The sequence below is a fragment of the Cavia porcellus genome, unplaced genomic scaffold (assembly GCF_034190915.1).
Source record: "Cavia porcellus strain 051 isolate PalLab524CR breed Dunkin Hartley unplaced genomic scaffold, mCavPor4.1 scaffold_1, whole genome shotgun sequence".
Lineage (NCBI taxonomy): Eukaryota > Metazoa > Chordata > Mammalia > Rodentia > Caviidae > Cavia > Cavia porcellus.
The window spans coordinates 121940728-122074203 of record NW_026947484.1 but is presented as its reverse complement, the minus strand read 5'-3'; the positions used below and the strand labels follow the sequence as shown (position 1 = coordinate 122074203).

At 35.7% G+C, this 133476-nt stretch overlaps 2 protein-coding genes and 1 long non-coding RNA gene across 5 annotated transcripts; 1 reads left to right on the top strand and 2 right to left on the bottom strand.

Moving 5' to 3' along the window:
• Positions 1 to 19120: 19120 nt before the first annotated feature.
• Positions 19121 to 95644, bottom strand: Slc30a7 (solute carrier family 30 member 7). Its single transcript, XM_003479176.5, has 11 exons — positions 95384 to 95644; positions 95077 to 95178; positions 81179 to 81292; positions 77863 to 77950; positions 77154 to 77280; positions 69569 to 69724; positions 63859 to 63909; positions 60857 to 60992; positions 38988 to 39078; positions 32689 to 32838; positions 19121 to 25140 (listed from the first exon to the last, which is right to left on the bottom strand). The coding sequence occupies exons 1-11, from the start codon at positions 95461 to 95463 to the stop codon at positions 25093 to 25095; spliced, it is 1143 nt and encodes a 380-aa protein (XP_003479224.2). The 5' UTR covers positions 95464 to 95644; the 3' UTR covers positions 19121 to 25092.
• An 84-nt stretch (positions 95645 to 95728) lies between these two features.
• On the top strand, positions 95729 to 116105 carry Extl2 (exostosin like glycosyltransferase 2). Of its 3 annotated transcripts, XM_063254963.1 has the most exons (6): positions 95729 to 96691; positions 98850 to 98925; positions 109254 to 109331; positions 110271 to 110698; positions 111299 to 111369; positions 114121 to 116105. In XM_063254963.1, exons 4-6 carry the CDS (start codon positions 110305 to 110307, stop codon positions 114607 to 114609), a joined length of 954 nt encoding a protein of 317 aa, XP_063111033.1. In that variant the 5' UTR covers positions 95729 to 96691; positions 98850 to 98925; positions 109254 to 109331; positions 110271 to 110304; the 3' UTR covers positions 114610 to 116105. The 3 variants fall into 3 exon arrangements, with proteins under 3 accessions (XP_063111033.1, XP_063111043.1, XP_003479014.2); XM_003478966.5 differs by lacking the exon at positions 109254 to 109331 and having other exon boundaries at positions 95730 to 96691; XM_063254973.1 differs by lacking the exons at positions 98850 to 98925; positions 109254 to 109331.
• Positions 116106 to 119292: 3187 nt separating this feature from the next.
• LOC134477332 (uncharacterized) lies at positions 119293 to 123049 on the bottom strand. Its single transcript, XR_010049316.1, has 3 exons — positions 122603 to 123049; positions 121654 to 121746; positions 119293 to 120014 (listed from the first exon to the last, which is right to left on the bottom strand). It is a non-coding gene; the product is annotated as an uncharacterized LOC134477332 (long non-coding RNA).
• Positions 123050 to 133476: the final 10427 nt, after the last annotated feature.

The window sequence follows — 133476 nt, the reverse complement described above, 5'->3', positions numbered from 1 at the left end:
TGAACATTCAAACAGAGAAACTGCAAACAGTTGTGTTCAATGCTCCAACCAAAAACATTAATATGGTCAGCTGTTTAAAAACACACTTGCAGTTGTATCCTTTAGAGCACTTTTTTTCCCCTCTCTTTTTTACAACAAAATTTACACATTTTGGGTTTTATTACTCTTTAGTTCTTATTACTTTTTTTTTTTTTGAGGAAGTTGTTTTCTTTCAGGATTTGAAACACTTTCCCTCTGAACTCTTCTTGATTTGATGGTTTGTGTTGACAAATCTGCCGTGATTCTGATTGGTTTTCCTTTATAGTTGATCTGTTTCTTTTTCTAACAGTTTTTAATATTCTGTTCTTATGCTGAATTTTTGGGATCTTGATTATTATATGTCTGGGTATAGATTTACTTTGGTTATGGCTAGTTGGAGTTCTATATACCTCACTTATGTATATGCCAGATCCTTTTTCCATGTTAGGAAAATTTTCTGCTATGACTTCTGAAAATATGCCTTTAATTTCATTTGTGTTGAGCCCTGCTTCTTCACTAATACCTGTCACTCTTACATTATGCTTCTTTGTGTCATCTTATAGCCATTGAATTGTTATTTCCTGATTCCCTGTTATTTTAAAGAGATCTTTCACAATCGTTAGTAGCAAACCTATCTTCTAGGTTTGAAAGTCTATCTTCATTCTCTTTCAAGCAATTTTACCAGCTTTTGGTTGAGTTTTTAATTTCCTGGATCTCTCTTTGAATCTGTTTCATGCGTTATAATTCCTTTCTATATTGTTCATTCAAGGTTTCCATCATAACTCCTATGCTCCTCTTTTTTATCTATGTCTTTTTTTAGATGTGATGAGCATTTCTTTCATTATGTTTGTGATTTCTTCTTATATCTGAGGCATTTCTGATTTGATTGCTTTCACAGTCTCATGAAGTTGTTTCTCTACTTGATATCCTCTCAGAGATTTCAGGTGTGTGACTTCTGCTTTCTTCCATGACTGTATCTCCCAGACTTGTTCTGTGTGGGCTGGAGGTCTGAGATTGCCTTTTGCTCCATAATCTTGACATCCTTTTGGGTTCCTCCCAACAAGGTGGTTATGGGGCCCCAGGCACTTCCCATGTTGGCTGGAGTACATGGGGCTTTCCTGGCTGTGTGTCCCTGCTCTCTGCTGCATTGGCTGCCTGCAGGAAGGAACCTTTTGATGGCAGTGGCCAACAGGCCAAGGTCGATCTGATTAACTCTCTGCCCATTTGACTGACCACAGGAAGGAGCCTTCTGGTCACTGCAGCCAGCAAGCAGAGATGGATCTGTCTCTATTCTGCTGTATTTGGAAGTTATAGAATTGTTTAATTATAAATGTTCAGCCAGCCATGTATAGTTGCTATTTGGTTTTAAGTAGCATCTTTCACCTCCACACAGAGAAATGGGAAACTTGCTGAGTACAAAACAAAATTTTTAAAATTTTGGATTGAGGGTAACAATAGATGGAGCTGAAGTTTTCATATCACTTAATTCAGTTAATGTACCATAACACATTCATGAATGATCTCACTTTTACTACTTTTAAATAACATTAATTTATATTTCATGATCATAATTTAATATTTTGTTAGTTTGGAATAAATATAGCTTTGTTACATGTTAGTTCTATTAGTCATATTCTGAGTATTTCCATGGCCTAATTATTTTGACTTCTTTGCTTAGTAAATTCATTGAAAGTTGAAGAAAAATTTCCCTATTTTCTGGTATAATTGAACTAGAAATTACTTTTACTTATTTCTTTTGGGATAAAAGATTTTGAGATAACCCATTTTCAGTTTACTACACACAAAAGTGCAGAAAACCACATACTTTTCAGTCAGTTCTGTACTATTTGCTTCTGTGGCATTATGCCAGACATTTAAGAATTATAGAAAAGAGGCCTCAACAAGAGGTGGTCCCCACTTGGAAACCAGCACCATGCACAGGCCACTGCCAGAGTGGGGAAAACTAGACCCAAGCCTCTTTCTTTGTGAGTCGATGCTGTTTGCAGACTGCAGGGGGAAAGAACCAGGGCTCACAAGGAGGTAATCCCCACGTAGAAACCAGTGCCACAGGCTGCTGTTGGAGTAGGGACAGCCACACCCAAGCAGAGGCCATGAGTGGACTGGGGGGTGAGTGCCATGTGTGGACTGGGGGGGAGGGGAGGGCGACGATGCAGGCCTCACCAGGAGGGTCTGGTTTCCAGACCCTGCCTGGAAACCACATCATTTTCATTGTTTTGTTGGACTGCATTTTACTCTTTTTTGTTTGATTATGTTAAATCTTGTGGCACAAATAGTTATTTAAAAGATACATATTATGGTAGCCATAATGGACTTACTATTGGCTTAAAGTCCTTTATTGCATTCATTGTTTTGTTTTTATTGTTTCTGTTCTGTTTGATTTTTACTATATCTGAAGGTATCTACAGCTATTTTGAAGACAAAAAAAGGCATTATTGTTGATTTTGTAAAATTTTGAAGTCCTGTATCACTTATACTGGTTTATTTTGATTGGTTTTTATTCTGTTTTATGTTTCTTGGTTTTATCCTCTTTATAATAAAAAAATTTAAAAAAAGAAATGTAGGACAAAGAACTTCTGGCTTTGGTACTGTGCTATAGCTTGTAATGTACAATCCTTCCCAATTATAAACTCTGAACGAGTATAATCAGTTACTGTCTGAAGAGACTAAAGAGTCCCAAAAAGCAGGCTGACAACGTTTTAACACAGCCTTTCCCTTGAAGGCATTCCTATACTTCTGGTGAAAACGGTCTCTAGAAAAGTTGCAATCTTCCGAGCTTGAGGTTTTAGAGGATCAAATTGGAAACTGAAGTAACAAATCTTAGAAATCAAGGTGCCAATGAAGATGCCAGACCTCTGTTTTTCTTTAAGCCCTTGGCCAACTCCTAACTTGTGCATATGCAGGGAAGACTCCCTGGGCCCAGGTGGGAGCCACAGCTAGAAGACTTAAGAAGCAGAACAGAGATTGCTCTCTATTCCAAGAGAAGAAATTTTCCAGTGAATCTGAACATGTTAGAAGTGCTTCGTAACAACTTGAACTACCCATTAAAACACCAGAATGAACTCATAATAAAGACTGTGCTGAAGACTAGAGATTTGTATTAAAACTAAGAACAAAACTTTTAACAATTTAAAATGAAATCTCCACAAAATCAAGGTAATTCATCAATAATTTAAGCCTGTAATAATTTAGCCTTTTCGAATGCAGCTTCATACTCCAAAGTATGATTTTAATAAGTTTAGTCTGTGCAACTTGTTAGCAGTAATCAGAGACAATGAGATATTAGGAGATACGGCTTTATGACTTAAAAAAAGCAGGTAATAGAAATCTTCATATAACCTAGATACTAGGATTAGTAGATGACGATTTTGAAACAACCTTTAGAACTATGTTCCTGGATGAACAGAAAGGTGCTTTTGATAAATGAGTTTGGGCTGGGGATTTAGTCAGGGGCACAAGTGCCTGCCAGGTCATGAGTTCGATCCCTGGTACCAAAAACAAACAAACAAAAAAGATAAATGAGTATGGGTGACTCTCAGCCAAGAAATGGAAGCGACAAAAATAAAAATGAATAAAATTATTACAAATAGCACCAGCAATCTGAGGAAGCAAAAGGAAAAGACTGGAGAGGAAAAAAGCCTGAATGCCATGTGGGGCAGTGTCAAACAGTTTGACACATACGTAATTACAGGGTTCGCAAAAAGAAAAAAGTGATAGTTTCACCTCAATTTGGTGAGACTATCAGTATATACAAATTGAATAAGCTCAGTGAATCCCAGAGTAAGTAAGCCACACCAAACATGTTTGTGACAAGGGCCATAATTATATCTTGCTGCCAGGTGACTTGACCAGTGGTACTTTGGGTGACTTTTTATTAATTTAATTAGTAAGAAAACTGATAAAAGTGATTAAATCCATTTGCACAACTCATGATATAAGCTACCCAATAGGATAGTCATGCATGTACCACTGGTGGTTCAGGCTGGTTCAGGCTGTTAAAACTGCGGAAAACTAAAGACCAAGTTTAAAAGCCAACAAGGCTTAATGTCTCTTTGACATTAAAATCTTCACTAGGAATCTTCATTTGGTTTTTGTTTGTTTTGTTTTGTTTTGTTTTTGCAAAATGTGGTACACCTATCATGTATGCAATTTAACCTCAGTATAAAAAGAAAACTGCATTAATGTCAGTAGGAAAAGGTTGAACAGTATTGTTTTCAGGCTCCTATCACAAAATCCCAGTGTTTTGCTATCACAAAATCCTAGTGTTTGGCACTTAAAGTAGAAATATTTGTTACATATATTTGTTTGTTTGTTTAGTAGTTTTTAGCCCTTTACTGTCAGTGTTTTACTTCGCATTTTTGTAGTGCTGCGGGTTGAATCCAGGACATCGTGTATGCTGTGCTGGTGCTTTACCACTGGGTTATTCTCACAGTTCTCCCGTGTTTTCATCTGGAAGTTTTAGAGCTATACATTTTACTCTTATATTTGTAATAATATTCAGTTGTGTGTATGAAGTGTGAGGTTCAGATTGAGTTTCATATCTTTTTTAAAATATTTTTTGTTTTTAAAGAAGGTAAAATTAAACAGAACAAAACAGATCACAAGATAACAATGTAAGAGACACAGATTTCAAAGCAAAACAACTGGAGATCTTCACTGTGTATCATGTCTGTTTTTTTCCAAATAGTTGTCCATATTTTCACATACAATGAATTCATACAAAACAAAATAGTATAAAACTGATCAGAACAGGATGATGAAGGCATTTTAACACAATAAAGAAGTCAACAATGGCTGCCATAATGTCTCTCATTCTCTTCAAAATAGCTATCCATACCTTCATGTATGTTGAAATTAAACAAAACAAACTAAAATCACTCTGAACAAAGAATAATAGTATTACTGGATTTCACATCATGATGCTATGGAATCAGGACTGGGTACCTTAGTGTCTCTTTCATCAAAGTAGTTGTTCATTTCATTGTGCATTATATTATTGGTTCTCATGAACTGTTTAGAAGTTCTACGCATACATGAGTCTCTACATGTATACCTATCCTTTCTGTATTAGAGGGAAAAACAAAACAAGACAAAACAAAACAAATTCCTAGAAAAACACGAAAAAGACATAAACAATAATAGCAAAGAGCCTAGAACAGTGACAATATAGGCCTTCAAAACAAGGTGGTCTGAGCATAACTAGGGTTGTTATTTTACATATGATCTTCAAGAGTTCCTCAGATCACTACACAATAACATGCCCAATTGTTCCAATCCAATGGATGTTAATTATTTTGTTCCAAGAACTTACAGAGTTTGTAGCACAAACATCTTAGCTATCCTTAAGTGTGTTTATATAATTTTAGATGTTTTTTCTTTTCCCGTCCTTTTTCTTTTTCCTCATTTTCCCTATTTTTCCCCTTTAAGCAGATTCTTATCCTTTCATTGTAATTACTGAGTTTTTGTATCGTATGTACTCTTACCATTTCTTACACTAGGGAGACTATGGTATTTACACATGTGAGTTTGATTGATTTCACTTAGGAGTATGGTCTTAAGTTGCATTCATTTACTTATAAATATTTCAATGTGATCATTCTTTATAGCAGAGTAGTACTCAATTCTATAAAAATACCACATCTTTTTTTATCCATTCCTCAGTTGATGGGCACTTAGGTTATTTCCAAGATCTGGCTATTACAAATTGTGCTGCTATAAACATGGGTGCACATATATCACTGAGAATGATGTTTTCAGTTCTTCTGGGAATATGCCCAGAAGTGGAAAAGCTGGGTCAAATGGGACCTCCAATCCCAGCTTTTTGAGGAATCTTCAGACTGACCTCCACAATGGTTGCACCAGTCTACATTCCCACCAACAGTGCAGAAGAGTTCCTTTTTCCCCACAGCCTCTCCAGCATTTGTTGTTTGTTTATGCTGCCCATTCTTTCTGGAGTGAGATGGAATCTCAGTGTTGTTTTAATTTCTCTAATGATCAGTGATAATCAACATTTTTTCATGTATTTATTTGCCATTTGTATTTCTTCATCTGAGAACTGTATGTTCATCTCAGATGCCCATTTTTGGAATGGATCTTTAGACTTTAGGGATCTGATTTTTTTAAATTCTTTATATATTTTTTAAATTCTTATATATTCTTTATGTATTCTTAAGTATTTCATTTTGTTGGATGCTATTGTAAAGGATGTGGCTTCTCTTATTTAATCTCTCAATGATTTTGTTGTTCATGTATAGCAATGCTATTGATTTTTGAGTGTTGACTTTGCATCCAGCTACATTGCTAAATTTATTTATTATACCTAGGAGACTTTCATGGAGTTTTGGGGGTCTGCAAATAATGATAATTTAACTTCTTCTTTTCCTATCCTTCTTTTGTTTTTCTCTCTTGTCTAATTGCTCTGGCTAGCATTTCCAGCACTATATTGAATAGGAGTGGTGATAATGGCCATCCATGTCTTGTTCCTGATTTTAGGGTAAAGGCTTTCAGTTTTTGGCCATTTAATATGACGTTGGCTGTTGGTTTGTCATAGATGGCTTTTATTATATTGAAGTAAAGACCATCTATTCCAATTTTCTGTGAGGTTTTTATCATGAATAAGTGTTGGACCTTATCAAAAGCTTTTTCTGCATGTATAGAAATGATCATGTGGTTATTTTTGGCCCTATTGATATGGTGGATTACATTTATTGATTTGCGTATGTTGAACCATACCTGCATTCCTGGGATGAATCCTACTTGGTCGTGGTGTATAATCTTCTTGATGATTTGCTGCATTCTGTTTGTCAAAATTTTACAGAGAATTGTTGCATCTGTGTTCATTAGGGGGGTTGGCCTGTAGTTCTCTTTTTTAGTTGGGTCTTTCTCAGGTTTTGGTATTAGAGTAATATTTGCTTTCAGGAATGAGTTAGAGAGAATTATTTCTGTTCCGATTTTATTGAAGAGTTTGAGGAGTGTCAGCATTAAATCTTCTTTTAATTTCTTGTAGAATTCCGCAGTGAATCCATCTGGACCTGGGCTTTTCTTTGTTGGTAGGGATTTAATTACATTTTCAATTTAGTTCATTGAAATTGAGTTATTCAGCAATATTATATCTTCTTGACCCAGCTTTGGTAATTCATATGTTTCTAGGAATCTGTCCATTTCTTCTGTGTTACCAAGCCTATGAGAGTAGAGGTTTTCGAAATGGGTGTTGATGATCTTCTGTATTTCCACATTCTGTAGTAATTTCATTCTTTTCATTCTTTATTGCATGAGTTTTTTCTTTCCTTTTTAATCAGGTTGGCTAGAGGCCTGTCAATTTTATTTATTCTTTCAAAAACCCAACTTTTTGATTCATTCTTTGTACTGTTTTCTTAGTCTCTATTGCATTGATTTCTGCTCTGGTCTTTATAATTTCCTCTCTTCTTTTGGTTTTGGGCTTGACTTGCTCTTCTTTTTCTAGATGTCTGAGTTGTAGCACCTGGTTGTTTGTGTTTGTTCTGTTTCCTGATGTGAAAGTGCACTGCAATAAATTTTCCTCTGAGGACTGATTTTATTGCATCCCACAGGTTCCAGTGAGATGTATTTGTATTTTTGTTTGTCTGCAAATATTGTTTAATTTTTTTCTTTAATTTTCGCTGTGACCCACTGATTACTCAGGAGTGTATTATTCAATTTCCATGTGTTTGTGGGACTTTTGAAGTTTCTTTTGTCATTAATTTCTAGTTTTATGGTGCTATGATCCGATAACATGCATGGGATAATTTCAGTTCTTTTGCATTTATTTAAGCATGTTCTGTGGGCTAGAGAATAGTGTATTTCAGAGAATGTCCCATGTGCTGCCGAGAAGAAAGTATATTCTGATGTTGATGGGTGGAACACTCTATATACAACCTACTAAGTCCATTTGTTCACAGGTGTAATAATTCAGTTCTGTTATTTCTTAGTTGATTTTCTGTCTAGTTGATCTGTCCCTTTGTGTCCATGGCATGTTAAAGTCTCTTGTTATAATTGTGTTACTGCTTATTTGATTTTTCATTTCTGTTAATATTTGTTTTGTATAGCTGGGTGCTCCCAAATTTGGTGCATATATATTTAAGATTGTTATCTCGTCCTCTGGAAGTTTTCCCTTAACTAGTATGTAGTTTATCTCTTTGGATCATTCTTGGTTTGAAGTTTACATTATCTGCAAACAGAATAGGTGCCCCTGCTTTTTTGGGGTGATCCTGTTGCATGGAGTATTGTTTTCCTTCCTTTGACTTTCAGCCTATGAGCTTCCTTTTGGGTTAGATGGGTTTCCTGTATACAGCATAAGGTTGGATGTTGTTTCTTGATCCATTCTGCCAGTCTGTTTCTTTTAATTGGTGAATTGAGACCATTTATATTAATGGTTAAAACTAATATATATTGGCTTACTTTTGACATGTTATCTTTCTGCTGTTGATTTTTTACCTTTCCACTCTGTTTGTTTGCCTTGCTTAGTGGTTTTTTTTTCCTATGTCTAGAATGTCTTTCAATATTCTTTGTAGGGTTGGTTTGGTGGTCATGAATTTCTTCAGCTGTTCTTTGTCATGGAAGTATCTTATTTCTCCTTCCACTTTGAAGGACAGTTTTTCAGGGTAGACCAATCTAGATTGGAAGTCGTTTTCCTTTAGGATCTGAAATACTTCACTCCATGCTCTTCTTGACTTCATTGTGTTGAGAAGTCTGCTGTGATTCTGATAGGCTTCCCTTTATAGGTGGTCTGTCTTCTCTCTAGCAGCTTTTAATATTCTATTCTTATGTTGGTTTTCTGGGATGTTTATTATATATCTTGGTGTAGTTTTATTTTGGTTTTGGTTATTTGGAGTTCTATGTGCTTCACTGATCTGCATTTCAGTTTCCATGCTCATGTTTGGGAAATTTTCAGCTATTACTTCTGTAAATAGCCTCTTGATAACATTTGTGTTATCACCTTTCTTTTCCTTTATACCTAATAACCTTATGTTGTTTTTCTTTGCATCATCTTGTAGTTGTTGAATTGTTATTTCCTGGTTCCTTTTTATTCCTGATTATTTTTAAAAGATCTTTCCTTTCCTGTTCACTTGTTGCAATCTTGTCTGCGCAGTCTGAAATTCTATCTTCACTTTCATTGAGGTGGTTTTGCCATCTTTTGATGGAAATTGTGATTTCCTGTATATCTCTGAATCTGCTTCATGCATTGTTTCTTATATTGTGCATTCTGAGTTTCCATCTTTTTGCATTGTCCCTTTAATTTTTTAACTATGTTTTCTTTAGATATGTTTAGCATTTCTTTCATTACATTTGTCATTTCTTCTTTTACCTAAGAGACTATTTTTAATTTGAGTTCTTTTATAACTTCCTGGAGTTGTTTCTTTATGTCAGTTGTTATCATTTTATGAATTTCAGGTGTATGGCTTATATTTTCTTCTGTGTCCATGTCTCCTAGGCTTGCTTGAGTTGGGCTGGAAGTTTGAGATTGCTTTTTGCTTTTTTGTTTTGTCATTTTCCTATATTTCCGGGTTTTGAGTGGTGTTTCAAGGCTTCCCAAGTATGCTGAGAATCACCTGGCCCACTTTTGGCTCCTGGGGCAGAAACCAGGCCACAACTAGCTGCCTGGAGTTTGCTGGACATGGGCCAGATTCCTGTATGTCCTAGGGTGATTTCAGACAAGGGGTGTGGTCTTACGGCCTGGGAGTGAAGTTCCAAGGCTTCCCTGTGTGCTGGGTTTCAATCCCTCATACTCTGGGCCTGGGTGAGTTTCATTTCTTTTGTGAACTGTGGCTGGCCAGTTGCTCCAACACTATTTGATAATGACTGTTCATACCTCATTGAATTGTTGAGGGATTTTTTGCTGTTTAGTTGTCTCTCCTTTTGTAATGGCACATTATCTTGATTATTTTAGCTTTGTGATAAATCTTAAAAACAGTGATTCCTTTAACTTCTGTTTTCAAACTTGTTTTAGCCCATTGTTTGATTTTCCATATAAGCATTAGAGTGACCTTGTTGATAGTTATAAAATAGTTGGTGAAGTTGATTAGAACTCTGATGTATAGATTGTTATAAGATTATTAGATTGTTAGAAGTATAGTTTGTTAGAGGTTTATCCTATTTGCGGTTTGCTCAGCGTCTTGAATCTATAGTCTATGTGACTCTGTTTGGGAAGTTGCTGTGTATAGTTTTTTTTTTTTTAATTATACACATTTTTCTTTTTAGAATTTGGTAATAGTACTATTAGGCAATTCTTGTCCCACAGGTCTCTAAGCTCCTGTTTTGTTTAGTGTTTGGGGGTTTTGGCTTATTGTCTTGCTTTGAAATCTATTTTCTCTGTCACTCATAGTGGATAATTTGTATTGATCTCCAAGTTCATTGACTCCTGCTGAAAGGGTTTTGGCCCAGACAGGACTCTATAGCCAGAAAAGCCTCAACTGGAACTAGGAAGCTCCTATCTCCCCTGCCCCTAGGGATTTACCTATGACTCTATCTCCCCCCACCCTTAGGAATCTGCCCCTGGTGCCAAACGTGTGCCAATGAGAAACCTGTGCATCTCTAATGGCCCTAGGGCACTACCCTAAGCTTAGGCTACTTATATACCCCCCACACCATGTGTCTGCCAGAGAGAAAACCGGACTCCAGCGGTCGGGGGGTGTCAGTTCTCTCTCTGTGTGTTCTCAGAATAAAGGCCTCTTTTGTTTTATACTTCTCATCTTTTGGAAATAATCCTATCATTTGGTGATGTGACTTGATCGGCAGGCAATTGACTCCTGGGACACACCCATTTCGAGTCCCAGTTGAGTCCACAGCTGATTCTCAAACAGATTACATCCTGCTGCTTTTCTTCTCCTGGGATCAGCTTGACCTGCCGCCACCCACCCGCACTCAACACTGGCCCAATTAATTTCAGGTGAGCACACTCCGTAGAATTCTTGGCACTGGGCTCCACCCCAGGAGAGTTTTCTCCCTGTTCTCGTGGGTTTGTGATGCTCTCACGTCCTTAAGACAGCCCAGGGCAGGGTCTTTCTGGGCAACCTGAGTCCACACTCGGAAATCTCTCACATCCTTTGGGTTCAGATAGCCCAAGACAGAGTTTTCTGGGCCGCCCACACTGGAATACCCTCACTTCCCTTAGAGCTTCATGCTGTCATGGGCAGAACTGTCACTGACCCCACGTGGACTCCACTTGTAAATCTCTCAGTGACGACTGGAATATACGAGTTTTTGGAACCTTAGCTGCCATGTGGTGCCACAGAACGAGTGACGGCTCATCCTTCGGACCACGGCTCATTTCTTGCCCAAATCAGTCATAGGAAACGTGTTTTCTAACTCCCAAAAGACACCTCTACAATGCCTAATTTCCAATCTATGTACTCTTAAGATTAACAGTACCATAAAAACTAAACTATTAACTTTTTACTGCCAGGAGGTCTGGCCGACCTATCCACTTATTGGCGACCGTTGGCCCCGAGTGGGGACATTTGACCCCTGCATTCTCAAAAACCTGTATAATTTCTGTCAGGCCGGTGACAGGTTAATGGAACTCCCGTACATTGAGGCTTTTCTTGTTCTGAGAAGACGCCCATCTCTCATTAATTCTTGTACTCCCACCCAGATACTTTTAGCTAGCTCTGCCGTGACACAAACTGTTTCCTCCTGCCCCCAGGATTTGCTCGAGGATGTACCCCCGGTCTTTCTTCAGCTGCCACCTGCCTACCCCCAAAATCATTCCTCGCCGTTACCTCCCGCCGTGGGACCGCCCTCCCCTCCCCCGATCCCTGATTCTCCCAGCAGCCCTAATTCCTCTGTGCCACAGTTACCTCCCGCTGTGCGATCATTTTCCTCTCTGCCTCCCGGGACCCATAACTCTCCCAGCAGCTCTGCTCTGCCCTCTACAGCATTCTCGCCGCCCACTCACTATACTCAATCTCGGTCATTGTGCCCTTCCGGCAAACCACGTGATTGTTCCAGCTTGTACCGGGAACAGTCGCCATATTGCAACCCTCTACCACATGACGGTGCTGCCATCTCAGGATGGCTTTCATGGTCAATGAGCGCCCCCTTGTGGCTCCTCTTGTGAACAGCAACAGCCACCCTGTTGCAGTCCACGTGACGGTCCATTGTGCTGCCGACAGCAATTTTATTCTCTGCAAGGCACAGAGTGAGACGCTATCTGCCTGTGTTTCCTCATCCCAGGGTAACCGGCAGCCACTCTGTAGCTGCTCTACAGATAATTGCTCACACACATCTACCGGATGGATGGCTGCCCAATGGCCATCTACTCCGTAATCTTCTCCTCAATCTCTGCTACCACTTCGGGAGCAAGCTGGCCCCAAGGGACTTGTTAATATACATGTGCCTTTTTCCGTTTCTGATTTATCTCAGATTACCCATAAATTAGGTAGCTTCTCCTTTGACCCACAGAATTATATCAGGCAATTTGAATTTATTACTAATTGTTATGATTTACATTTTAAGGATGTTTATGTGATTCTAAATACCACTCTCAGCTCACAAGAGCAAAATAAACTGTGGCAAGCAGCTCGAGAAGAAGCTGACAGCAGACATAAGGCAAACACCGCTGACAATGACCCTGGGCCGGTAGCTGTGCTAGAACAAGATCCTACCTGGAACTGTCAAAATGGACAAGGTTCAACAAAATTACATATGATGATTGAGTGTCTGATTGTGGGCCTTAATAAGATTGCTCACAAACATACTAACCATAATAAAGTTTTAGAACAGGTCCAGGAGGCTAATGAAAACCCAGCTGTGTTCCTAAATCGGCTTCGGGAAACCTTAATTAAGTTTACTAATGTGAACCCAGACTCTCCTGAAGGGATAATTGTTGTTAACTCTTATTTTATTTCCCAGTCTGCTCCTGATATTTGTGCAAAATTACAAAAGGTTGAACATGGCCCTCAAACTCCACAAGGGAATCTACTTAAATTAGCTTTCCGTGTCTTCAACAACAGAGATAAGTTTCAAAAAGAGAAGCAATCTCAAAAATTAAAGTTTGCTAAATATCGGTCTGACCTTTTAGCAGTGACACTCGGAGCTGCCAAGACAAGAAATCCACAACAAGGTGCGGCTGCCCGAGTCCCGCCCGGACCGTGCTTCAAATATAGCAAATAAGGACACTGGGCAAAAGATTGCCCTAACCCTGGTATTCCTCTAGGACCATGTCCAACCTTCAGGGGCACTGGAAGAGTGACTGTCCTAGCCACCAGTGATCGGGTAAGCCATCCTCTAATCCCTCACCCTCACAGGAGACAATGCCAGATTCATCGCTGACTGACCTGTTCAGACTTGCTGCGGAAGATTGACAGAGCTTGGGGCTCACAGCCCCCACTCCGGTAATCTTTTTTTTTAAACTTTTTTTTAAAATTTATTTTATTTTATTTTATTTTTATCGGTACTGGGGATCGAACTCACGACTGCCTGCTTGCAAGGCAGGCGCTTATGCCACTGAGCTAAATCCCCAGCCCCCCCACTCCGGTAATCTTGTCAGAGCCCCGAGTTTTACTGGAAGTCTCAGGTAAGATAATATCTCTGCTTGTGGATACAGGGGCGACTTATAGAGTACTTCCTGAATTTTCAGGAGCTTGTAGTAAGTCCTTGGTTTCTGTTGTGGGCATTGACAGCCAGCCTACTCAACCTTTGCAAACTGGGCCTGTCCCATGTAGCTTCCAGACTCTTTTCTTTACCTATAGCTTCCTAGTAATCCCAACATGTCCCACGCCCCTTTTAGGTGGAGACCTTCTTCAAAAGCTTAATTTTTCCTTCACTTTCTCTGTCCCCATAGCCCTAATCCTCCAAACAGCCTCACAATGTGTCGCAAAGCCATTCCCTCCCCTTCCACCTCTCTGGTTGACCCCATGGTTTGGAACACATCCAGTCCCACTCTGGCTACACATGCCATGCCTGTTTTAATCTGTCTCAGGGATCCCTCAATTTTTCCCTGTGTTCCCCAATACCCCATAGCTCCCTAATGTTTAAGGGGACTTAAACCCATAATTAAGCACCTTTTAGACAACGGTTTTCTTAAACCTACCCATTCACTCCACAATACTCCCATTCTCCCGGTACTCAAGCCTGATGGGTCCTATTGCCTGGTACAGGACTTTAGAGTGATTAACAGTGTTGGTACCCTGACTCACCCAGTGGTACCAAGTCCCTATACCATGTTCTGTCATATCCCTCCCTCCACCACTCACTTTACAGTTATAGATCTTAAAGATGCCTTCCCATATGTTAGCCATACACCATTCAGCCAGTCTTCTTAATTTCCTTGCTAATTATGGATACAGGGTCTCTCCTGCTAAAGCCCAGATAGCCTCCCCCAAGTCAAATACCTAGGTCTCGCTCTCACCCCCACCACTCGCTCAGATCATAAGGCAATTCTTCATGATCTCCAGGTGCCTACAACTAAACAGCAGGTTACATCTTTCCTAGGTTTAGCTCATTTCTTTCATCTCTGGATTCCTAACTTTGCATCCCTAGCTCAACCCCTCTACAAAGCCGCTAAGGGTCCCTTATCAGAACCCCTGGACCCTACTAGGCCCATACATGCCTCCTTTCAAAAATTAAAAGAGGTTCTCCTAAAGGCTCCAGCTCTTACCCTTCCTGATCCCACCCAACCCTTCATCCTATACACTACTTGCCATGGCCACAATGCTATAGGTATATTGGGACACAAAAAAGGACCTTCTTTTCAAGCAGTAGCTTACTTGTCAAAACAGATCACACAGTAAAAGGATGGGTTCTTTGTCTCTGAGCTCTTGTAGCTGCAGCCCTCCTGACACAGGAAGCTAAAAAGTTTACATTAGGGCAATCTATTACAGTACACTCACCTCATCATCTACATGACCTTATCTCACATAAGGTGCTCCCTGCCCTAATGGCCCTTTCTCACCTTCAACAGATACACTTAGCTCTCTCTCAAGACCCTTGCATCTCTATTACAACTAGTGGTCCTCTTAATGTGGCAACCTTACTTCCCACCTCAGAGAGCCATCCTCACCATGACTGTATTGAGTTTTTACAGATGACTCCCACCCCTTTCCCTCACATCAGTAGCACACTTCTCTCCTTGGCCTTTGACACATGGTTCATAGATGGCAGTTCAAAAGACACAAACAACCAAAAGAAGGCAGGATACACAATAGTTAACTAGTCAAAAGTTATAGAAGCAAATCCACTGCCACCTGGCACCTCGCCACAGAAAGCAGAACTTATTGCCCTTATAGGGCTCTTACACTAGCAAAAGACAAGATTATAAATATATACACTGACTCAAAGTATACATTTAGCATTTTACACTCTCATACCTCTATCTGGCAAGAACGGGTTTTATTACCACTCAGGGAGCCCCCATCATTAATGCTCCCTTTATCCTTAAACTTCTCGAGGCAGCCCAACCTCCTAAGCAGGCAGCAGTTACTCATTGTAGAGGACACCAAAACTCTACAGATCCTATTGCTCAAGGCAATGCCTTTGCAGATTCACAAGCCAAGTTAGCTGCACAAGGGCCTTGCCATTCTCATCTTCTCTCATTAGTCCCAAACAGTCTACCTCAGCCCAATTATTCACCAGAGCAGTTACAGCTACTTCATAAACTGGTTACACACAAAACACTCAGAGATGGATTTTTCAGGGATCTAAACTTGTTCTCCCACAGCAACAGGCCTCAGACATCATCACTGACTTACACAACTGTTTTCATATAGGATCACAGGCCCTATACAAACTCTTAGCCCCAGTAGTCACACACCCTTCTCTAAAAGCTATCATTCTTAAGATTACTCACACCTGTGATCTCTGTGCCAAGACCTCTCCTCAGGGACGCATGGCACCCCCTTCCTTTCCTACCCATTAGTTTTGGGGACACACCCCTGGTCAGGACTGGCAGATAGATTTTACACACATGCCCTGCCACAAGACTCTCAAATATCTTCTCATCTTTGTTTGTACCTTTTCAGGATGGATAGAAGCCTTTCCCACAACCAGGGAAACTGCTGATGTAGTTACCAAAGTCATATTACAAGAAATCATCCCAAGGTTTGGTCTACCGCAGAGTATTTAGTCAGATAATGGTCCCGTCTTTATTTCTCAGATCACTAAACAGGTATCCTCAAGCTTACATATCACCTGGCACCTACACATCCCATACCATCCACAATCCTCAGGAAAAGTAGAAAAGGCAAATGGTCTCATAAAGACACACCTTACTCTGCTTTTACTGAGTCCATTCGATACGTTGAAAATTTGATTATTCTAATATTTCCACTTGCTTTTTATAATATCTGTTTCATAATATTTATATAGGATTTTTTGTAATTTCTTATTTGAGCATTTTATTACATAATTCCAAGCTTGATGTCATCTAAGCCTGAATATCTGTTGATAGATTTTTTTCTTCAAGTTGAAATTTCTGCAGTACTTTGTCAACTAATTTTGGATTGTAACTTGGAAATTTTGAATTTTATACATAGTCTTATTTAAGTTCTATGGAGAAGTCGGGCTTTTAGTTGTAGTAGGCAGTCAGCCTGGATCAGGATACAATTACTGGTCTATCTTCTGTGAGCTATGGTTCCAAAATCAGTTCAGTTTTCATAGACTGTATGTCTCTTTGGGTCTACCTTGGATGTGTGCCACTCAGCCTGAAAATTAGGAAGTATTCTGTTGGATAGTGTGGTCCTTTCCATCTTTGCTCTACTTCCTGATTCTCTTTGTCCTTTGGTCTTTTGGCTAGAAACTTGGAGTTCTAGTTACTATGCTCTGTTGCATGCTATTTCAGATCTCTGTGGTTGGTCTATATTCTGGCCCATGTCAGTAATGTGGTCTATCCTTTTGGAACTACAGTTTACCAATCAGAAAGTTTCCTTTCTTAAAAGTTGAAGCTTCTATAGATTTACATGGCTGCTGGCCATCATGAAGGGATTGCCTGGGGAAAGTCTTTGCAACCAATAGGAAGCCTTTGCTCCAATGAGTATACAAATGTGTTGACTTTATCTGTTGATGTCCAGAAGCCAGTGTGGCCTGTGTATTAATTACTGCTCAAGGGGAAGTAGTATTATGCATACAGGACAGATAAGCCTAATAGAGGTGAACAACATTACAACCTAGCTTACTACCTAGGGTGGAAAACCAATTGTGCTTAACACACAGTTCTTGTTTTACTTATAATTTTACAAGTGATTATTACATTTCGAAAAGTCAAAAACGGCGTGTTGTAATTACTTTGAGACAAACCAGTGCTTGTACGTGAACTTGAATTTGCGTTTAAAATGCTATGCTTTTAAAATATTTGTATCAAAATTCAGTAAGAAATTTTAAGAAGTCTTTTGTTTGGTTTTATTTTCAATTTTTTAGCTTTAGCACTGGCTGGCTTACAAAAAGAGTATAATTCACCTTTAACAATCCACACAGAAATATTTTTCAAAATGGCTTTAAACTTACTAAAAATGAGTTTGTTTTCAGTAAATATTTTTTGCCTACTATTCCAGCCTATATGCATTCAATTTTCATCACATCAGTGCTCTTGGAAATAGGAATTTAGCAAATAAAGTAGAAATGTACATTTGAATGTTATAACATGTGCCAAGCCTGGGAGTTAGATTTTTTTTTTTTTTTTTTTAAGCTTAGAAGTAGGCTAAATGAGCTAACAAAGTGCTTGAATGAGCTAGGATCTGGATAAAGTGCTATTTCTTGCTTCCTTCATTTAGGTAGGAAGAAAACAGTTAAGTTGCTGTCGTGCTGTTTACATCTTCTGAATCTCTTGAATTTGTTTACTCCTCCGTTTTTGCTCTTTCTCTGGTTTAGATTCACAAAAATTGCTAATTGAGCTATCAAAGCAAATGAATAGCTGTAGAGAAAGGCATTAAGACTTGAGAGTTTTTCAGAGGAAGTTGTTCTTGGTAGACATTAAAGACCCCCTCAAGATCCTAGAGCTGGATGACTAAAAATGGATACTAAGAAGCTTAGGGTGAATTATTGGTACATTAAACAACTTGCCTAAAACCTGTGTGTAAACAGAGGAGCTGCTCTGAAAGTTTGCAGGCCACTGTGGACTGATTGAATAAGAAGCAGGAAATGCAAGGAGTCCCTGGCAGTTGCTGTAAAACTAACAAGTCAAAGTGCGGCATACAGCAGGGCCTGAAAAGGGCAGTCAGGAAGCCAAGTAAGCAAGTGCTTAAACGGCCTGGACAAAAATCAGATTCAGCAGAAATTCCTCCCTGCCAGGCCAGAATTCTTTTTGGGTGGGTGGGTGGTGGATGTGGACCTGAAGTGGAAGTGACATAAAGCTAGATATAGACTAGAGGGGAAGCAGGCAGTTACAAATGTGGTTCTGTTTGCAGCCATCAGTGAGGCTCTGGAATAGAGCAGTGGGTGAGTTCAATGAAGGAAGGGAGACTTAGTAATGAGATTCTAGCAGACATGTGGATAAAGCCTCCTTCCCCCAGCTTTTTGAAACAGGGTCTTGTGCAACCCAGGCTGGTCTCAAACTTGTGATCCTCCTGCCTCAGCTTCCTAAGTGCTGGGATTATCAATGTATATAACCATGCCTCACTTAGAAAAAACCCTTATAGTGTGACTAAGAGTTATAGTAGAGTCTGCTTTGATAAGAAAGAATTATCTTTGAGGTGGTGTGAGTGGGCCACGGATTTTGTGAAAGCAGTTATTTTAAAAAGGAATTTTTCTGACTAGAAGGAACTTTTCGAAGGGGAACAGATGCTTAGTTCAAATGCTTTAATCTTTATGTCATGTAAGAAAAGATCACATAGAGTGAAAGGGTAAAAGAACAATCTGAAGTTAGCACACATCCTGGAAATACTTTGGGACGTGGTTATGAGATGAAGTGATGAATAAAAGCCACGAAAGGGTCTGCTCGGTGTAGACATTTCCAGCTTCTAACCGCTCTTCTCTCATGAGTCATGTTTCCTATCTCTGAGAATCATTCTGTTGCTTTCATTCCTTAGTATTACTAGAATCGTTCTTACCAATTAGTCCTCTTGTGCCTCTCTAGTCTATTCTAGTAACTTCAAGTATTCTTTTCCATTCAGCAAGTGATAGACACAACTAAGGCAAATATTTTAAAAAAAACTTTATTAAAAAGAATTTTGTACAGTTGCTCATGATTCTTTTAAAATACATTTGAAGGCAAAATACATATGTGAATGTGTGCAAGTAGAAAAGATGAAACACCCAGATTTTTTGTATTTGGGCAAATCATAAGCAGCTACATTAGCCTGTTCTAACCAAATGAGTAGTGTCTCCATTGTGACATCCCCATTTACTCTTACACATTTTTAGAAATGTTTTGATGCTATCAAAACAAACCCAAGGAATCAAACCCAAACCCATACCTGACTGTACGTTTAAAAACCACTAAAAGTAGGGAGGTAAAGTGTTGTACATACTAAGGGATGTATCTGGCATTTTCCCATTCAGAATATTTCTACTATTAAACACGCATTGTGTTTATTTATCAAACTAGAGACAGCTGGGGGAAAATTCACAAGTGGGAAAAATATCACTGAAGTAGTTGCTGTTAGAGAAGCATTGAAATTACTTAACAGACTTTAAAGTGGAAGTTTTACCATGCAAGAAACAAAAGAAAATTTGAGTGAATAGTGGAATGTCCTACTAAAATTTAATATTTGGAGAAGAATAAGACCAAAAAAAGTATTCTAATAATATTGACATCATTTAATATAGTGTTATAGAAGCACCTTCAAGAAATACCCCTGAAAGGGTTTTGATGATAATATAGCAGATTATATAGGGATAACATAGCAGATTATATAGGTACTTAAAGTACTATGAATATGACAATTTTCCAGAAAAACTAAGGAGACAATGTAACTCTTGATTTGGTTATACAAAATACAAAAATTCAAGTTACCTAGGTTGCAAACACCCAATTCTGCCAAATTCCTGTCCAACAATATGCAAACCAGCAAACATTTGCATTCTTCACTGTTTATATATTAGAAAGAATGAGCAGCTCACAAAGGATACTTGAAAAAAAAAATAGCCAAATGTACTACTTGTGCAAAAATGCCAAAGAAATTCTGAGGTGTTTTCTGAAATAAGTAAATTACTGGTTTTTCTCCCTTACTTGTATCTACTACTATCTATAGTAATGAAACAGTGAACATGTCATGGTAAATTCATGCTCCATTTGGGGCTAATGGAATGTACAAGACCAATATAGTCTCCTTTATATCATGATCGAAATTACAAATACTAAATTTTCAAAGCTGTTGTGCAACTATGATATATATTTTTATTTATGAAATAAATGTTTGGAAAAGATAGATATAAAGTATAATCTAAATCAAATCCTAATCTTTTTCCTGCAGCACAAAATCATGCGTCCCTCTTGGAAGACAGTTCTCTATTGGTGTTGTTAGTGTCTGAGACATGTGTTCACTTCTTCATGCTGCCATGGGCACCGTCTTGGGAGCCGGTCACTTAGGCAGTTACTCTTGAGTGCTAACAAAACTGCACATTTTCAAAATGGTTTTAAAAGCGCACAAGGAGTTCTGATTAGTTTTTTTACTCTGCATGGTTTTAGATCAATGGCAAAGATGAGAAATATGCCTAAGAATGCAAAGAAAAATGAAGTGAGTCTAAATAGGTTATAACAACTGTTGAACCTGTACCATCTTTTGCTAACTGTTCAGTTTTCTAGCAGAGAGTGCTTAGAATTAAAGCTTTTTTTTTTTTAAAATTTGGTGGTACTGGGGATTGAACCCAGAGCCCTGTGCATACTAGGGCAATGCTCCACTGAGTTAGCTGAATGACATACGTAACAGTCATCAGGAAAGGTACTGGATTTGAGTGACTGTTTTATCTGTGGCTCACTCTGTCAGGAATATCATTTCAGTCTCTTGGCACAGCTTACTGATCGAACAAAGGAGTAAGAATTCCTCCTCCTGTATGATGTTACAAGAATCAGAAAATATATTCAGAAATATTGTCAATCATAAAAGCATTCAAAATTTTTCTTAATACATATGTGAAGATTAAGAGTGGTAATGTGAGAAAGGCCATAACATGCACTTAGTACAGGTTATTCCCTTTATTTGCTATGTGTATAATTCAAAGTCAGAAAATGGGTAATCATAAACCAAAGATGCACTAATGAAATGGGTTCCATCTATTTAGCTATTAAATAGCTTGTACTTTTCTATCAAGTTACTTGACAGAAGTTTTCATTGTCTTTGAATTTGATTATATTTTATGGTAAAGGTCTGAAACCTCAAGGCTTCTAAAGGAAATCATATCTTGAAACAGTCCTCCACTGATACAACTTGTAATGAATGTTTCCCAAGGTTTTCATAAAAAGGAAAAAAGTCTGAAGAGTTGAAAATAGCATGTGGGATTCTGATAAAACTTCAAACCTTATCCTATTGAATTAAGATTCATTCAATAGAATATTTAGTGCCTATTTTTGCACAGATTTGAGAATCTGAAGAGTAAGAAAGCTTTACAATGATTTAAAAAAAAAAAGTGGCAAGACTGAAATGATAGGAGGACCTGAATTAACCTGGTTTCTAAAAAGTATCACCTTGTAGACAAAAAAAAAAAAAAAGTTAAGGAAACTAAGCAGTGCTTATGAGACTTGAATAGTTAACAGAAAAATTCACCCACATGTTAAAATATGTTGTACAAATCAAATATCCTTATTTATCTTTTAAATCAGGAACTGGCTTCACAAGAGTAAAAAAACTTTTTTTTTTTTTTTTTTGTCTTTTTCGTTTTTTATCGGTACCAGGGATCGAACTCATGACTGCCTGCTTGCAAGGCAGACACTTATGCCGCTGAGCTAAACCTCCAGCCCCTAAACTTTTAAAAATTTCAAAAAGTACTAAAGTAAATAGTCTCAACTTCAAAATTAGTTATGAATGCAACAATATCCCATTTATAAAGTGCCTTCGTGTACTAAAAATGGAGGTCATCATGTCCTTTATTTACAAACAATATTTAACCCACATTTATAGAAAAGCAAGTAGTACACTGGGAAAAAAGCACAATAAAGAACTACAGTACTGACTTGGAGTCGTAAAGTCTGAATTTTGGCCTTGGCTTTGCTGCAGACTGATCACCTCTGTGACTTTGAGTAAGCAACAGCTTTTCTGGGCTTCCACTTTTTCATCTGTAAACTGACAGATGTGATCTACTTCAAAGCATGGTCCTTGCTAAGCTGTGTGTGTTAAGCAATGGAATGCTTTTAAATCCCACTGTTCTATGTTTTGTAAAAACTTACTCCACAGCGGATAACTTATTGAAGCAGCATTTTGAGTTAATGATATGAGTGCTTTGGAGAGGTGCATAAAAGTCACAGTATTTGGGTTAATGGTGTCTATGTGCAGGCTTTGGAGAATGCTGAAGCACTGATCTGTCACCACTGTCTTCTGCCTCTGCAGCATGCTAATGGCACTGATGATGACACCAGAAACAGTAATAAATAAATGAGGTACTGTCCTCACACAGATGCATGACGAGTTAGCAAACATGAGCAAGTTGCACATATGTTAAGTCCTGCAACTTGAGTAATACAATGGCCTTTGAAAAATAATAGTGTATTTCTGTTTAAGAAAGTTTACAGTAAACTTCCTCTGAACAATACAAATTTTTCCCTCAAGGGTATTTAAAATATTGGCAAATTTACATTCTGATATACATTTTGTTTTGTAAGAGGTAGCTGAGTATTAGAAACCCTAAATTCTAAATTTACTTATAACCCTATCAGGTGGTGTTTCTCAATGAAATATCTACTTTACTGATACATCTGTGCCAGGAACAGTAAGATAAAATTTCCAGGGAAAAGTAGTTGTTCTTCCTCACTGATTTTTTTTTTTTTCTGTTGTACATGCATGCTAATGCCAACCTGTTAAATAATATAACAAGTGATCTCTTGGTAACAAGTGCAGAATTACTGTTATACCAAACACTGTGCCATGTTAAGGAAAAAAAATCCATGGATTTGCACAGTATGGGAGGAGCAAAATGAAGTGATAACATACTTTGGGGCAAGCTTCACTTGGAATGGAGGACTCAATAAAATGCAGAAATGGGTTTCTAAGATGTACTAGTAAGTTTTTTTTTTTTTTTACACTTTTTTTTTTAATACCGGGGATCAAACACAGGACTGCCTGCTTGCAAGGCAGGTGCTTACGCCACTGAGCTAAATCCCCAGCCCCAATGTACTAATAAGTTTTACAACACATAATAATTATCTCCATATGTAAAATGTCAATATAGTTACACATAATTAGTTTGTAAAGACACACATCCAATATCTCTGCCTTCAGCTAACCTGTTATTTTCTATAATATGCCAAACCCATGGAATAACCCAAAGTTCTATCAGACTTGGTAGTGGTTCAAATTTCCAAATGACTTCCTGTTATGAAAAGGAATACTGGTAAACAGGTCATTTGCTTTTGTACTTTCCCGCTTAAAAGACCTCGACATTTATCCCAATTAAACACAATTCACTGCACAGATTCTTAATTTTATAATGGCCAGGCAGTGAGCAAACAGTTTTGAAATTATCTTCTCAACGTAGACATGATGACAAGTCTGACTTGGAAGTCTTATCTTTCCCCATAAGGCCCTACTCTGTGCTGCATTCTGAAATTATCTCCTTATTTTAAAAAACTACTTTTTACTCATCTATATTCTAATCAGTCATTTTTACCCTAAAAAGGTCTTTTCCTTAACAATTTCAATTTTTTAAACTTGTCTGTTATGATAAAATGAAGCATAATGGGAAACTCTGTATCTAAATCAGTACCTTTTTTCATAAAATACAGAGATACTTAAAAGTGTTCAAGCATTTAACATTTCAAATTGCAATTTTATTTTTCAAATATCTTAAGAACCTAGACTATTTTTTTTTACTTCTGTGGTATCTGTGTTAACTTTAGAAGTTCAAACTCAATCAAATGCTGATACAGGACTCCTAAAAGTAATGGTAGCAGTATTCATGCAAAGTTTAAACAGGAAAATATATGTATGACTTGGCATTTGAAGAATGAAAACACAAAGTAACACTGTCACAACCATTTTTGCCTGCAGTTTACAATTCCTCTTCTGGTCATTAATAAAATGTATAAAGATGGCAAGGACAGCAGTAGAAAAATTAATCACAGACAGAGCTTTTATAGACATATGGAATTTAGCAATACAGATCAAAACAATTTTCTCACTAATGAAAGCATCTGTAAAGTTTTAAAAACACAGTTCACAAAGTAATTTAATTTGATTACTGAATTTGTTTTAAAAAGCAAGATAACACATTCTTTGATGAGCTAAAACAATAAAAAAAACTTTTCATATATCTAAACCTATGCTAAAGTATACAAAATGACAATCTGTATACTAGCAAGAGTCTGATTTTGTACAGATTACAGAGTAGTCATTTAAAAAAAAATACATGACCTGTGATGGTACAACTCTATGCTGGCAAATACATTTCCTGATACAAAGGCACTTTGAAAACCCAATATGGTTTGGTTCATAAGTTTGCAAGGTACAAACAATTTTACAAACATATAATTATACTGAAGAACGTCAACAACCGTGACATTACATATAAACAGATTTCCGTAACTTTTTAATTTTTTTAATAAACACTGGTTTTGTGGGAGTAAAAGCAGTGATTTCTAGCAGCTTCCATGAAGATATTCCAGATGGTTGGAGGCCCACAGTCTAAATTCCTCACTGACAGGGATGAGGGGATGGGGCATTTGGCATGAAACCTCCCTCCCTCCCCCATAAAAGGACAAGCCAACACCCTTGAACAAAACCAGAAACCCCAGAGATCAGAATGAAGAATGGCTTGGGGAGAAGGGCACAAAAGACAAGACCCGAAGTCCAGGAGAGAACCTCTTAGCTGTGACCCCTTCGCTGGGAACTCCCCACAGAGTACTACCTGGTCACTTGGTGCTAAGAATTCTGATGATTTCTCTATTTTAAAGAGCTGAGTACAATGTTTTAGATTGTACAGTACCAGAAGAATTTGGTCCAAAAAGAGTAATTTTATTCACTACATGGCGGCAAAGTCAATCTGTACATAAAGTTGTCTCACTCCAGCCTGAAAAGTTAAAAAAAGAAAAAAAATTACAAAGTCAAGATAGTAATATACGACAGTGGACCCCTGAAATTCAGAGGTTATGTTCCTAGAGCACCCACAAATTGTAACAAACTGCAAATTTCAGATACAGTTAGAAAAATGCCTATAAATACCTATTTTTACAGTTTAAACCTTAAATATGCCACGTCTCCTACAGTTATGTAATTTAACATAATAAAATACTGTATTAATAAAGCCTTAGAAGGTGCAAGACATTTTGGTAGCATCTTAGGATTTAGGAAGAACAAAACCAACAACACTGGTGATAGCTACACGAAGTACTGCAACCTGTCACTATGCTGGAATGTGGTGCATCTTCTGGAGATGTTACAGGGCAGCAGCCAACTAGCAGCAAGAACTGAGTAACACTCTCAGATTGGCTACTTGTGAACCCCCGCAAACAAAACAAAACCCTGCAGAGAATATTTGCAATTTCTGCAAATTTGCAGAAGTTTCTGCAAACCAATATGTTAGGTTCTAAGGAAAAATCCATGAATGTACAAAGGCCATGAATTTTGCACTGTGACTTGTGAAAATAATAATATACACATTTTAGAAAACAGCAGGAGAACATCTTAGAAGTGGAAAGAATTATTTTTCTCTTTGTCTCTGAGGAAGAATTCATTTTACTGTAAATCACCAGAAAATTATTTCACAGAAAAATTAAAAAGCCATGGTATTGGTTGTATGTCCTGTCCAAATGGTATTAGAAAAACAGGGTTCCTCGTCTACTGTTCTGTTAGTTACTATTAAAATCAGGTCACCTCAGTCTTATCCTTCCTTCATAAATGATCAACACATACATTTGGTAAGCACAGCTATCTATTGGCTAATTATTTTGCACTGCATCTCTTTCTTCAGTTTTGGATAGTTACTGAAGAATACTGCTCTCTACATTGTTCCCCAGCTCTCCTGTTTATCAATTTTCCTTAATTGGATCACTTCTATTAGTACAGAAACACATTATAACTTCTTACACCTGAAAAAAAATCCTTAAAAAAGAGCCAAGACATTATGCACAGGTACAAATTCCCTATGATGAATGGGACCATTATGTATACCTGAAATGTACCAACAAACAATTTTTTAAAAATCCTTCCTTAACCTTACATCCCGTCCTGGAACACCGACAATGCCTGCTCTTCTGGACAGCAACAGTCTTCAGAAAAACTGTGTTACTAGCAGTCCACAATTCCTTTTCCCTTCTCTTAAAGCCATTTTAACCAAAATTTACTTCCCTCCACCTCCCTAAAATTGTTTGTCAAGGACACCTCCAAGTTGCTCTTAGAGTACTCAAGTCTCATTTCTCATCTTACTACGTAACCCATCAGCAATAATAATAAAAGATGATGCCTCCCCTGCCACACTCTTCCCACTCTTTCAGAGAATATTCACTGGCTGCCCTTTCTCCCTCTGGTCAACAGTTCTTAGTGTGCTTTGCTAGTCTTCCTTCAATCTTTGAACACTAAACTGAAACACTCAAGCCCTGGTCCTAGGAATGCTTCTTTTTCTGTATTGATCCCTAGATATGTCATCTTGGATCCAGGCCTTAATCTATATGTTCTCACTTCACAAACTGGTATTGCTAGACTGGACATCTGTTTGACAGTTCTGCATAAGATATCTGTCTATCACAACATGGCTAGCCAGAACTGTTTCTGCCTCTCATACCTGTTGATTCTGTAGTCTTTTATAGATCAATTCTATCCTCAATATAGCAACACCTAAACACTTTTCTTTCTCTCACACCCAACATCCAATTCACTCACAAAATCTGTTGGCTTTACTTCCAATATAATGCAAACCCTGAATCTGACCACCTTACATCACCTTCACAGCTACTACCCTGGCTGTATCAATCTCGTCTAGATTTTGTCACAGCCTCTTACCTAGTTTTCATACTTCTGTCTTTTCTTTCCATTGATCTCCTCCCAGAAGAACAACCACAATGACATCACTCTGGTCAGTCAAACACTGCAACAGTTCAACCTCCTTAGCCCTTAGAAATGCAAGGTCCCTATAAGGGCCTACAGAGATCTGCCTCTGATTGACTGTTCACTCTTCCTTCCTTCTGCTTGGACCTGTTTCTCAAGATATTCACATTATCTATGCTCTCTGTTACATCCCTCCTTAGGTGACTGCAAAGCCTATCCTGACAACCTTCTATAAAATACATTCACTTCACTAGTCCAACAAATATGCATTATGCATTTATTGTATCCCAGGCGATGTTCTGTCACACAGCATATAAAAGCAAACAAAACAGAGGAAACATATTCTTGCCCTCATACAGTTTCGTTTCTATTGGAGACCTGGGTGAGAGGAGGAAAGATAATAAATGCATAAGAAAACATAGTATGTCAGGTGATAATATATATGCTAGAAAAAGGCAAAGTTTAGTACAAGAGGTGGCAAATGCCTCCAGCACTCCCAGCCTTATCTTGCTCACCTTAGCAAAAACACTTATCACCTTACAAGTTATTTCGCCATTATTTATTCTTGTGTTCCCACTATACACTACCTTAATCTCCTCAAAGAAAGGACTTTTGTTCTCTTTCTTTGCTCCCAACTCCCAGAACCTCAAGTATGCCTAATATACAATAATCAATATTGATTGAATAAACCAAAATTCTGCTAATTTCCCTCTTTTAACAAAAAATGATTTTCAAAACGAAAAAAATTATTAGGAAAAAAGTCTTTTGTTGTCAATATCTTAAGATAAAAGGCGAACAGCAGCATTTAAAACAAAGGCAAAAAACAGTAGGGGGAATCTATTAACACTGCCTTCTTGCAGTAATTTCTAGCTTTTCAAAACACTGCTTCTCACACGGATGTTTTTCTGGTAGAAGCACTCTCAGGCTAACCTGCCTGAGAGGAGTCAGGATCTGTGTCAGTGGATAAAATGCTAGACAGACCCAAAAAGCTTGTCAGCACAGAAATTATGCTTTAGCAGTTTTGTCTCATTACAAAACAAAACAAGCCTTCCTGTGATAAATCAAAATTACTGTTCAAAAAAGAAGAGGTCTTTACTAGAACCTTCTTTTTACTTAAGGGGCTCGTCACAGAAAAGACAGCTAAATATCTATATGATCATTAGCTAAAACTGAAACCAAATCTCAGTTTTTCTTATTTTAGAAGTATTAATAAGTGTCAACACTCCGTATCTCACAGGGCTGTTACAGTCATCCAGTATCCAGTAAGTATTTTAAAAATTCTTGCTATTACTATAAAGACCATATGTGAATGTATAAGGAAGGATTTCATATGTGATGAAAGCTCTTATAAATTATTCTGATTGATTACAGTTGTATAATTCGACTTAATCAGATAGCCCCTGAAATAATTGTACTTAGGAACTGTTTTTGTAAAATTCTTATATATATAAAATTTTAAGAGAAAACAACTTTTGCCCAAATAAATTGTCTTAATATCTTCTTTCTTTTAGCAAAATGTTTGAGAGTAAAATGGGCAAATCCGTTTATTGTCTCTGTAATTTTCCTTTCCCGTAGCATTAACTCAGTAAAGACAGTAATAAGAAATGAAGTAGCCCAAGGCAATAAAAAAAGAAAAACAAAGAGGCTAGATAAATTATCTTTGCATAATCATGAGTTAATTACTCAAGCTGATATCAATCCCTTGAGGGGCTACAGCTTTTCACCAAAGCTCAACCTAACAACAACAAAAGCCATTTTGCTTCCTCCATCTGTTCCAATGGGGACAGCCCCAAGTTCCCTAGCTTTCCATTTTCCTCTCACAATTTCCTTCAAAGTAGCCAGGAAAGTATAATTTCCAAAGAACCTTATGGTAAAGCACTCACTCTCCAAATGCAAAATAGGCTGTCTATAATTTACTCATACCACAAAGACATGACAGATGTGCTACCAGATGAAAACTGTTTGGTTCCATCAAATATTTTACCACTGGAATGACACCAGTAATCAGAGGCTGGCTGAATCATGGTCCTTAGACTGTGAAAACTTGTTACTTTGAACACTTCTACACTCCTAAAGTAAATGCCAACTTAGTGCCACAGTCCTAGAATATCTTCAACAAATATTCATTGTTGTGGAAAGGAAAACAAAAGAGAAGTAAAAAAGTTAGAAAAGTAAACAGGAATATGACTATAAAGCATTACTGGTTTACTTGCATTCTCTACCTAACAAAAGTCATAGAGATTTTCTACTTTAAATGCCTAAACTATGTATTAATCTTTATTCCTCTCAAATGAACGCTTCAAAAACTGTCTGACACGTAAAACATTTTATTGTTAGCAAAATGGTTGATGGATATGACAAATTCTAAGTCATGAACAGTAACATGGGTTTGCATGTCATTTTCTGTAAACTGTCTTGCAAGGCCCAAATAATATGTTAAGTACCTTTCACAGTGCCTGGCAAGTTGTGGGCTCTTACCATATTCTAGCTTGTTGTTACTATTGCTACTACTGTAACTTCTACCATTACCACCAACCCATGAACAAATAACCACTTGGATTCATTTAAAAATAACTAACCTAGGGAAGTGCTAGCCTTACATCTGTAAGGATCGGCCCGTCTCCTGATGAGGCTGATTTCTGGTGGACTTAAGTACATGGATGAAGAAAGCTAAGGAAAAGATGGATAAGCAAAAGTCTGTAGAGCCTACAAGTAAAATCAGCACTTACAAAAGATTAAAAAGGCTTTACAAGAGGGGAGAAAATGAAAAGAGTGGGGAAAATATGGAAAAGGGTATGTAATGTATGTATGTGTGTGTGTGTATATATATATATATATATATATATATATATATATATATATATATCCCCACTGCAAGTTCTGGGGATAGAACTTGAGGACTTGGGCATGCTGGGCAAATGGTTCTACCTCTGGGCCCTTTTTTCACATATTATTTAACTAAAAGCGATTACTTAAACTATGACTTAGGATCAGCTATAAGAAAGATACCAAGCTAGGGGTGTTGGGGTACTGCTGTAATCCCAGCACTTGGGAGGCTGCAGCACGAGGATTGTGAGTTTGAGGTCAGTGTGGGCTAAACAGCAAGTTCAAGCCTGGGCTGAACAACATAAGACCCTCTCTCAAAAGAAAACAAGGAAGATTATTAATGTAACAAACAAAATGTATAATATTACTGATTGTTAGAACCATCAGTATTTTAAATCTTTCTACAATAAACATATCTAAGGCATTGGTATGATTTCTTCTTAAAAATAGAACAATTTGCATTTTATTTTTTGAGCAGTGAAATTTAAGAATATGGTAGAATTGAAAATTTTTTAAAACTTACGTTTCATGAAATCAAATGAAAATGCTACAAAAGCCTTGATACATGCTCATACAATAAGAAAATGCTTTACTAGGTACAAGCAGAAAAGAAAAACCAATAAAAAAATTTCAATTTTACATATATGAGAACTAAAAAAACTGTAAAATATCTATAGAATCATTAAATATAAACTCAAAGTCATTAGTGGGGTGCCCCAAGGGAAAAATGTGTTGAACTATCCTTTTTGTAAGCCTAATAGGAATCTATGATTTTCTAAAAGGAATGAAATAAACAAAACTGCCATGACTTTGGGTGATAAAAAGGCTTAAAATATTTTTCAAAGCTTATTCAAGCTTAATTGTGGTTTCTAAAACCAAAGAAGCAGCTGAATAAATTTGTGACTTCAACCATCATAAAAGCCAAGATTTCTAAGGTTACAGAGGAACCTCCATCTACCTACTTCAACTATGACTTGGGCAGTTCCTCCGCAGAAGCATCTGCTTGCACACTTCTCAGCCTAGAAACAGCACCGCACTTCAGATAGAAAATGGTGACTCTGCAAACATATTAGGCGAGTCTGGGACAGGAAAGGTGAACCACTTACAGAGGAAGCCCAAGCGGCAACCCAAAACCCACTAATTTATTGCTAAGTGCCAACAATGCAATTAAACCTCAATTCTGAAGTTTAGAAAGAACAACTCGAACATTAAAATCTTTTGTCTTAAAAGAAAAACAAGTAATACCTATATCTTGCCAACACTGCCTGTGGTATTCCAGAGGGCAACAGAAACTCAAATTACTAGGATGGAAGAACATGTTATCATCATGGTAAAGAAGAGAAAAATGATCTGGAAATGGTAATAAATAGGTAATTATTTATCTGCATGTCTACTTACCCCTACAACAGAAAGATGTAGAAGAAGGATTTAGACCTACCTAGGGAGCTCTTATATGCTGCATCAGGAAAGTTACAGTAATACTGGCTTCTACATAGTGTCTGTTAAGAAAGAAACCTAGTTGCCAGAATTCTGGAGTATTCCTGCATGCAGATCTTGATGGCACAGAACATTAGGATTAGAATAACTCCTAATTATACAAAGGATTATTTCATTAATTTACTCAAGGAACTTATTCATACATGTCCCTTTGTTAAACAAAACAGATTACCCTATGCTAATATCTTGAATCTAACTATAAACTATGTTCTGTCATCCACATCTGAAGATTTGATGACTAGAATGGAGGAGGGAGGAAAGCATGGAGGGAGGGGGAGACAGACAGACAAAACAGACGGAAAGGGAGGGAGGCGGGGAGAGAGAGAGACCAACCCGACCCAGACAGAGACCTTTAGGCCTCAAAGAAAAAGAGCACAAATGAATCGGACACTATGTAAACTAGAGCTTTGCCCACACAGAAAAGTGGACAGTCTGATAGTTCACAAGTAATCAAATATATGGCACCAAAAAGCAGAACAATGATCTGGAAACTTAACTGGACTATGCTAGAAAGACTGGACTTTGTCCTGGTTGCAATAAGAAGCCACTACTTTTTTGTTTTTAAGTTATTTTGAAAATTTCTTGAGTCAAAAGAATAGGACAAAAATACTCATCTGTATATACTAACAATTAATATTTTGCTACATTTGTTTTACCTCTATATATACATATTTATAAACTTTATTTTTATTGAAATATTTGTAAATTAATTAAGACATCCTGATATTTTACCACTGAATCATTAACATGAATCACCTAACATTCTTCTGTAAAACACAATTTCATTATCATACTCAGGACAATCAACCTGCCTCAGCCTCCCAAGTGCTGGAATTACAGGCGTGCAAAACCACACCTGGCATGACTATTAAATCACACAGAAGGTAACTATCACAAAAAACTTAACAGTTGATTTTCAGCTAAACCCACCAATGAAGTATTACTCTAATTCCAAAACCTATTTTAGAATTCTTTGCTTCAATCAGCATCTATCATTCTTATACAGGAGGAAGTAAAGGACTAATTTTTCTTGAAAAAAATCAGATCAGTATAATGAGTAAATTTGAACTTAGTTCCGTAAGAATACAGACTAACGTAAAGATCTTTCAAATTTGACAATAGAGGAAAAAAGTAGTGTTGTGCTTTCCTTATAGTTCAGTAGCCTGTGTATTTAGCATAATGAATAATATTTTTAGAAGTAGCTGATTCAATAAATTTTAAGACTCAAAAGAAATCAGTAACAAAATCATACCTGAGTAAATATATTATGTGTTTGGCTTAAAATCCACCTAGCATCAGCATCAGGTGCTACTACTAATTTTACAGTCCCAACATAAACATCAGAACATAAGGTCCAGAAGTGTTGTTCTTGTAAACTGTAAACTCCCTGTAACTCCTGCACCTGGAAAACAAAGGGGAGACATTTTCATCAAAACCAAGTGAAGTGTGAAGTGCCCACTCCTTCAATCATTATGCAACGTATCCATAAACATGTAACCTACCCTCTGGGTAAACATAGGGAGGAGAATATATGAATCGACAGATACCAACAGAATACTCATTTGCCAGGTGACGCTATGACAAGACACAACAGATTTTAAAACCATAAATGGGAATCCTATAAATATTATAGGAGCCCTATGAACAATTCTGAATGCATCAATCAATATATGAATGTACAAAATATTACAACTAGGAAGAATCAATCAATCTCACTGGGACCTCCACTGTGATCAGCCTAATCCAAAAGTAGTCTAATGTATCTCTAGTCTGAGTTATTATGGTAATAACTCATTAACTGTTCTAATTTTAGCTTTGCACCTCTTCCATCTATTTTCAAAAGAGTACCCCAGGGGACAGCCCATTAGTTTGGGTCAGATGCTACCATTCCTCTCATCGCATTCCTCCAATGGATTCTTGTCTTGCCCTGCGTTCAAACACTTTTACAATGATGTGCATGTCATGGGGTCCCTTTTGTTCTTATTTACCTCATCTCTTCCTCTTCTTCCTTTCTTGCCCTTTCATCAGCTCTTCAAGGCTCTTCTCCATTCTTTTAGAAACCAGGCACATTCTCTCAGGGTACTTGCTAGTCCCTCTGCCTAACAAAGTATTCTCTCTATGTTTCTACATAGTTCATCTTTTTGAGTCTTTAAAGTCAACTTCTCGGTAAGCCTTTCTTGTGTCTGGCACATAACACTACACAGCATGCATGCATTACTCATATTACACGTTAAACATCCCTAATCTGAAAAGTGATGGGCTGCAAGTCAGGTGCACCAAAAATACTATAAAAATTACCTTTAGCCTATGTGTACCTATGTGTACAAAGTGTAAGAAACATTAATGAATTGTATTGTTAGACTTTGGCCCCACACTCAAGATCTATTATATAGAGTAAGTATTACAAAATCTAAAAAAATCCACTCCAAAACACCACTCCATTCCAAGGATTTTAGATAAGGGACACTCAACCTGTTCTTAAACTGCTTATTGTCTATTCCAGCAGAATTCAAACCTAGCAAGATCCAGGATTTACTTTGACTTTCAATTTTTAATACCTAAAACATTACCTGACCCAAGTAAGTACGTAATAAATAGCAATATTTATTAAATTAATAACATCATAATTTTGAAAATCTACATTGAATGGATACATTTCTGGAAATACAAGAAGTTCGCTAAGAAAAAGTAAAGAAAATGTGAAAGTGGAAGTAACGTTAAAAACTGAATTGGTCACCAAACTCTTTCCAAGAAATTCTAGGTGTAGGGAAGAAAATTTTTCAAGGCGATATGACTGTTACAATTTTTTTCAGAAAACAACAACTGCTACCTTATATTGACTCTCATAGCAGACAGATAATAAATTATAAGCCAATTTCTCTCATGAATGAAGTAAGTTAAATCCAATAATGTAAGTCATTAGTCATAAAATCTAATTATTAAGTTGGGTTTATCTTAGGAGGGGAAGAATGGTTTAATATCAGAAAATCAGTGATTCCACAGTTAATGAAGTAAAAGAAAACAGACATTTCATTAAATGTATTACAATGATAATAATTTATACTTATGATTAGAAGGATATCCCTTTAACAGTGGTTACCTACTACAAACCTATAGAAAGAATTTAAGAACAAAGTCTTAAAATGAATTCTCTTGAGGATCAGGAAAAAGGTGAAGATGCCCAAACCACTGCTATTGTTCAGCATCTCTTTATACACCTGGAGAAACTGAATTAAAATCAATTCTAAGAAGTTGAAAAGAAAGATCAATATGAAAAGATCTTTATACAATTACAGCAGTATAAAAAAAGAAAGGACTAGAGTGTAGCTCAATGGCCGAAAATGTGCAAGGTCCTGGTTCAACCACTGGCATCAAAAAAGTAGGAAAAAAGGGGAGAAGGGGAAAGAAGGAGCGAGGTATGAAGGGAAGGAGGAAGGGGAAGGCAAGAGGAAGGCAAAAATGATACTCCATGACTGTCACTGGAAAGTTACTGTCACTGGAAATCATTAAGAAGTAGCATGATCAACCATATATAATAGTGGAGATTCTTGCAATAGGTACAAAAGTCTGGACCAAATGAACAGATTTTTTTCAATTTTGAGATTTTTCTGATTTTCATGTAATATACTTGAGAAGTTAACAACACAGTTTGATCTTCAATCTGTCAAAAAATACTTGTTTTTACCAGAATTAGAGAAATGCAGTCATTGTTTTCTATAAATGCTAACAGAGTCGATGGGAAACTTAAGGTAAAAACTGGGAAGCAAGGGCTGGGGATTTAGCTCAGCGGCATAAGCACCTGTGGTCGTGAGTTCAATCCCCCATACCGATTTAAAAAAAACAAACTGGGAAGAGATCAAGGTAGACTTTATTTTCCTTTTTTAGGACTCTGATAATATAATGATTTCTTTATGGCTGTTGTTCTGATAAGACAGTGTTATGCATTGGAAACTGGTGGTCAATTTAACGCCAGTGGAATTAAATCACCATGGTGCTGAGCATAGATGTTTCACCTGAGGAAAGTTGCCAGCATAAATAGAGACATGGAGACAGAGAAGACAGGTGCGTTGAGGCATTAAGAGTTCTCGTACGAGTTGCTGTTTGAGCCGTTAGGTTCTCCTAGAGAAGCTCTGGTCCTCACATCGAGCATTGCTTCCTAGCTCCTGAGGGGAAGACTTGTGCTACTTGGTCTCCAGGATGAACTCATCATGTTGGCTTCCTGGCATGTGCTTGACTGTGCTTATCATCAGAGGAGCTCAGGGCCTCCACATTGCTGAGGATGGCTGTGGTGACTTTCAGAATAGCCCTGGTCTTGTTTTGAACGTGACTTCTTGGGCTCCAGCATAGAATCCTCAACCTATCAGCACAGCTCCTTCACCTTGGTGGTATAGACTTTGTAGCTTCCACCATTGGCCTTTAGGCCTTCCCAGCACGGATCCGTTAAAGAAACCGGTGTGAGTCCTTCTTGTGGGCTCTAGAACTCCAGCTGGACTCATGGGAGGCATTGTCATGAGCTCTGGGTTTTCATCTGGACTCATGTGGGACATTGCTGTGGGATTAAGGCCCTTGGCTAAATATCCTATGTCTTTAGCTTTGTGGATAGATTTCATGCATGTCTTTGTGTTAACTCTGGGTAACCAACATAAAAATAATATTATAAACTCCATGTCTTGATTCTAATTGTTCTCTGTACAATCCCTGACTACAACAGATAGTGATTTATTTTTTGTTGTTTTGAAACAAGGTCTTGCCATGTAGCCCAGATTGGCCTCTGTTTCAGCCTCCTGAGTGCTAGGATTACAGGCCCATCTACCATGTCAGGTGACATAGTAATCTCAACTGATCACCCCTCCACATTTTCCTAAGTGGCATTCTCAAGGAGTGGTCCACTGTTAGTAAAGCAGCTACCTGACGGGAAAAGATTTCCTTTCTCCATAGAAAATTAATACTAATACATGTTTGCAACTATCCTAATATATCCACTAAGGAATAATTCCTATGGGAACTGACTTTTTAATATCCTGCTCCTGCAATGTGATTGCCACAGAAACATTTGGCAGTTATTTGCTTTCTCTTCAACTATGTGATCCTACACTCTTCTATTTTCCAGCTCCCTTACTGACCACTCTCATTCCAGCTTTCCCATTATACTCTAAATCTGAAGATGAAAGCAGAATTAAGTCTGTAACCTCTCCCAAGGTAATCACATGCAAATTTAAAGTTTTATGAGTATTTCAATTGTAACATATCCTGAAGAGAACTCTTGATCTGAGTGCCTCTGTCTTAACTGGCATTACCATCTACCAAAGCGTGAGGTTACACAATGTCAACAAAATCTACTTCCCTTGCTAATATAATCTACTTCTGAAAATATATCCCAAGGGTATATTTATTTCCCACTTCATTGCTCTAACGTAGTTTAGGCCACCAGTTTTCTCGAGCTTTATAATTGATTTTCTCAGTTTTCATTTTCCCTAGAACTTGTTATTTTTTAAAATTAATTAATTTTATTGGTATTCTTTCAATATATATAATGATCACACTCATCACGGGAATTTGTACTTGTATGTAACGTCTTGATTTTTCTTTTCCCTAATCCCCTCACCTTCTTTAACCATTCTTCCTTTTATCTACAAAAGTTTTTTTTTTTCTTTTCCTTTTGCTTTCCCTTCCCTTCCCTTGTATCCCTTGTAAAATTTTCTTCCTACTTTCCCACATCTGTCACTCATTTTGGTCTTTATTTCTGCTTCTGCTTTTACACACAAGAGAAACAATGCAATATTTACACATGTGTGTCTGATTTATTTTTGAAAAAACTGTTTTGACTTACTGGTCATTTAAAAGATGCAAATTAAAACAACACTGAAATTTCATCTCACTTCAAATGCTGGTAAAGCTGTGGGGAAAAAGGAACCCTTCCCAACTATTGGTGCAAGTATAGACTGGTACAACCACAATGCAAATCAGTATGGAGATGCCCGAAAAATTTAAAACTAGACATTCCATATGACCCAGCTGTCCCCTTTCTTATCTTCTTGTAAGTTAAAAGCACCACACCACAGCAATATATATGTACCCATAGTTATAGCAAAACAATCTGTACCAGCTAAATCTTGAAAACAGCCCAGATGAATGGGTAAAAATATTGTAGTTTATAAATATAATGGTGTACTACTCTGCCATAAAGGACAAACTTTGGACACTTTTAGATAAATGGATATACCTTGAGACCACACTTTTAAGCAGAATTCATTCTTTACAAGGAGAAAACAAACTTTTTTTTTTTGTCTTTTTCTTTTTTATTGGTACTGAACTCATGACCACACACTTGCAAGGCAGGTGCTTATGCCACTGAGCTAAATTCCCAGCCTGAGAAAACAATCTTTTAAAAATATAAAAATATAGCTCTGTGCAATGGTGTAAGACTGTAATCAAAGCAGCACTGAGGAGGCTGAGACAGGAGGACTGTCATAAATTTGAGGCAAGCCTGGGCCACATAGTGAGACTTTGCCTCAAAAAGCCAAAAATTAAATGAGAAAGTAAAGTAAGTTAAATTAAAACTAAACTACGTTAAAAGAAATAAAATCATAAGATGTGAGTCAGCTGTGGTGGTATATGTCTATAATCATAGCACTTGGGAGGCTGACGCAAAAGGATCAAGAATCACTATGAATTCAAGGCACACTGAAACTACATGGTGAGACTCTGGCTCAAAAACAAATGAACAAAAACAAAAAAACAGTATGACTTTCTCAATGTCTTAAAGCTTTCTACAGCTTCCCACTAAATTACAGTTAAATCTAAGCCTAACTCTTAACATGACCACACCGATTTGATCTGGCCCCTGCTTCTCTTCAAAATATCAAGCTATCCTGTTCTTCATTATTCTTCGGTCACAATGGCTTTTCTTTCATTCTCCAAATGCACTAAATTAGTTCCAGAGCACGTCTGCATTACAGTTTTCCTTTGCCTGGACCATTCTTCACCCAGATTTGTACATGGCTAGCTTCTTTTCTCATCAAAGTTTCAGTTTCTTTGACTGTGACTTTTTCAGTGAATTTAGGATAGCCATGCAAATCTATCAGAATGCCTGTCTGATGTCTTTGATAATGGTTATCACTGATACTTTCTTACTTAACAACTTACTGTTTTCTGTCTGTTTCTTCACCAGGCTGTCAACTCTGTGAGAACAGAGATATTGTTTCATTTGCCATTACATCCCTAATACACTTGAAAAGTTTCTGCTACATAGTGAGTACTCAAAAAAAATCTGTGTTGAATAAAAAATTATTTAATCTGTTGTAAATATTCTATACTTCAAAAGAATTGCTCAATCTCTAGGATGAGGCAATTTCTGCTAAATTTTCTTTCCTAAGTTCATTATTTTCCAGTGATTTTATTCTGGCTTATATAAATGGCATTCATGGTCAGCATTCAATCCTCGAAGAAATACTAAATTATACACAATGCTACCCATATTTATGAAAGCTGAAAACCCTAACAGTTTGGAAACAGCATATAATGCAATGGTTTGGATGCTTTGAAACTTACCCTCTGATAGCAGTGAGGCAAAGTATTTTCCAACATGGGAGGAGTTCTCTGCATTAATATCCCAACAGACTCTTTTAAAAGAGGAATAACACTAAATAAAGGAAAGGCAAATTTATTAAAAGGATATATTATCTGTAAGACAGTAATAATCGACTTCCCATTAACAAAACAAAGTAAGTCATCAGAATAATATCAAGAATTATCTATCAGAATAATACTGGTCTTTGTTCTAAATTTTTCAAGTGATCAGTAATTTACTATACAAAATAAAAGAGCTAAAGAATATATATCTATAATCTGTATCTATCTATCTATCTATATAGCAATGCATGGAAGACAAAACATAAACTCAATACTAACTAATCAGCTAAACACCTAAAAGACAGCATGATTTCAACCTTCCAAGGTAATCATTAGACGACCACAGTTATAATCATTTATCTGAATAGTAATGATAAAGAAAATACAAAAAATTAATCAGTTCATTAGTCCATATTTCTCAAACTTGGTTACATGTCAGTCATATTTTATTATTTAAAAAAATACAGAAACTCGGCTGTATCCATGGACATAGTGAACCCACAGAGATGTTTCTCTGCAGGTGGGAACCAAAAGTCTGTATGTGCGGATGAGGATGATCTTCAACCAACAGTTGAGACTACTGCTGCAGGCTACTTGGATGACTAAATACACACCAAGCAATGAGGTAGTAATATAATGGTAGAGGGACTCGGATGCGATGACCTTCTCACTTCGCTGGGCCTGTGTACTCATTCCCCTTATGTTTAAAGCCACCTCCTGATGGCATTAAAAACAAAACAAAAACTGATGCTCTCTAATGTTATGTGATTTGCCCAAAGCTATTTAGTGGTAGAACTAGAACAAAAGTGTAATTTTCACTGGAATGTGTTTTCTACCGGAGATGCCTAGACATTATTAGCAGTTCTTTAGGATAAGAATGGACAAGATGTTATTAAAATACTTAAATTTAGGAGGCACACAGAAACATTTTTTAAATTTTTAAGCAATAATGCAGGGGAAACAACTGTTGTACCTTATTTTCAGTAAAGAAGGAAGGAAACTATAAATTTAAATTCCGTATACAATAACATTCTAACAAATCTTTTCTTTTTCCTAATAAATAAAGATGAAGAAAGGAAAGGAAAAAAATATCATAATGAGCAAATTGTACCTTTTTGGTATGTCATCATGTTTTTCATTATTTTTTTTTAAATTCCAAGGAGTTTTCACCTATCTGATAATAACACAGTAGGCAAAAATAGACATCATTCTTCAGTTCAGATGAATGAATAACCCAATATTCTTCCTTTTCAAAATCTTTAACTCCACCTCCAACTGTTTCTGCTCATCTTTTTTTTTTTTTCTTTCTTAACTTTTTCCAGCTTGGCTTTTACTGTTCATAAGATTGTACAGCGGAAGCCCTTAAACATTATTTTTATTGTTTAATCTAGTGGTATTTTCCCAACTTGTAATTTTCTTTATTGTGGTATTTACTGCTGTTAGGAATACCTTTCCCCTTTTTTCTGGAGATTGTATTTACTTTATTGTGTTTGTTATCTTCACTAATACTTTTTCTAGCTGCCAGTAATAATTCGATATATTTCACAAGATTTAGTATTTACCCTGACCTTAAATATACCTTTGAAATTTGTGATTTCGTTATGCCTGATGGAATTAGTTATAAATTCTCTTCCATACACATTTATGTACCAGACACTGAGATGTTAGAGACAGAGACACAAAGAAGACACAACTCAGTCCATACCTTAAAGCAACTTTTGGTATGGGAAGAGAGGAAAACCCCTTGGTCATTCTCATGCAATACAGTAACTTCTTAAGTATAAATTTTTATCGGCACACAGAGTGGACACTGTGTACAGTTTGGAGGATAGTTTGGGATTAGGAAATATACCTTAAAAGGGAAGATAGTTGAAATTTTAAAGCATGAGAATAAAAAACAGCCTGAGGTAAAGTATAAGTAGGGCTTACAATGTCAAGTAAGAATTGATACAAGTTAAGATAGAGAGGGGCCACACTGAAAGGGTTTATCCTTAATTTCTCAGGTAGTGGGGAGCTTTGACGCTTTGTTTTCTTTTTTTTAGGTAGGGGAGAAACTTATATAGATTAGATTTATAGCTCTATCAATATTATATAGATTAGATTTATAGCTCTATGAATATTATACAGATTAGATTTATAGCTCTATGAATATCGGTTGTTAGCCAGGCATGTTGGTACAAACCTGTAATCCCCACTACTTGAGAGACCAAGGAAAGAAAACCTTAAGTTCTAAGCCAGCTTGTACAATTTAGCAAGATCCTCTCTCAAAACAAAAAATACAAAGGCTAGAGCTATAGCGCAATGCAAAGGCTCTGAATTCAACTCTTGGTACTGCAAAGCCCATCAGACATAAAGTACAGTGTTTCAGTTATCTATGGATACACAACACCACCAGAATGTAGTAGCTAAAATAACATACATAAGCCAGCCAGGAAGGCCTCGGAAGGAAGGTACGCAGCCCTCTATGTACCAGTGGCAGCTCTGCAGGCCAGGGAGAAACAAGAAAGTAGCTACACAGTCCAGTCCGGTCTGTACCCCTCCCCACCGTGCACCAGGGTGGCCTTGCCGGTAGCCAGAGAGCAACAGAAGGAAGTTATGCAGCACCTCCATGAAGGGGTTTAGCTCAGTGGCACAAGTGCCTGCCTGCCTGGCAAGCCCAAGGTCATGAGTTCATCTCCTGGTCCAAACAAAACAAACAAACAAAAACCCGCACACATTGTTATCTTGGAATTTATGCGGTCCAGGAACCTCTGGGCACTGTGGCTCAAGGATCTGTCACAAGGCAGCAATCAAGCTGTCACTGAGGGCTGCAGCTACTGCCAGGCTCATTTCAGGGAGAATCCGCTTCCAAGCTCAGTGGTTGCTGGAAGTAAGTATTCTGTTCTTCCTAACATTTAGACTGATGGTCTGCCTCCTTTCTGGAAACATCGTATGTCTTGCCCCATGGGCCTCTCTTGGAAGTGACACCTCATCCCTTATTGTCATAACTGCCTCACTTGTGTCAAACTCCTAGTACCTGCTTACCCCACCCACACAATCAAGGGGAGAGGTCTAGACAGGGACAGGAATACTGGACTTGTAAATATAATCTTAGAAACTAATGAGTACTTGGAGGGTATTGTAATAATCACAGAGGAAGACATGGAGATTACTGTGGACACATGGAATGAAGGAGTTACGAAATATTCAGGATATAAAGTCATGAGCTGCTGATAGTTTAGAACATGGGGTCATAAAGGACAGTAAGTTAAGAGTGACATCTACTGGTTCTTGGCTCTCACTCACTATTTAAGGATATCCTCATTTGAATATTATGGAAGCTCTTGTCCACACTGAGCTTTTCATCGTCTTGTTGCCCTACCTTATTTTTAGTAATCTAGGTGTGTCCTCACATCTTGTCTTTCATTTTACCTAGCTAGACACCAGTTTTTTCTCTATTTAATTCTTTTTTTGTTTCTGCTATACTCATTCTTATCCATATGTTTGTCACTCTTTACTCAGAGTATAAGAATGGACCTCCAATCCTTTTCCTGTGTCCTTTCTTTTCTTTAATCCAGATTCTAAAATACATGACAGCTATTTATCAGTCAGTCAGTCAGTCAAAAGTTACCAGGCAACTTCTTTGTGACCAGCACTTGTTAGGCCTCTGTGGGAGCATGATGGTAAGACAAGCATTCTTCTGTTTCCTTTGGTCTTCATTAGTATCTTCTCTCTGCTATCTGTCAGAAATCGCACTAACCCTTAAGATACACTTCAGCTCCTATTGTTCTTTGAGATGTTTCTTTAGATATATGTGTCATTTCCTATAGCAGTTATCAAAGGAATTTTACGTTAGACATTTGCGATTCTTTAAGTTTCAAAGTGAGCACTGGCTTAAGCATTAAACATGACTTCCCGCCTTCTGCCTTCTCTGCGTACTTCAAGCAACAGAACAGCATGTTATGACCCTGACTCACTGGATCATGGAGTTTTATAAGCAGGTGCCTAGGCCTTCCCTTAAAGATTCTGACTGAATGTATCAAAGGCAAACAGCAAATCTACCATGAATTTATGGAGGAAATTCATGCAAATTTATGGAGGAAATTCCTTTATCAAGGACATGGATTAAACATCCAGGCAGTTTTATCTATTTTACCATATTCCTTATTCAGTTAAGGAAAAGTCATCAAATTATATGGAATACCACAACACAGTATATTTGAAAATAAAAATGCACATAATTTTTTTCTATACTAAAATAGGCAATATCACCAAACAAAACGTAAGATATACTTGGAAAGGCACCAGTTTACTCTATCACTAGGTTAGGTAATACCACAAATGAACTGTAATAAACAATCAGTTCAATGCAAACAATAACTAAACACCTACTAAAACTTTATCATCATTAGAACCAGATGAAAATTTGACACTGGACTTGCCCAGATACAGCTTGCCATGACTGCAGCCCTCTTGAGTTGTAAGTGCCATGATCATCTCAAGTAACCGTAGCTGGTTTTCTTATGGTATCTCAGCAAATCATATAAAGTCATTAGAGTCACATGTGTGGCTTTACAATTGGACTCTGGTTCCAAGGGTGTACCTGACTCTCTGATATAATCTTACTATAAATCAGGTACCTTTCAGCCAGGATGAAGTCACTTCTGTCCTAATCCATAAATAGATCCCCTTTTGACCCAAATTGCCAGGATCTAACTAGTCTTGTTGCCACCTAGGTAGGACCATGCTTATGTCAGTAGGTCCCCCCACACTCTGCAGTCCTACATCTGGATGCTTCCCCCACTCCCATAACACCTGAGGGGGGTCCTCACACACCAGGTCAGTGTTGTTCTGGAATAAGACTCATGGATGTGAGACCTAGAGCACCAGTGAGCTGGTGACAGACACAGCTATTAACCAGGAGACAAAGGAACTAGTAAGACAAAGCTAGTAAGCTAGAGAGAGAGAATAACAGAATCAGTTTTGAAAAGTTCCAGTCAATAACATTTATTATATGCCTATCATGTGCTGAGCATGTGCTAGTCACAGAAAATTTAAAAAGTAATGCACAATACTTTATTTCAAGACAACTAAAAACTTAAACACAGGTGTCAATGAAAATGAGGCAAGAAACACTGATTTAAAGGCCATCTTTTACAGGAAAGCACACATAAAATCAAAGCAACTCTAGATTTTTACCCTCCATGAACTTTTGGTAAAAATTACATTTTTACATATAGCTATGTTGATAGCTTACATTTAAAGGTCTTTTAAAAATAAATAAAGGCAGGAAAGAAAGGAGGACACAGACTCAACTGCAACAGAAGACAGAATTATTAGAACTTACCAAAAAGAGAGAGAAATTAAACAAAAGGTATTAGGTAGCTTTTGCAAACAATTTTAAAATAGTTACTGTTTAGGAATACTTAGGTGTTCTTTTTTCCCTGAAAAAACTAAATATAATGCGAGATAATGAGACCACTATAATACTCTTTGGGGACAGCAACCTGATATCCATTCCATGAGTTTCTAACTTTTTGACTTGCCTGGGTTACAATGAGTGAGGAAGAATTATCTTAGGCTGCATATAACATATATACAATAAAAAAGCTGGCCAGGAGGGTGCATGCCTATAATTCCAGCACACAAGAAGTTGAGGGAGGAGGATCACTGCGTGTTTAAAGCCAGAATGGGATTCATATTGAGTTTAAAGTCATCACCTACAGATTCTCTCAAAAATCCAAAATAAATAAATATGAAATATAGGTAATTATATAATTAACAAAATTTTCTTTATTTTAAAATATTTTTATTATAACATTAAAGATAAAAAGCGGCAAGCAGCCCATAAGCCACAAGTTGGACATGCCTACACGGAGTTCTACAGTCTCCTAATAACTCACCCAAAACACTCCTCTACAAATTTACTCAAACTTTTGTTCAAATTTTCATATGTATATTTCAAGACTGTTGACGGTAAGAGTTATACTCTTCCTGCCATTACTTTTGTAAAAGGAGTCTAAAACAAGCTCTAGTACATAGACATACCCACTCTCCAAGATGACTGTAAACTGTATGTGCTGCCCACAAATATTAATAAAATGATTTTGCAAGTTTTAAAAAAAACAGTCAGTAGGACTTCCTTTCTTCTCCTAAACCTCACCTTCAAAGAGCCCCTTAATTTGAAGATCCTAAAACTGGTACTAACATTACATGATCACAAAGAAAAAACTAGAAAAAAACCTTTTTCAAATGATAAGGTAATCAAGAATTGGTGGGAACAGGGAGTAACGGGAGGGAGAGGGGACAAAAAAGAATCAAGATGTGTTATGTACATGTACAAATTCCCCACAAGGAATGTAATCATTATGCGGTGCAAACATATACTAATAAAAACTGTAAAACCTTTAATTTAAAAACAATTAATTTTAAAATCTTGCAAAAAAAGAATTTAAAGCTCTCTTATTTTTAACACTGAATTCAAAAACCAAAATGGAGATAAAGCATTCTAGTGGAAGAGCAGACTTCCCTCTGCCAAGTGTAACACCTTGGACCTCACCTCTCCAGAGAAATACCTGACTATTTTTTTCTCTAATGTAGCAACTGTCTGCAATCTATGTTATTTCAGTTCTTTCACTCTCAATAAAATACTTGAGGAAAAAAAGTCACAAGGTAACTAAATAAATACCTCTGTAAAATTAATGTGATAAGCAAACATTTAGCTTAAAATACCTACCTGTAAGACAGCATATCTATTATGGGGCACCAAAACATCACTTGTTAAAAAATGATGAGTTGTGTTTTTAGGGATTTGGCTATTCTATGAAATACAAAATGGTTTCCATTTTAAGGCAGAATTTAAATAAAATATTTATATTCAACAGCAGCACATGGATTATGTCACACTAATTTTCTCCAATAAGAAGTTAAAATAATGTAAGAATCTCAGCTGTGGCAGATATAAGCAGGTCATTAAATTGTGGTGGGTGAAAAGGTGCTCATTCTATCACAATGATATACAATTGAGAACCAATGTCAATTCTACAGTAATTTCAAAGGTAATAAAAAAAAAGCAACTTGTAGAAACTATAGCTATTGCCTTTTAAAATTATGTTTAGCTCAGGGGTTTATGCCCATATTTTTCTGATTAACTATTCGTAATGGAGAATCACAAAAAATAGATTTCAGCACGGATCTATGTAGCCATAATGAAAGGATATGTAGAAAACGACAAGCTTAGCACATTCCTGACTGAGCTAAGAGTTACAGCTGCATCCAAACCCAGAAAGTAGGCATTAGAAACAATTAGGGTTTTACTTCTGGTTGACTAACTCAGTTCTGACTTTCACAATGAAAAACTGTTTTTCTATCATATTTAAGAGGGTACGAGTCATTAAAAATGTGTTTACCAGTAAAACGGCAATGATTTTATTCTTCAGAAGATGAAAGTAAATCAAATTTATAATGATACAATGTAAAATTAATTTGAGTTTAATCTTACATTGTAATCGGTCAAATGAGTACAAGTTATTACTCTGTACTTTCAATAAGTTTGCAAATGAAAATACATTTGAATCATACTTAACTAGCAGTTTTTAGAAAAAGATGTTCACCATTTCAATAGTAAATAAAATTATCTAGCAGGAATTAAAGCAAACAAAAGCAATTACATCCTGAAAACTTCTGAATAATTAAACTAGTGACAATCATAATTGTCTCTCTTTAGATATAAGAATACATATTCAGACATAATTAAAACATGATTATTGTGCCAACTTTATAAACTGGTTTTTTTTTTTTTCTTTTGGTCTTTTTCGTTTTTATCAGTACCGGGAATCAAACTCACGACTGCCTGCTTGCAAGGCAGGCGTTTATGCCACTGAGCTAAATCCCCAGCCCCCCATAAACTGGTTTTTAGAATGGGTCTTCTTAGAGATTTTCAAGAGTTCTTATGATCTACAAACACAGAAAAAACAATTGTACATTTAGAAATAACAAATTTGAAAGTCTAGAATATATCATATATTCAAAACTTTTAGAGGACAAAAAATGCCAAAGAAAATTAACCTCTAATTATAATGAAATCTATAGTGAAACTAAATGTGCAGTCTCATTTGCACAGATATCAGCAATCCACGGTGATGGATAATTAGCTATTAATCTAGAATTTGATAGCCTAACAGAAAACAGATACTCCCAAATTACAGCGGTATCTTGTTTCACCAATTCTGTTCTCTCCATCATTCTGGTAGCAAACCAAGTTGGATGAGAACCAAATCAAATTTCCCCATAAGGTCAATATTGAACTTAACTACTGAATTTGATTTGGTTCTCATCCAACTTGGTTTGCAACCAGAATGATGGAGAGAATCAAGTTCATGATCTGAGGTACCACTGTATATCATCTGGGAGTGTGTTTTACTTTCAATTACACTGAGTTTCTGAAATTTATGGTTTAAATGAATGCATATTTATAGGGCATCTACTTTACTCAATACTGGGGATAATAAGACACTTAAGCCAGAACTTGAAACCAAAGTCATAAAAGATCACACTTTCTCTTAAGCTTTTGGAACGTAGTTATAACATGTAGTAATGCATCTGGGCTTTAGGCCAAAATATCAGTGTAGCATGTCAAATTAGTAAATAATTAATAATGTTTTTGTTTAAATAGCACTTCATAGCTTTTAAAGTGCTTTCATAAAGTATTTTTAATTTGACCCTCACAACAACCTTAAGTAACCTTAGGAAAATGTTGGAGTCACTGAGTGTAAGATGGAAACGTGATAAGAGATTTAAAACAACTACCTCATTGCACAAAGGCAAAAACTAACTCAGGGGGATTAAAAAATGTGTTTTTTGTTATAAAGGTAAGAAGCAGAGTTGGATGTGGCAACGCCAAGACCAAAGTCCTCAGCACATATTGTAGCATCTCATCACCCAGCCCTCTACAGTCAAGGTCACACCATACTCACTTTATTCCCAGTGCCCAGCACAATGTTGGGAACATGATATGCCCTAACAGATATCTACTGACTGTACTATCGAGTTAAAAAAATTTTTTTGTTAGGTACTGGTAATCAAACTCAGGACCCTGCACTTGCTAGGCAGAAACCTGTGCTGCTGAGTTGTATTCCCAACCCTAGTTAAAATTTTTGAATGCTATTATAATGAAAAATTAGTGAAATACAGAATACCCCTAATTTGCATGACTTTTAGCCCTTCAAATTAATAGCTTTAACCCTTCAGTTATAGTTAAAGAAGTACCTCTCATAAAAGGCAAAGGATCTTATCCTATTCCTCACATTTAAGCAAGTAAATATTATTCATATGCACAATCAATCAGCATTCTCCAATCTTGATATATATTTTATTGTCTCAAAAAAGCTCTTTTCATTTTTATAAATAAGAAAACTAAAAATCACACCCAAAATATAAGTAAAAAATAAAATGTGAAGACAAAAAGACCAAAAAGCTTCACAAGACACACGTAGCTTTAAGAGATAAGGTATGAATAAATTCCTATGTGTTAAACATAAGTCACATTTCTACTGAAAAGAAAATGAGAACTAGAGAAACTAATCCACTACCTCTGTAATTCAAAAAACACTGGCTAGCCTAGGATGAAGCTCTGCAGGGAAATCCCATACTTTAGAAAGTACAGAAGTGAAAAAACAGGAGCTTATTTACAAAAATCAGGTTATGCAACAAGAAATGTTCATTGAGACTATCAAAACTTAATTTATCCTTCAGGTGACTTTAGAGATCACAGAATAAAATTTAAGATCAGCAAGAAAAATCCAAGAGGAAAGAGACCAATGTGCTAATTAATATCTAGGTTCAATAGGCAATTAGAAATGAGTTGAACTTCTCTTTTACTTGGAAAATAATGGTACACTTGTAAACCACTCTAAATTACATGGTGTTCAAACATTTTTATGACCTGACAATAGAGCTTTGCTACTTAAAAAAATGATGGACTAGGAATTAAGCCCAAGGCCTTGCACACGCAAAGGATGTGCTTCCCAATGAGCTATGCCTCAGCTCCAAGCTTTGGCTCTTAATGGCAGAGTACCTTGTTCTGAAGAAAGCAGCACCTAAGAATACCACTGAAGAAAGCAGAAAAGGGCATCAGTGAAAGTGTAGCAATGCCTTTACCTCTTAAAAGACAGAGGTAAAACCTCTCTGAGGTTTGGTTTGGACTTTGGCCCTGCATAATAGTCAGTGCCTCTCTGATGTCTTTCTGTGTCTCTGTCTCCACTCCATGTGATAAGGAGTGAATCTGAGGTAGCTAAATAGCAGGTCACTGTATTAAGAGAAAACCATACTTAAGTGAATGGTGTTTCCCAACAACCTCCCTGCGGACAGGCAAGCAATTCAAACTTGCTTTCCTATGTCGAAAGCTGTATTTGTACACAGCATATTAATGCATTTAATTCACACACAACTAATTATGAGGCAAGTACTATCATCATCCTTATTTTAAACACATAAGACATGGAGAGGCTAGGTGATTTTTCCACAGGCACACGATGGTAAAAGCAGAATTTGAACCTAAGCAGTTTGGCTCCATGGTGAGTGCCATTAACCAATCTGAGATACAGTCTCTAAAGGAAGTTATGAAAGTGGATCTGCTGGCATTCTCAAAGCACTTCTGCCTACAGAAAAGTCCTAATTTCAGGAGAGGCTATCTTCAAATGTTATAGGAGGCCTGAACCACACAAAGAAATGAAAAAGCTTAGGAAAACATGAAGAGTAAATAACCCTAGAGGACCTTGGCAAGAGGCAGTAATAGCTAACAATGTGAAAGTTTTCCATCATCTAAGAGTTGACAGGGATGGTCAAAACCAGACCAGGAATAAAGCCCTGACACCTAATTTCCAGGACAGACCCAAACACAGTGCTGACTTCCAAAGTCTCATGCTTGCTACGAGCAACTTAACCTTGAGATAAAAAGCAAAAGAAAAGCATACATTTAAAACTGTGTACCCTAAGTAAGTTTTTTTTTTTGTTTTTGTGTTTTTTTGGAACCGAGAATCAAATTCAGAACCTTGTGCTTATCTTTTCAGATTCGAAAGTAAATTTTTAAAATTAACACAGTGAAAATATGTATATATAGAGTATATAAGTAATATCCCAAATTAGGTTTCTAATTGCTACTTTACACTGATGCTGACGACATATTTAGTTGTCAAGGTACGAAGAAAAAAATCATGTTTTCAAAGGATTAATTAAGTAAAACAACAGAGTAACTTTAAGTCCAGTTATACCTATGGGAGAAAGTTTGAAATTAACAGCACACAAATTAACCATGAACATTAAAACTTAAGTTAAAAAAAAAGAGGCTAATAAATTATTTTTCTTTTTGCAGCAAGTAAATAAAGAACTGAAATAGTTTAATATATTTTTCACCTGTTTTGATATATGGTTTTCACAAGGCTTTAAATTGTGCATGATTCCAAGGCCAAAACTTATCCTTGAAAATACATTTTAAGTTTTTCTTCTATTCCCTTCTCTTTCCTCTGCCTAGAGGTGACTACACGCACGTTATTTGCTTTTGGTTGATTCTTCCAGTGTTTCTTTTAAAAATCACATGAAAATATGCAAATTACAAATATATTCCTTCTATTTCTTCTATAAAAGTCAGATGTGCTTTCATATAACTCACACTATATATTTATGTCCCATGTGTCACATATTAAGTACTATCTTTTTTTTTTAAAAAATGTACCTGGAGAATCATACCACATAATATATCAAAACCATCACCTTTATGATGGTTTTGGGTTCCACAGAACTCCTTTGAAGGTAGGTATTGCGTACTTTCATAGCCTTTGCTGTTACAAAATAGAGCCCTACAGAATAACTTAGTAAATTATAAATATATTTAGGTTTGTGCCAATTTATCTTTGGGATATATTCCTAGAAGAATTATTTAATCAAAGGTAAATGCACATTTAATTTTGCTCGCACTGCCATATTTATCTTGAGATAATACCATTCTCATTCTTATCAGCAAACTGCCAATTTGCTCATAGCCTTAGCAAAAGACTATGCAAACTTTAAATATTTGCCTGCCCGATCAATGAGAAATGATGCCTCAAGGTAGTTTTAATTTGCATTTCCTTTTTTTAACAAGTGGGACTGAACTATTTTTATATGCTTAAAAGTCATCTGTAATCAATTTTTATTTTTACCACATTTCTCTATATTAAGCAGGTTGTCTTTACATGATTAAAGTGGCCTACATTTGTCCTAGTTTATTAAGCCTTTTAATTTCCATTAAGGCATTTTTCTTGTGCCACAGTTCTTTTTTTTCCAAAAGTTTAATTCATCAGTTTTTTCATTAATGATGTTCTAGGTTTGAATCATAGTTCCTCCTAATGTTTTCATGCTGTGAAGTGATTTGAGCTATGCTTTCTTATAGTATTAGAATGGCGTCATATTTTAAAGTTCAAATCCATAAATAGACTAAGATGGTTAACTTTATTTATAGCTAAAAGGATGAATCTTGAGACCATATTCTTAAGTAAAATAATCAGACACACACTTGTAAATATCACATTGTCTCTCTGGCATGAGAAATTGAAAATGTAAATAAGAACTGAAATGTATAAAAGATATTGTGAAATAGGTAGGAAGTTGTTCAAAAGGGAAAGGGGCATGGGGGAGGGGAAAAGAAAAATGAAAAACCGATAAAGCAGAAACAAAGCTCCATAAGTAAGTAGAGGAAGAGGATCTGAAGGGAGGAAAAGAGAATGCGGAAAGAGGAAGCAAGGTATATCACGTACAAGTACAAATGGCCCTATGATGAATACAATCATTATGTATATAAAATTGTACCAATAAACTTAATTTAAAAAATGAAAAAAATAAAATTTTAATTCATTTGTAATTTCTCCAGGTGTGGAGTAAAAAGTATGGTTTCAAGTTTATCTTTCTCCAAATGGCTATCTAGTTATTAGGCTAAGTGAGATGTTATCTTTATCATTACTAAATTTCTGCATGTATATAAATCTATTTCAGGACTTACTTCAGCTGCATTTGCTCGCTTTTCCAGGTATCTTTTAATTATAAGAGCTGTACATTGTCTGCATCTTTCAGGAGTTTGGGAGTTTCTCTTTTTTTTTTTTTTTTTTTTTTTTTTTTTTTTTTTTTTTTTGCTATTCCTCTTGATTTTCCTTACCAAGTTTTACAATTAATTTCTATTAACTCCTGTTTGGGAGCATGGTGGAGAGTGATACTTAATGGCATTTTTTTAGGACACTTTTAAATCTGTAGGTAAACTTAAGAAGAACTGATATATTCATATATTGATTTTTCAAAAGTGTCATGGTTCCCTCCAAAAAAATACTGTTTAAACTTACTTTTGTGTTTTTAGAAGTGTTAAGTTCCTCATATAACCTTCATATATTTTATATATTTTACCTTTACATTTTTTTTACATTATTTTTGATGCTGTTAATGTAAAGGTGTTTTTTCTTTAATTAAACAAAACCTCAATGGGGTTTTGTTTATACAGATGAAGGGCACTGATCTTTGTACATCAATCTTATAAATGTATTAAATTATTCATTAGTTTTTCCATCCATTTTTATGGGTTTTATAGACATATAATTATATACTTTTCATAAAAACTCTTCTTTCCAATTTCTAAGTCTCCTTTATTCTTATTTTTTCATTACTGCATGTTTGTAACACATAATAGCTATAGTAATTTGGGGGAACTGATATATGTATTTGAGTCTTTTGACCCCTCTGCCTATCCTTTCTCCTCCTTCCTCTCTGACTTCCTTTTCCTGTCTTTTTGTTTCTTGCCATCTCTCCTTTATTTTACTCCTGGTTATTTATGTTTTAGGTTTCTCCATAGTGAAAAATCATGTAACACTTAACTTTGCATCTGACTTATTTCACTTAACACAGTCTCAAGCACCATCCACTTGGGTTTTTTTTGAGATAGGGTTTTGCTATGCAGTGCAAGCTGGCCTTGAACTCACTTTGTAGCTCAGGTTGGTTTCAAACTTCCTGCCTCAGCCTCCCACGTGTTGGGGTTACAGGGGTGAGCCACCACACCAAGCCACCACCCACTTTCTTGAAAACTGTATGATTTCATTTTTTTGTGTGTGTGCCTAGATAGTATTCCATTGAGATTACTGCATTTTTAAAATCCAGTCATCTGTTGATGGGGTGCTGTTAGACATCTAGGCTCTTTTTCAAGCCTACCTATTGTGAGCTGTGCTGATATAAACATGAGTCTGTATATATCTCTATAGTGTGATACATCTTAATTTCTTCAGGAATATAGCCAAGAGAGGTATGTGGTTGGGTCAAATGGAATGTGTTATCTAACTTTACTGATTCATGCTCAGTAAACTATATTACATAGCAAAAGCAACAAAAGAATCCTTGACTGGTCTCTGGCTTTAGCACTGTAATATATATTAAGGAAATATATTTGCTTTCCAATTTTATTTTATTTTCTTGAAAAAAAAAATTCAGGGCCGGATATTTAGCTCGGTGGCATTAGTGCCTGCCTTGCAAGTGTGTGGTCATGGGGAAAGAGTTCAATCCCTGGTACCAAAAAAAGAAGTCAGAAATTGTTTCAAATGCCTCTTTGACATCTACAGCAATAATGACACAGATTTATCTCTAAATAATGTAATGAATGATATTTATGAACCCTAAAATATCAACTCATCTTTGTATCCTTGGAATGAACACCAAGTTGACAGGGTGTACCATTTCCAACATAGTTTTTAAAAAATGAAATTTTTTTTCCTCAAATAATACGTAACTCTTATAAACTGAAAATCTAAAAATAAGACTAAACTGATATATTAGTAGGGACTAGAATCAAACTACTAGTGTTGTAAGAAACCTTCTTGAGAAAGCAGTTTAAATATATCACAGGAGAACACAGTATACAGTACAGTAGTGAAGCATATATGACTCTAGAAGACATGCCTGAGGCCTTAAGAAAGTAATAATAGATTAGGCTATGCTTTCATTTTCTTGTCCATTCATTCACCCAAATGCCCATCTGATTTTCCATTCCACATTAAAAACAAACAAAAAATTTTTCTAGGCACTTGCTGGGTTTTCACAATACAGAGAAAAACAAGGGGTGGCTAGATAATACCCTAAAGTGATTCCTTGTATAACCCCTACCCTCACATATGGACAGAACTTTTTACTCACTTCTATGTAACACAATACAGTAAATTTAAAGAAAATTATAGATGTAGAATTCAAAATCAGTTAATTTTTTTAAATTAACCACAAGGTAGATTGTCCTGGGTAGGCCTTACTTAATCAGATGGAAGTTCTTAAAAAAGGGATTGAATCCCTCCCTGAGGTCAGCTACTCTTTTGCTGACGTTGAAAAAGTGGGCCACTGTGAATTATACAGATGGAAGTAAGTATTTGCCAACAACCACATAAGCTTGCAAGATGACCCTGAGCCATAGATGAGTCTCCAGTCCCAGCCAACACATCGGTTAGTCTTATGGGACCTTGTGTAGAGAAGCCAGCTAGGCTACGCCTAAACTTTTATCATGGAAACTGTGAGATAACTGGCTGGACAATTTATCTGGTAAGCAATTTTACCTTGCTTGTCTGCATTTATCTGCCACCACCTAACAAAATAAAAAGCATGAATGTTGCTCACTCAAAATACTAATACAGCAAACTGTCCAGAGTATAAAACTCTTTGATGTAGCAAAAGAACAAGAAAAATTAGAATTCTGGTATCTGATAAGCCTTTGATAGAAGTCACATAAATCTAAAGTACAGCTGTATGCCATCCTTGTCTTATAACTCCTATTAAAATCAAAGAATAGTTAGAAACCAGATATTCTGGCCCATATCAGAATATTGTATGTACAGATATAAAGGGTGATGGCAACAATAGTCCTAAGTAATAACTCCTCTATTATCTGCCAAATACTAATAAATTGAACCCTGAGAAAAGTCCAATAAAATCTTTGTCAAAAAGGTAAAAATCTATACCTTGTACAAGGTCATGTATATTTTACAATCTGTAAATGTAACTAACTACACAAACCAACTAATTCTACACTTTAGCTGAGGTATAAATAAAGGAAAATTAAAAAGTTTTGATTTTTTAACCAAAGAGCTGCATATGTACATGATCATTAGACTTTAAATCAATACTCACATATATGATTAATTTTTTACCATTGATTTATTTTCCTTCTTGGTAATAGAAATATAGATTGCAAACCACAAACAGCTTAAAGTTTGTTCCTGGACAGACAGTTCTAAAACTTTCGTGGGTAAAGGAATAATATTCTGATTATAAATTTTTTATGCAGTTTACCTTTTGTAGTTCAATAAAGACAATTATGAAATATAAAATAATCTCCTAAAAAAGTTAGTTTAAATATGTCAGTCACAAAAAGTGGTAGGGTAGACGAAAATCGGAAATATATACTCAGAATGGTTGTCCATAAGTCTACCATTTAACAAAATAATGAAACATAAATACTTATTTTAATATAATTTTAAGAATCAGGTAATATGTAAGTCTGAAGCCAGCAAGGACAGCTTAGCGAGACCCTTTTACCTTTCTTCTATTGAATTCAGTTAATAGCTCTACTTTTTTTGTGGTAGAAAGAAAAAAATACAATGTGCTTCATGTTTAAAAAAAAGGAAATAAATGAATTCAGCAATGGATTCCTGAGTAACTCAGATTGGGAGATAGCAACAGAAAGCTCTTTTCAATAGGTATCCAAATAACCACTTTAGATTTGTGGTACAGTGCTTCTCTCCTGATCTGGAGTTAAAGTGACTCCTAATCTACAAAATATTTATGCTTTAAAGTATTTTTAAATTAGTTATTGAAAATTACCATTTCTTCATAAAGAAAAAATAGTTAAGTTCTATGGTAAACATTGGAGTATACTGATAAACTCTGGTATTAAACTGAATAACTGAGCTAGCAACTTTTTTTTTTTTTTTTTTTGCTAGCAACTTTTTGTTTTGCTTTTGGTTTACCTGTTTGCTTTCTGTGGTGCTGGAGAGTGAAGCTAGGTCCTACACTCTATCATGCTCTACCACTGATTTACATCTTCAGCCCATTCTTATTTTTTTATTCTTAATTTTTTGTTTCTGACACAGGGTCTCACTAAGCTATACATACTGACCTTGAACCTGTGATCCTCCTGCGTGAGTCTCCCAAGTAGCTAGGTCATACAGGTATATATCCCTTTGAACAAGTAACACTTTTAAATAAACAACTCATGAAAATCATCACCTTTTCTACCCTGTAATCACAGTAACCAAAAGCCTGCTCCCTCTTCACTGGCCAGGAGATAACCCCATTCACAGAAAAGAAAACTCATAAAGCCAGCAATGGCAACTTTCTGGACACACTAATGACATGTATTTATGGGGGAAGGGGAAAAAGAAGAAAGGAAAAAGGGAGGGAGAGGAAGCAAAAACAATAATGGCAGAGGGAAGGAAATGAGATTTTGCTTAAATCAGGAATTTTTAAAATATATTTATTGTGGTTTATTGGTGGTGGCCAAATTAATGGTTAGTGCTGTAACTTCAGAACCTAAAGGAGTATTGTGATAAAGTAGGTGGCTCATTAAGAACTACTAACTGCTAGCTAAATAATACTCTTAACTTCTTAAATTCAAACTTCTTTTCCAGTCTGTTCCTTTCAACATTTCTAATTAAGACCCTCTACCAGCATTTCCTAACTCCTCATCTGAACCAGCAAACACATAAAAATAATTTGAGTGATATTTCTCAGTTCCCCAAGAAATAATGCATAGTCAGTACTTTCCCAGAGGCACAGATGAGAAGTTAATCATCATGCACAAAGGAATGCCTTACATACAGCACCACGTATGCACATGGACTAGAATGCTAGCAGACAAAGACTGTTAGGCTAATTAGTATAAATGTTCCATGATGGCTTTATATAAGATTTAAAAATACATTTACCATGCAGCAATATTCCAGGATGTTCAATTTTACAAGACAAATACACATACAAGAAGCAAATTAAAATTCTGGCAAACTGTCTACCTCTGTCTTAGTCTCCAAAAGTATAGCTCATAAACTTAACCACTTGAAAGGCAAACCACAACGGAAATTGTTAGGGAACACCCAAAAACATTTTTGAAAAAAATAAAATATCTACAATTTTTCATATGTGACTATGTACAGTTATGGTAGCCTCCTGTGTGTTAAAAAATGCTTTTTACTTAATGTAGTCTACAAATACTTAGGAATCAATAAGATTTATCAGTCAGTATCTCATTAAAATTCTGTGTGCAAGAACAATGATTACTTATGATTTAAAAAGTCAAGTTTACAATTTTTTTTTTAGTATATTTCTATTATCATACCTCTATGACTATGACATTTCACTTCTATTATCTATGTGGTCTGCCTCTAAAAACTAGGGATTTTATCTTCAATGCTCTAAAAATAAATATTATTATTTAAAAATCTCTTGTATTAACAGAAAGACTAGTTTTTGGTAAAAGCTTTTCTTTGCATATTCAAATGGGTATGGTAAAAGTTAAGAAGTGCCATTTTCTTTCCTGTATGCCAAGTACTAGTGGGGCTTATAGGGAAAGAGATGTCTTCCCACACTTCACCCACCTTCTGACCAGTATGCCAACTCTTCCTTATTCCCCTGCAGTCACAGAAGTGTTTAGCAGTGGGTTTATGATTTTTCTACCTCCTCTTAGCAGTGCATTTATCATTTTGTACCTCCTCTTTCCTTATTCCTGATTTCAATACCCATGTGGACGATTCATATATCTTTTAGCCTCTTCATGATGTCTTAATTCTCCACCCCCATAAAAGCACCTTAGACCCTAAGATCTCAATTGTCAGTACTTCATGATCTGAATTACCCTCCCTGTTTCTGGATGACTGCCCCACAGAACCTCTAATTCACTGACCTTATCACTTTTTAAAGCGCGCAATACCATATTTAGGTCTTAATTTGTCTCTGCCTTGTCACTTTCTGTCAGCCCTTGCCCACCAAAACCTCAAACCTATTAAATCCAGCTCTGTTCAATCCAGAACTTTTATCGGGTACCTAAGTAAGACTGGAGAAAAACACAACTGTGCTAGTTGTTTTCACTCTAAATTCACGACCACAAACCTCAAAGTGGGTCCTCAATACTGGCAGGGAGTCACACCGCCCGCCCCTTTACAGCAAGTGGCTTGGAAAGTTGACTGTAGTTGCCCTTTCCATTTCCTCCCCTCTCATTCTCTTTTGAAGGTACTGTAGTCGGGCTTTCATTTTTATCAGAGTGGCTGGTCTACATTATTAATTATTATTCCGGGAACGTTTGACAGCGTCGATCACTCCCTTCGGTTTGAGAAAAATTTTTCTCACAACTGTAAAGCAGAGATCCTTCCTCCTATTTCCTCCACACCTTATTCTCTGCAGCCTTTGCCTCTGCTCCTCATTCCCCACAGGGCTTAAGGTCTCAGACCTCTCTTCTCTATACTCATTCTCCAAACTCAGTGCTTTGAGTACCACATGAAAGATGAAGGCACCTCAATTTGCATCTTCCACTGAACCTGTGCCCTGAACTATAGAAATACATCTACCACTCTCTCCTCTGCTCACTGTACTCCAGCCCCACTTCTGATCCTCAAACATGTCAGGAACGCTCCATCCTCGGTAGAGCTTGTAACTGAAGGTTCTTCCTCTGAACCGACCCGTGCTGCAGTCCTTCCACCATTCAGGCCTCTGCTCAAATGCTGCCTGATGCAGCAGACTTCTAAGGTCCTTACTAAATAGCATCTCCTACCTCGCTTCACAGCATTTGTCACTAATTAACACTACACTATCTTCTTGCATACTCATTTGCTTTATGAACATCTCTTAGAATGTAAGCTACATAAAGGTAAGGTATGTATTTGCCTATGTTGTTACTGCCTGGCACAGAGTTGGCATGACAACATTTGCTGAAAGATTTTGAGATACATTAAAGTTATCTCATCTGCAAAGACAGAATTATGAAACATTTAAACAGCTAAGTCATACGCTTCAGTAATGAACTTTTTAAAAAGAATCAACAATAATGAAGTCAAATTATATAACCACAAACTGGGTACACATGTAAATGAGAAAAAAGCTTTTGTAAGTCAGTAGAACCTGTTTAGACGAAGTTTAGAAATAAGTTTTACCTCAGAAGCAAAGGGCAAACTGGCTGCTTGTGGATATCTGAAACATTACATTGAAAGGGTCTCTAAAGCTAATCATGTCAGCAGGAAGAAGTACCAGGTTTAAGGGTATCTTGCAGAGAAACAGAAGGGTTGGGAAAGGTGACAGTGATACCAGATATATGCCACTCCATGATCTTAATCTATAAATGGACTATCTTTGATACCTTATGTTTAATTGAATGCTACCAAAAATTTCATACTATACCCTCATTACCTACTTGAAATTTCCATATGAATATCTAAAGAGAGATCTCAAAGTTATAATAACCAAAGCAGAACTTCTGATCTGGAGTCTCCCTCAAAAACTAACCAATAATAAACTTTAGTCTTTTTCTACTCTTCCCTTTCGGTAATGACATCGTCACGCACCTGGCTGCCCACATAAAAACTCTAGGAATTATCACTGATTCTCTCTGTTCGTGACTCATACTGTCAAATCCATAAGAAAATCTTATTAGCTCTAGTCCCGAAGCATACTCTGACTTTATCTACACCACTCCATTTCCCATCGCTTCTTACCTGGTCTACCATAATAGCTTTCTAGCTCAACTTCCTGTTTAAACTTTGGTTCCCTTACAATCTACTACCTATATTTCAGTCACAATTTCTTTTGAAAATATAACTCAAATATTATCATTTCTTTATAATTTTGCACTGCACTTGAAATCAAATCCAAATTGCTAAAACTGCCTAACTTTCCATGGCCTAGTTCTCCACCTTTGCGCAAACCACTCTTCTCTTACTCTTTAATGCTCAGCCAGCCTGGCCTTTTTTCAGTGCCAAAAGTTTAGTGTAGGGCTCTTGTCCTGCCAGATCCCTACACTGGAAAGCACTTTCTCTTACAAGCTCTCTTGTGATGTGCAGATCTCAGCTTAAAGATCCCATTTTAGTACTCTTCCTTTATCACCAAGTTTAAGGAAACCACTCAATCACCATCACCTAATCCAGTCTTAACACTGTACAATACAAATAACTGATATTTGAATGGTTTATATATTAATTTGTTTGGCTATCTTTCCCAATATAATATAAAATTTAAATAGTGGAGATCTTAAGTTATCTTTTTTCAACACCAGGCTAAGCTTAACTGGTAAGCATTTGTGGACGGTAATAACCTAAAAATTGTGTTATATTTTAGCAAAATGATTTTCTCTGCTGTGTATGTTTATTCATTTATATTTGTGGAATAAATGAAAGAGACCAGAATTATTAAGAATTCCCTGTCTGAGATTGGAGAAGTAATTCTCCAAGGTTGAAAATAACACAATTTTCTCTTGATTCAAATTCAAAAAGTGACAACTTTTTTGCCAGGCACAATTAGACAATCAGTAAATGAACATGAAATGAGAATTTATGATGTAGCAATTTCTTAAAGACCAAAAGAAAACCAACCTAAAAATTTGTACTAATTTGTACTTTTTTTTTGGTACTGGGGATTGAACTCATGACCTTGCGCTTACCAGGCAAGTGCTTGAGCCACTGAGCTAACTCCCCAATAATTTGTACTTGAGATTTGTAATTTCAGTTGCATATTTATCATCTGTCACTCATTTTACTACTTGAAAATAACATAATAACACTTACCTTACAACTATAAGTATGGCTATAAGGATAGAACAGATGGGATCTGCTATCATCAAACCAAAATTTTGCATCATGATAGCTGAGGCAATGACACCAATACTCCCGAGTGTATCTGCCAGAATGTGTAAAAATACACCTAGCAAGAAAGATAATAAAAATATAATTTTTGGTCCACTTGAAATAAAATACTCTTAGTACCATACTCTTAATTGATTTTAAAAATTGTGACCATTTATCTCTGTCTTAAAAAAGAATATAAAACTTAGTCATTTGGAGAAGGAAACAGAATTAGGATCAAAGAATTAGTCAAGAAAATGCAATTACAAATATGTATGCCCACAGAGCCCTCTGATGGTGATTAAAATTATTACCATTTTGGGACTAGAATTTTCTATGGATTCTAATCTACTTATTCTGATATATTCATTAATTAACCTAAGGGTTTTGTTACCCAAATTATACATAATGTGCTCAAACAATGTGAAAAAGAGGATTTGAATATTTTAAAATTAACATTTGAGTTGAATTTTTAATAATTAAATGTTAAATTGGTAGACTATAGATACTATAGCTACCCAAAAACCCAGCTATAATATGAACATTTAATAAGTAACACTTGCCTGGAAAACCACTAAAAATGTCAAGATCCTTAATTTAGTTCTTTAATGAATTAAATTTACCATGTAAAAAATTATTTTCTGTCTTTTAAACTTCAACTATGCCTTGGTAAAATTACAAAATTCTTCAGTTTCATCAACTACCCTATATGAAAAGAAATAGCTACTGTGCATAAAGCAAGGTACCCAATATAGAAAAAAAAAAGTTTTTATTATTCCTTGAACAACAACAAAAAAAAAGTTAGCTATAATTATTTTTAGGGGTGGAAATAGATTTCAACTTAAATTCAAAAATATTTTTAATAATATTTTTAATAACAACTATGATAAAGTCCAGTTGAATCTTAATATATGCTAAGAAATTACATTTTAATTATTTGCTATCATGTAACTTGCGTGAAATATTACACTAAATATAACCCATCCTTCACCATCTACATATGTTTCCATTTCTATAGTTTTCACTTTAGGATCATTCTTCAGAAAGGTAGCTGATAATTAAAAGAAATATGTTTCTATAACAAAAAATTGTCAGAAAACACTTATAAACTAATCAATTTCTTTAAAGTATTTCAAAGAGTTAAACAGATTAGTAAGTGCTAAAATCCTTTTAAATTTTTAAAATAAATAAAAAAAAATGAATGCTAGACGTGGCAGTACACACATGTAATCCCAGCACTCTCTGCGGGGCTGAGGCAAGAGTCTCGTAAGTTGGAGCACACCCTAGGCAATTTAGTGAGCTCCTGCCTCAAAATAAAAAGGGCTGAAGGTATAGCTCAGTGCAAAGGCCATCGTTTCAATCCCCGGTACCATGTAAAAAAATATATACAACTACAAACTTATATGTGACATATGTTTTTAAAACTTTCATATTTAAAATTTATTTGTTTATTTTTGCTCTTTTTGAGACAGGGTCTTACTATGCAGTTCAGGCTGGCCTTCAGCTTACTTTGAAACCCAGGCTGGTCTCAAATTCACAACCATCCTCCTGTCTCAGCCTCCCATAAAACTTTTATATTCTTTAATCAGTTTTGGTAAAATCAGAAGTAAAAATAGCTATAAAACACAGAAAAGTAAAATAGAAAAGAATCACATGTTCTAGTTTTCCATATATTGGAAATTCCTTGACTGCTTATTATTTGCTAATGTGAAAATTGGTTTTGTTTGTAAATATCATCATCCAAGCCCTTTTCACTTTATTGTAATTAATATTTAAGAAAAAAAGGACATACACTAATACTAAAGAAGGACATATAAATTATTCTCCTAGCTTATATAAAGTTGGAACCTTAGAAGACCTGGTAGGATACTGAAAATCTAACTTGCCAGAAACCTATTAATCCAGGTGTTCTACTCAAGATGTAGCTAAAGTTAAAAATTCAGTAAACTAACTGATTTTTCTTGTTGAGTAGCTTGTATATAATTGTTTTGCAGGAAAGATTTAATCCTAGGCAGTTATTTCTGCCTTTTGGCTACCCACTGACCTGCTTAAGCCACCATAAATTGGTGCTTAATATACATAAAAACATATAAAAGATTATTAAGTAGACTTAACTTTCCTCCTACGATGACTTTTAAAATTAAAAATGAAAAGTAATTTCCATCACTTACTATTGCAGCATCAAATATGCATGATACAAGTTATTTCAGCAATCTGTTCTTAAAAGTTCATTTTTTATAAATGGAAAATTAGTGATGAGGAGATTAAGCCTTCTCATAACGAACTACTCAGTATCAAGGAACATATTCTCAGTGAAAAAATAAAAAGCAAGAATTGGATCAAGAAACAAGAAAAATAGGTACAGTAGGAACTCTACCATAAGCTACTGAGACAATCAGATTGAAACCAAGTTTATAAAAGCAAAACAGACCTGAGAATCAGGAAACCTTGACAATAAAATCTAAATGGAAACTCAGCACCTAACACTAGTTTATATCCCCAAAAAGAAAGCATAATGCATAGAGATGATTTCTCTGGCACACATAAGCTTTTGTGTAAATATCATTAACTGATGCCTACAAATATAATAGAGGTTCTACTCTCTACATTAATGTTTTAAGCTCAAATTATCATATATTAGAGCACACTGTGTTAATTTTGGAGAAATTATGTAACAAAGGCAAACATACTATCATCAAAGGTCTTGGTATTATTTACAATGAAGTAGCACAGATTCCAGCTATTGTGCTTTTTTTACTAAATCTGAACTTGCAAGTGACAAAAGACTATCTGCTAATAGCACACATATATAAAATCATCACTAGAAAGAATATTTCAAATAAAAACAACACATTATCAATTTTTCCTAAAGGAAAACTTTAGACAATTGAAAACTATGCAGCTAGTTTCATGAAATTGAAAAACATGCAAATTGCTTATCATACCTTGTAAAATCTGTCTGCTGGGTCCAGTTGTTTCTTTTAAGGAGGGACCATCTGTAGAGAATTAAGTTAAATTACTTTAAAATGTCTTCAATTTCTGATTCAAATTTTGTAATTCAGAGTCCTTTTCATTCAAATGTCTCATGAAGGATGTGAGACTATAGAACCACATCAGACCTACAAAATTATTTTTAAAATTTAATAAAGTAATTGAATAGAAATAAGTTTAGTGGAAGAAATTTAAGAAGGACACAAGATTATTTTGGAAGTTATATTAAAAAAATAAAAAATGCAAGGAATTCAAAACACTGTGAAAATCTGCTAACATTCCATAAAAATCCAATATTCAGATAAAACTAACTGTACTGTTTGAAGTTACAGGAAGTCCAAGAAATGAAGCCAGAACAGAATCCAGAATAACTTGACTATGGCAAATGGTAGTTTTTCAATAGCTTCCAGGCAGATGTGACAAGATTTTTATACAGAAGTGACAAAAATACTTCCATAAAAATTTGCCCTGAAGATAAAAAGTTACTGTAATTTCTATACTTAAGTGTCTTAATGACAACTAATTAGTTTTATATTGAAGCAGAAAACGTAAGTTAAAAAGGCAAAAAGATAAGCAAACCTTGTTTAAAGGAAATACCAGGAGGATCAGCATACTTTCTGATCATGACAAACAAAGTATCTATCTACAGCCATTGATTCTTGGCTGATAGTACCAAAGACCAATAATGTATAACTTTACCAGTGTGGCACTGATCAGAGCACAGCAACAATGCTCTACCACAATGCCGCATATATAAAAGCAGAATCCTGCACAGTATTCTCTCTCTAGGTAGGTTCTGCTGTACCACGTACGACTGTAAAAACTATGCTGTAAAAAGATGAAACTGACATGAAAAGCCTGTCGATAGTGAAAACCGTAACTATCATAAAAATTTAGCTCTTGATCAAGGCACCAAATTATCGAGATAAAGACAGGACCTTACCTGTGCTAGGCAAATAGTCTACCAACTGAGCTATACCAACAGCCCATCCAAATGTATTTTAAAAGGTATACATTAAATCCTCAACTTACAAACAAGTTCTGCTCATAATCAGATTCGTTTGTCAAAGTGAGTCTTACAGAGTACACCTGTGAATCTTATAAAGGGCAGCCATGAAAGTTCACAACTGGAATGTTCACAAGTCAGGGATTTACTGTACTTTTGTTGTACTAACAGTTACATAAGACAATGTAACTCCCAACTATGCCAAATCTGTAAGTCCTTTTGGATGTATATTTTGTTATTCGTGGCAGGGAGGGACTGGCTAGTTACTTACCAAACTCATTTATTTCTCCTCTGGGGTATGCAACTAAACTGTAGGCTTCCTTGAGTTAGGTAGGGCTCTGTGGCTGAGTTGTGGACAAAGAAATATGAAACATAGACTAGTGTTAAAAGAATGCTCAACCTTAGGGTCCCTAGTCCTAGGATCACAGACCACGCTGTTCTAGACCATTCGAGATCAGTGTGTGGCCTGTGAGGAAGCAGGCTGCAGAGCGGGAGGTGAACAGCTGGAAGGGAAGCTTCATCTGTATTTTTTTTTTTTTAATTTTATTTAAGGAGAAAAAGAAAAAAAAAAAAACAGAAAAAGGGTACAAGTTATACAGAATTTCAGAAAAAATAAATAGAGGAAATCACTAGTTAATAGATTACATATTGTCATCTTAGAAATCGTTGTTCAAGTTACAAAATTAAAGCATATAAAGTGGACTTTCAAACAGTGAGACTGCAAATAGTTCTGTTCAATGATCCAACAAAACTCAATAATATGGTTATCTATTTTATACACTTAAATATACATGCAGTTATATCCTTTAGAGCACTTTCTTTTCCTCTCTTTTGTACAATGACAATTACACATTTTGGGTTTTATTACTCCCACAGTTCTTATTACTTTTTTTTGGAGAGTAAAACCAAATGTGACAGCAGAACAGAGTCAGTCAAATCAAAAGGATGGAAAAATAATACATAACTTCATCTGTATTTACAACCTCTGTGAATCCTCACATTACTGGAGCTCTGCCTCCTGTCAGATTAACGACAGATGGGACGAAGAATCTAATGACCTGAGGTGGAGCTGAAGCAGTGATGCTAGTGCTAGAGAACCTAATTATTATGCATCGCAATGTATGCTAGTTAAAAAAAATAAAAATAAAAATAAACTAAGAAATTACAAACTTTAAAAGTTTTTAAATCCCTCACTTTAGGTTTGTGGAAAAATTGTCTTCCATGAAACCAGCCCCTGAGACCAGAGGTTGCTCAGTCTCCTGGGATTGCAGGCGTGGGCCGCCACATCTGCTGGCCCTATTCCTTTTGAATGCCCTGGTTATCTTACACAATACTGAATAACTGAATAACAGTTAAAAGCACAGATTTTGAAGTTTAATCACCTTCATGCAAGTTCTACCTTTTAATTTACCAGTTACTATGCTTTCTTTGTGCCTTAGTTCATGGGGGCAATAGTTGCACCTACCTTACTAGATGGTGAGAAAACTGAAAAAGCTAACATTTAAATTACTTAAGACTATGCTTGGAACATGTGAGCAAAACTGCTAGCAATGATCAGTATGGTTTATGATGATGATGACGATGACTGAAATACAGTATCAAGGTATCATAAATACTTGTTTAACTCCCAACAGATACTGAATAAAGTTTTTAAAGATTTGCTCCTAGGCTACCAAAACACATACTTGAAATAAAAAGTACAAAGTTCTAGGGCAACACACAAGGTGTCACTTTAAAGTATAGATGTCAATGTTAGGAAAGCAATGACTGGGGCCTGGCCAGCATATACTTTCACAAGCAATGTGGCTTCTAATTCTTTGTTTTTAAAAAAAATGCAGAAATTAGCTAATGGAGCTCCCAATTGAGAAATCATTAAAAATTATTTTGAGGGCTGTGGATTCTATTTAGTTGTAGAGTACTTCCTAGCATGGAAAAGAACCCTGGGTTTGATCCTTAACACTGGAAAAAAATTTTTTTGATGTCAGATCATTCTAATTTTTGGAACAATTCTATAAGTGTCTTAAGAATTGACTAAAATGGAATTCCTTTTACTTTAAATTTCTTAGTAATTACATTTATAAAAATGAAAAATGAAGAACCAACTGATCTCAAAATCTATTTTATGCAAACAAATATTACTTGTCTATTAAGTGTTTGAAAATAAGCTCCAATCATCTCAAACATGTAATTCAAACAAAATGTTGCTTTTTTAAGGTTAATGACTTATGTTAAAATTTGAGATAGAATATTTTGATTGACTTTATACTTGTAAGGACTACAAGTATTCCATTCAAAAGAAATCTCTGAATCTAGGTATTATGTTCATGGAACATAAGAATATTTAAATTTATGTATGCATTTTTTAGCTAAGAAATACAGCAGACATTGTCAATTAAAGAGAACACAAACATACTTTGTTACCATAAAATTATGGAAAAATGTAATTAAGTCAGAATACAAGAAACAAGATGATGTAAAATTCACAATTGTTTCTATGTTCTTAAATGAGTAATGTTTCTAGATCACTAAGATATTTAGAGTTGACTGAATATATTCAATAGAATAGTGTAAATTTCCAACAATAATGTGCCAGAATTGTATTTGTCACAACTGTTCAACCAAAGTTTTTAGGGATCATCTTATAAATGTGTGAGGGGGCACGTAGTTTTTCAAAATTAATTTGGGATGATGCACATAAGCAAAGTATTAGAAAAGTAAGTGTATTATTAAAGATACGGCAAATTTTAGAGACTGACACAGACACCAAACAGACCAGTGGGGTTACTATGTCAAATAAAAAAGCAAACAAAACAAACAACAAAAGGAAAATGTAATCTACAGAATGGCAGAATATATTTATGAACTATATATCTGATAGTTAATATCTAAAATATATACAGAACACATACAATTCAAGAAAAAAATTACCTGATTAAAAACAACCACAGGACCTGAATTAGATCCTTCTCCAAAGAGTATGTACCAAGAGCTAACAGACACAAAAAGGTATTCAACATTATTAAAGGGGAAATGGAAATCAAAACCATAATGAGATATCTCTTATATCCGTTAGGATATCTATTAGCAAAAAAAAAAAAAAAAATTGTATTGGCACAGATGTGAATAGGAAATCCTTATATACTACAGGAATGTAAGTTGGTGCAGTCATTCTAGAAAGCAATATAAAGTGTGTTCAAAAAAAAAAAAAAAAGGTAAGATCTATCACATGACCAGCAATCCCAGCAATCCCAGTTACATAAATATCAAAAAGGAATTAAAAGCAAGATCTCAAGGACATCTCTATATTTCCATTTCACTGCAGATTTATCATACTTAAGGCAGAGAAGAACCTGACCAACAAACAGATTAAAATTTTTATGTAACAGAATACTATTCAGCCTTTAAAAAAAAGGCTGAATTACTGTAACAATTTGCCATTTGGGACAAGATGGATGAACCTGGAAGGCACTATATGAAATGAGTTACAAGACACAGAATGACAAATACTATAATAATACCACCTCTGTGAGAAATTTAAAATAGTCAAACTGATCAAAATAGAGTAAGATGGTAGATGCAAGGGGCTGGAGGGAGGTACAGAGGGACAATTATTCTTTAAAGGATAGAAAGTTTCAGTTATAACCTATTTACCTTTCTAGATGTGACATAGCAGTATGTATAACATAGTAGTATTTACTGTTAATTCTGTACTACACAAACACTTGCCAAGAGGGTAGGTTTTATGTCAAATATTCTTATCACAATAAATGATTAGAATAAAAATAAAGAGGGGGCAGGAAAAAAACCACAGTGCTTATGGATAAGTTTATGGCTTACTTTGAATACTCATCTCCAAATTAATCAAATTAGATACATTAAATATGTACACTTTTTGTATTTTAATTATATTTCAGTAAGTACTTAAATCTCCATGGTGCCTTTCATATTTCCAAATCAAAGCTTTAGGATTCGGTTCATACAGCAAATACAGTTAATATTACAACATATAATCTATTTCAAGATTAAACAAATTGTGTCACCTAAACAGTTTCTATTAATCTAGCCTCTGGTATTCATGAGTAAATTACTTAAAATATAATTTAAGTTGGTAAGTGCTTATAACTTAGTATCTAAAGCTACACATACAGTATCTAGAGATTTCTAAAGGAACATAAAGGTAAGTATCAGGTGTTAAACATAAAAATGTGAAGGGCTGGTGATATAGCTCAGCAGCATAGTGTCTGCCAGGCAAGTACGAGGTCCTGAGTTCAGTTCCTAGTACCAAAAAAAAAAAAAAAAAAAAGCGAAAGGCTAAAAATCCTTGTAGTATTTTCAAGACTAGACAGCGGCCAAAAGGCTTCACCATTGTTTAAACCAAAAAAAAAAAAAAAAAAAAACCAAGACTTTCATTTGCTAAATTGCAATTGTTCCCCATTCACTAACATTCAGTTAAAATAGTGGCATTTTATTATGATATACTCTCTAAGGAAAAAGCTATATCCATTGCTTTATATCAAGTTACTTTCTAATATGATAAAAAACAATCCTAAGACCCACTGATTCATTAGAAAGTTAACTATAGTACCCGTTTAGCAGGCCCTTTCAAGGAAGAGAAGTAATACAAACTTCTGTTTGAAAGTGTTTCCAACCGTACTCACCGTGAGAATGGAAGTGGCCGTGGCCATGGCCGGGGCCGTGAGCATGATCATGGCTATGGGCAGCACCGTGTTTCAGTTCATGACTATGGCAGTGATCTCCATGGCCATGTGTGGGATCCAGAGCACCATTGAGGAGGGAATGGCTGTGCCCATGGCCTAGGAAACAAAGAGAATTAGGACAGAGGTAGATACAAACCGGTAAATTATTACAATAAGTTGATACTAGAAAAAAGAATCACCTATAAACCCAAATTCAATACAATAAACTTACTTTTAAAAAGTCTTACAGATTTATCAAAACACTCTGGAGCTCCTAATGTGGAGCATGGCGGGAAGGTGGGGGATAAAAGTACAAAGTATCAGGCCTGACTGGAAATGAAAATAAATGCTAACTAGAAATACACAGCAATATTTATTAGAGATAATGCTGCTTGCTCACAATAAATATGTATTTGGAGCATACTATGTGAGAGGCACTATGGATAAGCAGTAAAAAGTACACACACAAAAAAATTGTAGAATACCACATATGCTATGGACACTAACAAAGATCAACTGAACATGGGCCACTGTGTCTTACTTTTACTTGGCTGAAACTAACTATGCAGAACCTGTTTCTTTTCCTACCTTTAAAAAAACTTAGCTACCAACTGCACTCATCTTAAATCAATTCTTGGCTCAGGACAGAAAAACCTAGAAACCACTCCAGAAGACTGCAACACCCCAAAACTGGACAATATATTTGGCTGTGCCATCAGAAGAGCAGGTAAGTTCTTTGGGCACATTCTTTTGGTTTTTTTCTCTCTCCAGCCTATTCTGCAGATGCCAGGAGACTTTCCGCAGTACCAAGAACTGTATTCTGTGTTTCTCAGCATGTGAAGAATGCTTGACCTCTATATTTTTTTCTTTTTTTTTCCTCTCAGCTCATAAGAGACCTACATACTCACCTGAAGTTTATCTACCTTTTCTTCTTTTTCCCATTTCTGGTCACTCATCATGCCCACAAGTCAGTAAAAACAGCCACAGACCCAGTTACAAATCCAGCTGCAGACCAGATTGTTCAGGTACTCTGTGTGTGACTTAGCATCTAGTATGCCTTCTGAGCTCCTGTTTCTGTTCTTGGTGATACTTTACTCAGTTTCTCACTCGCTTGGGGGAAAAACAGCTGTTGGTAACTTGGTAGCCTGCTTGAATAGCTGCGTTCCCCCAGTTACTCCGTTATGTGCTCAAGTCTCTATACGTTTTTTCCCCTAGGTAGCCATTTCAATGTTAGCATATGTGCTACCACAGCAAGCACCAGGTAGCCGTTTCTCTCTCAGTGTTGCCACCTGTATTTCATCACACACAGTCATGTAAATTCCACCATGTCTGTTTCCCATGCATGTCTCTTCTAATAAAGTACAGGTAATTTAGAAACATGCCTGACACCCTAAACAGAACAAAAGAATCGCCAACAAAGTTTAACTCAAGGGACTGTGAATCAAAGAACAGTCATTCTCATCCTTAAGTTTTTAAAAGATTTTTATCTTTAAAAAAAAAAAAAAAGTTAAAAGCACCAGAGTTTTTCCTATGGGGTAAATGTGAGGGACACTGTTTCCCAACTGGCTCTACCCTGCTTAAGTAGAGCATCAAATGGCTCAAACCCACCTCTCCCTAAGTTAGCTGGCCTCACTTAGTATGGAGACAAAAATCCCTCAAAGGGCTCTCTTCTCTGCTTCTATGAAAGATGCTGGCATCCTCCCTTCAGACAGAAATGTCTGCCTAGTGAATAGGTGAGTCTCACAAGGGAGGCTTTGTGGGCTCATCAGGTCTCCTCCTTTTTCAGGGGGTACCACATTAAGGACCTAGTTGTCTCTCTCTAAAGGACCCAAGATGAGCCATGGCAAACTGCATGAATCACACCTGCAGATTCAACTAGGCCATTTCCTTAATAGGAAAGCGTTAGCCCTGTTAATTTTAAAAAAAGAAACCATATATTTACTATTGCAATACAGTTTGGGTTCAATATGAACTAGAAAATGACGAGAGATGAGTATAGATGGCAGTTTATGAAACTATTTTTCAGGTAAACTGTTTCTGCTTCAAACATAAAATGTGGAGTGAAATCGCTTATGTTCAGTTTTTTGTGACCCTTTAGCTCAGGAAAGCCCAAAATATGGTAAGCTGAATGGACCCTGAAGAAGAAAGAGACATTTTTGATGATCCTGTCCTTGGATCGCCACCTGTCTCTCAGGGAAATATGGGTCTCTCCCATCTGTCAATAAAGGAACTTTACATGAGCTCTCTGACGCCTATGAACATAGCCCTTTCTGTGGGCATCAGAATCTGGAGGAGGGTCAAAAGAGAAAAGCTAAAAGTAAAGCTGTCACAATTCGCAATGCTTTAAACTCACCCAAACTGTCTAAGGAAAACCCAAGGATGATTGAATGCAAGAAGCCTGGATACTGAGCATGGGTCTGCACCAACCACTGAGCTGTCCTGTCAATATGAGGCAGCAAATGTGCCTGACGCATGGCATTGGAAGGATGACTGCCGTGTTCCCAGAGAGGGGCTAGGCCAGCCCAAACCCTCATTTCCTAAGGGAATCCACAATGTCCTGTCCAAGGGTATTACTATCTACTATGAGGAATTCCAGGTAATGCTGGATGTCATGGGCCCAGAAGTTTGCCATTCTTGTTAACAAACCATTTCCCAGACCTAGTCAAGTAGGCAGGACGTCAGTGACCTGCTCCTCCAGGACCCTGAGGAGGAGTGAGAAGAAAGCTATTCCTGAAAAGCTCTGGGAGACCTGAAGCTTCTCTTCAGAGACCCTGGTACTGCTCCAGCTGCAGATAAGTAAGGTCTCTAATGACCCTAATTCAGCACAGCTTAAGTGGGCACCTGTATAAAGGCTTCTATTTTTAATCAGACCCATTATGTGGGTGATCTTTCTAAAGCTGTGGCTCTCAGGCACTCAATAATTTATCTAACTTCCCTCTTTGCCATGCTTGGTCCCCCAGAAGGAGCATAGAAATCTGACCTGCTCCTCCTATTTGGATTCTAAATCTCCAAGTAACAGTGAAGTTACTTTCTTTCTCCCATTAAAAAAATACACTCAATACTCACTAACTTTTCTCACTGTCCTCTGACAGAACTGTTCTGTTTTGTTTTGCTTTGTCTACAACTCAGTGAGCGAGCCACAGCAGTCCACCAAAGTTAGAAAGCGCATACTCCCCAGCAGATTAGGGCTACAACCTCTTCCAGCTGGAAGATGCTATAGAAGACAGAGACCTTCACTCCCTCAGGACCCCATAAGGAATTACGGGGATATGTATCTCACAGGGTAAAAGACAGGAAAACGAGGGTATTGCAAACCTACTTGGGGAAGTGAGTGTGACTTAATAATTATAAGATTCCAGGACACATGCACAGAGCAATTCCTGAAGACCTGAATACAGACTTCTCATGAGAACAAGAGCAGGTTTTGATAGGACCTAGGCATAGACCTGACTTCACTCTGAGGACTGGCTGACACAGAGGAGATCCACAGAGTTTTTGCCACTGTGTTCTCTCTCACATGGATGGCCCCTCTTAAGCTGTACAGTGTACTTGTTTTCCTAGTTTGACTTGACCCAAAATCACTTTGCAGAGCCTGTTTTTTTCCTTACCTTTAATAAAACTTTGCTACCATTTACATTTATCTCGACCAATTCTTTGCCTAGGACAGAAAAAACCTACAAACCACCTCCAGAATGACCAGCACATTTCCAAGGGCACTCAACAGCAGCAACAGCAGCACTCACCATCACAAAGACACTCACAAAAGAGGACTTTCAGAACTGTTTCAGAAAGTGCTAAGAACGATGGGATAAATATGTTTAAAGTGGAGGGAAGCATTGGGGTGGAGGAGTTAATGACAGTATATCTTTTTACTAACATTTTTTATTCCTGTTGCTACATCCCAACAATAAGCTTTTACAGTTCTTTACCGCATCATTATGGTAGGCTTGGCAGTTTCATGAATCATACTTTGTGGTCTTCTTTCTCACCAAGTGGTAAAAACAGCAGCTGAATGGGGAATGTTTTCAGTGGAATACAATTTTCTAGCCCTTTCATGTTTGCTCTAAGTGCTATCATCAATTTACCATATATAAAATTTTTCTGATTTTGGTTTTTCACCTCTAAAATAAGAATAATAAAGCTACCCCTGGGGGAATCAATATGAGCAAAATATACACATGGAAATCCTCCCAAAAGAATGTAAAACTAGTGAAAAGGGTGGTGAGGGGTGAAAATGATCACAGTGTGTGTATGCATATGTACAAATCTGCCAAAATGAAATCCTCAATCTGTATAACCAATAAAAAAGTGAAAAACATGACACCTATTTAATAAATATGACAGAATCACAAAAAGCAAACAAAAAACAAGGCATACAGTCACAGTGACGCAAAGGCAGGGAAACACTATTGTTGGTAAAAGGATAAATGAAGTTAAATGAAAGCAGGTTGAAAGCAGGTAGAAAAAGGCAAGGAATAAACAATTCTCTTTACAATGTGTAATAAACCACCAAGAAACTTCTTATTCTAGCTACTAAAAAGCACACAGGAAAAAAAATCCTGAATGATAGATAAACAACTTAAAATTATCAGTTATGCTTTGCAAACATTGTAAACACCAGAAAATCAAACCCAGCCTTGCAGCATAAAAAGATTGTAACTTTCATAAAAAGATTGTAACTGTGGGAAATCACCTTCCAAAAGAGTAAAGAAAACCTTTGTGAACTACTTCTCTAAAACAACAAAAGTACAGGAAAACAACTATGGTACAAACCATTTCAGAACTCTGACAATTAATCAAAACTACTGAATGGAGTGAAAACTATCTTCCAAGAGAAACTACTAGAATTTGCTAGGACAAGAGCGTCTGATATGCTAACCTGGAGTTATTCCATTCCATCTTCCTCTCTGGACCATGAGCAAGATAGGCAAAAGCCAGAAGGAGAGATCAGATTATTAACAGTGCTTTTTAAAAGCACTATTTTCTGGACAGTAAATATTTTGTCTAAACTTATTTTGCTTCAACAAATTTCTACCAATCACATGGATCTTAGATCCAGAGCTCAGCTCAATTGAGATGGGGCAAGGACTGGCAACACGGTATAATCAAAACAGTGGCAACTTCCTAGGCACACCTCATCTGCTGAACGCTATGATCCAAGATGCGGTAAATTAAGAGTCTCAGAATTATAAGGAATCTCAGAGAACCAGAGAGATGTAAAAAAAACTTTGGAAAGCATTAAAATATTCCTTAAATTCAAAAGATGGCATACACAGTAATGCACAGGCCCAAGAAAGACCTGAAAAAAAAAAGAAATCACTGTTCATCTCTAATTAACCTTAAGTCCCTACCAAAGCAGGGAGGGAAACCTAAAGCTGCCTTGTAAATTGCCTTAAGTTTAAAAGTCCACTTTTCATGAAGATCCCTTTGACAAAAGTAGCAGATTTTAGGAAAGGCATTCAAAGAAATCTTTTGACTAATCATTCCTCTCTATTAAATTATGAGTTCAGGTGTGATCCTTAGGAAGCCAGGTTAAATACACAAACAAGATCTTAAAACAACCAGCAAAGAACATAATAGCACAAATTCAGGAAATACATAATCTAATAAATCCATTCACAGACAGACTTTCAGAAAGAAAAACACAACATCAACCAGAACAGCAGAAACTGACTTTAGAGGACTGACAATCTGATACCAGAATTGCTACAATATACTATCTAAAATGTCCAATTTTCATCAAAAAGAAATAGAAAAGCATGCCATACAGAGTATTTTAAAAAGGCTGCTTAATGAAAATATTTCTGAAAATGACCAGACTTTAAATTATCTGTAAACAACTCCAATTTAATGAAAATGTATTCAAGAATTCATTAACCAAATAAAGCAATCTAGAGACATTACAGTCAAACTGATAAAAATCAAACACAGAGAGAAAATCTTCAAAGTTGCATAATAAGACAAAAATAGTTTATATATGTGGGTACTTCAAGATTTAACCTTCTCAAAAGAAACCAGAGGCCAAAGACAGTGAAAGAATATCACATGTTGGGGAAATGAAGACTCAAAAATTCTACATTTTATTTCTTTCTCCTTAAAAAGAAATTAAGATATTTTGAAACGGACAAAAGCCTTCTCCCCGGTCAAAAAATATATTACAGTTTTCAAGGGTAAAAGGACATTAAAATAGTTTAAGCCATACAAAGAAAAATAAAGCACAGATCTGTAACAAAGATCAAAATGATTAGAAAAAAAGTTACATTAATGGAAAGCATTAAGATACGATATAAAAGTCTATCATTATGTCTCTGGAATAGGAAACTCCTTAAACAAAGCAAAATATATAAAAGTAAAAATGTAACACAAACACTAGTCTGTATCTACATTAAAAAAAAAATATATATATATATAAATTTAAAGAAAAACCACAGACTGGAAAAAGATATTAACAACACATTTAAAGGTTGACAGCAGTAAAAATACAGTACATGTAAGAATCATGGAATTTTGCATATTGTCTGCAAAAATATAAGCAGGTAGTTCTAGAAGAGGAAAAGCCTGACTAGCCCAAAAAAATACCATGAAGATATTCAACTTCACTACTTATCAAAAAAATACCAAATAAAATTAAAAACCATTTTTATCAAACTTTAACACAACAGTAAGGGTTCACATAGTGGGGAGAAATTATTACTTGCATTTATCCTGGGAAAAAGTATAATGACAGTTATTTTGGAAGGCAATTTGCAAAAATCTTTTGAAACTGAAAACATATAGTCTATGTTCCACCAATTCACTTTATTCTAGCACACTGAATTTAAAAAGTTTCTATAATGACGTAAAAGTTCTATATCTACACTGTCCAATACGGTACCCTCATGTCACTACTGGGCACTTAATGCAATTGAAAAGCTGAATTTTTAACTTTAATTTTAATTAACATAAATGTTAAATCTTTATTTAAATGTGATTAATAGTTACAACAGAGGCCACCACAGCTCTGAAAAAACACTTGGTGTGTCTCCCAAGAGTAAGATTTATATAGATTAGCGTAAAATATGTAAATGAATCAAGGTCCATCCATAGAATACTGATTAGATGATGGTGACTTTTTAAACCATGGAGTAGCTGTTAACACAAGGTAGACTGATGTACACTAAATGTAAAGCTATTAAAACTTATTAGACAGATTTCTCACACACATAGTAAATTTCTCACACACCTATATTTAAATTTGTTGTGGTTTTCGGACGTCTGCTTGTTTTATATGAATGGCGTTAAATGAAAGAAATGAGCTACAGAAGTCTGCAGCAATTCATATCAAACATAACACGTACATCTCTGAGAAGGCGCCAGAACAGAGAGGAGAGGCACAGAACAGTAGGACCAGCTCAGCAAGACATTTATAAGTATTTTGGCATATTACTTTTGTTACTGCAAACTGACACACAGTTTAACTTTACAAATTATTAAAATTTTAAAATAAATAAACATGACACACAGTAGGTAAAAAAAATGAAGAAACAAAGGGTTCTAACCATCATACCAGAGCCATGAGAATGTCCATGACCTCCATGCTTGAAAACAAATATTCCTACTAGATTTACCACAAATCCAAGAATTGAAACAAGTAGCAGTCTCTCATGATGTACATCTGGAGGGGCTAATGCTCTCTAGAAAATATACAATGCAAATAGGATTGGTATAATTTCTGATTGGTACAAATACAAGGCACTATTAAAAATCTACAGTAATTTTCAAAATTAAAACCACTCAAAAACTATGTCATAACAGTTAAAAAAAAAGTAAACAGTGTGATCACATTGGAAAAGAAATAATTACTACTTTTAAGTAAATACAAGTATTTTTGTGTGAATCTTTGATCACAAACTTGTTCTTATTTGGAATCTTTAAATACTGCCCTTTATAAATGCACCCGTCCTTATCTTTTCTCTTTAATTACCATAAACTAACTAGCACAACTGTCATAACACTTCCCAGCTGATCTCACTATCCAGCTTGTGTCTTTACATTTTCATGTCAATATATTACCTATAGCTTGTAAAGCACTATCATGTTTTCAATTTCAAGTTTATTGTTTAATTTTTCAACTATTTTGTAAGCTTGTTACATACAATACTTTATTCCAAAACTGTCTTCAGTAAATTATGACAGCTGAAAACAGGTTTATACATGTCGTTAACTAACAAACATTACAGAAATGTAATTTATTGACTAATCATTATCTACTATACCTCAACTCCTTCTGAGAAAATGAAAAAAGCAGTGAAGATCAAAAAAAGTCCATTGACAAAGCCAGCCAGAACTTCTGCTCTAACATACCTAAAGAGAAGCACAGCAAGTAATTGTGTTATTTCTTAAAAAATCAAATTATAAGTTTACTTCACAGATTTTAAACCATATTATATGCCACCAGCAAAGTCCCAGTATTTGTAATATAGTGCATTTTATTTTAATGTTGCAGAAATGATGGAGGAAATTAACTTATTAAGAATGGTGTTTACTAGAATGCCACAAAACACAGATTTTTACAAGTCAATTAAACAAGCTTCTTAGCATACACAGGTTTATAAAGACCTTGCACAGAAATTTAAATCTCAAGTTCCCACTGGAGAAAGAATAGGATCAGACAAAGCAGGCAAAGCAAGGATCCACAGATACAGAGCAGTACAAAGTCTGGAAACGGGTTACAAACTTACTCTTCTCCCTTTTCTAAGAACTCCATGTATGTTTTGCTTTGTATCTTTCAGTTTTTAGATCTTTGGGAAAAGGGTCCTTGCTATCAAGTAAAATGAAATTATTCTTGAATTATCCCAGAGATAACTTGAGATTTATATTTTTACCATTCTTTTTCTATGATTAATAAATCAGCATACACTTTCAATTACCTATTTTTAGAATAAATTCTAGATTCATATAATTCTAATTAAACTTTTTTAAAAAATACCTGTCTTTTTGTCCATGGACTCCTGAAGCTGTCTGCTTCCTACCTGTGTGAAGCATTAGGGGATAAGATTTTATTTTTCCACTCAGTATACCTGGCTTAAATTCACAGAAACATCTTTAACTCCCCATTTTCCTATGTTCTAACTTTATTCAAAGTGTGCTAACATGACTTAATGACTCTCTTCAAACAATATAATGAGAGCATCAAAACTGCTTTTCCTACTTTCCATCTCAGTGTCTAACTAACACAAATTTTACTATAAATATATTTTAAAGACAAGAAATTCTTGAAATATATCCTATTCAGTTATATTTGAGTTTATCCTATCCAGTGCATACTAACACAGCATGTATTTCTACATTCAAAAATAATGCACATTTCTATCTTCTATCAAACATAAGTAAATTATATGTATATATTATTTATCAAACCATGTATCTTTTTTGGGGAAAGGAACATTAAATTACAATAATTTGCAACCAACTTAACGTAACCTACAGTAAGAAATTTAGTCACCAGTGTTACTGTTCAAAAATACAAAGGTGTTTTTAAAAACTACCCTTTCTCTAATGGATATAACTGCATGTATGTTTAAGTGTGTAGGATTGATAACCATATTACTAAGTTTTTGTTGGATAGTTGAACAGAACTGTTTGCAGTCTCACTATCTGAATGTCCACTTTGTATGCTTTACTTTGTAATTTGAACTATTTCTAAGAAGACAATATATAACTATCAACTAGTGATTTCTTACTGTTTATTTTTTTGAAATTATGTATTATCTCTACCCTTTTTTTTCTTTAAATTAAAAACAAACTTTTTAATCCCATAGTTGTTGCTTGATTGAAAATCTTTTATAATTCTACTAGATTTCAAGATCAAAGGCAAGAATGTTATCTTTTACTTTTCAATTCCTAGCACATTAAGTGTGCTCTATAAATTCTGGTACATTGTTGGACTACAGTAATTTAATTAGCTGTACACTTGGCTGCACAGTGTACAGCAGTAAAGTGATTCCTTTACTGCTTTGAAAATGGTCAATACTGATACTGAATATATTTTGATGTATTTTGCCCTAGTACTAGACGTTTGGTACTTGACACTCAAGCTAGAACTTGTCTGGCTTGATTCGTTATGACTCATTACCCTTTCTAGCCAAAATCATCTCTTTCTGGTGCTTCTCACATCTCCTGAAATTAATTAACCTCGAGTACCAATGTCTCACTGAACTTGGCTGTAGATTTACAAGTAGATATATCTGCTATAAAAAGTAGATATATCTGCTATTATAAATGATTATGTTTACTTAACAGAGCAAGTCTAGAAATTAGACCATATAATTCAGGAAAGTGCTACTACCTAATTAAGCATGCCTGGTATCTGAATTCTTCAACTAGGGCAAAAGGAAAAAAGGGTACAATTATATGAACACATTTTATATATATATATATGTATATGCATCTAGCTATTGAATGCATACTATTTTTATACTGGTTTTGTATTTTAAAAATAGGAGTATGACAAGACACAAGATGACTTTATATAAACAAATACTTAAAAGTCTTGCTTGCTCTCAGAGCCTCCTGTTTCTTCTAATGCAGAGTCAGTCTGCTACTACGATCAGCTTGAAATGGCACTCACAGGGATTCATCCTTAGGTTTAGCCTACTTAATTCCATTTTTGTGTGCTGACACTAGTAGTTTACTACTGTTGTTACTGTATAACAATTATTCATGGTTTCAAATAATCCATCAGTTTTTATTCCTTAATCTTTCCCAAAAGAAAACACACACACATGAAGCACACAGGGTCAGAAATTTAAAAACAGAAAGAATCAGGACAGATGAAAAAGATATTAGTAGTGAGTTCTGCTTGCATATAATGATGCTACAAAATATTCTAAGAGCTCAAAAAAGGAAAACCAGAAAGATTATACATATAGTATGTATATATATACATATATATATACACAAGATAGATAATTATACTACTAATCTGTCAATTCATCAAAAAACAATTTGCTTTCATTGATTGTATGATTGTTTTTTCATGCCTATATCTTGTAATTTAAACAACTACTTTAAAGATAACAATAGGCAACATATTAACCATTGTTAATCTGTTATTTTGTTTTGAAATTAAGTATCATTTCTATTTTCTCATTTTAAAGTTTAAAATAAAGAAAGCATAAATCAAATAATGGAAAATCTGGTACTTTCCCCATCAGAGGTGGCAGCAGAAAGTTGACTCTGTCTCTATGATCCAACACTGACTCTTAGCATAAAATTGCTCTTCAAATATTTAGTTAACTGTCCAAATCAGTGAGAATATATAAAAAGTACTGTATATAAATGCAGAGCTGAAGAAAACCTATTATGAAATTATGTTAAATAAATCAAGAGTAAGTTACACCTTCAATAAGAAAAATCGCCATTTCTAGTCACTATTTCTTCTTTTTCTGAAAAAATACAGGTTATAAGAAATCTTCCCATATTGAAATAATCTTACAAGTGTTCAATTTGTAACAACTCACTGACCTCAAGATTTGTGCATTTCTCCGTACACCCCCATGCTTCAAGAAAATAATTTTTAAAAATTCTTACCCATAGGAGAAAGCATCATTATCTCTCCATTTTGAAATAACAGAAGCTGCCAATCCAGCCAAAATGGCAGTGCTATCGAAAAACATGTGAAACGAGTCCGAGATCAAGCCCAAGCTGAAAAAGAACAAGCACATCAGCCTATTATAATAAAAACCAAACTCTGGGCATGTTTTCCTAAAACTCTAAGGCTCAGACCCTGTTCATCAGGAACTACCTTTTAAAAGGACACCATTTAAATACAGTTTGTACAAAGGCATCAAAGACATCTAAAAAGAAAACCTTCCCACTCCCTGACAAGAAAAAGCCCCACTGTTACACAGAGGGTAGAAATAAAAGTCACCTGCTACTAGACACAGGGTAGGAATCTGCCCATCCCCCGGTCACCAGTGAATATAAATTGCTACCAAAAGAGAAGTAGAAAAAATTACTACCTGCTGGAGCAGGGTTGGGGAATAAAAACTGCTTGAGCACAGCATCTTATACTGATGCAAAGCAAAAGTCTGCTATTATTAGGTGTCCCAGTCCTCCTTCTTGAAACCAGCCTAAGGAGGAGGAACTGGTTGGAGGGGAGAGGAGAGACACAGGAACCTTAACAGCCATTCTGAGATACCTGCTCTGTCTCATCGTGTGATGCCCTCTCATATCAGCACCTTGAAACTGAATTTCCTAGCCTCCAGAACCATGATCTAAAAAAACTTCTGTACTGGAAAAACAAAACAAAACAAAACCTACCCTGTCATTCAGGGGTACAAGGCCTGCCTAACATTATCCCCATACCAAAACTCGAATAAAGTACAAGGCAATAGCAATCTACCTGTGAGGACAAGAATAGAGACATTATGTGTGGTTCAGATGTGTAGAACCTTCTGAAAGCTGAGTGTGGAACAAGAATCTTGAGAAAACACTTCAGTTTTCCAAATCCCACACTAAGTAAAAGTTATATGAACCCACTGGAAAAATGTGAAGTCTGTGAGATGTAGAAATTAATTAGCAACAACAAAATTCAAAACTCAACTTAGCTCAGCTCAGGAAACTACTGACCAGGCAAGAAAATAGTGGTGCACAATTTGGATATATTCACTCTTAACTTCAATTGATTACTTCTTTAAACAAAATTCAAAACCCAACTTAGTCCCAGCTCAACTATTGACCAGGTAGGAAAACAGTGGTGCCCATTTTGGACATATTCCCTTTTAACTTCAGTTGATTATTTCTTTAAATATGCAGTGTTATGGTTTGTGTCTGGATGTTCTCTCAAAGACTTATGTAGTCATGGTGGGTAGGCTTTTTGGAGAAGGGTGAATCTAGAGTTTGTGAGTGATTCATGGCTCAGTTCTGGGACTGAGGGTGTAAATGGTACACCTGCTCTAGGGCAGGTATCCTGAATACAATATATAGAACAGAAAGAAATTTGCTCTCCTTTTTCTCTTGTTTTGGTGTCTTCCATCACCATGAACAGCTGCCATGCCTTCTGCCATGCCACCTTGCTTTAGAGATAGCCAATTATGGACTTAAACCTCTACAAACTGTGAGCTAAACAAATCCTTCATGCTTTAATTTTAGGTATTGGGTATTCTGTCCTAGCAACGAGACAAGTAACTAAGACATGCAGCACTCAATATATGCATATAAAATATATAATAAGATCAAAAAGGGGGTTGTCTTGGTTAGTTTTCTCTCGTTGCTGGGACAAAACATCTGACACTCAAAGTAAAGGAAGGAAAGGCTTATTTCTTGCAGTTTTTGGAAGTTTCAGTCCATAATCAGCTGGCTCCAAAGCAGGGTGGCATGGCACTGGTGCAATACTTCAAGGCAGCAGCCAGCAAAAGCAGCTAGAGCAAAAAGGGAAAGAACAAACCTCTTCTCCTGGCTAATATTGTACACAGGCCACCCTCATCACCTCCATACCACCCACCAGGTATAGCACTCAAAAAATCTCCTTGCACCAGATGAGGATATTTTTCCAAGTAAGAACCCTGGCTTCCTGCTAAGTCTCTCAGTTAAACTTCTAAACTGTTCAAGTTGACACAATGTATCAACCATAACAGTCCCGTAGCCTAAAAAAAGACTCACTGTTCAAGAACTAAAGCAATCAAAAGCATCAAAAGCAAGACTGGCTCAGATGTTGCAACTAACAGAGAAGGACTTTAAAACAACTGTGATTAATCTGTTAATGGTGTAAAGCTGGAGAATACTCATGAGCAAATGGGAGATTTCCAGAGAGGGAGAAACTATATAAAAGAATCAAATGAAAATGTTAAATTTTTAAAATTAAAACATATGTGGGTTTCCAACTAGACTGGGCAAAGAATCAGTTAAGTCAAAAGAAATTACACAAAGGGAAACACAAAGAAGAAAAGGAGTAGAAACAAAATCAGAAGAGATCAAAATTTATTAGACGGTATAAAATAAACCAAACACATGTCTGTAATCCCAGCACTTGGGAGGATTAGGGAGGAGGATCATCAGGAGTTTGAGACCATCCTGGGCTACAGAGTGAGTTCAAGGCTAGCCTAGTCTATATAGTGAGCTCTTGTCTCAAAATAAATCAAAAAATAAAGTAACACAGAATGGAATAAAATAAAACAAACATGCTTTGGAGTCTCAGGAGTTGGGAAGAAAGATGGGCTAAAGAAAGTATTTAAAAATCTTCCAAAATTCATATACGGAAGAAAATCACAGATCCAAACAGCTTAATGAAGCCCAAGCAGGCAAGGAAATCCTTTATACTTTATAAACTTCTCAACATCTGAGAGAGAAAAATCTTTGATAATTGGGTATTAGATAAAAGAACAAAGATAATCAGTCAAGCATAGTTTTCATCAGAAACTATTCATGCCAGAATCCAATGAAGTGATATCTTTAAACAATTAAAAGAATAAATACTACCAATCTAAAATTCTATGTGACCCTTTTTTCAAACAACCAAAGCTAAGGCTATTCATTGACTATGTCAGTTAGTATTAAAGAGGTCTAGTATCTTGTAAAGATAATTTAGAATAGAATAGGAAGAGAAAAATCAATAAAACTAAAACTTGTTTCTTTGAAAATACCAATAAAATTACTAAATTTTAGTTAGACTAAGAAAAAACATATTATGAACTAATTATAAAGCAACAAATTAGACAGCATAGACAAAACAGACTAATACCTAGAAATAACTTAGCAAAACTGACTTAAAAATAATGTGAGGAAGACCTATGACAAGATAAAAGATTGAATTAGCAGTATTAAGACTTCCAGCAAGAAAATAAATCCAATGTTAAAAAAATTAAATGTAATGTTGATTTTACTCTTAAATATTCTCTTACACATTTAAAAGAACAATGAATGCCAATCTTTTACAAACTCTTCCAAAAAAACAGAAAATAAGAGAATACTTCCCAAGGATAAGACCAGTACTACCTTAATACCAAAACCAGACAAAACTTCACAAGAAAAAACAGACCAATCTCTTAGAAACATATATGCAAAATCCTCAACAAAACAATCAAACCAGGCAATATATTTTTAAAATGTATATATATAACATGATCAAGCACAATTTAACTTTACATACAAGGGCAGTTTAATATATGAAAATCAATCAATGTAATATGCCATATCAGTAGAATAGAGGGGAAAAAACTGCATGACCATTTCAATAGCTACGAAAGGCATTTAACAAAAATTCAATACCTTTTCATGGCAATCACACTCAACAAAATTAAAATAGAAAGAACTTCTTCAACTTGATATATGATATCTATAAAAATCCCACTGTGAACATCACCATCATTAAGAAGTTTGCATTCCCTGAAGATAAGGAACAAAAACAAGGATGTCTCTTGTCATCACTATATACTATTTTACTGGAGACTCTAACTAGGGCAAGTAAGCAGTAACTACAAAAAAAGATCCCAGATTGGAAAAGAAAAAAATTATCACATGGTGGGATCTTGAACAGTACATAGAAAATTTGAAGGATAAACCAGTATTAAGAAAATTAAAATAAATGAATTCACCAAATTAACAGGATACAGGATCAAAAATGAACTATATTCATACACAGTAACAAAAACAAAAATGAAATTTATAAAATTCTATTTATTTATAATATCAAATAGAAAAATTAAAATTCCTAACAAAAAAATTTAACCAAAAAAAGGCATTTTACATTCTAAAAGCTCTAACTGTTATAGTTAAAGATGACCTAAACAAGTACAAAGACTTCGATACTTATGGATCAGAATATTTTCTTTTTGAAGGATTGAAACCAGGGTCTTGTATATGGTGAACTCATGCTCTATCCGAGACAGAGAAAACAGTATTTTTAAGCTGTCATATTTCCCTCAACAATCTACAGATTCCATGTATTGCCTATCAAAATCCAAACTAACTTTGGAGAAATTAGCCAGCTAATCTTAAAATTCATATGGTAAATTGATAGGCTTAAAAGAGGCAAAACAATATTGAAAAGGGCAGCAAAGTTGGAGAACTCTTACTTCCCAATTTCAAAATCTGAATAACTGCATTAATTACAACAGTGTGGTACTGGCATAACGGTAAACACATAGATCAAAGGAGTAAAATTTAGAAATAAAACCTCACATGAATGACAGACTGATTTTTGACAATGATGCTGAAGCAATTTAATAATGGAAATACTCCTTAAGAAATTAACAAATACTCCTTTAACCAAATTGTGCTAATACAGTTGACTATTTACATGTAAAAATGATTCTGGATCCTTCATATCCTTTACAAAAATGAGCTTAAAATAAATCTAAGAGCTAAACCTACAGAACCCTTGAACATAAGAGTTTTAGATGAGGTAGTAATTTTTTACATATGAAATCAAAAGCACAAGCAACAGAAGAAGAGAATGCACAGAATGAAAGAAAATTTTTGGCAGTCGTGCATCTGTCAAGGGCTTTTAATCAGAATATGAATTGTTAAAACTCAACAAAAGTTACACAATCCAGTATTGAAAATAGACAAAAAGATCTGAATAGACATTTTCTCAAAAACATGTAATATAGCCAATAAGCACATTAAGATACTCAGCATCATCAACTACAAAGAAATGAAAATCATAACCACAGTAAAATAATTTCACACTCACTAGAATATAATTTAAAAGATAGATGAACAACGTTTGGCAAAGATGTGACACCACTAATATGTTACATGACCAAAATAATTAAATGAGATATTAATACAAATACAGCACAGTTGAACTCTGAAAACACGCCAGTGAGAGAAGTCAATCTGAAAAGAACCTACACTATTATGATTTCATTTAAATGAAACATCTAAAATAGGCAAATCCATAGAAAGTTGACTAGCTCCCTAGAAGTGACTAGCTGACAGAATGAGGGACCCAGTGAGGATTTCCTCCCAGGGTAATAAAATGTTCTAAATCTGATTGTTATGTTAGTTTTACAACTCTACTACATGTGCTAAAGTCCACAAATTATATACTTTAAATAGGTAAATTTTATGGTATGTGAATTATATGTCAGTAAGGTTTTATTTATTTTACAGATAATTGACTGTGTACTATATTATACAGATAATTACAAATACTGGATAATTGACTGCCCAGTATTTGCATGCTACAGCCTACAGGAAAAATCTAGGCAACTATCTGGTTGTGTAAGTTTTACTGAACTACAATTATGCTTATTAGTTTATGTATTTTTACAGCTGCTTTTATGGAACAACAGTACAGTGGAGTAGATCACTAAGTTGCCCACTCGGAGCTCAAACTTTCCACCTTCCTGCCTCAGTCTCCCAGGGTGCTAGGATTCTAGGTGTGCACCACCATGCTTGCCTTAACTGTCATAATTTAAAGATTTTTATTATGTATATCAAAACGACCACTAACACCATGCTATTAAAGGAACACAAGTCTTCTAATACAAAGCAGATGTTACACACTAACGGGGAAGGAGGAATCCGATTCCACCTAATTCCACACCCATATACAGAAGCTTTGGTCACTGTTGGAGGTGGAGTAAAAATGTTGATGAAAGTATACTCCTAAAGTCCAGACTTACAAGTTCTATAAAAAATCGAGGCTAGGTCAATCAAATACCCCGCTGCTCTCACCACAAACCTAGCACTGAGTAAGAAGCAACAACAGGGAATAGTTTGGGGAAGGTGGAGGAAAGAGCATGAGGAGAGCTTCCACAGCACATCCACACAAAGACTACTGCACGCGCAAGGACTGACCAACTAACAGCCTGACACACGAAGCACTCTTATTTCTAGGTACCTCAGCGTCTACAGTTCTTTACTCACTGCGTCCAGCATGGACTGGAAATTTCAAGACATGTAAAAGAGCAAGAGTCAGGAATTATGGTGCACAGCTGTAATCCCAGCACTCAGAGGGTTGAAGCAAGAGGATCCCTGAGAACTGAGGTCAGACGAGGCTATGAAGTGAGTTCAAGGCCAGCCTGAACTGCGTAACAAAACCCTGTCTCAAAAAGACACACACACACACACACACACACACACACACGACACAGAACTTATTGATTTTTGAAAAAATAAAAAACAACAGAAGCAGATGAACATATCAGCTTCCATAATAAAATTTGCAACTATGATTAATATACTAAAGGATCTATGAACAAAGAAGACGAAATGCATGGACTAATAATTTCAGGAGAGGAATGAGAAATACAAAACTTCAAATGCAAATGCTAGAAATAAAAACAAGGTATAAGCAATGAAAAATTCTTGCAATTAATTTAGTGGACTCAGAAAAGGGAAAAAAATCAACATATTTGAAGGAAAGTTGATAAAATATTCTGAAAGCAAACATAGATCATGACTTAAGTCTTTAAAATCAAGCTTTTGAAGTCACAGTACCTGGGTTCAAATCTCACATTTATAACTGTAACCATCAATTTCCTTCACTTCTTTACACTTCAATTAAGCCATCACTCAAGCAAGTTAAGAGCATGAAAGTGCCATAATTACTGTAATTTTAGATAATATATATGAAACGTACCACAGTCCAAATTACACACATTAAAGCCACACCAATATTCTGTTAGTACTATTAATAATGAATTGTTACATTAATTATAATTAATATCTCATAACATCTGATGTTTCCAAGCATGAACTATAGCTCTTAACATTTAACTACATGCTACAGCTTTCATCAACTAGAAGGGCTGCCAACTAAAATTCAAAACCATAATGCATACAAATATTAAAAAATATATAAAAACCATAACTCATACAAATAGAAAAAAATAAAAATTTTAAAATTTCAAGTAATATAATTTTTGAAATAATTATGGACTTAGAAACTGAAGTCAAAACACATTACTCACCCACAAAAAAACAGTACCTATAAACCTGAGGAGCACATTACTCATACAGTTCTCTCAGAATTGATGTTAAAATACTATATACTTGAACCAAAAGTATGAGCAACATGTTCTAAATCCAAAGCTATTAAACAAGTAATTCATTAAATGAGGAATATCTGTACTATGTTATGAAACTATTAATAAAGACATCATCTATTATTTTGTTTTCTCTTAATAAAAAAGTAATATGGCAACATGCTATTAAAATTCGGTTTCAGAAAACTGTTTTCTGTTCTGATAAAACAGCATAATTGTATTGATGTTATGGATTTTATAACTAAATTTAAAAGTCAATTTTTTGTATTAGTTTACACACAAGTTTTTTTCTTTACTATGCATGGTTTTTAATATCTTTACTTTGTACTATATATTTTATTTCATATATAAATCTTGTTTTAAATGACCAAAAACCTGCTTTAGATAGACTATTCTTTCTAAATACATATAAATTTAACAGTTCATTGATCTAAACACATATTTAATAAAACACTACATCATGGATTGAATTATTATTGTCAGTACCCCAGAATGTGACCTCAGTAATAAGTTTAAAACAGATACAGATAAGATTGGGTTTTATAGTCCCTATTCCAAATAAGATGTCTTTATAAAAAAAGCGGGAATCTGGGGAGACACACACATAGGAGACCACCATGTAAAGATAAATGAGACAGTAGATGATCTTTTGCAAGCCATGGAATGGCAAAGTATCAACAAACCAATTGAAGGTCTAGGAAGCAACACAGAGCAACACCTTCTTAGCACCTCCTTAAAGAATAACCCGGCCAATACTGAATCTTAAGATTTGTAACCACCAGAACTGTGAGAGGACTAATTTCTGTTGTTTAAACTACCTAATTGTTAATATTTTGTTACAGTAGCCAAGTAAACTATTTTTTTTTAAATTTACTTCATGTACATTCAAAGGATATATTTTCATGGGAAAGTAGAAAAGATAAATCCCCTTTGTATACTGCAGCAATCAAGAGGTTTGGAAATAGCATGGCAACTTTAATATTTTATTAAAATGAAGTTTTAATCTTGTTTAAATTTAAACTGAATTTATTTTCATTTAGATATTTTTAGTATTTAATAAAATGTGATCTTACCTGAAAAGCCACTTCCTTTTCTAAGAGGAAAGAACATCATGTCCCCCTAAAGCAATGTGATGAGATCTTTTCCCTTAAAACTGATAATATCATTTGAAAGCTACTTACCTACAAACAGGTAGTAAAACCCATATAAAAAACTATGTAGTTCTAGTTCTGTACTTATTGACCATACATGAAAATATTGCTCTTAGGAAAGTCAATTTTGTTCATTTTCAGAATCAACCAATATTTTTGGCTATGAATAATCATTTGAACTGTGCAACATAAATTTGTTTAAAAAATACAGGTAGCATACAGAGTAAAGTTATATAATTTCTACATCAAAAGTAACTTTAGTAAACCATGAAAAACTGTTGAAACTGTTTAGTAAACCATGAAAAATTGTTAAAAGCAGCATACTCTTGTCAGATTCCTCTTTACTAGTTTAAAATTTTTAAAGCACTTACTAAATGACTGTGTTTTATTTTTTTTGGTACTAGGAACCAAACTCAAGGCTTGTGCTTGCCAGGCAAGGTACTTGGGTCACTGAGCTATATCCCCAGCTTTTTACATTTTAATAAGACAAAATTTCTTAAGTTTAAAGGAGAAATCTGAACACTGAAGCAAAATAGAATAAATGTGAACAGAATATTCAGCAAAAGAAACTTTGAAAAGGATTTTAGTTTTTGGACTCCTAGAGGCAAAAACAAATGGAGAAAAAGGACCTATAAATTAATGAGACCTGTATGGTTTTGACATATCAGTCAAACACTATGCATGAAACTTGTTTGAATTCTGATCTGTAAAACCAAATATAAAAAGAATTTGAAAAACGATGGGGACACATGAACATTTACCAACTGACTGGACATTTGATATTAATGAATCGTTAATTTTTATGGATGATAATGATTTTGGGATTATATTAATGAAAAGGGGAAGCTCTTGCCTTTTTGAGAATCAACCTGGTACTTATGGAAATATTTCCTTTTATTTTTTTGGTACTAGAGATTGAACCCAGGTCCTCTGTACTGAGTGACATCCCCATTCTTTTTATTTTGTATTCAGACAAGTTGCAAAGTGGCCCAAGCTGGGCTTAAACTTGTGATCCTTCTGCCTCAGCCTCCCAGAGTGTTGGGATTAGAAGCAGCATATGCCACCATACCAGGTAGTTACAGAAATAGTGATAACTTCAATCTGCTTAAATAAATCCAGTGGTGGCACAAGGATAACAGATAGAATGAAATAAGGCCATGTCTTACTAAAAGTTAAACCCAGATGATAAGTACATGAGGTCCATTAAATTATTTACTTCTATATACGTTGAAAATTTCACATGGAGCTGGGCATGGTTCACACCTGTAATGCCAAGCACTCATGAGGCTGAGGCAAGAAGATTACCATAAATCTGAGACCAGCCTGGGCTATACATAGTGAGACCCTGTCCCTCTATCCAAAAAAAAAAAAAATTTACATGACAGAAAGTCTTTTTTTTAAAGGACTATTTGTAACTAAGGTAACTATATATCCATTTTGGTTGTTAAACATCAATTCACAATTAAATAGAAGAGATCACCATAATTTACAAACTCCTTACTAGCTGGTTCCACATGGTAGAAAAAGGGGAAAATGTATTAACTACCTATTTATTATCAAGAAACTAGAAAATCCTTAGACTCTTAACAGTAGTAATGTTAATAACCTGATGAACTGCAGTAACGTAATTCCTCTCCATAACTCTTATTTAAAATTACTCAGCAAATGAAATATCTAACTTTGTAAGGTGAAAAATAAAAGACTACAGGAAAGCAAAAGCCATCAACATATCCAATAAGTAATGCTGTCTTTTGTGAAGAGAAAGCTCATAAAAGACTAAACTACATACAATTTTAATCTAACAGAAAAATGTGTACTAAATGGAAGTATTTTTATTTTTTAAGGGCTTACAAGCATATTATAATGACATATTATCTAGAAGTAGGCCCAAACAAACGTCCAACATTGCCTTAAACATTTCTTGAACGAACATTTACTTTGTTTATACAAAGAAATTCACCTTGTGAGTTTTTTCTCTGCCTAAGGGAAATTAGTTTCAACATCTCTGGTAAATAATACAATTGACATTAAACTTTTTCAATGGATAGAAAAGTAAAATAAAACAAAAGAAGAAGAAGAAAACCTTATTAAGATACTAGAAAAAAGGTTATAATGTAGTAGAAAAAAGTGTGGTAACAGTTACTATAGCCCTTGCTGCTACCTGGGAAAATACAAATCTATAGCTTTCAGTTTTCCGCCTGCAGAAGAGGGTAGATCTAGCTCTCCTGCCAATTCTATTGCCAGAAACAATAATATCCACATATTTCCTTCCTTCTTCAAGTAAAGAATACTTGAGTTTTACCAAACTACATGTTTGACAGAATAGAATACGTTTGCAACTAGGCATAATCATGTTATTAAAATCATAGTGAAAGTGTTGTTAACATTTAGATAAATCTCCTTGAAGACAATGTCAACACCCCTTGCCTCTTTTTCTCTATACTGTAGATATTCTGCTCCAAGGAATAGCTGGAACTTTGTCAACCATCTTAAATATGAAATATCTCATTTAATCAAATCTTTGGAGTTTCCCTATATTCCCTGTAAATTGAAAATAAGCAATCCTTAATGACTCAAAACTATATTCTTATGTTACCATATGACTAAACAATCACTCAATAAATAAGTGACTGAAAAATACAATACTGGAATGAAATAAACAGTAAAAAGAAAGAAAAAAAGCCACAGGTAATGTTCCTACCATTTTCTTTTCCTACGACCGAAAGTTTAATATATGTGGTTTTCTTCCCCCGTAGTGAGATACTTAGTTTAGTTTAGTAGATAAGTTTCATAAGTTCTTTCTCCCTTCATTCTTTCATTCAGCTGGGAAGTGTTAAGCACCTACTACATGGTATACAAAGGTGCCTAAATAAGACAGACAAAGATTCCTATTTTAACAAATCTTACATTCAAGCTGAAAGGTGAAAGGAAATAGATATTTGCTGAAGGAAAAACATATTAACAACTTAGCTCTTCTTCCACTGAAGATACCTTATCATCAAGAATATAAATCAATTGTAATGAAATGCTTTTGTTAAACTGAAGGCTCTGAACAAAACTTAGAAAACTATTTACTATGCAATCATATCAACTGTCTCCCTAGTCAATATTAGTAAAGTGTTTTATTCACATTTAATCTCCCTCAGAAAAATTTTGACACTCTGTTCACAACAACTTGAAATTTATTTTTATACATTAAATTTGAACAGAGAAATGAAACTATGAAAATAAAACCCACTATGAAAACAAAAGTGGGTTTTGGTAAGAAATTTATAAAGGAACTAAGAAGCTAACTGGACATAAATATAGAGATAATCTAGTCAAATCAAGATCTTATTGATCAGTCAACAAAACAACTGAAAATTTTGGTGTCTAAATAAAACATATGGAAGAAAGATTAGGGAAAAGCCAGAGTAATTTCTAAATATACTCAAACATCAATGAAAAAGTTTATACTTCACATCCACTAATAAAAAATAATACTGGGGAGCAGGCGACTACAGCTGTAGAACTAAATATGCATCAGCAAACAACAATGAATACATGTTAAATGATTGAGGTATACAAGGAGACACTAAAACTATACTTCATATCCTGAGAAGATAACAACACAATGAAAGAATAAACTAGAAGGGTACAGAACAAGTCAGTTGAGGGGAACAGAACAAGATCCAAGAGAAGTACAGCAAATTAACTGAGAGCCTAAATGCAATGCTTTCTTCAGGTTCTTATGTATACTGACAAATGGCTCGGAAGCTAATGGCCTTAGTATTTTCCTGAATTGATCTCTACAAATTAAAAAAGCCACTATACATGTAACATTCCATGAAAGATACAATTTAAGCACTCCAAATATGACTCCTTTGAAAAGATATTTTATTAAGTGATTTGTACAAGGGCCATAGCGAAATAAAAGGCATTGCAACATAAAGCAACTGTGGCACATGCACATAAAGCAAATGTACACATGCAAATCACAACCAGCACATATGCTAAAACTGTGGCATAATTTAGAAAGAGAAAAACACAAAATATGGTGTACTCATGATTAAAATCCTATTCATATACAATAATATGATGTTTTCAACATGCTTTACTACATCAAGAATGTTAACTTTATGGGGTGAAAAAATAACCCGTGATGGAGTATCCCTAACACACACACACACACACACACACACACATGTGCACAAGTATACAACAAGGAATCCAACAGTTATTAAATATATCAGGATTCACTTTTGTAAATATGTCTGTCAGTAGTAACTAAACCAACCTTTATAATATTCTGACTATTAAGTATCTGATGAAACTAAATGACAGTTGAATTTATAAGTCTACTTTTTAACATTAACAGTATAGATATCATAAACCTGGTGATAGTAGCTAATGTCATTAATCAATTTCAATAGATATTAAGATCAATAGTAATTCTTTCTATAAGTCGACTTTAAAGGGCAGACTATTTAATTAATAGAAAATAAAGCACAAATGGCACAGCTGTCTAGTCTAGGATCCAATATCTATTTCAGGGAACCTGAGAACACCCTGAAGTTTTACATACAATTCTGAGTAATGACTTTTATTAAATTCTTAAATGGACTTAAATTCTAAAAACGGAGCTTGCACACTTAGAAGTGATGAGTTTACTGTCAACAGAACAATTTCATGAGACCTCAAGATACTCAACAACACATACCTGAAAAACTCTAATTTCATTTTCATAGCGTAAATTTTCTTCTCCCAAAAAGGTTTCCAAAAAACAAACAGCAATAACAAAAACAAAGATGATGCTAAAACTCCTCAAGCCAAGAGATGTTTTAGAAATCTATACACGATTTTCTATTGTTGTCAAGACCAGAGGAAACCCATAAAATTTCACCATTAAAGAGTAAAGAGAATGACATACATTTTCCTGGGTATATCTTTATAAATCTTTTCAAAAGTCAAAGACCTAATAAATTAAGTAGAACTCCTTGGATATTCCCTTTGAGAATCTTAAGGGTGAAATCCAAATGCCACTCTTCCCAACAGATAGGGAACAGGAATCCTCCCATTTCAAGTGGGCAAAGTTATGGTTTGCAGAATACAGAAATGAAAAGCTCTCTATCTCCATTAATGAGGAGGGGGCTATCAGTCTTAGCTGAAGGAGATAAGGGAAAAGTGGGCTGTACACGATAGGTCTTAGATCTTGAGATATGTGGCCCTGCCAGTTTGGTAGCAGAGGTGGTGTTAAAGGTAAAACCTGAACGTCCCGGTAAGAAGCTACGTGGCATTAAGCAAACAGGGCTTGGTCTCTCCCACTCCTGCTTCCGCCCCAACCACTTTCCCCTTTGGTTACCAGTTGCTCCAGATGCCGTACAGTAGTTCCACAAAAGCAAAAGAGAGATTCAGACACAGGAAAAAAAACAGGTTCCGAGACGTCTTGTCCGAAAGGATAGACCTGGAGATGACACAAATATGGAGAGGTGTAGAGTAAAAGGCGCACAGGGATATCGAAGCTGAGTGCCCCTTTCAAGATCCTCCCCGTGCACTCGCTCCTCCCCCCACAGCAGGGACCCGAGGATACTTCAGGGGCGCTCTGTATCCTTAGGTATGGGATTTCTCTCCTGCCCGACAACCCTTTCCCAACCAACAGCACCCCACACCTAAACCAGCCGGAGATCTTGCCAAACAGATTGAACTTGGGTGGTTTGTATTCATCATCCTTGATGGACAGGGGCAACATCTTCGCCCGGCGAAGGGCCGGGCCTACTCCTCTCTTGAAGTGGCTGCTTTAGCTGATGGTAGTGACAGCAGTGCTCAGACGGAAACTCCCAGAGGCGGACAGCGGCCGCGCGCCGCCAGGAGACACAAACCCAGACACACGCCCGGGAACTAGCCGACTTCCGGCCCGGGCCGCGCAACGCGTCCTGGGACTGGGAAGGGAGGGGGCGTGTCCCGGGCGGGGCCTAGACGTGGGGCGGGGCCTACGGCGGGCCTCCTGGGGCTGTTGTGGGTGAGGGACAAAGTGGGCTGCGGGCTGGAGGGACTGATCCGGAGGGGTTTCCGCTACTTGGACCCAGGAAGAAAGTCTTTGGTGACTTGCAGCCCTGGCTGGACGGGAGGTTTAGCGTCTGCTCACGCCCACTCGCACCGCCTACCGCCTGCCAATGTGCCCGGATGCATGGGAGTCCGAGCCAGTCTCGTCTCTAGTCCCCATGGTACTGAGTCCGGGCGCTGTAGGAGCAGTGCCTGCGAGTACGGGTGGCCGCGTGTCCCGCCCCAGGGGCCGGACACGCCAGTGATGGTTTTGCTAGGTGAACACTATGGGAACCCACGCCCGCAAACAGCGCATGGCCCTCTAGCCACGCAGGAGGCCACTGTTCAGTGTCTTTTGAAAGAAAAACTTCAAGGTGTTTTAGGGAGCCTATAAAAAGAGCCTTTATAAAAAGAGAATTACGGTGTGGTGACTGCAGCGCTTCCCCGCAGTAGCAGCCGCAGGAAACCCCGAGACTGCGCGCCCCCTTTGCTTCCAGGTTAACCCCAAGCCCTCAGTGACTTGATACCCCCTTCGGGAGGGAACCCTCCTAGGCCCCTTTCCGGACAGTGTTCGGGGAAGGTCAGGTGGCCCGTCACGTGCATGACAAAAAGTTATTAGGAAAAAGGAGACCTGGCTTTCGGAGGCGGGCTGGGAACTACAAAACCGAGCTTCTTGGGAACGCCTGTTAGCCCAACAGGAAGTGGAGCCTCACCAAGAGGGAGGGGTGACCATTTAGGGACTGTCGCCTGCTGCAGGCGCTCACTTTGCAGGCGGCGCCGTTTCCCAGGTTATTATTCCAGCGGTGAGGCAAGGTGGATGCACGATTGGTTTAGAAAAAAACCGAAAATGATAAACAGGATGTCCCTTCCGCTATGTGCTAACCGAGCTGCAAGCAAATAAATCGGCCGGCCCCGCTGCAATCTCTGCACTCGAGGTGAGGAGACCGCAAAATGCTCCAGCGTTAATTTATTTTTTCCAGTGAGAATATATACGTGTTTTGCTCTCAATCTTGAAACTGCGTGCAGTAGTAATTTGGTGGTTTGATTTTGAAACTGTAGTGTAGTTATTCTGCAGTTTAAAAAATACTTATGGTTTTAAACTGCTGTGTCAAAACTGCTGTAATCCACAAATTAAATTCTGGAATGAGTATTTTCGTCTTTTGCTTTTTTATTTCTTAGCATTATTTCATCATTGTAATTTAATACATAAAAAACTTACAAATGATAGCACTTACTTTTTAAGGAAGCTTTGTATTTACAACATACTTTGAATTTCACTTTATTGCACTGCTAGCAAACCTTAATTATGTTCAAACCAAGTAGATTAATGATAAATATTTCCATTGCAATTGGATTTCAAAACTGCTTTATTTTCAGTGCGGGGAACTAGGAGAGGGAAAATACAGGGAAATAATCAAATCTTAGTAGCAGATTCCCAGTGTTTTCTTGATTCATCAATGTCAGCTGCAATTTGAGCCTATGTTTTTGCATTCTGCCTTTGAAAGTAATTTGTCTTTTATCTTGTACTGCCACAAACCTGAAATTACTCAGCTGGTATATATAGAAACCTGTGTTGCCTTTTTTCCAATAGTTTTGAAATAAGGTTAGAGAAATTGAAGTTCAGTTTCCATTATATCAGTTTCCAGAGACTCAAATGTTCCCACTTGCCACCCCCCAAAGATAGGGATGTAAGTACTCTGGTAAGGACTTTCTACTTTCTAAAAGTGACCATGCCACGTTGCATTTTTCAGGCTTGGACAGCATAATGGCTATATTCAGCAGTAAGGGCTTTTTTGTTTTCAGTTAAATCAAGAAAATATTTCTGTAAATAGAAAGTGTTTTTCTGTGCCCCGTTTCTTTTATTATCTTAAATATTTGGTTCATACATATATATTAACTTATGTGTTTTCAGGTGATGATTCAATTCATTCAGTTGTCGTTTAGTGAGTATCCACCATGTGCCAGTCTCTGTGCTGACACTGGGAGTACAAAGCCAGATAAGTCAAAGTTGTTTCCCTGGAAGTTTAGGAAGAGAAGCTGATGTAAATAAAAAAGCCTTTAGGGAGGGAGGAACAGATTCAGGAGAGATGCTCTTGAAGCAGTGAAGGGGACATCTAAATTACAACGTGTCTTCATATATGTACATATTCCTTTGGCCTTGCAGTAATTAATGTTTTTCATGAAAGAATGTGACATAGGGAAATTAAAAATGAATCTAAGGCTGTAGGTAGTCAGCCTCTTGCCTTCCTCTAATCAGATACAGGAACTGGAAAGTTTCCTGTCCTAATTTTTAGTTCCTTCACATGTTATAGCATTAAGTAGACATGAGTATATAAGATTATAAAGTAAATATAATGTTATAGCATTAAGTAGACATGAGTATATAAGATTATAAAGTAAATATAAAGATTATAAAGTAAATATACTTTATAAGATTATAAAGTAAATATGATGGTTAAAAAAAAAAAAAAAAAAAAAAGCATTTCCCAGACATGTGATGGGAGACAGTAATGAAGCAGAAAGATTTAAGGGGCAGAAGCTCATCATTCCAAAAACGCCTTTCTAACAGCAGTCAGCAAGAATGAAAAGGATGCCATTATGTCCTCCTCTGTAAACTACCTTGCCAGTTCTTGCAACCCTACTTTAAACCCAGTGGTTTTTTAGATGCTTCAAATTGAATGTCCGGTGAACATCTGATGAAAAGCAGATTTGTAGTAGTGGATAAGAGTGGAGGTTTATGTAAATCTAGAAATTGAATACAAATGCAAAATATATATGTGTTCAGAGGTTTTACTATGTGGCATATATACCCTGGTTTCAAATGTGTAGCATTAGATAGCTGGGATAGTATCAGTTTATGCTGCTTCTTAACCCTCATGAGAAAGATAAAAACAAAACATGTAATGATGTTATAACCAACCAGGAAGTCATTATATACTTATTGCCTAAATGTGATCCTTAGAACACAGATTAGCAAATTCTGATTTAAAAATAAAGCAAAGCCTAAGGACAATGGCATAAAATTCAGTGTTTTTAAAAAATTTTCCTGCTGACTTGAAATGTCGCAGAAAACTTTTTCATTTCCCTTCATAGTGCCACAAGGATCTGTTCCTGTCACTCACCGAAGTCTGAAGGAAAGTTATTTAAAAAATAATAATAGCATAATGAGGTAAGTAGCTGAATTTTTGGGGCCTTAAAAAAAAGTGGTAAAATACATATAACAAAATGTATCATCTTAACCATTTTAAGTGCTCAGTTCTGTAGTGACAAGGATGTTTACATTGTTGTGTTATTCATCTCCAGAACTTTTTCATCTTGTAAAACTGAAATCTCATACCCACTAAACAACTATCTGTTTCCTTCTACTCCCTTTTCCTGGCAACAAGTCTGCTTTCTGTTTCTATGAATTTAACTGTCCTCAGTACCTCATATTAGTGGAATCATGTATCACTTGTCCTCTTTTGTGACTGAACTTCTTTCATCTACATAGTGTCCTCAAGGTTCATGTGTATTACAGCAGGTACCAGAATTCTCTTCCTTTTTAAAGTTGAATAATATTTCATTGTAAATGTATACCTCATTTTCTGAATGAATTACCATTTATCAGTGGACATTGCTTCTGCCTTGTGCTATTGCAAATAATGCTCCTAAATAGGTGGGTGGAATAACAGTGTTTTAGATCTGAGAAAAAATATTTCTATAGAAATGTTTTTGGCCAAGTATGGTGACACATGCCTGTAATCCCAGCATTTGGGAGGCTGAACCAGGAGGATCATCATGAGTTCCAGGCCAGCCTGGGCAACATAATGAATCCTAGGCCAGCCTGAACTACATAGGAACACTCTTGTCTAAAAAAGAAAAGAAAAAAAGCCCAAAGAAGTGTTTTTGTTCCTTAAAAATAAAAGTCCTTACTTGAGCCAGGGCTTGGAAAGCAGTATAACAACTCTTCCAATATAGATCCATTGAAATACTAGTCTGATTATAGAATGAGCTCAGTAACTATACTATTTTGTTTGTATTTTTGCTTTTTGACTTCACCCATGCTAAGTATGAACTGTACTGCTAAGTTATAGCCCTAACTCTGATACCTATGATTTTTTTTAATTTATAAAGTGTTTTTTTATGAACTTAAAATATTCTTAAGACTAAAATAAAGCTAAAACTAGAACAAAGGCAAAGAACAGAGATAATAAATACAAAGATGCTCGAGTGTAAGTTAGGTGTTTGGTTCTGACCCACTGTTATTCCTGTGGCCTAGGTAGTTCATTGAGTATTCTCAGCCTTAGCTTCCCTACCTACAAAATGGAGTGGATATATTTTTATTTTCTTTCTTTCTGAAAACTTGAGACATTACTGATTAGAGGTATGTGTTGTGTAATGTAAGGGAAGGAAAGCTTTGACGATTTTCATGAGTATTGCTAAGCTCAGCAAGGACAGGTACTATGTCTGCTCACTGTGTCTTACAGTCCTAGGTATATGGCAGGCACCTATAAATTTTTGTTGACTGGATGGACCAACCAAGTATACTTTGACCTTGCCTAAAAAAGTGAGAAAGCTCACATAAATTGGCAATGTTTCCATCTTAGGTCTGCTATCTGAAATTATTCATAAGCCGCATATATGATATCTGTTTCTCTCAGATAAGTGGTTTGTAAGATGTTGAAAACCAGCATTGAGTAAAAGGGAGAAGGTTCTATAGAACATTCTAAGGATCTGTTGCCTTGTAGCATCCCCCCCACCATTTTTTTGTGTCTAACACAGCAGTTCAACAAAAAGTTCCAGAATCTTAGAATAATAAAAGTAATGTATTTGTAGATGTACTTGGCTTCTTTTTGACCCATTTCTGGAACTAATCTTGCATTGCGCTGTACAGTGCTAAGCTAAAAATGCTTTTCTTGCTTTCTTCTTAGAATGCATTCAATCCTTGCATTCTTACAAATCATTAGTATCCTCTTAGGAATCAGGCCACTCTTATTCCTGCCATGGTATATGTCTTATAGATTCCAAACATCACCATCATCAATAGCTACAATTAGCTGGCAATTCCAAAAGAAAGGGTACAAGACTGGAAAGAGCATTCATCTCCTAATTCATACTTGTGTACTTGTAAAGTAGAGAGGACCTCATTATCTCAGTGACACCTGGCTGGATTGAAAGGGACAGGTGATGCTTTAAAAAAAAATGTCACATGTAATCTTTGTTATTTCCCCATAAACCAATAAAATGGACTCCAACAAATTGGATAACATTTTTGAGAAAAATGTATTGCTTTGTATTAGAAAACAAAAAGGAAAAGCAGAAAATGCCAAGATTGGTGAGCAGCTTTTGCTGTAGATTATGAGTGAGATCCAGAAGACATACAGAGACATGGATACATAGTGACTGATATCCCTATTTTAAATGCTGCCTTGTTCCTTCTAACCTGGTTTATGCATGAAAAAAAGTCTCATTCAACCTGGCTGCTGGCAGGAGGACTTGATGTGTAATGTAATCAGAGAAATACTTTTCTACAGCTTGCATTGAGAAATGATCTGTTGCTGCAGCATTTATCTATTCAAATGTAACAGTGTAGTAAATATAGCTATTTCTCAATATGTTTTAGCAGGATTGTTCATGAGCTGAAATTTCAAAAACATAGTAAAAGCAAGACTAGGCCTTGTAAATGACAGAGTTTAATTTGCATAAGATAACCAATTACCATATATATATATATATATATATATATATATATATATGTATTATATGTATATCTCCACTTATCCAGTGACTAGAAAAGATTGAGCACATTATCCCAAATAGTTCACAATATAATTATCCAGATTAAGATGATCCATTCGTGTACCATATAATTAATAGGTTACAAATACAGTAAGATGGACCCTTTATTATAAATTTTTTCCCATTCATGTCTTTTTTTCTATAGACATTAACAAAATAATTTACACTATTTTTGGTGTATTTAGAAAAATCTTCTAATAGTAGATGGTCCCTTTAGGAAAAAACAATAAGAAAATCATTTAGGAAGGTGAGGATAGATTTGGTAGAAAATGAGAAGAGCTACGTGGTATTTCTAAAATAACAGTGAAAAAAAACAAATTTCCTGGATAAGGATAAATCCTTAAGTTTAAAACTCTTCTAGAATACTGTGTAACACTTAGAAAGTATTTGTGAAGAAAAATGACTTTTTAAATACTATTTCTGGCATTCAGTATTTTACAGTTATGCTGCTTAAAATTTAGTGGAAGCTAGGTGTGGTGGAACATACCTATAATCCTAGCACTCTGGGAGGCAATTTAATGAGACTGCGTCAAAAAATAAAAATGAATTGGCCCTATCAAAGAATAAAAAAGGATTGGGGATATGGCTCAGTGTAAAGGTCCTGGGTTTAGTCTCCTGTACTTGGAAAACTTACTATAATAGAAATGGGGTACTGTAGCTATTAGGGTTAGTTTTCTTTTTCTGCCAGTTTTCTTAATATCTATAGCAGAAATAGGGAACCTTTTAGAGTTTTCATTGATAACAAACAACAGGCGGTGGCATGCGTGCCCTACTTTGGCCACCACTAGTCTGTAGTTTTGTTACTTTTAGGACCCAGACCAATTTTCTCTGGTCAATCAAGTAAGATATTTTTGTCTATTTGAAACTTGTATGCTTCTGCCTGTATATATAATAAAATTTTGGATTATTCTTTCTTAAACCTTCACAAGGATAATATTATCATAACAAAGGGTTATAATTCCCCCACTGCAAATTGGTTCAGTCACTAAAGAGCTTCCATTGAAACAAGGATACCTTGTTTCCTTGAAAGATACCTCAATGAAGAATATATTTGCAAAGATTTGAAAAGGCAAAGATCTGAGACATTTTTAACCTATCAAATAAGTTGGTCACAGATCTGAAAGTAGAAACATGCCTCCTTTGATACAGTCTTGGGGTCCCATTTTGTGACTGGCTCTCCTGGTTATAGGTCTTTTATGTAGAGAAGGTTTCTGAAGTTTTGTTTAGTCAATTAGGCTTTAATTTGCGCTTATGCTGTTAAAGTGTTAAGTATATACTGGAGGAAACTTAACTTCTTTAATAAATGGTATTGGGGAAATTGGCTATCCACATGCAGAAGATTGACTCTAAACCCGTAGTTCTCATCATGTACTAAACTAAAATCAAAATAGATAAAATAACTGAATGTTAAGACAGAAGCACATAACCTGCTGGAAGATTAACACAGGGAAAACTCGAGTCATAGATACAGTCAAGGACTTTATGAACAGAACCCCAGGTGCCCAGGAAATAGAATCAACAAATGGGATCAGACCAAATTAAAAAGCTTCTGCACAGTGAAAGAAACAACCAAAGTGAAAGATAATATGCAGAAAGGGGAAGAAATTTTGCTAGGTATTCTTCAGAAGACTAATAATCTGGACTACATAAAGACTTGCAAAAAATTAGGACTCCCCCCAAGTAAAAGAACCAATTAAAAATGGGAAAGGGAAATGAATAAACAATTCATTTCAGAAGTACAAGGCCAGCAAATACGTGAAGAAATGTTCAACATATTTACTGGTCATTTGGAATTAGAGAAGTACAAATTAAAACAACATTGAGATTCCATCTTACCCCAGAAAGAATGATCATCAACAAGAAAACAAATACTACTACACGCTAGAGAGGCTGCAGGGGAAAAGGAACTCTTCTACATTGTTGGTGACAGTGTAAACTAGTACAGCTACTGTGGAAATCAGTGTGGAGATTCCTTAAAGTACCACAGGGCCAAGGATGTAGCTTAGCACTGTTAGTACCTTCCTAGCAAGTGTGAACCCCTAGGTGTAGTTCCTGGTCAAAAAAAAAAAAATTAAAAATAAACAAATTCTAGAAATCCCATTTGTCCCAGCTAGTTACATATCTTCCTAAGGATTCATATTATAGAGATACATGCATACTTGTTTATAGCAGCACAATTCATAATAACTAAACCCTGAAAATAGTTCATATACCCAACAACAGACAAATTAATTTTTAAAATGTGGTGTTTTCATGGAGACAAATGAGTCAGTTGTAGAAAAATTAATTTACCTTGAAACCATAGTGTTAAGTAAAGTAAATTGAACACATAGGCTTAAATAGCACAGTTTCTCTTATATGACAAATCCAAAATATAAAGACCAAAATAAAATATATAAGAACTAGGGAGAGAGATCTTTTGTAAATGAGAAAGAGATCAAGAGATGGAAGGAGGTATTAGGGAGGGGAGGGAAAGGGATAAAATAGGAAGTAAGATGTGTTATGTGCATGTACCAGCTTCTGGCAAGGAATGCAAACATTGCGTACTGCACACATACAGGAATAAAACGCTTGTGGGAATAAAATGTTCAGTATCCATTGTAAAGGTTTGGGTAATTTAAACATAGATTCCCTTACTCTGTTTGGCTACCAGTAATCTTAAAAAATGGGCCCAGACCTTGTTCTGAATTATAAAGACTGACAGAAACCACTCTCAGTACACATGCAGACTGACAAAGAGCTAGAGGCACAGTTGCAGTACCTGGAAACAAGGTCTACACAGCAGCCCTGTTCAGAATTCACAGAAGCACTGAAGGTAAAGAGAGACGAGAGAATCTTTTACACGGTAGGCAATATTTGAGACTCATGAGTAGGAATTGATCAGATGGAGAGAGAATTGTTTGTAGGTAAGTACACATGCCAGTACATGGTAGACATGGATCACCTGGCCATATATAGGCATCAACAAGGGCAAAGTCCTTTTTGAATCAATACCTTGTGCTCCTTTCCCTTCACTTGAACAATATGTTATGTGCAGGTAGTAAGCCTGGTCAGGAACTGCTCATCAGTTGTACAGCTGTTTCTTTCAGCTCTCATCTATGTGTTCATAAAAAGTGCAGGTTTTGAATCGACCGTTGCATTCCGTCTTGGAATGATTCTGTCTTTTGACAGTTGAAGGCCTTTTTCTGATCATCTGTATTCTATATAATCATCATTTTAGGCAAATCCACATCTTAGAGGACAAGATACAAAAGAAACAATCTCCACAGTATCGCAAATCTAAGTGAGATGGCAGGATAGTTAACATTCTTCTACCATCTGGAGTATCAAAATGAAAATGATATCTTCTCCCTGTGTGATGGCCAGCTGTTGTTCTCCTACCTTATGAGCCAGAGGATGCAACTGCGTTTTATTTGTTCTGCGTTCTAACAAATTTGTTTACAGCTTCTCTGTGGATAATTATTTCTTTTGTAGTCTGAAGAAACTGTCCTTGGGAAAACAATTCTTCAACAGCGTAATTTGTAAGGAACTTTGATAGACAGTGTAGTAATAAAACCAAATAGCAGGTCTTTAAAAATCTAAATTACCTGGTCACTTAAAGACTACACCGAAGAGAATGTTTAACTGTTATTCACAGACTATGTAATGTTTATTTTCTTACTGTATCTTATGTCCACATGTCTTAGTTACTTTCCTTGTTGCTAAGACAAAATACCCTTTTGGAAAGGTTTATTTGGCCAATAGTTTATAAGAGGTTCGGTTGGTAGCTGGCTGGCTCCAAGGCAGGCTGACATGGCAGAGGGGCATCAGAGAGGAAAAGTAGTTCTTGGCAGGCAGAAGGAAGCAAAGCAGCAAAACAGCAACAAGCAATAAGCAACTGGCAGTGACCCTCTTTGTGTCCCTTGTATCCTATCCAGGCTACCCGTCTTCAGGGCAGGAAGCACTCACACCCGGAGTGAGGCTGCCTTACACTGTGAATCAATCTCAGCATCACATCCAGAGTCACACACTCCAGATCCAGCCACCTCTGAGAAGCCCCACCTACAGCCACACAAGACTTTAGGAGGGGACCTAGATACAAGCCATATCACCACATTTAAGAAAATTTCATATAATTTCAAATAATACTGTTCCAAGAAGCATTTCAATTTTCAAGTATTAAATGCATGAAGACCCAGCAATTTTATACCTAGACATTTTTTAAGAGAAATGATAATGTATATTCACATAAACATTTGTATATAAATCTTTGTAGCAGTAGTATTTGTAACAGTCAAAATGTAGAAACAACCTAATTGTCCACCAACTAATGAAGAGTTAAAGTGTGATATATCTATACAATGAAATGGGAAAAAAAGAGATATCTCTCTGTACTACAATATATATGAACCTTGAACAACTTTTACTAATGTAAAACCCAGATACGATGGTCATATATTCTATAATTCTGTTTCTAGGAAAAGTGCTGAATAGGCAAAACCATTGAGACAGAAAGTAAATTTGTGACTTTTTGAGGCTGGAATAGAGGCTGCTTTTGAAGATAATAGAAAAGGAAGTGACTATTTAAGGGTCTGAATTTCTTTTAGGGGGTGTTAAAAATGTTTTAAAATGGTGATGATGTTTCCAAAACTGAGTATATTAAAAACTGCTAAACTCTGTGGGTGAATTTTATGATAGCGGAAATCTTATTAAAGCTGTAAAAAATTCCAAAATATCAAGTATTAATTTTTGTATTATCTTGCAGGTACCCAGTGACAATGTAATATATTTCTTTTTTGACATATCCTTGCAGAGGTGGGAAGAGTCACGGACTAAGCTATTGAGAAATTCTCGCCCTGGCTCTGCTGTCAATTAGCCTCATGCAGCTAGCGCACCTTAGGCAATTCCTTATCCTTGGACCCCACGTTCATCTGGGAAACAAGGAAGTTAGCTCTGAGGTCTCTTTGATTTCTCTGAGTTTATGTGTTTATATAGTGAGTTGCATAAATATTGAGGCAGTTTTAGAGACTTGGCTTTATCCCATACTATTCAAATAAAACAAATGACAGTAGGGTTTTTTGAGGCTCCCTGCCCATCAAGTTCAAGTGTGTCTTAGGAGTCATATTTACTAATATGTAAAGCAGGGTCTCTCACTCAACCTTGCCATTAATGATATGTCAGGCCAGATAACTATTTGCTTTGGGTGGCTATCCCAAACATTACAGGTGTTTAGCAGCATCTTGGACATCTACCTGCTAGATATCAATAGTGTTTTCCTTTGAGTTCTAGTAGTCAGAATGTCTCCAGACTTTGCTGTGCACCCTAGAGAAGACAATTGTCCCTAGTGGAAGAAGCTGAAAGAGTAATGCATAGCTAAATAACTAAAAGGGTATACTCTTTGCCTATGAGAAACTAGTCAGTTAACATAAGTACAAAAATACGTGTCATTAAAAAATCTGACTTGTTTAAGTACTGTGGTACCTTGATTCATGAATATATTTGTTTGTGAACAGTTCTGTTCATAGAAGGGATTAGTAAAATTTTGTTTTTGTTTATGAACTCTGTATCAGGTGACAAATACAACCAAGCCCATCTTTCCCACACAAACACAAATGTGGCCATCTTTTCCAGAATCATGGAACAAATTAAGTTCGTGAACCAAGGTACCATTGTAATTAAAAAAAAAAAAGATTCTTATTTTGTTTTGTTGATATTTACAGTGTTTACATTTCATCTTCTATATCTATGGACATGAAAGATGGGCCAATAGAGAATAGACTAAAAACTATCAGCTTCTCTTTGAAATGAGACATATATACATATATATATATATGTATATATATATATATATATATATATATATGTGTGTGTGTGTGTGTGTGTATAGATACATAAAATTACATATTATATATCTGTATATTTATGTATATGTCTATATATTAATTAAATATATTAATTAAAATATATATCTATATATTTTTATATAGAGATATATAATTTTATAATTTTTCAAAAGAAAAATTAGAAACTGAGAGCAAAAGAACTGGGAGATGCCTAAATTTCTTCTTGGTTCTTTACAAGTAAGACATGTCATCCAGATGTTGTCCTATATATTCCATTCAGAGGCCAAAGCTATGAATTAGATAATAGAATCATTCTATAGAAAAGACGAATGCTGTAAACTGTGAAATCCATATATTTGTGGTCCTTTTACCCTCCCAACTGTACTAAAGCTGTTTCTAATGAAACTACAATAGCATTCTAGACCTCTCTCCTCTTAACGTACAAAATCTGTCTGTTGCACAACAGTCTCTGATGCTTGCTCTCACATTTCCATGCAAACCAAAAAGTTTGTATAATTTTATTGGACTGCTGTGTTTAATAAATACCAAATGAAATATTTATAATATGTTTCTAAAGACATAAATTATTCATATTTCTGGAAACCTTTCTGATAGAAGTAAAATAGGGGGTTAGAAGCTGTCTGAAAGAGAATGTTTCTGTAATGGGAATACACTACCTCAAAGAATAGATAAAATTGAAGCAGTCACCCATGAGTGTCTTTGACATTATACATTTACAGCTATAGTAATTAATCTTCGTGACTTTTCTAGACTAAGCTGATACATAGTAAGTGATTGTCCACTTTAGAAACTGGAAACCTGTGTAAGTTTTACAATACTCTTCCTACTCATCTAAATCCAGTAATCTTATTCTAGTATACTTTAATGTGGTTGTCAAAATGTTCTTTGAGTGTTTATAACTGGCTATTTTTATTCAGAACTGAAAATGTTTATAAGATTATTTAGATTCATTATTGAAAGGATTTTCAGGTCTTTGAATCAAGGTGATTAATTCATATGGTTTCATAAAATAAAAATGTACTCTAAAGCCTTAAATTACTGTCCTTGAAAAATAACATAGTAAAGTTGAGCTTACTTCAGAAATAATTTGTTTTATTCGTATCTTATACAGTAAAGCCATGACAGGCCAGGAAGCACAAAATTGCTTTTTTAAATAAAGAAACTGCAGAAAAACCCAGGAGAGAATAGCTTTGAAACTCTCCAGAATGCTCGCTGTCAAGATAACATTGCTTTTCAAACTTTGACTATTGAAAACTAAGAGCTATTGGGACAGTGACCATTCTCTGCCACTATGAAGCAGCTCTTTTGCCTGCATGTGCCTGGTTGTGTGGCTCCACATATCACTGTGATGTTTTGTCTATTTATAATACACTGAGAAGCTGCAGGGGGAAACTACTCTCTTACCCTGGTGAAACCATGGCAGTTAAACTCAAGATGGCTGCAGTCATGACAGGCTGAATCCGTATATAGGATGAGGCAGCTGCCAAAATAAAAAATAAAGCCATGCATGCAGGGGGTATGGAGACTTGTGGAGGGGTAAGTAATCTGAAGTCAGAAATAGAAATAACAAAAGAATGAAAAACAAATAATTGAAGGGCAATGATGCTATAGTAGGAGTTGGTAAGCATAGAAATACAATTGTGTGGAAGCCAGTAATCAGTTCTAAGTCTTTATAAAACTGTAAGATTTGACCTTTTCTCACATATAAAATTGAAAAGTTTGATTAGAAAAAAAAATTTTTGGCCTATCAATATCAAAACCATGCTTATCAGCTATTCACTGCTGTTTTATCTATAGAAGATCTCTAGGTATTAGAGGGAGAGTAAAAGAATGGATAGCTGGGTATTTATTACGTTGTGATTTGTACTGCAAATAGGGAGCGTCAGCCGCTCAAGAGCCTGACTTTAATTCCATCCTGGGTTTGAATCCAGGTAGCGCACCACGGTCCACAATGGTGAGTAGCCTAGGCTCTTGGGCCAGATTTTCCTGATAAACATTCTAACTCCATTACTTAAATTGATTAGTAACCTTGGGAAAATCACTTAATCTCTACATGCAACTGAAGTATTAAATGAGAATAATAATAATCATAAAAGATAAATGTCTGTATTCTCTTAATTAACCCTTGAATGGCTTCCATCTCATGTAAAATAAAATCTGTATGTTTGTTGAGGTTATCACGGCCCTTTATAGGCTGGCTCTGATTTATTTTCCTCAGAATCATATTCTCTTTATGACTACTATCCTAAATAATACTTTGCATTTGTTTATTTGTCTCTCCTGATCTCCTCTGATAGTAGCAGCAGACACTATCTTATTTATTGCTGTATATATGAAACCAAGAGCAGTGCCTGCCACAAGTGCTCAGTATCTGCTTAATTTTATAAATGAATAAATGTGTAACATAATCTGTGAAGCACACAGTGCAAAGCCTAAGTCATAAATCCACCAGAATTACTTACTGTTGCTGTTACTACTGTTATGTGCCTCATGCAGATAACAATGGCTCGGTGTATGATTTTTTTTGTGGAGGAAAAAGTCTGCTACCAAAATATAAATTTAAAATTAATATATTACTATGGGAAATATAGTTCCATTTTGGACATCATCTCAGAACTAGATTTTCAGTGATAAAATAAGGTCAAAGTTTCGAATGTTTAATCCTTCTTACTTGGTGTATAGATCTTTTATCTATAACTACACAAGCAGGGACAAAAGGAAAAGAATATTAGGCTATACTTTTTATCTTTTAGACCAGATCGTCTTTTGGTGAGTAACAGAAAAGTTTAAATCATCCAAATTAAGATTGATTTCTCTCCACTGAAAAAATGTAAAAATGCAATGATTGGCAAGGATGTTAATATTTTGTATTTTGTGCTCATATCTGTTCCAGGTATTGTCACATCTGCAAACTTCCCGGGAGAGTAATGGGCATTCGGGTGCTTCGTTTTTCTTTGGTGGTCATCCTTGTGTTGCTGCTGGTAGCTGGGGCCTTGACCAATTTACTTCCCAATGTCAAAGAAGACAAGATGCTTTCTTCGCGTAGGGAAATAAAATCCCAGGGCAAGTCTTCTCTGGATTCTTTTACTCTTATCATGCAGACATATAATAGGACAGATCTCTTACTGAGACTTTTAAATCATTATCAGGCAATACCATATCTGCACAAAGTGATTGTGGTATGGAACAATGTTGGGGAGAAGGGACCAGATGAGTTATGGAATTCTCTAGGGCCTCACCCTGTCCCTGTGATCTTCAAACAACAAATAGCAAACAGAATGAGAAATCGTCTCCAGGTTTTCCCTGAAGTGGAAACCAGTGGTGAGTTGAAACTGGGTTCTGAGACTATAAGGGCTGTGGTTCATCAGAACTAGAATGGATGTGTGGATTTTTAACTTTCTAGTTGTCTTCACTCTGGAGGAAAATTAATCAGAACATACTTTGAAAAGCTTAAAGGAACAGTTTCTAAGATCTTACAATGTAGTTTAGTGAAGAGGAAATAACATGCATCTTATAATAACCAAGATGCTGATACTGCAAAAAGAAAGAAGCACTCATATATATCGTTGCATTATAGAAAATACTAAGGCACCATTTAGCTTAATATGTGTTTTGTCAGTCTTTCCATTTTTAAGTTTCTTGAGGTTGTAATTTGCTTAAAAGAAAAGGCTTTATTTTTAGATTCACTTGTTTCTAGAATGATGGATGATAATTACATGATTATGTCCCCCTTGGGCAGTTATAAAATCAATTAAAATTCAAAAAGATTTCTTTATACTAGATAAGTCTTTCCAGTACATTTCTTATTTACTAGTCGGGCCAGGAACTTTATTTGCCATCTCTACAAATACAACTATACCTTAACTACTTTTATTTTCCTTTGCAAACTGTTTAATAAAATTTGTTTTCATTTCCTTTCAGCGGTGTTAATGGTAGATGATGACACACTCATTAGTGCCCAGGACCTTGTTTTTGCTTTCTCAGTTTGGCAGGTAATATTGCTATATCCTTTATGAAACCACTTGAGTGGAGTTTTTATCTGGTGTTTATTAAGGCTAACATGGTTTAAGTTAGTTTTTGAGTTACTCAAAACATTGTATTTAATTATTTATCTAAGAGACAGTTAAAATTGTTATAGACTAATCAAGATTTCTGAGCTTCATTAAACCAACCTTAAAGTTATAGTATTTTTAATCTATGTTTAATTAATATTTTAGTATATGCTCTGTTGGTTACTTTTCTCTCACTGCTGAGACAAAATACTCAGCACCTAAAGTTTAGGAAGAAAATGTTTATTTAGCTCATAGTTTGCAGAGGTTTCAGAAGTCCGTAATCAGCTGCCTCCAAGCCAGGATGATATGGCAGACATGGCAGAAAAAGATACCCAAGAGCAGCAAGAGCAAAAGTGGGGAGCAAGGTTCTTTCCCTACCTTATATTGTATTTGGGTTGCCTGCCCTAAAACAGGTATAGCACTCACACTGCCAGTCTTAGCATTCGGCAGTGAACCAATAATAAACTCTGATTCAGCTGCCTCCAAAAAGGCTGCCCACCTTTCATGAGTGCATGAGGTTTTGAGGGGACGTCCAAACACAAACTGACAATTGAGAAGAAGAACTGGAGTTATCTTCTAGAAAACAATGAAGAAATAATCTGGTTTATCTGGGTAATTATCAGGGTAATTTTTTTTCCATAGACCACAGACAGGTGTCTCAGATGAAGTACATATTTTTGTATTACTATTGTATTAACTTTTTCTAAAAGAAAGCATCTATTGCCTCAACAAAATTTAATCCTGATTCTAAGACTATTTTTTACAAATTCTGCAGTAATAATTCTGCATGTACCATTGTGGTGGCGCAGGTTACTGCTTGTTTGTTTTTCCCCGATTTGTAGTTCAAATAAACAGGACTTTGTTGCTCATTGGTTTCCCTATTGGATATATTCATACATTGCAACACAATCACCTGAATCCAGAATTTCATATAACCAGTCTGAAGCCCTCTAAAATGATTATACCCATTGCTATCTTATAAAGAATCTAATTTGCACTGTAATAACTCTCCTTCATTAACAACTTGGAATATAACAACATTAGGTATTTATGGTAAGTGGTTACAAAAGTTTTTCCAGCCCTGTAAATTAAAACTTCTCAGGCAGAAAGTTCTAATATAATGGCCATGAGGCTTCGATGAAAGGTTAAAAAAATTAGTTTACTCAAAAAGTAAAGATGGTGGAAGGCAGAATTTGAGGACTATAGCTAATTACAACAATCTCAGTAAGCCATAATTAAAGAGGAATAAATAGGATGTTAAGTTTTATTCATAAAATTGTTGAGCACAGTTTGAATCTATTGCCCCCAAAAATCTGGCTCCTCACAATGTGCCTGAGCAATGCCCTGCATGTGCAATGATTTGAGAGACAGAGGCCAGCAAGATGAGTAGGTATTCGTCTGTACTTTAGCAAGTGCCCATTGCTTCCCTTTCCTCCCCTAGCCCTCTGTGAAATGTCTTTCATTCTCCAGATTGTGTGAAAGACACTTCCTTGACCTCCCACTTTCTTCCAGCAACACAGTTGTCACTCTGTCCTTTGTGCCCCCATCAAATTACCTATCTACATTACAGCTTTCTCTTGCATTGTCTTTGTTCATGTGTTTGTACTGTACCTTCCCTGGACTGTGAGTTCTTTGAAATGAGATTTAACTTAGCCTAAATGGCTGAATGTGTGTGCCGCTAGTTTAGAATCTGTTCAGTACATGAATGAAACTGAAGTATTTACAAGAGTGGACTGAGCCTTTAGTCTTGTTTGTTTTTGCCTCTTTCCTATGCTTCAATATCTTTGTTTGCTGACTTTCGTTTTAGTCTCTCTAACATTAATATTATTAAATTTTTTGCTACTATTTTTCCTTCAAAGATTTGAATCTCATTTTTATATGCATATTCAGTGATACCTTGATTCACAAATTTAATTTGTTCTTCAATTTTGGAAAAGATTGCTACATTTGAATTTGTGTGGAAAAGGTGGTTGTAGTTTTGTTTGTCACCAGATGCAGAATTTGCAAACAAAAATAAAATTTTGCCAAACACTGCTGTTTGCAAACCAAATTGTTTGAATAAATTATATACAATTTATATTTTACGTATTTATTTTGTTTATATTTTTAAAAACAAAATACCCAAGCTAAAAAGGATAAAAATATAAAAAGAATTTATAATGTTTCAAATCAACAGAACATTAATGTTCTGTTCAGAAACATTAAAATCAATATGAAAAAATGGTAAAGTTATACATAGAGAACTATAATTTTATATACTTTTAAGTGCCTAGAAATACTTTCAGAAAGATCGCATTACATCTGACCTCCTACAGTAGATAACATCCATGCAAACAACTACTCTTGCAGCACACTTTGAAGGACTAGACTCTTCTGACTGGAATTTGTTGAGATCAGATGATGTTAAAATTAGAAGAATATGTGTGAGGTTAGAGCTTTTTTCTTTCAGAGATTTGGGTTGTGAGGAATTTGACTTGGAAGCTTAGGGCACAGTTTTGTGAGGTGGTCTGGCATTAAATGAAATTAAGATGTAGAAATGGATAATAAGAAGTGACAAAACAGTTTATTCTTTCTGTAACAGATGCCCTTTTTTACTATCTGGTTAAAGAAATGGCATCTGTAACAGATGCCCTTTTTTACTATCTGGTTAAAGAAATGCCACGCTTAATTTCTCTTTTTCACTCTCTTCAGCAATTTCCTGATCAAATTGTAGGATTTGTTCCTAGAAAGCATGTCTCTACTTCATCAGGAATCTATAGTTACGGAGGTTTTGAACTGCAAACACCAGGGTTTGGAAATGGTGACCAGTACTCCATGGTGCTGATTGGAGCCTCCTTCTTCAACAGCAAATATCTCGAACTCTTTCAGAGACAACCTTCAGCCGTCCATGTGTTAATAGATGAAACCCAAAACTGTGATGATATTGCCATGAATTTTATCATTTCCAAGCACATTGGGAAGACATCAGGAATATTTGTGAAACCTGTAAACATGGTCAATTCAGAAAAGGAAACCAACAGTGGCTATTCTGGAATGTGGCATCGAGCCGAGCACTTTCTGCAGCGATCTTACTGTATAAATAAGCTTGTTAAAATCTATGGCAGCATGCCATTAAAATACTCCAACATTATGATTTCCCAATTTGGTTTTCCATATGCCAACCACAAAAGTAAAATGTGAAAGTAAAACACAAACAAACCTGAAAACTGCTTGGCATTTGAGTAGCTTCTCCATATTACATATTTTTGTTCTTAAGTAGCATCATGAACTTCTATCCAGTCCAGAAGTCTCTGCAATAGAAAAATGTGCAGCACTTCTAGAATATAAAAGTCACATTAACCTCAAGAACAAAGAAGCTGGTTTTATTCATGCAAACTTTTTGTCTAAGGTTAACTGCTTGGTCAGCAATTTTATTGTTTACAACCTGAGACTGTTCAACAGTTTATTTGATTACTGGCATTTGCCTTAAGGACCTAGAGAGAGCAAGCTGTTTCCAGGAGGAAACTCCAGAAGAGTGTTTCTTAACTTTTTCACTAAAAGGGATTGTTTTAATTTCAAGCCTGAAATGCCTCTTTAGCAAAAGTTTGTAATGTAGGGAAAAGCCATGTGAGAGGAAGATAATCCCCATCCCATGTGAAAACAAAGAAAGTCCATATTTAGCTCCCGATGATCTCTTTGTGGCCCTTGCAACCATATTTACTGCCCAGCATGACTAAAATGCAACCATTGGTACTTTTATTTTTGTAGATAAGTCTATTGTAACTGGGAGGGTAGATTTTAGGATATAAGGGAAATCTAGTTGTTTGCTTGAGTTTTGTGAGTATACTGCATGGATCACCAGAAATATGCAACCTTTGGTTTATGTACAGTTTATATGCAGCAAGGAATAGATGTGTAACTTTCATCACTGAATGGACCTTGAAAATGTATGTATATTTTTATATCTTACATAAATTATGTGTTTAAGAAATATATAAAGTAACTTCTGTAAGAATGATTAAGTAGGAAGTAGCAGAAGTTAAAATCCTTCACATCAAAGACTTACTAAAGCATAGTTTATCTCATGGATATACTAATAGCTGTGTGTATTATACATCCTTGCCTTTAGAACTTTTTTCTGGAAAAGATCTAAGGCACTATGCATCATGATGAAATTTCAATTATATAGATACAGGAAATACAACTGAGGCATAGCAGAGAAATTCCCTGGGGGTCCCCATCAGTTAATTGTTAAAATTACCTTTTCTCTGTTGGATGAATTAGTATCTGTGTCCCACCCAATGTCTGTGTTTAGTCCTTTTTCACTACAGTGGCAAGAAATACTTTAGTAAACCTTTATTACTTTTTCTTTTTCTTCATCTTCCTCTTCCTTCTCATTGAAGTTACTGACCTCATCTGTCTTCATTATGCCTATACAGTCTCAAAATTGCAAAGCTGTGAGAATAAGAAAATAAACATAGTTTACGTTCTAGTTAAGAGATCATGGTGCCATTCAGTATTTTTGGGTGGCGTGTGTGTGTGTGTTGTGTGTGTGTTTTAATGTAGTCATATAAAGAAAAATCTTGGAACCTTATTAAAAATAATGTAAATCATCTGCTTTTTCCAACCTTGGTGGTATTTTTTTTTTTTTTTGCCTCTTGGTATTATGTGATAAATAAAATAAATGTTTAACCATTCATGTGTTCCATGTTGATTAAGTAGACTCATGTTTTGTGTGGCATATGTTTTTTTTTTTTTTTTTTTTTTTCCGTTTTTATCGGTACCAGGGATCGAACTCACGACTGCCTGCTTGCAAGGCAGGCGCTTATGCCACTGAGCTAAATCCCCAGCCCCTTGTTTTTACAAATTCCTGTATACTTTGTATATTGCTGAGAATCAAGTAAAAAATTAGCTACATTCTCCATAAGAAAATTTCTCATTGGGAAAATACTACCAGATTTCATTTCCATATTGCTTTAAATTTGCCTTCAGAATGACATAACTTATTGCTAAGATCATCTTTCCTTGAACACTTTTTTTTTTACTTCTTACTTTTGACACACATGATCCAAAACAGAGATGCTGAGGCTTAAAAGTGCATGGGAGAAGCAATGTAGCTTAGTAGTTAAGTGCAAACTTTGCCATTAGAATACTTGGACTCAAATCCTTGCTAGACATTTCATTAACCACTCAGAGCTTCAGTTTTCTCATCTACAAAATGAGAATGCTATCTACCATGGTTTTTTTCTTGTCCTTTAAATAAAAATAAAAGAGATAGCTTGGGTAGGCAGCTGGGAAACAGAACAAGGGAGCAGTGCTAGAGAGGGGGACCATATACAGTACCAAAGAACCATAACTGTGTGATACACCCAGAAGCGTGTTTTACTAATCTGCTAGGCATTTCTTAAATTACTGATGTTGACATACCAGGATTAATGATCAGAGATGACAAAATGTAACACAATGCTTTGAAAGCTTTGGAGTGATCATGTATTGATTATAAATGTATTAATCCCATAGCTCATCACCCACACAGAAAAGCCCTGAATCCAGGTGAGATATGCAGGAAATGGTTTCTCCATACCAGTAGGCAATGAGCTGTGATTTCTTACTGGCATTTTTTCTTTACCTGTGTTATTATGGCAGTGCATATTCAAGCAAGCAATTTAGCATATTAAAGAAGAAATTAATAGCCCACCTCCCAATTAATTCTTGCAGACTTTTCTAAGATATCTTGATTTGCATGATAGTGCCACTATTTATTTGGTATTCAAATTCAGTGTATGAATAAGCCATGGTTTATGTAATCATACCACTTTTATTTGATAATTTCTTAATTTCTTTTTAGCAACATTTGGATAAGCGTTCTTGCCTTGAATTCACACTTTTTAGCATATCTAATTTCTTTAAAACCAATTAAGTAGTATACATGCTTTTAGGGTTTTGGATACATAAATGCCTCCACAAGTGTTGTCATAGCAACACAAATATTACATCTGAGAACACTTGCCTCCCATCAGTAGTCCCACCATCACATATTTAAATTTTTCTTGCCTATTCAATGTGCAAAATATTTGAATGGTGAAAGATTTGAAAGGTTTCTCATTCCTAGAACTGTGTTGAGAAGGCTAGAAAGGCAGACAAGCAACTATCTAAGGAAAGAGTCAAGGGCAATATAAGCTTCAGGAAGCTTTTGAAGTGCTTCTAGAAATGCTGCTTCCAGATTTAGAGTAAAAACAATGAATTGTTGACTTTTTTTGTTTCTAGCAATATACCATTTGAAAGCAACTAAAGATTCTCAGATTCTTCCCCTTGGGAAGACCTAAGGGAGGAAGGGGATGGATTAGGGTACTGCTGCGAATGGTTGAGGAGTTTAAAGGGCTTGAATCTCAAAGGATGCTACAGTGACTGAAGTGAGATTAGATCACTGTTTACCCAGGTGTGGCACATGCCTCTAACCCCAGCACTCCGAGGCTGAGGCAGGTCTATTTCAAGGCCAGCCTGGTGTAACTGGCAAGATCCTGTCTCAAGCAAGCAAACAAATAAACAAGCAAATAAATAAGCACTGTCTATCCTGTACCAGTTTTTGTTTATCACCTCAAGAGGTTTCCCAATTTTCGAAATCTTTCCCCTTTCTTTTCCTTCTCTAACCTTTGTCCCTTACCTCCCTTCCTCCCTTTTTCCTTTCATGAAGACCCTCCAAATATAAAACCCAAATATTTATAAAAATATCTTTACTAGGGACAAAAAGAAAGAACAGAAAGAAAGAAGGAACTTAATTTCCTTATATGCAGAATGAGCATGAAAGTGTGTGCCCTAACACTTCACATTGTAATGTATACAAAACAAATCATGGTATCATGAAAACACAACAATTTTGAAAAGCAATCAGAAAAAGCAGCTTAGCTAAGCGTCCAAAACAAAAACTTGGTTGTGTGGCATGACTGGTTCAAAATTAACATCGGAGCTTGAGAAGTGAGAATAAATATTGCAGATGTTGGGGAAAAAGGAAAACACTGTAATTGCAGCACAATAAGGTAGTTAAATTATGTATTTAGTCTGGAGATGAAACTCCACTGAAATATCTCTACCTATTCTTAAAAAAAAAAAAAAAAAAAAAAAAAAACTGGAGAAAGCAGCCTTACTTTATAGCTGTAATTCTTTACTGAGCTGACCCCTCTGCCACACTACAGAACATCTGGCAGCGTTTGGAAGTATTTTTGTTACAACAGGGCATGCTGCTGGGACGTAGTGAGCAGAGCCCAGGGACGCTGCCAAACATGCAACACACCAGACAGACCTGCACCAGCCAATGTCTGCAATGCAGAGATTGGGAAAAATGCGTGGCAATATATTAAAGAATATTTGGTTATTAATATAACTACACGGTATGCTTTCTCACAATGCAAGTTGTAATTCTAGTTCAAACTGTATAACATGCCTGCTGAAACAAAATTAAGAAGGAAATGTGCTTATATAAACATGCTTATAAAATGTGCTTATATAAATGTGCTTATAAAATCTGGTACGTGATTCCGTGACCCTACATTCTAGTCAAAAGTCAGGAAGTTAAGATTTATTTCTCTTTTTCTCTGACCCACACACTTCTTTCTGTTTTCACAACTGAAGAAGTTAACAATGGAGCTTGATTTTCTGGGAAAATATGCAGTATTATATAATACAATGTGTATTTTCCTAGCATGTCTCTAGCTAGAGAAAGTTGGATGCTTGTGTTGAAATAAGATAAATATGAATTCTTCATACTTATGTGTCTATATTATTAGTTTCTACAATAAACAGAAGCAAAACACAGATAGTGAAGATAATTTATATAGAAATTTCTGGAATGGGAGAATCACAATACTTTTTCTAGAATGAGCTGATGTTAAAAGTTATTTAAATTTATCTACATCTCAATTTCCACAGCTACAAAATGGAGGGCAAACTAAATGATTAATAAATTTCTTTTCAATTATAAAATTCTATGAATTATTAGATTGTAAAGTAGCCATGTTATACTTCCTGTCAAGAAAAACCAAAACAAAACATAAAAACACTGCCCTTGAAAGTAACATTCCCAGAGCCTGCCACCTCAACTGCAGCCTAAACTTATCTCCTCAGAGAAATTTTCTTAAAGTAAATTCTAACTATGTATTACTATAAGTATTGTAGCTTTAAAGGCCTTGAAGATGTAATGGATGGGAAGAGGTTATCATTTAAAAGATATTTTAGCTCTTTATCAAGTTTCTGTTTAAATACCACTGACTAACAAAGAGAGATGCACTAGAATCAAACTGAACTATGAACCAGAAATTATCATTCTTATTTATTAATTTGGTAAATTGAGAATGCAGCTACGAGTTTTAAAGACTGTTCCATTTAAACAAGTAACAATTTTTACGGAATTTACTTTCTTACCAGCAGATGTCAGTGCAACCTAATCAACTAGCATTTTTACGTGCCCCACCAGAGAACAAAGTAAAAATAGCCTTAAAAGAGCAAAGGTAAACAGGCATGGTGGCACATGCCTGTAATCTCAGCATTTTGGGAAGTTGAGGCAGAAGCATCACTGGGAGTTCAAACCTAGCCTTGGATACAGTAAGATCCTGCCAAAAAAAAAAAAAAAAGAGTTAAAATCTATTATAAGTGCTTTTGTTATGAACATTTTTCAGTAGAGCCATGGAAAATATCAATCCAAATGATAAATACAACAAAGATATTATTTTTTAAAAACAACAGAAATATTGTAGTTGAATTCAATGAATGAGGAAATATAATTTAGATCAACATGTACAATTATTATGTGTTCATTGAAAAGTGTTTTCGAATGTTTATATGTATATATGGGAGGGGGTTAAAACCGCTCAAATTCCCAGTTGGTTAAAGGAAACATACTGTAGTTGATACAGTAGGATGCTATACCCAATAAAAGCTCAGCGGCATAAGCGCCTGCCTTGCAAGCAGGCTGTCGTGAGTTCGATCCCTGGTACCGGTAAAAATAAAAAAGACAAAAAAAAAAAAAAAAAAAAAAAAAAGCAGCATGTTACTGATAGTTGCAACAACATGACTGAATCTCAGAAGTCTTAAGCTAAAGGAAAGAAGACAGACATAGGCAATATGCCATATGATTCCAGTGAGATGACACTGTAGAAAATGCAGTGCTATAGGACCACAAATAGATCCACAGTTGACAGGACCTGGGAGTGAAAGGCTGGACTGAGTGACAATGGAAGTGTGAGAATTTGGAGAGATGAGAGAAATATTCTGGATCTTGATTGTGGTGGTGGTGATGTGATTATGCACATTCATCAACACACGCAATTGATGAATTTTACTTTATGGAACTTTTAGTTGAATAAACCAGACTTTAATATAAATGAAAGACATTTGAAATAAAAAGTGTATCTGTGATATAGCCAGTAATAAGATTTCTGAATAATTGAGTCAAATAAGAAAATAGAAAGGTTAACAAACAAACTGAATCCTTCCCTTGCCTGGGAATGTAGAAGAAACCTTACTGTACTGTCCGATGGCCCACCTACCTGTGTGTGGCCCACCTACCTGTGTGTGGCCCATCTACCCGTGTGACCTTGACCAAAGCACTGCTTCTCTCCACATCTGTTTATAACTACTCTTAAGAAAGTTCATTAAATATTTAAAGTTTTTCAATATCTTTACATTTTTCAAGTTAAAAAAGTAAAGACCATGTTTATTATTCCAAAAACATCTCATGCTCATTGGTCATTAAAGAAAAATTCAGATCTTACACCAAGTCCTTTGGTAAAGTAATGGGATTAATAATTTTAGTTGTTACACAATTTGGCCAGTAGGTGTCATGGACTCATTTATGAAAAAAAAGATAATTTATATAAAATTTCTTTTTAAATGAATGCTTATAGAGTATTTTTATCTGCAGTGATTATGAATGTTGTTTCATGGGAAAAATCTATTTCATTCTATTATGTTTGGTGTTTCAAAAGATTTTCAGGAAACATAAGAATGGGTTTTTTTGTTTGGGTTTTAGTTTTGGTTTTTCTTAAATACACAATTACTTATTGCCATGACAAACTGTTTGGTCCAGATTGAAAACTAATGGATTTCTGTATATGATTACTTAACCAGTCTTGGCAAACACAGTCTTTTTATGGCATGCTCTTCATTTATAATGTCACCAAATGAAGCTTCCTCTGCTACCTAATATAGCATAAGTAAAGCATCTTCTATGGCATCTTGTAACTTACGTACCAGTTTTTCTTTTCTTTTGGCTCTCCCAGGACTGAGGATTTAGCTCAGTGGCATAAGTGCTGCCTGGCAAGAGCAGGGTCTTGAGTTTTATCCCTGATAGCAAAACAAACAAAAAACTAGTAATAATAATAATAATAATAATAATAATATCCTCTTTTGACTATCCCTCTAAATTATAAAGTTACTAGGCGGTAACAGTGCTGCATACCCAATTCTGTAACACAGTATCTTATACTCAGTTTTCATTAATGGTGACAAATACATGAATAAAGATTTGAATCAATCTTGTCCCAAAACAGGTAATATACCTATGAACAGATGAAAGGTAAATGGACTGGCTATTTTCCCTGCAAGAACATATAGCACAATTATGAGTTATACAAAATAAAAAGTAAGGGCAGCAGCAAAAAATAAAATTAAGATCATGGAAGAAATACATAGCTTATGTAATAAGTGAGCATGAAGTCTTATTTTGCATTCCAAAGAGGTCTAGAAATCTGACATTTGGGAATGTCTATAGATTCCTCAGAATAATGTTTCTAAAAAACGTAAAATATATATATTAAAATACATAATTACGTTCAAATAGAGATAGCAAAACATTTTAAGCAATTTATTTATAAGACCTAGCAGTGGGTTTTAAATAGCTACTATAATTTCATAAGAGATGAGTATAAATGATATTTTGAGAATCAGCGACAACTGTAAAATGATATGAAAAAATATTTTTGACAGGCACAGGTACTGTTAATCTTCTGGAGCTTTAACCTAAAATGACAATTGGTAAGAATTCAAGATTTCAAGTCAGTGAAATTAAAGTTGTAGTATTTTCTTCTTCCTAAATAGAGCACCTAAGTTCCATTTATGAACCCAAGGTTAAGTAAGGTTAAGGGGTGAAGGGAATCGGGATGCTGAACAGCATGAGGAATGAGGGAGCAAAACCGTTTACCTTCTACATGGAGAGCGGCCCCCCCTTTCTCTCTTCCATCAGAAAGCTCGCAGCATTCACTCCACTTCTTCATCCGTCACTTATTATTTGCTCCCGTACAGCAGGAATCATGTCTCTGCAGTTCCATGAAACCACCTTCCCTGGAAGTCACGCATTGTGTCTAGGTATTACACAGTACGCTGGGCATGGCTTGGTCTTTACCCTGTCCAATTTCTCTTTGACTTTTTCATTGTTAAGAATATTCTTTTAAGAACTTCTTTGCTCTTTTGGCTTAACTTTTTTTTTCTCGTCTCACTTCTTTGGAGGTTCCTTTTTCAGACCCCTAATCTGGCTCCTCTTCTGCCTCTGAATAATATTCTGGAATTTTGCCTGTGTTGTTTCTCTTTCCACTCCACACAGTTTCTCTGAAAAGTTTTACTGGTCAGTCTGTAGATCCACCTCAAGCCTCTTTCTTGAACCTTGACTTTATATTCAACTATCTGTGATACAACTTTCCCAAAATATATCAAGATGTTTCAAACTTAGCATATGCAAATTAAACACATCCTCTTTCCCTCTACACTTCTCTTTTGCTCCCTATTTTGATGAATGACATTGCAGTCCAAAAGCCACTCAAGTCAAAAGTCTGAAAGCTGTTTTCAACTTCTCCCTTATCCCTAAACATTAATTGCCCATGTTTTCAAGTTTATTCATTTTTAAGATTTCTCAATCTTGTCCATTTTCTCAGATCTATTGCTGCCTTCGATATTTTAATAGTTACCAATCATTTATTGCTTACAATCTGGCAGGTATTATTCCAAATATTTTATACATGTTGTTTTATTTAATCCTCATATCATCCCTTGGGGTAAAATTTATTATGCTTATAATGACAAATAAAGAAATAGAAGCCAAAGAAGGGTAAGAACTTGTCTGAGATCATAGAGCTTTTTGATTTTTAAAAATTTTTATTTTAAAAGTAGTGAAATTTCACAATGATTAAAGATAGGAAAAGAAGCTTGATAGGGTAGTGTATTCCTGTAATCCTAGCACTTGGGAGACTGAGGAAGGAGGGTGCCTATGAGTTGGAACTCAGCCTGGGCTACACAGATTTCAAGCCCCGCCTGAACTACAAAGGAAAACTCTGTCTCAAAAAACCAGAAATGAAGAAAACAAGAAAGAAAGCAAGGGGAGGGGTACAAGAAATGTGCTCTGCAGAGCGAATTTGGCCTAAGTGACTAAGTAACAATAGGAAAAAAGTACACTGTACAGCATGAAAGCAGACTACTGTGAAAAGAGAACACAGGAGCTTTATTTTTTAGCACTGTTTGTGGTGCATAATGATTATATTCACTGTGGGGATTGGTACATGTACAGAACACATGTTAATTCTTTAATACCCCTTTCCCAACTCTCTCTTCTACTTTCTCCATCTCTTGGTTCCTTTCCCAATTGCAAAAGATCTATCTCCCAGTTTCTTATTATCTACATTTTATTTTTGTCTTTATTTATATTTTGTTTTCTCATATAAGAGAAACCATGCAATGTTTGAGCTTGCATGTCTGATTTATTTTACTTAACTTCAAAGTCTCAAGGTACATTCATTTGCCAACAAATGACTCAAGCTAACCCTCCTTTGTAACAAAATAGTACTATACTGCATGTAAATACTGCATTTTCTTTATCCACTCATCTGATTTTGGACATATAGGCCACTTACAAGATTTATTTATCATTAATTATGTTACTATAAGCATATATGTATACATATCACTATAATATCATGTCAAACTTTTTGGGGAAGACACCTAGAAGAAGAATTACTGGGAATCAGGCAAGAAAAAAAATAAAAGGAATACATACAGGAAAAGATGAATCAAATTATTATTTGAAGATGGCATGATACTTTATATAGAAAATCTAAACAATTCCACCAAAAGACTCCTAGAATTAATAATAAAATTCAGCAATGTAGCAGGATAAAATAATCAGCACACAAGAATCAGTAGCATTCCTGTACACCAATGATGAACCCACTGAGAAGGAAACTAGAAAGCACCATAGAGCTTTTAAGTGGAAGAACCAGGAAAAGGCCTCGGTCTGTTGGAGTCCAACACTACACACCAGGGACTCTGGTGTTCCTTTCCTAAAATCTATCCATCATGCTGCCATTGGGATTCTTTGGCTCAAAGGCAAATCTGATCACCTGATCTGCTGCCTGTGGGTTTTCAGGGTTACCGAGCATCTTCACTACAGTGTGGACACTGGTCATCACAAGCCAGCCTTTCCTTCCCTCTCCAGCCTCCTCTCTTGTCCCCATCCAGTTTCACTCCACATTCAGGTGCTGTCCACCCCACCCTCCTACTTTTTCTCTGATCTATTAGTTTGTTATGGATATCGTAGCAACGTAGTTCAGACTGGGTGGCTTGAATAACACAAATGTGTTTTCTCATTGCTCCTATAGTGAGAAGTCGGAGATCAAGGTGTTGGCAAGTTGGTGTCTTCTGAAGGACCAACCAACAAGGCAAGATCTATTTCAGGCTTCTGTCCTTGGCACATGGACAGCTGCCTTATTGCCGTGCCTTGCAGGGGTCTTCCTTTTGTGTTCTCATTCCTGATTCTGTGTGTCCAAATCTCTGCTTCTATAAGGACAGTAGTGGATTAAATTGGTGCACAACTCAAATTCCTCATTTTAACTTTTAAAGGCCCTCTCTCCAAAAATAGTCACATTCTGAGGCACTGAGGTTTAGTAATTTAACATACAAGTTTGGGAAAGAGGGCACAAATCATAACATCCCCTTATGTAGCTAACTCTGCCTTATTACTCTGGACCCATTCATTCATGTCACCCTGTAGGAAGGCTGCCCCAGGTATGAGTTAAGTGTTTGTATAACCCTGCCTCCTTCTATTACAGAATTTACCATTCTGTATTGTAATTACTTTTTTCTCTGAAACTTCCCTTGAGTCCAAGAAACATGTCTCATTAATTCATTTTTCTAGCCTCAGTCCAAAAACCAAATTCTAATTCACATAGGTATGCAATCAGCTAAAACTTTATTAGCTCATATTTTTATGAATGCCCAATTTAACCAGGCACAAAATATTAAAGATAAAATGGCAAACAAAAGCCAAATTTAGCTTTGCCTCTCATGGAGTTGAAATTTTAGCTAGCAGAAAACAAAGAGATATAAACAGATAATATAATTTCTGGTGCTACTAAAGAAAATAAGATAATAAGATGAAGAGCAATTACAGCAGATCTCTTTGGCTAGAGCTGGAGGTTCATAGAAATCCTAAAAAGACATTTAAAATTAGGCTGACTGATGTAATATAACATGCATGCTCTGTGGGAAGAGAATTTCAGGCAGAGGACACATCAAAAGCAAAGAGCCTGTGATAGAAATGAACTTGGGAAGTTTGAGGGACATATAGAATCCAGTGACTGTGAAGCAATAACTGAAGGTGACAATAGAGAGAAATAATAAAAATCTCAGCTGTGTACAAAATGCAAAGGAAGCCATGGAAATGTTTGAAGTCAGGGCAAGCTATGATAGTTTATATTCATGATAAGATCCCTCAGCCTGTTATGTTGAGTGGAGATTTTAGAAGCATAAAACAGGGAGATGAGCAAGGAGACTGATAGTAATCATCTAGACAAATAACTCTGAGCTGGGTGTAATTTTGAACCCTGAGCATCCCAGGGGGCATTGGAAATATCCTGAGTGATTTTTGGTTTTCACAACTCATGAAACTAGTGGAGTGGGATTACCACTGTCATATGGTTGTCTAGAGAGAAGTGATGGTAGTTTGGAGTAAGGAAGTAGTAATGAAAGTTGTGAGAAATAGACTTAAAACTATATCTGGGGATCCAAGGGAACAGTGCAATAAGGCCCAGAGACTAACAGCTGCTGGGACCTAGCTGAAAAGCACCATAGGAAGGCCTAGAGACTGGTGGATGCTGGGATCCAGGTAAACAGCATGGAAAGACATAAAGATGCATGGGAATGTCAGCCACACAATAGGGCCTCAATCCAGGGTGTGAAGGATGAATAGATGGGATTAATGGCATGAAATTGTCAAAAATAACAGTAACAATGTGAACCAACAGTTGGTAAGTTAGGGGAACCAGCATTGAACTTGGAAACAAAGACTCATGAAATAGAAGCAGGCAGATGGGGTCACCCCTGCTCTCTCTCTCTCTCTCTCTCTCTCTCTCTCTCTCTCTCTCTCTCCTTATATTTTTTATCTTTTCTGAATATCTGGAGAGAATTAAAACCACATAAAATTAATCCCATCCCCCAAAACCAGAAACCAAGTTCACATAATCCTTTGCTTCATTCTCTCTCTTTTTACCCTCTTCTCTAATTTTCCAAAGCATGCATATCAGCCTTTGTCCTCCAGTCTGTCTTCTACTTTCTTTTCAGTTATCTTTGTTTTACCCACTATCTTTCTTTCTTTCTTTCTTTCTTTCTTTCTTTCTTTCTTTCTTTCTTTTTTTTTGGTACCGGGGGTCAAACTCACGACTGTGGGCTTGCCAGACAGGCACTTAGGCCACTGACCAAATCCCTGGCCCTCTATCCACTATCTTTCTTAAGTTTCCCTACCAAAAGGTAAAATCATTCTACCAAGGGAAACACTGCACACATGCTCCCCGTTAATCATCAGTTCTCTTGTATAATTGTGGATTTTGATCCTATGATTTAAGATACAAAGTTAACAGTTTCCAGTTTGTCAGTCTCTAAACAGTGCTGGATGCTATTGTTATTGCTAATTGTACTACTTTAGCTAGGATGTCATTTCTGTTGTTACCAGTTGTTCCCGCTTCTGTAAGTACTGGGAGTCTCTGGGGGTAGTAACTTCACATCAGACCAGCACCAAAGGACTAGTGACTGAACCAAACAGATTAAACAACTCACTCTTAGTTAACTGGGAAGGTAGAATCTTGGGACAGACACAAACCAAGAACCTCCTACGCACAGAAGACATCCCTAAAAAACAGACTTTTCCTAGAGAGGATTTAATAGTAGTGATATAATTACCTATTATAATAACTTACAAGGGTCAACACAGAAAACAAAATAAAAATTCTAAAAATAGAAAATGACAAGACATAGAAGCAAAATGCAATCTCAGACTACCAGCTCACCCAGAATAAATTCAAGAGACAAAGATAGTGGAAAAAGTAAGACAAGCACCTGAAATTTCTGAAATGGTAACAACTGAAGTAAAGAAAAAAATCCATGAAGCTATAGAGTAAATCACATTGGAAATAATCCCTCAGGTGAGAAAAGAAATGACATCATAAAGGAAATGCTCAGCAAATCTAGAATTGTGATAGATTTAAAAAATATAGGATGATAGGAAAATGAAGAAAACCAAATGATCGATATAGGAAAGAAACAGAATGCATGAAATAAATTCAAACAGATTTCCCGGAAATTAAAAATGCCAATTAAAGCTAGCAAAACCACTTAAATGAAACTGAAAACAGACTTTCAGACCTTGAAGACAGGATTGCAATAGTGACTACAAAGGGAAGCTCTCTTAAAAACAACAAGGAAGTAACAATTTAACAGCTGTAAGATGATGCAAAGAAAAACAATATAAGGTTGACAGGTGTCAGTGAAAAAGCAAGAGTCAATCCAACTATCATAAAAATACTATTTGCTGAAATAATAGTAGAAAATTTCCCAATCATGGGAACAGAATCTAACATACAGCTAAGTGAGGCATATAGACTCCAATTAGCCATAACCAAAATAAATCTACACACAGAAATCTAGTAAGCAAAATCTGAGAAATTTAGCACAAGAACAGAATGTTTAAAACTGTTGCAGAAAAGAAACAGATCACCTATAAAGGGTTCTGGTGGGCTTTCCTCACCAGAATCATGGCAGAAGAAGAGCATGGAGTGAAGTATTTCAACTTGTGAAAGAAAACAATTTCCAACTCAGATTGATGTATCATGCAAAACTATCTTTCAAAATTAATGGAGAAATAAGACACTTCCATGATGACAAAGAACAACTGAAGAAATTTATGTCCACCAACTAATCCTAGATAGAGTAGTTAAAGATATTCTAGACACAGAAAATGACCACAATTCCCAGAAAAACAATAGAAAGAAACCACCAGGCAGGGCAAGCAATTAAACAGAGGGGGAAAGAAGGAACCAATAGGAAAACAACATGATAAGGATAACCCAATATATATCAGTTATAACCATCAACATAAATGACCTCAATTCACCAATCAAATAAATAGTCCTGAATAATGGATCAAGAAAAAAAATCCAACAATATGCTGCATACAAGAAACACATTTAACTCAGAAAGAAACTCACAGACTGAAAGTCAAAGGGTCGAAAACAATACTTCATGCAATAGGAACACAGAAAAAAAGAAGGGGTAGCTATCCTGTTTGTAGACACTGTGAACTTCAAACCAAAAATGATCAAAAAGAATTAAAGAAGATCACTACACACTTGTTAGAGGAATAAATCAAGAAAAGCTAATAATCATAAATACATATGCAAAAAATACAGGCACATACAACTATATAAGACAAATATTAATAGACATGAAAAATCAAATAAGCAATTGTAATACCCCACTATCACAAAGAGATAAATCTACTAGACAAAAAAATCAGCAAAGAAATAACAGAACTGAATGAAATATGTGAACAAATGGACTTAGTAGATATTTACAGTGTTCTACCCAAGGACATAAGAATGAACATTCTTCTCTGATTCACATAGGAAGTTCTGTAAAATAGTCCATATACTAGCCCATAGAACATGCTTAAGTACATGCAAAAGAATTGAAATTATCTAATGCATATTATCTGATCATAGTGCAATGAAACTGGAAATTAATGACAAAAAATCACAAAAACTCCATAAATATATGGAAATTAAATATCATATTCCTAAACAATCAATGGGTCACAGATGAAATTAAAGAAGAAGTTAAGCTATATTTATACTCAAACAAAAATGCAAATATGACATACCTGGACCTATGGAAAGCAAAGAAAGCAATCCTCAGAGGAAAATTTACAGCAGTAAATTCTCACATCAGGAAAACAGATTGAGCACAAATAAACAACCTAATGCTGTACCTCAAGTTTCTAGAAAAAAAAAGAGCAAATCAAGCCCAAAACCCAAAGAAGAGAGGAAATTATAAAGATTATAGCAAAAATTAATGTAACTGAGACTTAGAAAATAAAACAAAAAATTAATGAATTGAAGAGTTAATTCTTTAAAAGAATAAGTAAAACTGATAAGCCCCTAGCCAAACTTATCAAAAAAAAGAAAAGAAAAAAATTCAATTTCATGCTGTAAGACATGAAAAGGATGAAATCACTGGAAATTCAGAAGATCATCAATTCCTAATTCAAAAATCTTTGCTTTCATAGGATGGAAGACAGAAGAAATGGACATATTCCTAGAAACATAAAACTTACCAAAGCTGGGTCAAGTACATATAAAAATTCTGAATTATTTGCTATCAATTAATGAAATTGAAAACATAATTAAAAACTTACCAGTACAGAAAAGCCAAAGTTCAGGTGCATTCACAGCTGAATTCTACATGAAATTTAGAGATTTAATACCAATACTCTTCAAACTTCTTAATGAAATTGCAGGAGAAGAAATTCTTCCTAACACATTCCTGGAGGCAAGTATTACCCTGATATCAAAACAAGAGAAAGATCCAACCAAAAAACTATAAATCAATCTCCCTAATAAACATAAATGCAAAAATCCCAATAAGATACTAGCAACTAGACTGTAACAAATTATGAAGAAGATTATACACCATGACCAAGTGGGATTCATCCCAGGAATGCAGAATAGGTTCAACATAAGCAAATTAATAAGAGTAATACACTACGTCAATAGAGCCAAAGGTGAAAATCACATGATCATCTCAATAGATGCAGAAAAAACTTTGACAAAGCCCAAACTCATTCATGATAAAAATCCTATGTAAAATCAGAATAGAGCATCTTTACCTCAGTCTGATAAAATCCATCCATTACAAACCAACAGCTAACGTCATACTAAATGGAAAAAAGACCTGGAACCTTTTACCCTAAAATCAGGAACAAGACAAATATGTCTACTAGCACTATTTCTATTCAGTATAATCCTGGAGACATTAACTATAGTAATTAGACAAGAGAGAGAAATAAAAGGAACAAGGATAGGAAAGGGAAAAGTGAAACTATCATTTTTCACAGGTGGGATGATACTCTGCTTGAAGACCTCAAAAACTCCACCAAAAGACTTCTATATGTAATATCCAAATTTAGTAGTGTAGGGGATAGAAAGTCAGCACTCAAAATTCAATAGCATTGCTGTACACAAACAACACACACAGTGACAGAGAAATTAGGCAAACCACAACCTTCACAATAGCATGCAAAAAAATTAAATACTTAGGAATCAATCTAATGAAGAAATAAAAGATTATATATTGAAAATTACATTAACCTGCAAAAGGAGATCAAAGAGGATATCAGAAAATGGAAAAATATCCCTTGATCTTGAAGAACCAACATAGAGAAAATGGCCATATTTTCAAAATTATTACACAGATTTAATGCCATCCAATCAAAATAACATTAATGCATCTCACAGAACTAGAGAAAACATTCCTAAAGTTCATTTAGAACCAAAATAGATCTAGAATAGCAAAAGCAATTCTGGGCAGCAAAGGCAAGGCAAGAGGCATCATAATCCCTGAACTGATTATACTATAAAGATACAATAATAAAATCAGCATGGAACTGCCAGTAAACAGACCTTAGGATCAGAGAAACAGATTAAAAGATGGAGATCCAACTAGAAACAAATGCAGTCTCCTTACCTTTGACAAAGGGCCCAATGTGTTTATTGGAAGAAATATAGCTTCTTTAATAAGTAATACTGGAAACCAACTCTACTAACCAAAGACTGAAACTAGACCCATGTGTGTCCTTGTGAACTAAACTAAAGTCGAAATGGATCAAGGATCTAAATATTAAATAGGAACACTAAAGCTACTGGAAGAGAAAGCAGGTGGAAATCTTGAAGACATTAGTATAGGCAGAGTTCATCAATAAACCTGTTATGGTTTGGGAACTGGTGGTCAACTTAACGCCAGCTAGATTACATCGGCATGCATTGAGAGAATATGTTCCACCTTAGGAGGGTTGCCAGGATAAATAATTGGAGAAGAAGGGAGTTGTGGAGAGTTGAGGTGTTAAGGAGGCATTATGGGTTCTCCTACGAGTTGCTGTCTGAGCTGTTGGTTCTCCTGGAGATGCTTTAGTCCTCACATTGAGCATTGCTTCCTGGCTCTGGAGGGGAAGACATGTGCTGCTTGGTCTCCAGGATGAACTTATCAGGCTGCTTCCTGGCTCGTACCCAACTGTGCTTGTCGTTGGAGGAACTCGGGGCCTCCGTGTTGCTGAGGACAGCTGTGGAGCCTTTCAGGACAGCCCTGGTCTTTGTTGTGAGTGTGACTTCTTGGCTCCAGCAAAGAACCCTCATCCCACTAGCACAGCTCCTTCATCCTGCTGGCATAGACTTTCTGGCTTCCACTGCTGACCCTTGGGTCTTCCTGGCACGAATCCGTAAAAGAGACTGGTGCGAGTCCTTCTTGTGGGCTCTGGACCTCCAGTTGAACTCGTGGAGACATTGTTCTGAACTCCGGGTTTTTATCTGGACTCTTGTGGGACATTGCTGTGGGGTTTAGGCTATTGACTAAATAATCTATGTCTTTGGTGTTGCAGATAGATTTCCTGCATTTTCCTGTATTAACTCCCAGTGACCATTATAAAAATATTATAAACTCCATGTCCTAATTGGTCGTAATTGTTCTCTGTGTACAACCCCTGACTACAACAAAACCCAAACTGCACAAAAAGTACTTCAAAATATCAACAGCTGGGAACTCATTAAAAAAAGTTTGTACATCAAAAGAAATCACTGACAGACTGAAAAGAAAACCCACAAATTGGGAAAATATTTTAATCAACAGCCTCTGACAAAGGACTTCTCTCTAGAACATATAAAGAACTGAAAAAAAATCAAGAATCCCAGTTTCAAAGACCCAGTCCAAATATAGTCATCTGATACGAATCATACTTCTCAGATGAAGAAATACAAATGGAAAATACACATATTTTTAAAGTTCAATATCATTGGTCATTTCAAAGATGCAAATTAAAAAACACTGATATTTCCTCTCATTCCTGAAAAAATGGCTATCATCAAGAAATCAACTAATAAATGATGGAGGGGCTGTGGGGAAAAGGAACCCTTTTCCACTGTTGGCAGTGCATACTGGTGCAATCACTGTGGGAATCTATATGAAGAGTCCTCAGAAAGCTAGGATTAGAGGTCCCAATTGACCCAGCTATTTCTCTTCTGGGTATCTTCCTAGAAGAATTAAAAGCATCATACCACAGTGCTATATGTGTGCCCATGTTTACAGCAGCACAATTTGTAATGGCTAAATCTTGGGAACAAATCAAATGCTATCATCTGTGGAATGGGTTTTTTAAAATGTGGTATTTTTATACGATAGAGTACTACCCAGCTGTAAACCTGAGACTCTTATAGGTAAATGGGTGCAATTTGAGACCATACTCATACATGAAATAAACCAGACTGACATGTGTAAACCTTGTATGTGTCCCCAGTATGAGAAATTGAAAGAGTAAATAAGATATAATGAAATGGGAAGAAATTAAAAGCGAAAAGGAATTATAATGTAGGAAAGGGAAAAGGAAGGAAGGAAAAAGAGAGAAAAAAATGTAAGTTAGTTATATTATTAGTGTCTATTAGCTCATAGAAATGGAGAGTTTGTGCTAATATTGATTGGAGATTTTTTTATTCTTAT

Coding starts and splice junctions, on each gene's coding strand:
- Slc30a7 (XM_003479176.5), bottom strand. CDS start 95,463: ATGTTGCCCCTGTCCATCAAGGATGATGAATACAAACCACCCAAGTTC. Junction 95,179..95,383: donor AAGATCTCCGGCTGGTTTAG/GTGTGGGGTGCT, acceptor TGTCATCTCCAG/GTCTATCCTTTCGGACAAGA. Junction 39,079..60,856: donor GCCATACTTATAGTTGTAAG/GTAAGTGTTATT, acceptor TCCTTTATTTAG/TGTTATTCCTCTTTTAAAAG.
- Extl2 (XM_003478966.5), top strand. Junction 110,699..111,298: donor CCCTGAAGTGGAAACCAGTG/GTGAGTTGAAAC, acceptor ATTTCCTTTCAG/CGGTGTTAATGGTAGATGAT. Junction 111,370..114,120: donor TTGCTTTCTCAGTTTGGCAG/GTAATATTGCTA, acceptor CACTCTCTTCAG/CAATTTCCTGATCAAATTGT.